The sequence below is a fragment of the Pecten maximus genome, chromosome 6 (genome assembly GCF_902652985.1).
Source record: "Pecten maximus chromosome 6, xPecMax1.1, whole genome shotgun sequence".
NCBI lineage: Eukaryota > Metazoa > Mollusca > Bivalvia > Pectinida > Pectinidae > Pecten > Pecten maximus.
Window position 1 is genome coordinate 33,538,716 of NC_047020.1, and position 144,179 is coordinate 33,682,894.

Sequence of the window (144,179 nt, forward strand, 5' to 3'; positions counted from 1 at the left end):
TCTTCTTTCTCTCTGTTCGGGAATTAATTCAAACGGAAAACGAATTAATGAGAAGCGTACCAAAACATTATAAATAATCTGAAAAGCACACATCTATGTACACATCCTGATCAAATACAGATCAACCGAGTCTCGACGTCTGGAATTGGTGATAACCTTATACATGTATTCCCTGCCGTCTAACATACATGAGTCCACAAAATACCAGGAACGGCAAATAATGCAAACATGCATAAAGGCTTATAAATGAATTTAATCGGCCTGCTTAAATACGATTTGAGTTAGACTTAAGCATTTGGGAAAAACGCACCTTTATATTTCAAGATATATGCCTTCGTCCATACCGGTATTTGTTATACACAATACATAAAGCTTACATCCCAGACAGCCGCACAAAACCTAAACCGTAAATTTGTTATTTCACGTTCGTCCATTTCATTTGTCAGCCCGAATAAAATGCTACTCCATACATTTGGCAGTGAACAAATGGATTAAGCCTGGCGTTCTACGAAGCCATGATTAATAGGGTTACAGTTTCATCGTCAGCGTCCATGCTCAGGAGAATGCTTAGAAATCAGCAATTGCATTGTATGGTAGTTAAATGTAAAATAAGTTCCTGCTTCATGTAAAATTGTCCGTAGACAATAGGCCCTGAGGACACAGACGTAGATTACATATAATGTATTTACCATTGTCATGATTGTGGGAAAGCGAACTTTCGCAATATTATGTTATGTAATTGTATAAATCTTTGACATTTCATGGCAAATATACAATATATTGACTATACTTAGCACAATAGATGGTTTTGCATTTCTATGAAGCAGAGCTCTTAACGTAAAGAATAAGAAAAAAACATGGTGAATGATTTTCCTTTCTTCAGTTGCATGCGATGGTTTTGTATATGTTGCGGTTAAGAGCATAGATCTATGTTTTTCATTCTTTCATATTGCTTTAAGCACTGTCGTGAGAATAGTGTGTGTACAAACGAGATAAGTATATAATTCTCAGATAACAAATCTAACGATTTGATTATCATGGGAAACATTGCGAATAGATTTAAAGCCCGAATTTTGCAATGTATACGTAAAGAGATAACAGAAAATCTTATATAATGCTTCAACGGCATCAGATATTTTATTTTACTATTAACACTTCAGCGAACATTAAATCAATCAATACGCCTTTGCTTTAGTGTTTAAAGATTATATAAGAAATCTTAATAGGCACAGTCCATTTTTTATCTTAGACCGATATAAGTAATCCATGAAATCAATTTAGGTCTAGTGTATAAAGGATAATAGGTATGAATTTTGAGTATGTTTAGTGCCAAAACACGGAATGTGCTCTTTGCTATATATATTTGAATTATACTACAGTATATTTGTCGTTTTAACATCATAAGGCGTCTTAATCAAAGCCAGAATGACATACCCTTAGCGTTTGCAATGCTAATCGGGAATATAAATGGTATGGTGATACATTTTCTCGCTTTTGTACGTTTAAATTAGTAAATAATACATCTTTCATATAGAAAAGGTCATGTATGGTAATAGCGACATATTTCGTTTATTCAAATTGAGGATTTATATTTTCCTGTGAAATCAAACAGTTCTCCATAAACCGTTTAAGAACTTAATGTTCATAGCCTCTTCCACTTGAGAGCTAGCGGTTGTGCTGATTCGTGTGAAGTATATATCTCATTTGCTTTCAAGGTGATGAATTTGACAGAATATTTCAATCAATGCAATCTCAGTATCATCTAAAACACTTTCGTCAGGATAGATATATACTCGGTATCTAACTAATCAGAAAAAAGCTGTTAAGTAAACAAAAATACCCCTTTTTCTTAATACGCGGCATTCTGTGATGGCTAATTCAGGCATACTTTTCCATGATTCCTTGCGCATTTTTATAAAAATAATAACATCATATGAAATACTATATTTCATCTCGTGCCGAGTATCCTAAAAATATCACTTTCGCATGTTGATAAATCCTTGTCAACATTGAGCTCGCAGTCAATTATTGCATAATAGTGTACTTTTTAAAGGAAAGTGTAGGAATATGACCCGGAAAATGACCACGGGTCAATTTCCAACAGTTATACGGGTACATTTTCAACGTAGAACGATAACTCGATATATTTTTTCTACCCGCATCGATTTCAAGTGCCTTTAAAAACAAACACAAATATATTAACTAGTTACGAAATATATGAAGACTTAAGAACACAGAAGATGACGCCGTGTATAACTGTTATATATAACACATGTATATAATTTTTTGACCACCCGAGAAGTATCCGAAATTATTGTCCGTGTTCCGTTTCATTGCGTATGAATTATATGTAACTTTGAGTTTCCGCAAGAAGATGCAGATGAACTGCACGAATGCGAAGCAATGGGAGTTTTGTCTTTTATTCATCATATGCGAGTGTATTACACAACATGGTGGAGAATTCAAACCCCTAAGATGTAGTTTCGTGCCATTTTCAACCAACTGTCGTCGGTTGAAATGCAACGAGCAAGTGTCCTAGTACAGGAATGTGAACAGTTCACAGTTTCTTAACACGTGGTAATGGCGGCTTTGTAAGGTGTATTTGAACTGGTAACTGATATAATTTGTTCAACCATGCTTCTTTCGGACAATTTACTTAAGGTAGCTGGTGATAACAGTCTCGAATACAACAAAACTTACTTCCATTGTATGTTATCAAGGAGAATGGACATACTTCGTCATTTTCTATCACGTGAAACAAATTGTCATCTCATTGTAACAAGGCCAAATGCTACGAATATTATATTTACGTGATACTAATAGCATACGTTAGACAATAACAAGATTTACCTAAATGTATAAGACGGCCCCCTGATCAGCCATATGCCTGTTCATAACTACCTATAAGTGGGTCATAGTTTATATATCTCCCGAGTCGCATATAATATCAATTCTATAATACTACCCTAGATAACCATATATATGAGTATATATAACTACATTGTAGTATGGTATCAATGGTCCAGGCTTTGGCAATCAGGGCTCGCTATAATATCATTAAGAGATCGACACAGTATATCACTGTCTCTTAAGTATGCTAATTCAATTAGATGACCTTTATAAGGTCACTCTGACCAATAGATAAGATGGAATCGTTTTCGAGGATGGATTGAATATCAGTGGATTTGAATGAAATAAATGAATATTTTCGTGGAGATAATTAAACGTCTCTATTGGATCATTTTCGGTGTTATTTGATTTTATTTTATTCTTGGAAACTAGTACTAGAAGCCCATGGAAATAACATGCGCAAACGTTTAAACTACAAATAGTGGTCTGTTGTCCTTGGGTGCGTCAAGGTTACTACTATCTCAATTTCACCAGGTGTGGCTCATATATAGTGTAGAGAAATTCTTTGAGTGGCATTTTTCTACTTACCTACCCACCCATTATATCCTTCTGCATATGAGCGTGGAAGATGAATGACTCGAAAGAAAACCTTTCATTACAGATAATTCTATAGCGATGCGGAATCCAGGAACCTAGCCATGGCTGACGCCCTATAGGTTATTCTAGAACAAAACAAATGCAGGTATTAGATTGAAGATAAAATCATACAAGGGCACAAATCTCAGACGCCATTGTGTTATGACAAATCCTTGAAGCATGCTTAAATCGGATCTAGGTCATTCGACGACAAAGTTATGAGCGTTGTGATTGCGGCTTAAAACCTAATTTATCACATTCTAGATTGGGAATCCTCATTTTAGATTAAATTTGACATATACTGATAATCACAAGCGTGAGAAAGTATTATATTTTCTGCTCCATGAAAATTTATTAATCGTAGGTTACATTCAAGACTGTTAGCATTTAGATTCAATAAAATGATTGGAAACCTGAAAAAAGCGCTTTATCAAAATTAAATAAACTATTGTTCTGACAGCTTAAAATGTAGTTGATTATATTTCCCACGGTCACATTGTCCTCGTCCTTTCATGAAAAAATATGATTATTGTTATGTTGTCGATCTCACTGTCATTACGTTGATAAATGAACGTTTGTTGTTTTTTTTTTTTTTTTGTTTTTTTTTATAAAACTGCATATCTAAATGCAAATATAAAGTTATTACAGAACATGTTTTCATCTTAAACTTATTTTCGCGAAAGTTTAATTTCGCGATTTCGATAGGTAAACTGTACGTGTATGGGTTATTTCTAGAATAACTTCTTTTTTACCAGTTCCATAAACACAAAAATCATTACAAAATGATATGCGTGGTTATAATTTTGTAGGTCGAATTACGTATTTAACGTAACTTTCATGTAGCTTAAATTTCTACGTTTATAGTAGATGAACTAAACAATAGTGACGTGAGAATAGTTACCACTACATTTAATGTGTATCGCCATAAACGACACACACGGAATGATACACACCTTGTACTAGTCTCCAAGAAGGGCGTTCAAAATGGTACCTGCCTCCAATTGCATGATTCGGAAGGGACTATTAAATTTAAGAAATTTTCTCTTTTTTTTTTAACAATCTTTCCTTTTTCTTATGCCTCCATTGAACTTATTGCACTTTTGGTCTTCAGCCGAGATAAACTAGTCTTTGTAAAATTAGTAGTTGCACCACTTGCTTAGTGCAAAGCATTTTCGGACATACCGCAGCCTTCCAAAATACACACACTCTTCACATGCATGCATTTCGTAACAGGGGAGTTTTTTTTTAATGAACATAGCTGTTGATAGGACATTAAACAATGCAGAACCAAACCTTGTAATTGAGCACTCGTGTTGCAATACTGTGGCGGTAGTGTACACGCATGGTTGTAATCTGTCTAATATGGCTGAGTATAATTACTGATATCCGGTTGAATAAAACCTCAATAAAATGCATGCGACCATCAAACCGAAATTTTAGATTATTTTATTTCGACAAGGAGTGTTAATGTATCTTATTTTTCTTCTGACTTTTTGAGTTGAGACTCATAGATCAGTTTTTTGTCATGCCATTTCGAAGTTCGAAGTGATTTATTAGAATTTGTACCTCAATGAATATTATTGGAATGTACTTTACAGTTCCGCAGACCGCATTGGACAAAATACATTGGGATACAATCCTCATTTAATCCAAATATCACAGATAGCAAATCCCAAAGCTGAAGTTAAATTGGTCATGAGCCGTATGAAGTTTTAACTGTGACAGATATTGAATTAAGTAAAGGTATGAAATCAAAAAATCTAAACCCAAAAGGGAATTTCTGATCAATTAAAAGCTAAAGGTTTTCCCGGGAACGATGGATTTTAAAATTCAACAGTCGATAACACTTCAAAATCCCTCTTAATTTATTAGAAATAAGTTACGATAACTGATTTCGAGCTGCTTGCAATTCCTGTATTCAATTGCTTTATAACTTTTATTATATTCTTTTCCTCTTTATTGAACTTAACGTTACGATTATGTACAGAGTTAAGGGTGTGTCCGTTCCTTTTATTTAGAACGTGTTTCATATATAAAACGTTCATGTGTCTTTGTGCATACCGGCACTACTAAATATGCAAGCTTCTCCGGAATATATTCGAAATATAAAGATATTCTTTCTTGATATATCAACACACACACTATCGGATCCCTATTCTGATTGAGTAGGCCGCAATGGTATATCAGCATATACCAGAGACTTCATTCACACTGTATTGGGCATGCAGTTTCCAAAGGATATATATATGTATTTTGATTATTATTATTAATTTTTATCTATTTATTTTTATTTTTATCTAATTTTTTCCCTTCTGCACGTTCCTTGTTGTCTCTTGTCTCCTCAATTTGCAAATTCTTGTTCTTTACTTCATTTTGTTTTTATGTTTCATCGGTTCATATGTCCTTTATCCCTTTAATGTTTGCTTATTTTTGTCTCGAGGTGACTTTCGTTTTGTTTTGGTGTTTGAGTCTTTTCACTACTCAATCTTAACGACTACTTGCAGTTCCTTCTTTGTTTCCGCACGTACTTTATGAACTGTAACAGTTTGCTTTTGATCCAAAGCAATTCTCCATAGGGACTACGACCAAAAAATGTTATTGCCATGCACTTCAATTTTACCCCTAAATTAAATGTGTCATATTTCATCAAGTCAAACTGGATAACCAGAGCATATTCGCATTGACCTATTTAATGCAGCATTGTGCGTTATTTTTGTTTCGTTTTTTTGTTTTTTGTTTTGTTGATTTTTTTTTTTTTTTTTTTTTTGTTGGTTTTTTGATTTTTTTCATTCCTGTTTGCTGACTATATAATTACCCGAGGAAACTATATATGTAGTATATATCCATGTGAAGTTTTAAAAAATATATCACACTTTTGTAAAGCAAAAATAATAGGGGTGTCTATTTGGGTGAGAGGCCAATATCAATATTACACACGCCTTTCACAGCAAACCTGACTTTCAAGCCATAGTGCATAACTGTCTGTATTTATTGCGTGAATGATCTGCTGTCGTTCAGTGTTCCAACCCTGCTATGCCTACTATACTAGATTCATCACTTAGAGATGCTAACATGTCGTCAATAATAGTGTTTTTGCAGAACATGTCAACTCGAGAAATAACATAAGTGCTCAAAGGTCGATGCGCGTTTTATGATTCAGTTCATAATACGTCATTTACAAAACTGTACAACATGTGGAAGGACGATGCTTTTTACCCAATCTAATTAAAATTAGACTTGTAATTTCCGTTCCTCTACGATACACTGCAATACAAGATCTAGCGATGCCCCGTAGGAGTTCATCTCAGCATGACCTTTGAGCTCAGCCAATCAGCGCGTCGCCTACGAAATTTTCGGTGTGATTTCATTCTTCGAAAGTATAAATACTTACGTAACGTTCCCGAGGTATTCCGATGGTCGATAGCAACGGTAAACAACATGGCTTCACCCACTCCACATCACCGAGAACACTTCAACAGATTTATATTTTTACAAACGGGTGCTGCCTGTGAGATTTTTCATTAATCATACGAAACACAGAGAGAGACAGTGAAGACAGCAGCGTGTAAAAAAAGTTTCGTAGGGAATAACGTGTACGTTAACGGTTTTCGAAATCCAGTTGGCAACACAGTCCGTCCTGTCAACTAAGACAATATATAGGCCTTATCGTTTTCTGTTCTTCTTTCAATGTAACGCCCAGAGAATTAGCAACTTTTTTTTATTATCGCAGCCATTTGAGTAGTCTACCAAAGTTTGTGAAATTTTGCGTATTTCAAATCAAGCGCTGATTTGAGTCTTCAATACTAAGGAGACGCAACCGAAGGTTCGTATAAGGCTGTTTGTCATTGGTTGACTGATGACGTCACTGAACAATTATCATTGGCTTATATTTAAAGCTCAAAGGTCATGCTGAGATGACCTCCTACGGGGTGTTGTTAGATCTTGTATTGCAGTGTATCGTAGAGGAACGGAAATTACAAGTCTAATTTTAATTAGATTGATTTTTACCGAAATGAGCATGACAGGTAGTTACATTAACATCGCGATATGATTATAATGATAAAGATGGAAATGTCAATCTTAATTTAGCGACTGTGCGGGTGTCTGATTTCCGTTAATAAGGTGGCATAATTAGTTTTAAAAGTGCATTCCATTCATGACGAAAGACAGGTCTGATTTGTCATCCCCGTATTGCAAAATCCAATTTGTAAATAATTCTTGAGAGGCTAGGTTCATATTGAAGAGTAGCGAAATCAATTTCAACAGACAATAAATGCTGTTTTGGTTTTAGGATAAAAGTGCACTTCCACACATTTAAGTAAATTCTAATGCAAGCATGCTATGTCATCATTTTTTTTTTTTTTTATTTATAAATGCTAAAACGTCTTTTAAAAGTGTCATACATATCGCCATTTTTTTCTAGAAAGGGGAAAGAGATAAACTGAAGATGACATAGTTACCGATAATAATCATTAAAAGCAAATTTGAGGAATGTCAAAGACAAAGTATTTCTTCCAATTTTTACATGCACATTGTATATGTTACTGACTTATTTATTTGGGTATAATCTAATGAAAAAAAATGAAAAATAGTATTTCTGACTTACAGTTGAGAAAAGGAAAATGTTAAATGTACATAATAAAAAAAAGATTATGAAGACCATTTCTTCTCAAGGGAAGTCAGCAGAATTCATGAACTGAAAACAAATCAGTAGCATTGATAATGCCTTAAATTAGTGATTAACCGTGAAATAAACGACTTGTGTACTCCGTTATTTATTGTTCACTAACTTTATTTTAATAACCTTATCAATTTTTTGTACCCATTTTTGTATCACTGTCAGTATTGTCAGACGCATCTATACATCTGCTGTTGGTCCATTTTGTTTACTTCAAAGATATCAAGTCATGCTAATGTTTGACCAAATTCGTTGGCCTTAGCGTCTAAAAACAGTCGATTTTGCTAACCATATCAATCGTTATTTTTATCACTTGTTGTTGGTCCGCTGTGTCGTATCCTGCTTAAACTCACTATGTAAAGGCCTGAACCTCGTTATTGAACTGCCGTATCTTAACCCTTAAGATCTGGCAGATGGTGATACTACGAAAGCCGATTGGGTTAATTTCGGAAGAGAAAGCTTTTTTTCGAAAGTTTCACGATATAACGCGTTAGTTTTGCGTAATATTGCGACGAAATCTACGACGAAAATGATCCAAGCCAGCTTTCGTATGTTACGGGACATTTGACAAAACAAAAATAAAAACACGATATAGTTGATTATAGCACGAATGCCTTCTAACGTCACCTATTTTATCGTTCACTGAAGTTATAGCCGATCATTAGCGGGTTGTTATATTGCTGTCTTGTGCAATCAGAACGTAACTACAGTGTATCGGTATAAAAAGTGCTGTAGAATTTAAAACAAAGCTACAATAAACAGAAGCAGTTTTCCACATTTAACCATAGAAGGCTATGTTTTATTGAAATTATACTGTGTTGTTCTCGTCCTTAAAGGTTGTTTTCGTTGATAAAGGTTGCTCCCGTTGATAAAAGCAGCTCTTGCTGAAAAAGGTATGTGTTTGAGACTTAACATATCTAACTTACATCAAACGGCATCGTTTGTAACCAAAGATAGTACCGTTACGTATATTTACTTGCAATAGAAGCGTTCCAGTAGAACTACTGATTAAAAGGTCAAGGTGTTTAGCGTCTGTATATACTGAGTAACATAAAATATTTGTGTTCCTTTCACTCGTCGTTTGGAACTTTCAAAGCATGTCATGGTAAAACATTTATTGGTTAGCCAATGCAATATTAATGTAATAATAACACACATACAACAGTAGTGATTGTTTATAAAAACGAACGTTTCATGGTATACAGTAGATTGGTATCTAATATATTCAGTTACATCAGATAAAATGCAGTCCTCTGGGTTTTTTTTGTTTTTTTTTCTTCGTAAACAAAGCAAAAATGCTATCTCTAGAAAGAATAAATCAGGCTAAATAAGGATGAATTCGATAAGAACGATCTTTACGAAAAAATAAATATTAATTGAATCAGGTCATATTTCCCTTATTAACATTTAGTTACTTACGGATCGTGAGCAATGAATCTGTCATACCTTCATTCGGAACCATAAGATAAAACGAGTCCGACAATAAATGCATTCAATATCCGTGAAATTTACCATATTTTTAGCGTTAACAAAAACAGGCTCTTCTGATAGTCGTTTTTGTATGATATATAAAAAGTGGTATTGGAACTTTTCAACAGCAGTTTGATAGGGAAATCAATGCAAAAATGACGATGAAAAGAGAAACGTTTTCGGAAAGATCTGGTGTGTGTTAAGGACGCCAACTTCGGGTTACTTGCGGCATTGTTACAAGTCTATATGCAAATATGCATTTCACACAATCTTCACACGTCCGTGTTTAAAATTTGAGCATAATGGTTCAATTTATGGTTTCTTTCTTTCTGCCCTACTCCATGGTCTCACAAAACATGTCTTATTCTTCTTTTCCTTCTCTTTCATCTCCCTGTCCTCCCTCTTAGTCCGTCTCTTCTTCCCTCTACTTCCCCGTCTCTTCCTCCCTCTATTTCCCCGTCTCTTCCCTTCCTCTTCTTCTCCATCTCTGCCTTCTTCAACTTCTTCTCCTCTTCATCTCTATAGTTCTCCGTCTCTTCCTCCCACTTATCTGTCTCTTTTCCCCTTCTACCTTTCAGTCTCTTCCTCCCTTCAATTCTTCGTCTCTTCCTCCCTCTACATATCCTCCTATTCCTTCTCTACTCCTCTGTACCTTCCTCTCTCTACTTCCTTCTGTTCCTCACTCTACATCCGTCTCTTCTTCCCTCTACCTTTCAGTCTCTTCCTACATTCATTTCTTCGTCTTTTCCTCCCTCTACCCCTTTCTCTTCCTCCCTCTAATTCTCCGTCTCTTCCTTCATCAACATATCCGTCTCTTCCTCCCTCTACTTCTCCGCTTCTTCCTCCCTCTACATCTCCGTCTTTTCCTCCCTCTAACTTTTAGTCTCTCCCTTCCTTCATTTCTTCATCTTTTCCACCCTCTACCTCTTTCTCTTCCAGAAGTATTTATATGTTGCGTTAGTTGTGTTTATGACATATGAATGAAATTTCATCCGGCAATTGTTTCATAAAACAACTTTCAGTGGAAACATGTCTTTAAATAAGAAGATATCCCTTGTTCTTATGTGTCTATCATACAAACCATAATTCAATATGTGTCATCAGTCATCGCAAACAAAGAGGCGTTATCGGTCGTAACACCTCATGGATCCAAACATTAATTTAGAGCGATGTAGAGGGAAGGGTTACATGTTTTACGGACATAATTTAAAGTCTGCTGGCATGACAGAACATGGCTTGAGTCTCCTGTATGACTTTACTGAAATTTAATGAATATCTGTAAATTTCATTTATAGATATATATTTATATATCTTAACTAACAAGCAAGTGCTTTTTAATCATCAATCTTACAATGGAATCTCGGTAAAGTGTATATATTTCACTTATTTGCAAAATTTGGCAATAGATAATCTGTCTTAATAGGGCTTACATTACCTGTTATCCCAGACATTGTAATTGAAACAACTTTGGCAACTCAGAGACTTGTGTACCTATCGTTATATAAAATGCTCCTAAGGCTTTATATACAATTTCGCGTAAGAATTCACATACCATTTTGACTCTGATTGATATACTAAATATTCCTCACCAAGGATATTCATTTAATTTTCGTTTTATTCTGATTTTTTTTGCAAATGAAACGGTGTACATATATTTTTGTAACACAACATCAACTTGTCAATACGTACTTGCGTTTCTGTAAAAATGTCATTCTAGCATAATAAGCTCAAGTGCTAGCAAGCAGTACAGCTTTCGTCCATGCAATTTCAGCTTCTAAGACAACTAACCGATGTTATAGCTTAGTGCTTTAGTTGTGTAATATGCAGAAAAATAACACCTTTGCTTTCGTTTTATTACCGTGGCAACAGAAATCTAGAAAATCAAAAATAATTGTTTCTGAACTTTTCCGGACTAGGACTCGAAACCGTTCGACTTATCTCTACAAACATTTGTATAGATATATCAAGCTAGGTCTCTAGTCGTGCAAGTAATCAAATTATTATAAATGTCGCAATTCCAAGATTGAAGATTACTAGTATCATTGGATTTGTATGGTTCAATTATCGATTTTAAGCGATGTATTCACTTTTTTCTTTAGAACTACGACCGTTTATAACTTCCCTCCTCGTCGCCAGGAATTCACTCGCGCCGTACTGCTCATGAGATGCAAACTGATTGTTGACCGACAGCCCGTCTATTTATAAATTGATGGGAACTGTAAGTCTCAGATAAATGGAATGGCATTTCCGCAGATAAGCACAACATGTCCAATCGTTATCCTTTATATAAACGTACTTTAACATTTTAGTAATGGTTTTGAACTGGATGACACATCTATCCAATGGTATATTATTGTAGCCGCATATGTGGTAACATTATATGTTCAATTGAAATACAGAGGCTCAACTCTGTTTTCGATTTTGTATTTGTAAATAATTATTATACTAAAATATCTCTCAAATAAATCAACATTTTTTCCCTGTTTCGGTTTTGAGCTTATGATAAAGAAAATGACACAGGGGATCCTTGTAAAAGCAAACACCATCAACGTTTTCGAAAGAGATTGGATCTGTTCTTCGATGCCAAATGACAAATATGCTTGTTTTTAGTTTCCATTCCATATATATATCGGCTTGTTTGCAGCCATGCCCGAACGCGTTCAACCTAGTCACCTCTATTGGCCGGATGAGCTTCTTCTCTCCTTCCTTTAGAGCGTGTCAAACCATACAAAACCTTCAAACACTTTTTTGACTCGGAATAATATTACAATCTAGTAGAGAAAACAGATATCCGGAAATATTTTTATTTATATTACTGGTAAAATATAATTAGTATTGAAGAAAATAATAACAAATATAATGATGTGTAAGTGTGTTTTGATAGTGTATGGCGAATGAGTCTCCTCCTGCGTGTGGACAATTTTTTTGTAAAATGTTGTCTTTTTTTTAATAAAATTTTTTGAACCTAAAAAAAAAAAAAAAAAAAATTCTATGACACAAAGGTAATGGTACATGAAATGTTTACAAACCTAGGGTCAGGGACCAAAGTGAGTGATATTGTATAAGATTTGTCTTCCACAGATGATTGAAATAATTGCTATGATTATCAGTAGCTTAACAATACAATCGGGACTATCGTAGAAAACTAAAGACAAGAATCTTACACGTCATTATCATAAATTGACTGCTGAATATGTACTTACATTTTTGTAGGTAATTCCTCTGGCGCTGTTTGTGGGTGTATATATATGTAGTTAGTACATGTATACTACTTTTCAAGTAAGTTAGCTTGATTAAAGTAATACAATATGCTAAAAAAAACATACAAAACATTATTTCGTACTCTTTTGGTTTTGGTTAGTTTCGTATTATCTAATGTCCTATTAACATCTATGGAAATATGCCCGGGACCAATGATTAAAGAAGAATGATGAAATGCGAACTAAACATGGTTGAAATATAATTTCTTATAGAAAAACATTATATAACTTTAGGAAAGTTTCTTATCTATTGTTTCATCTTAAAGACAATTATTCAATGGAAAATTTAAAGTGAAGAAATTTTCTTCAGTTAAAGAATACTGATGAAACTGTAAATCTGTAAGGAAAAGTAACATCTGCTTCATTAACGGGAAACGTCAAGGTCAAACCTAGGTAAGGTCATGTTCTTTAAATGAGAACATGGAATGTAACAACTGGACAACCAGTTAATATTAAAAGATCTCTTTCCATGCCCTTTCGCACAAGGAAGTTGAATACCTTGACTTGAAAACTTACCCATATCGAAACAAAGTATCTCACGGGGTACGAACCGTTATTCCACATTGACCTTTACGCAACGAAAAATAGTAAGAATTGTCAAATCACAAAGTCGCTAAGAAAACACTGCTTAATAGCATAACAAAAGATTAATAGTTGCAAGTACAAGTTAGCAGAAACATAACTATATGTATTCGAGGACGACGCAAATCGCAAATACTCTTACTTAAATGTTTAATTACGTTCATATAAAGGATAACGATTGCAAATCGTAATTTGGATCACAGGAAATTAAAATACAAATTCATAATTCAGGAGGAGATCATAGCTGTAAGTAGATAAGGAAAATCAGATATCAGATAAGCTTAGTTTGTTGGTAAAGCAAGGACGTTGAACATCTATGTATTGTAGCAGAATATTGGCTAGAAGTGACCTCAATGTCCAAACGATAGTTGTAAGTGTAAAAGTTCCTGAACTATGAGAACTTTTAGTTGGTAGAGAAGGACATCGGAAAACTATTTGTAGTAACACTGGCTTCAATGTTCATCCCTTGTGAGTGAAACATGAACTTGATAAATAGATGATGGCTGTAAGTGTATTAAGTTTCTTATCAGAACAATATGGTAAGTAATGACGTCTGTTGAGTAAAGACTTCAAAAACCGATATATATTAGCATTGACCTCCATTTGACCCTAGGTGGTTGAAATGTAATTTAATACAAGAGATGATAGCTGTTAGGAAAGACATGGAGTTTTGGTGAAATTAGATCATTAATGAAATGACCTCAACAATATGTTTGTATTTACAGTGACCTCATTTTTGACAAGAGGTAATTGAAATACAATTGATGGCGGTTTTGGTTGTAAGTATAAGAAGTTTCAGAACAATTTCATCGTTAATGGAGTTGGTAGAACGGAAAGTCAAAAGTCAATTTGTAGTATAAGTAACCTCATTTTTGACCCCAGTTTATTCAACTACAAATTTGTACAATTGATGATGGTTGTGAATAAGTGTATAAAATGTCAGGAAAAGGACATCATGAATGATGTCGGTTGGGCGAGGACGTCTAAAATAAATTTATATTAACCGTGACGTCATTTTTTATCCCAGGTGGTTAATAATCGGGAAAATTGCGTCATTGATTATGTCAATAGATTGAGGATGTCGAAAAACTATTGATGGCAACAGTGACCTCATTTTGAAAACAAATTAATTGAAACGTAGAAGAGATGGCGGTTGTGAGTAAGTGCATGAAGAATGAGGACAACAAGATCACTGATGAAGTCGGTAGGGCGGGACGTACAGTATTTGTGTCGTAACTAGCCAAACGACGCCTTGATTACCGACATAAGTACGCTTAATTACGTACTAAGTTGTACGTACAAGAAACTGTACTAAGATAATAGCTGTACAAGATATTAAGTTATGCGTATCTTTGTTGTTGTCCTAATACCTGCATTCCTAATAATATGTTGCAAGCTTCAATGCTTGTTAAACATCAATAATCTAGATACATCCTATTACACACCCTATGTAACTTCCTCTCACTGTATAAAGGAAGCAACTAAAGGAAGTCTCTATAGAATCGTGAATTAGCTTCTATGTTACATAAGATTATCTTTTGGATTTGTGTATATCGCTTCCTTCTCGCATATAACTTGTTTTTCTCTTTTCGTTTCTGTATTCGTGTCCTGAACTGTCCTTCGGGACATCTGCCCTCGTATGACCAATGCTCGTTGCGCAGGCATTATTTATCAACCGAACAACCTCTGCCATATTGGCATTAAATTTAATGAACACTTCACAATATATTTGTCATTGGGTTCATATATACATATGCTTTAGACCGGTATTCCAAACATTGGAGACATCAGTAATTTTGTCGTAAACCAGAAAAGTCGACAAATAGCTGCTGATATTAGAATATCCAATACCTACCAGTAAATGGCGATCACTTCGGCAACAATACGTTAAGCAAAAACGAAAACAAAAAACAACAACATTGCATTCGCTCCCTACAAAAGTGTCAACATAGGAATGAGTTTGTTAAGGTAGATCCTGTTCCAAAGTGAGACAAATTTACATATAGAAATTGCTTACAGATTTCCATAATGAGTTACTTGAAGCCTGTAGGTACGTATGTGTGATACCGTATTATAGAAGTGACAGGTTACTTGTTATCTTGGGGACAGCTGTAGCAATGACTTAATGAAGGCGGCGATGTCATCGCTATGGGGACAAAATGGAACGTCACGACTGCGTTGTCAAGATGACATTCCAAGACCACAAAGCAGACGCCGCGGAAGGAAGTTATTCTAAAAACATAGAATTAGGAACGGCAGATCTCTGATTCCGGATATGGCTGGGACTATATTCCCGTTCAATTTTCTCTCTTTAAACCAAAGGCAATTTCTTTTATTTTGTGTAGGTGTTGCAAGTGGCAACGTACTTATGTTTCTGATTATTTCAACTTAAAAAAAAGTGAACATGCTTCGCATAGACATTGTTGTAAATTTAATTAGGAACTGACAATCAACACGAAATAACATTCTTTTAATTTTTATTTTTTGTAGGAAGTCACAGAGAAATTGCTTGCGGTGTGCTTATTACCGATTTGTGTTGAGAGAACTATTGCTGATAGAGCAAAACAAAACAAAAAAATCCGATTCTTTCTAATCATATTGTTCTGCGAACATTATTAACCCCTCAAACGATTCACTGTAAGTATTACCAAGTGTTTCAAAGTGATGCCAAGTAATCTTTGTAAAAGTAAAGTAGTTGTACTATCTACATCATTGTATCTTAATTAATGATACTTCAGAAATCACTAAAGCGTTGATTAAAAGGCAAGCAAATTCATTATGGATTATGACTTCGCGTTACATCTGTCTAATTTCCAAGGACTCCTTTACCAAATGTATGACATGAGTTTATTGCAACTTCCTCGGTTTATTCTAGGTTGGAGTTAGTCGGAATTTGATTGATCTATTCTTTTTTTCTTTTTTTTTCTTTTTTTTCGGGGGGGGGGGGGGGGGGGGGGTTCCACCATTCGGTTCGGACGTCATTATTACTAATGAATTCTAGAATCAGCGTTATGATGCAATTTCATTCATCGTCTGGTATATACGTTAACTGTAACTAAATCTACCTTTAACGGTGTCAGCAAGTTAGCCTATCGAATAATATTATGCTGCCGTATTCTATCAACAATCATCAAATGAAAAATTCCTGAAACGATTTCAGTAATTGTATTATTTACTAATAACAGATACATTAAGAACACTGATAATAGTGATAATAATGTATGAGAAAGTCAAGCGATGAACAAGGAAAGCTACATCAGGGAGTGTACTTTAACACTGTGATACATTCAGTAAAACCGAAGGGATATTCATCTGAAATGATACCATTTACTTCCAAGTGAATTTACCAAAGCCACTTCCGAAATGACAAAGATTTAGTAACGAAAGTATAGCATTAAATAAAACCATCCCTAATGTTTCCGCTAATAAAAAGAAGTCAAAATGTGTTAAGCACAAAAAGCCTGAGGATATTGTTGGCGATGTGCCGTTTCAGACATGTGTATACGATTCTTATACAGATGACAGCGGCACTGGACCAGCGTTAATTGTCAAGGAGATGGCTGTTATTTGGAGTGGTACTAGATTCTTACTGTAGAATCAGCCAAGCATAGTAATACAGATATCCGGTCGATACAGAAAACAGGACAGACGACTGCCTTGTATCCGAGTACGTAAAAGTGCAGCCTAGGGCCACAAATAAACGAGCTTTTTTACATCGTAAATCAAAGAGGTTGTGTTGCTTTATCTCCAATCTATGCAACTTTCAATATTCTTGACAACGTGTAGACTGTTATTTGGTAATTTATATTTCAACGTCTAAATGTCATAGCTGCGCAATGTCTTAACCAGGCTCAATTTCACACTACCACGATGTAATACAGCTTGTGGTTTGATATTTCGTTAATTTCCCATAGGAGTCGGCTTTAAAATTGTTCCCTTTTGAGACAGGTGATCAGCTCCATGCTTTGTATTATCGACATCCGTGCATTCGGCCATACGATTCATTTATATTAAATAGTGATCTATTTACTCATATCATTAATTACTTTAATAAAGATTAGTTAATATCTAATGTATCGGAGAAATTTGAAATCCAAAATAAGAAATTGAACAGCAGAACTTAGCATGCAAAGACTGCATGCTAAGACTGCATGCTTTCTCTATTTGCATGGTTGAAAAAATAATATCGTTGTCGATATTACGATGACCGTTTTTAATAACAATCAACATTTAGTTCACCATTTAGAACTTTTAACATGTTCATCGTAATAAACTCAACACAAGACAATTTGCTACTGATTTGAATCAGCAGACTACATCAGTAATCACCTAAGTGATGATTGTGACTATGCAATCTAGATCTATCAGCATTTCCGAAATCATAATACATTGTCGGATCCACTCACAATATAAAAGTAGGTTAAAGTACAATGTGGGCATACAACACGACAACTCTGATGCTATAAAAGACTAAACATGATTGACATTTAACGGACAGTTTCCGATTAAGGTTTTTCTTTTAAATCAAGCACAGAAACTCCTTGCGTTTGTAAAGAAATGTTGAATGATTGAACTGTATTTCTCTTGATAGTGAATAATTACTGTACTGTTCATGTAATATTATCGAAAATGATTCTCATATGTCGTATGGGTTTATTTCAGAAATACTTCAAAGAAAACGGGATAGCCTCAAAATGTGCCCACAACACTCTGTACCTTTGTTGAATTAAAACGCTTCTTTTGTGGTACCCGAAGCCATCATGGCGAAACGTTTACAATGTAAATACCTTAAAATCCGGTTTATGAATAATTTGTTTTGTTCTCTTCTCGGTTCCATTTTTGTACTTACATACAGATGTTCAGGGATTCCGCTTTTAGTGGGCGTATGTGATAACATTATTTTTCTGTTCATGAGTTCAAATAGATTATCATATGTATTTTCAACAAAGTAGCTATTGGAAACATACATTTTGTAGCTTGATTATATTATCTGAAAATATCACCGAACATTAACACAAAAACACATTTCTCTGTGGATATTAAAAAAAAATTGAAAACGAAGAAGAACAGATTACATCAATTTAATCAGAAACACATGTGTTTTCTCCAAGGTCGTGTTAGATACTGAATACAAATGATGAAGAAAAAGCAAACCTTGGTAATGAGTCAAATTCGAGGGAGAAATTCTGATCATGTTTGAATCTTTTTGTGAATTGTCATTGTAAACACGTTTTACAAACATGTCCAAACATTCATCCTGTTACTTGTCCAAAGAAAACAGGCAAACAGACAAGAATTGTATCTCAATGTTGTTGGTCTCACGGCACAAATGCATGTTATGTTATTGGTCCTAACTTGGGATCAATAACCTTTACAACTCATTGTGTTAACACAATGGAAATCAGTATCTTTCTCTCTATCATTGTCGGGATACGTTTCAACCACAGAAGGCCGTTTATCCATATATTTCTTAATCAAAAGTAAGTGGCCTGCCCATTTAACGCTAAATACAATTTACTGCACTTAGTTAATTCAAATTAATGCTTTGCTCACTTTACTTAGAAGATGTCTTGGGGTGTTATCAGTTAATTTGCGAGATTAACGAGAATACATTTGGCGAGTGAGACACAACCAACAAAGCGAAACCAAATGAGGAAAAGACAAAGTGAAATAATTAAAAAATAAAATAAAACAATAAAAAAAGTAAAACTCGCAAAAAACGTGGAAACGAAACAACTGAATTTTTGTTTTAATTATGCGTTAGAATTAATGTGGTTGATGAAATAAAATTACAAAACATATTCTAACAATTGAACATAATCCACATTTAATATATCACTATTTCAATTAATGGTAAACATCAATTTTATTTTTGGGAGTTGATTATTTATATATGTTTTCGATATAATCTGAATTATTCAAACAACTAAGTAGTAGTTCTATTTAAGATATGAAAATCATCTTATACAGAGTTACGCCAGCCATCTCATCGCAAGGTTCAATCAACATCAAAGCTAGGAATTATGTTAGTAGCTCTGATTACAACACCTCGTTTTTCATTTTGATGAAGTGGTATGTCTTTGATTTCAACTAGATTAACATTACGAGTATAGTCGACTAGACCTCTCTGAAAAGCATGTCTTAACCTCCCAGGACAGTTTTTGAGTTTCCGTTTCGATATACTTACTGTTTTGTCAAAATAACAACATTTCTTTTTAGCTTTTGTCTTTATCGACATCTTAGTCTTCATATGTAAGTTCAGAATTCAAATAATATCCACTTGTATCTTATATCCTTTAAAGGTATTAGTTATATTCATCACGCTTTATACAATTGCTGCTAATGGAATGTTTTTTTGTTGATTTTTTTAATATAAAACATCTTAGTTAGAACGCAAGCGGTAGAACAGAGAGACGACAAAGAGACGCTTTCGAGGGAATTTTAATCTTAAAGAGACAATTCATATAAAAGTAAAAGGTTTTCAAAAAAATGCGTTGTGGTTTATCAATAGAAAAACTTACAAATAACATTTATAATTTTGCAGATTTTGTCATTAGGTTAAAATTTTTATTCTTATTTATTTTTTTAATTTAGCTTTTGAATTATGTCGACGGTTCTCTAGCATGACAACAAAGTTGATGGCACAGCTAAAATGAGCAGGAATATGAAATGTATTACACATGTACATTGCATGTGATTTTCTTTCCATTTGATAGCCAAATGAGTAATACTCATAGAAATAGATATATGTAGTGTCTAACGAAACGATGTGATTGATTTCCGTCCTACGGTAAACAACCTGGATGTCGCCAGGGCAGTATTGGGATGTAACGGATGAGGTCAATGGCTTTCTTCTCGCCAGAGATTCGTAAAAACAGTTGCTTCAGGTGTCTACAAGTAATTTAAGACGCGTCTATGGAAATCTATCTGCATTCCTGTAAAACGGAGTCGGGTTTGGCAGTTTTTTCTTGAAATAAGTATTTCTCTTTAATCTATTTCAATTTAGTGTTTAACATCCTCGCAACAGCGACAGGCATATGGTGCCAGGTATCTAATGGCGTCACAACGATCAGTGTTACACGATGACGGGTGTTTAGAAGGACTCCAACAACCAGTGTCATACGGTGACGGGTGTTAAGAGGGACTTCAACAGCTAGTGTTATATTATGACAGGTATTTAGAAGGACTACGACAGCCAGTGTTATATCATGACGGGTATTTAGAGGGATTTCAACAACAAGGGTTATATGGTGACGGGTATTTAGAGGGACAAAAACAGCCAGGGTTATATAGTGACGGGTATTTAGAGGGACTCCTACAACAAGGGTTATATGGTGACGGGTATTTAGAGGGACTTGGACTCCAAAAACCGATGTTATATGGTGACGGGTGTTTAGAAGGACTCCAACAGCCAGTGTTATATGATGACGGGTGTTTAGAGGGACTGCAACGACCAGGGTTAAATGGTGACGGGTGTTTAGAAAGACTCAAACAGCCAGGGTTATATGGTGACGGGTGTTAAGAGGGACTCAATCAATCAGTGTTATATGGTGATGGGTGTTTAGAGGGACTTCAACAACCAGTGTTATATGGTGACGGGTGTTTAGAGGGACTACAACAGCAAGTCTTATATTATGACAGGTATTTAGAGGGACTACAACAGCAAGGTTATATGGTGACGGGTATTTAGAGGGACAAAAACAGCCAGGGTTATATTGTGACAGGTATTTAGAGGGACAAAAACAGCCAGGGTTATATTCTGACAGGTATTTAGAGGGACTAAAACAGCCAGGGTTATATGGTGACGGATATTCAGAGGGACTCCAACAGCCAGGGTTATATGGTGACGGGTGTTAAGAGGGACTCAATCAATCAGTGTTATATGGTGATTGGTGTTTAGAAAGACTCCGACAGCCAGGGTTATATGGTGACGGGTGTTTAGAGGGACTGCAACGACCAGGGTTATATGGTGACGGGTGTTAAGAGGGACTCAATCAATCAGTGTTATATGGTGACGGGTGTTTAGAAGGACGCCAGGAACCAGGGTTATATAGTGACGGGTGTTTAGAGGGACGTGGACTCCAACAACCAGTGTGATATGGTGACGGGTTTTGAGGGACTACAACAGCCAGGATATTATGGTAATGGGTGTTTAGAAGGACGCCAGCAACCAGGGTTATATAGTGACGGGTGTTTAGAGGGATTCAATCAAACAGTGTCATCTGTTGACGGGTATTTAGAGGGACTACAACAGCCGGGGTTATATTGTGACGGGTGTTTAGAAGGACTCCAACAACCAAGTTATATGGTGACGGGTGTTAAGAGGGACTCCAATAACCAGGGTTATATGTTGATGGGTATTTAGAGGAACTAAATCAGCCAGGGTTATATGTTGACGGGTATTTAGAGGGACTTTGACTCCAACAACCAGTGTTATATGGTGACGGGTGTTTAAAGGAACAACAACAACCAGAGTTATATTGAGATCGGTGTTTAGAGGGACTACAACAGTCAGTGTTACACGAAGACAGATGTTTGGGGGGACTACAACAGCCAGGGTTTTGACGGGTGTTTAGAGAAACTACAACAGCCAGGTGTATATGATGGAAATTGTTGGTAGAGACACTAACAACCGGGTTCATATGGTGCCTGGTGTCTAGAGGGACACCAATAGTTAGAGTTATTCAATGACAGGTGTCTAGAGGGATACAAGCAGAAGAAAAAAGATCACGGAATGAAAGATCTTAGACAGGAAAAATGGACGATGGCTACTGCTGTAATGCGGTAGCAGATAAATTCTTATTTAATGTTCACTAATGAAAGGATGATCCTCAATTCTACAGGGAATCACACTTTGTTTGCTAGCCACGACGTAACATAAGTTGATAGATATAACACATCTGGTACAATTCTTGGGGATCTCTAATCAGAAGGCAACGGAGAAACTACATTTAATGTAGCTGGAAGGCTTGCACTTCTATGACAGCGATATCAAAGTATTTTTGAAAATTCTGATCGATATTATTACTCAAAGTGCATCAAATGATTACAGGTGTTAATCATTCATAACAGATTGTTAATTAGTTTTTAGACTTTTCTCCAATTTGTTTTCCTATAATTACAGAGACGAATTTATATAAACTATTATAGAATTGCAAGGTCAATTTGTATTCTGTTCTATTTTTATACAAATTTTGATGTTAATTTTTCATTCGTTCATAATTAGACTATAGTTCAGTTTGCATACATATAGTAAATATGATATTTTGCCTAATATATTCCACATACTCATCTTCTCAAGCTTTTAATGTAAATTAAACACGATAAAGAATGTCATCTCGCTGCAAAAATTAACGTTCTCTTTGTTAGAATCAACATACCAATCCAACACATCTTGTGATTCTTTCCGTCAGTCTTATCATTGACATTTGATACAGATGTCCATGTTCGATATCTCTACCTGAGTAACTTGAACACACGTCGTATGTTCAGATTTATATCTGATTGTCATCCTGACCAGGTTCCTTCCTTTGATTTGTCAGTAACATTAAATGATCGTATATCATATCTTTGATCGTAAGAGACCTAGGAACTTTCCTGGAGTTGACAAGAGACGTAGCCAGGAGGACCACCTATTGAGCAGAAATTGCCCGCAACTTCTAGTTTGGCTTTCATCTGGTCTCGAACTTTTCGAACTTTCGTCAAAAACCTCTGTTTTGTAATTATTTGTTTTGTCTGCTTTTGCATTTTGCTATCGTTGCATTGATTTTACTGAATAGAATGCAATTGTTCTTTAATTTTATTTCAATGGAAGAGAATTTTAATTTTCTGTTTTTGTTAGTTTTTGTTTTTGATTGCTTTATTATTATTATTATTATTTTGTTTTTGTTTGTTTGTTTGTTTGTTGTTTTTGTTTTGTTGTTGTTGTTTTCATAATTATTTGTCGAAACTAAAAGTGTAATAATGAACTCATATAGCTAGTGTTAATATAAAGAAAGGTTTGGATTGAGATCTGGAAATATAATTGTGACATACAAAAAAATGCTGGATGCGACGGAACCTGAGCAATTTTATTCTCAGTCCTATTAACAAGACGATTCAGTTTTATTTGTACTAATTCTAAAAATCAGAGAGAAACAATACTCAAATATAAGGATTACTATTTACCATTACACAAAAAGCTTTCCCCAGCATTGACTAAACCTCCGGATCGCCATTTATGTCCTCGTCTGTAGTGCACGACAGAATAAATACGTTTACATCAAAAGAAAACACAATAATGATCTTCCAATTTTGTTCAGATAAAACTAATTTTAATAGGTGTGTATACTAAGGAACAAAGGTCAAGGTCACCGGTGTCTTTTATATGATTTTTCATTTAAGTCATATAAATATATTTATCTTTGTTCTTTAAACGTAAATGAGACAATGTTTCTGTAAACGAACACGTTCAAACAGATCCAAGAGATTAACAAGCATACTATCCTCGTTACAGATATTTCTTTCATCTGATTCATTTGCAGCTGATTCATTTCCTCGCCAATTGAGCTGTCATACGACATCCATCAATAACATATTATAAGATGCCTTTGATGAGAGTGACCTTGACATAGTTCCTCAAACTAGGGGATAATCAATTTTGTAAAGAGTGATACAGTTTTAAACACTCCGCAACCGTCGCAACCGTCGCAATTGTCGACATCGCAGACTTCATGTTATTTCTTTATTCCGATGCTGAACGGGCCGTTGTACTACTATTAGGTTATAATATATCACCATGTACCTACAATAATAATGATACACAATGTATTCACTTCAGAAATATATTTATATTTTCAGCTGTTGTTCTCATATTGAACTTGTACATTTCCGTTTCTGGTAGGAAAAGGATAAATGTGTTCAACCTTAATTCATATTACAACAGTAACGAAACAAGTACCAACTTGAACTTATCCCATTTGTTGGCTCGGATGGAAACGCGCGAGGGGTCTAACAGTGGGAGGAATAAAGGGAGTACACGGAAAGAAAATGTGCGTTTTTAAGAAGAAAATTAAAGTTAACAAAAAACAACAACAACAACAACAACAACACAACACAACACCCCCCCCCCCCCCCCCCCCCCCCCCCCAATTTTTTTTTTTTTTTTTTTAACAGCGCACTGACGTCATAACTTTATGCAACATAATTATCAAGTATACTGGCGAATACCATTCGGTATCGATGATGGCGCGATGTATTCCGGTCCACTATTACAAATGATAGTATGTAGCGACAGGAATGTGTGGGAGAAAATAATCAATCGCCTCTGTATGATGCAGACACATAACTCAACCTTCGGGGTGATAGTTAACAGGCTTATTTCTGTCCTAATCACACAGAGGGGAAGCATTCTGTTTATCCATGGCCAAAAGTAGAGTTCAAAATAATTGCATGACATAAGGAAGCATTATTTACTGTTCCAACAGCTATTCCATGACCTCACGAAAACATTGTCGTACCTTGCTGTAGACAGAGTCATAAAAAATGTTAATAATCCTTACATTACATCAGGGGACTTTATTTGGGATCTCAGCTTTTCTCTTATCTCTAATTAATTTCTTTATGATGTCTTCTTTGGTACAACCTCATTTTTTGCCTTAGGTAGAGCGTTCCACCCTGAGGAAGGCTTTGGTTTCTGTCCTCTAGCCGAGACATATCAGAGCCTTTATAATTGGAAGTTACTAGTGCAGCTTAGCGCACGCAGTTTTTTCGGAGTTGTAGGATTGACTTGCCTGTTATCATTATAATATGACCTAGTATGATGTCCTGCTTGATGTCATTGACAGTTTGCTTCAGTGAGGTACATGTAGCACTGTGAAATCGGCATCAGTAACAAATGAAGTCTTGGAGAGATAGCAAAATGAGCCGTGGAAATTAAACAAAAGGAGCCGTGGAAATAAAACAAAAGGAGCCGTGAAGTAACAATAACGAGAGACAACAAGGGGACCGTGGTGGGACAACAAAGAGAGCAGAAGTTAACCAACAAAGGAAACCAGTCAGAGACAACAAAAGGAGCCGTTGAGTAACAATAACGAGATCCATGGAGAGATAACAAAGAGATCCACGAAGAAACCACAAATGGAGCAGTAGATAAACAGCAAAGGGAGACAACAAAACGAGCCTTTGGCATAAGGAAGACTATAAAAGGAGGTATAGAAAAACGAAGGTACCGTATAGACAACATAAGGGGCAGCGGGGAGACAACAAATGATCCCGTAGATATACAACAAAATAAAGCGTATATAGACACAAGAATCCACAGCGGTACAACGTATTGTTTGTTTGCTAGGTTTATTGCCCTGTGAACAGTGAGTGTCATTTGGAGGAAGGGTCTCACTTGTAGTAAATAATGACTACCTCAATGAACAAAATGCAGGAGGACCGTCGCATGTCATCCAAAGTATTCATTGTAAAGTGTCTTGCCAAAGGACACAACTACGATATCACAGAAGGGCATGTCTCTGCTTCCTGAGAAACAAATCCGACACGGCGCACTGCGTCGAAATGTGCACCTCGGATGTTTCCCTAAGGTTACCAGGATCCACAGAGGCACAACACAAGGACGCCTAAAGAGACACAAGATCCACGGGGAGACAACAAATTAGTCGTGGAGATGTAGAGATACGACAAAGGGATGTGTATAAAGTCACCAGAATCCACAGAGAGACGACAAAGCCGTAGATACACAAAAAATGAACCGAACAGAAACAACTAATGATGGCAGTAGCCCCGGATAAACAAAAAATACACCCGGGGAAAGACAACAACAGAAGCCAGGAACAAATCAATTACAATTAAAGATATCATTAAGTGCCATAGAAGCCGGAAACATCTCTTGCAGTGCATCAATGCCTTCTTTGGTGATCCAGGAAGCTATAAAAACTGGTGAATGTCTAAGATTAAATAAGCAAGCACTGCGCAAGATGTAATCCAGGCATTCAAAATACGGTCATGATGATGGTTTTAAAATTCTCTTAATACTAGCTAAGCCCGCCTTGGCATAGTTCGAAGGCTAAATATAGCTTATTGATCAGCGGAATACATTTATCAAAATCGTTGATAAGAATTTGAAGAGGCTAACGCAAATTGCTGTGTAAGCGCTGTAGGTAACAGAGATCCGGATGTAACTGCTGATGAATACAGTAGTGAAATTAAAGTCGTAATGAGCCAACTAATACATATTTTTGACTTACAATTTGTATACAATTTAATTGCTTTAGATACATCATGTTAATATCAAAGAATTGTATTTGGTATCTATATCTCGTGATAGCCATGGTAAGAATTAATTTCCGTAGACATGTAACAATCAGAATTATTTATGACTGATTTTTGCCGATTTCTGATTATTCGAGACCTCTCCGACAGGTCTTGACCAAATACAAAGTTTACCTGAAACTGGCAAATTCCTGCACGAGAGGTTATCATCGCAAATTGATAACCTAAACTACAAATGAGTAACAACGGTTTCCCAAAGTTTTCAGTATTTTTAACCAAATACACAAGATTATTGTCATTCATCGGACTATAACCGCTGTAAACAAAAGGACATACTATAAAATACCTCATACAAAGTCGTACAAACCAAATAAAAAGTCGTACAAACCATATTTAAATTCATTAAAATCACATACCAAGTCGTACAATCGATACCTAAAGTCGTACTAAAGGGTATTTATGCACTGATATTATAACGATCTGATTCGCTTTAAACCAGTGAGTTTAGTCCCTGCTAAACTGTCGATTTAAAAAAAAAAATATTTTACAGTAATTTGATGTTTGTTTATGATGTGTTATACTGTATCTGATCTTGATATGATAAAAACTGATGAAATGTAAGATGGCGATGAAAGGTAGTCGCTGTCATCAGGGATGTCGTTTTCAATACTATTGTTAGTCATTGACATGTATATGTAATATCACATGTCATTTGAAAGACGTGTCTATACTCATAGAACAAAACTATAATGGCTGGTGTTGTTGGTGTTGCAGAAAATACTTGATAATGGATTTATTTTCCGGTTTACTTATTGACGGGACTCTGAGTTTGTCTCTTTTGTTCATAATGTCATCCCGACTTTTAGATTTTTCTTTGAAATCACATTGTCTATACGTCATAATTCACTTGCCTGTTTTATTAAAATGCAAGTAAAAGCCTTATCGAAGTGGATATAATCTATTGCTAACACATTTTTCTTATAATCTTAGAACGCGAAACATGTGTCACATGGATTGTATGTCACCGCACTTATTGTACTAGATTTGTCCTTAGGAGGAACCAAGAGTCCACCAAAGCTGTTACCAGGTTTAATATGAGCAATGCCATTCTTCTTAATCAGGACTCTTCGGCTGACCCCGGATGTACCCCTTATAGTAAATGACTACACCCTGAATGTATTGCTAGAGAACCTTAGAAAAGCTCATTGGTCTATTTCTGTTTCCAAGAGGTGCTTGTTAAAGCAGCCTCATGTCAAAATGGGAGTGAACCGAAAGACGAATGTGATGTCAATGGAAATGTTAAAAGGTATTTATTACTGCTGACCCTTACTAGCAAACTGTTGGGACATTACGTAACCAATGATTTATTGACAGTTGAAAGTGCGAAAACATGCAACCAATTAGTCATCAATCAGGATAACACGGACATCAAACCCAACGAAATAAACTCATTCTAACTTCAATAGAGTCCAGTATAAAGGTAGCCTCGCACTTTAGCCAACTAGCAATTACGGGACCGTGCAGCGTAACGAAAACACCTTGCTGACATCATCCGCACACCGGCAAGACGGTAAAAACCACACGTGAGTGTAATTGGTATGAAATATTCTTTAGCTATATAGATTGAAAATCAACAGATGTCTGAGGGAGTAGAAATCGGTACCGATTTGTCTTTAAAGGTTTTCGATGATTAAACAGTTATCGAGCTTCATCCCCCTCAAGGATCAGGGCTGGATTCTCCGATGTCTTCTGGTAAGAGGACATAATAGAGCCCTAAGGATGATGTCTGCTGCATCACACTGAATCTTGATCCAGAGGACGACCAAAAGTAGGTCCCTGGGAAATCGGGGTGTTCGCCTGTGTTATTGTTTATGAAACATTTAGATTTTTCTCTTTTGCACTCGATAACCGTCCTCTTTTAGCCCTGTAAAACAACAATCAAATGTGTAAGCTACCTATATGTTAACTTACAACTAATCAAAATAGCATTTTGAGATTATTTGACGTCATTATACAGCATTCAACGTCGCTTCGATTCCCAGTCACGATTTGTCGTCAGTTTTGATACCCCATCCTGTAAAAACATTACATATTCATGGTCAAATATCATATTTCTGCTCCATTCTGATATCTTACAACCAGATCGACTCTTTGTCTCCTTAAGTGCTAACTACTAATAAAGAAAAATCATTGGAACATATTTGAAAGCTCACATTCGAGTCCATGAATCTACCACCATCATTTGTTCGGTTCATTGCTTATCGTTATTTTGCTCCGCTAATCGACGTTATTTCCCTTCCCGCACACCACGTTATAACGACACAATCTGTACCACGGTTATGGTCGTGTCTTCACAGAAAAAAGGACGAAAGATATCGTTGTTTAGCATCGCAAATATTTTGCCTCTATTTAGTTGAATGATTCTCGACAGCAAACGGAGAAAATTATACCACACTACCGTTCATTGTCACATGTACACATGTTATACAGTCCCTGTAATCGTGATAGTTATGTAATATATAGGTACATGTTTCCTACTACAGTCCCCTATGATATCTATGTACTATTGATAGCTATGTAATATAGAGGTACGTATTTTCTACTACAGTCTCCTGTGATAGCCTAGTAATATTGATAACGATGTAATATAGGGTTACATGTTTCCTGCTACAGTCCCATGTAATATATGTGTAATACCAATAGCTATATAATGTATAGGAGCATATTTCTTGCTACAGTCCCCTGCGTATGGTGTTCCGTTATGGCCATATTTCCAATATCTGTCTGCTATGTAATATCTAGTTATATGATTCTAATTACAGTTCCCTTTGTCATAAAAACGATAGGTGCCACTCTTTCCGCAGTCGGTAGTAATGAAATAGCATATGTCTATCAGTCATACACAACTCCTATATTTACTCACGGTCAAAATATTCTTCGTTAGAGATACAATAAAGCACTAAGACTCTTTACCTTCAGCAATTGCACGAACCATTTAACTTTTTTTAACAAGACATTTAGACATTTTCTATCGAAATCATATATCGTTACTTTTAGAACTTACAAGAATTACTCAGATGCTTAGAAACTTGGCATTCATACAGTGTCGCAAGTGAGAATGTGTTAGTATTATTACGATCGTCAAGGACTGAATTATTGGCAAACAATGAACCCGAATTCCCGTATGCTGACGATTGTATAGACTCTATTTTTCGGAGTATAAGGGGGTCAGAATACATGAAAAACATGTGTGTACAGTTGACATAAGGATGGTTTGTTGAGTGCAAATAACCTAGGGAAAAAATAAAGCCTGGAGAAAGGTTTTCACATGCGATTTCCGCAGAATCATGCAAAATGCATGTGTACTCTACATAAATAATACAACAACAGTCGTCCTGTAATTTTCACTCTACAGTGCATCTTGCAGGTCGCGGAGTTCTTGTTTGGCCGCAAGGCCCAACCAGTCTACTCCACAATGCTAGAACACGTTTCTTCTTCCACGGTGAAGGGAAAGGGTTGTTGTGTATGCCCATTCAGGGGCAGAACGATAGCAGGATACGTCGCAGTAGTAGAACAACTTACAGTCCAAAAATGGTCTCCATACACAGCACCAAGAAAGACACAACGTATGGTAATATATGCTGTAAATTCTTGAATACGATTTTGGTTGTACTTTTGATGAAATATTCATATAAATGGAACATCAAACGACAGTTCAGTACTTAGATTTTTGGTGTTCGTGTAACCGTAATGGGGTATACATATGGAAGTTAACATTGTCCGCAATTGAGACGGCAATGTTTCACCACAAAAGTAGTTGCCCCAGATTTTCAGATTTTCGGCCAAGCAAGAGTTTGCGGTCGTAAATGAAAAAAACAAATCTTAGTTTAATAGAGCTTCCCAAACATGTAACATTTGTTTATCGTGTTCATCTAACTCGAATTAGTTTCAAATTCAGAAAATTCACGAACTTAAGACAACCTGATAAACAACCATTACATGTTAGGGGGCATGTTTATCCAATAACTTGTATGAAGTCTACATACAAATTTATCAAGTTCAAATTCTCCCAACATAGCCACTAAATTATGTGAGCCGAATCACTATTTAATAAGATATAGTTCAATTATATCTATTTTTCTTGAATAACGTATAATGTATATTTGAATGTATTTGTAAAGTTTGTATTTCTTCACAATTAAATTGAATTATATATGACAATCATTGTTGTTATTCTGAATTAATTCAATTTAACTTTTTAAGATAGCGCTGTCTTTAAAGATTGTCTTTATAGCCGTATTTATTTCAGCTTTATACGTTATTCTTTTCTTCAAGTAATTGATGCTCAACGTTTTTTTTCCGATAGTTATATAAAATATAAGTAGTTATTTACCAATGAATGAACAGACAAATCAACGGTATTAAGACGGTACAGGAGGCTAGTCATGTGGAATAAGAAAATAATTGGCGCTAATACAGTGCCTTGAGGTACCCCGGTGTCGGTATGATATGATATGTGTGTCCAACCTTGACTTTGTTATCCCTTAACTTGATTGAAAAGAAGTTTTTAGATCACAAATGTTTCTTCCTAATCCATATCGATGAAATTCACAGCTAATCAGATGGTGTGATATCGACGTATTTGGTATCTCCGCTAGCCAGAAGTTCATTTCGTATTCACTATCGGCGGATTTAGTCCTGTTCTCTATGACTTCAAACTATCGTTCTATTCCTGTGACTAGGAGCCTATCATAGCAGGATTTCTTTTTATTTCCTGCCTATGATATTTTCACTCATATCTTCAGACATATATTTCAAGAACTGATGACATAAGCTCTACATTAAAATCTTTCATCTTTAACTTCCTTAATGTTTTATACAATTTTTGCTTATATGTGTTATCAAATATGTTAACCCTACTTAACGTTTAGATGATCTGATGTTGAAGATTCTTCTCTTAGATCACGTCCAGTAATAATAATTATGATAAACACCGTTTATATAGCGCGTTATCGAATTTGTAAAATAACTCCAATGAGCTTCACATTACATGATATAATACTACATTGTATGTCAAGTGTTGCACAATGTGCAGAAATATATAACCTACCACTTTTCGGAACACATTTAGAGTTAGATACAGTAGATCAGTAGATGATATGTACAGGACTTCTATCGTGAAGTATAATTTATCTGACGGTTGGAACGAAAGACACAAAATATGATCACCTTTCATAACACATTAGGTATTCCAGTAGAGCAAAATATCTGTTTCGTTATTCTAGGACTCGTCAGTGATGCTAAGGGCCTAGGGTGTTTAGTGAAATCAATTGTTTGGAGCTCCCATTGAGATTCAGATCCTTTCATTTCATCTGCGCTTGACAAGTCATATTCACCATGTCAGTGTGTACAACAGAATTTTGCAGATTAAAGTAACACTGTTTTAAACGCTTCCAGCATTTGATCAGATTTAAGATTCCCTGGCTCGCAGTCATCATTAATATTTATTGTTTCTAATTTTAACTCAGTATTCTAATTAATTTTGCCATATCTTGAGGCTGTGCATGTAAATTCTATTACGTAGGTGAATATATTGGATTATGTTTTCACCTCATTTACGCCTATTGCAAGGTTGAAATAAAGCTGTTCATATCGACTAAAAAGCAATCAAGATATGGTACATCCCATTGGGTACATCACGTTGCTACAACATTTTATTTACAATTTAGCTGTCACAAAGTTATATATGAGTATATGTGGTTATACGTTGTCACGTCACACATAGACGTAAATATGTCGTGTATACTGATAAGTCATATCATATCATTGTGTAAATCATACATTTATCGTAAATGATGTACAACATTTTTTGTTTGTTTTTAAAGCATTTTAATGGTGTCATGATTGTCTCCACCCCTTCAACAATGCTCTCCGAAAAATTGCTGATATGACAGTCTCTGCCGTTACATCTGTGATTGAATATTCCATATTGTACATGTAAAAATAACTAAAAAAGAATCATCAATACACCATATATATGGCAGGCGATGCTCCGCATGTAAACAACCATAGGTAAAGAATGAAACTCAATCTGTCAGTGTGTGCGGTCTGTTTCTTAAACAAACATGCCAAAAGCTAACTCAATATAAAAAACACTTACCTTGAATTATTTATCTCTATCTGAGAAGCAATATGTTGATTTGATAGAAAAAAAATATGATCATGCATCATTGTTACCATTTGCATGGATATCTCAAAGTCGTGTGACCTAAGGACAAAGAACCGGAAGTCAAAAACACCGCGCAAATATTGAGTTTGTTTGTTTGTTTGTTTTTTAAGATAGCAGCGAATGAGAGTCTTGCCCCCTGAGAGTCTTCCCCCCTGTCGGACACCTCCTACAACACGACGAAAGCTTACAAAGATTTGTATTTGTTGCCTCGTAAATTCAAGAATTACACTTGTATTTGGTGTATAAGGTGCTTGTAACATATGAATTTGATCAGGTCGTATCAACCATTAATATAAAGTGTTAGGTGATTTGGGTTTTTATACTAATGTACTGCTCCTGGATTCGTACTAATATACAAATTCATTGTTGATAAAAATTTGTTTGGTTTGTTTGGTTTGTTTTTGATTAACGTCCTATTAACAGCCAGGGTCATTTAAGGACGTGCCTGGTTTTGTAGTTGGAGGAAAGCCGGAGTACCCGGAGAAAAACCACCGGCCTACGGTCAGTACCTGGCAACTGCCCCACGTAGGTTTCGAACTCGCAACCCAGAGGAGGAGGGCTAGTGATAAAGTGTCGGGACACCTTAACCACTCGGCCACCGCGGCCCCCCTTGATAAAAAGAAGGTCGAGTCCAATGTTATATATCTTTATCATATACAATTATTTTCGCTCAGTAAGTGTTCGAAGTTTGTAATCACTGAAGAATTTCTTTAAAAGATAACTGTATGAAAAGTTTGTATAAAATCCTTTTGGCAACGCTGTTACGTCATAAATAAGCATCGTAAAGACGTTTGAAAAAAAAATGGAAACATTAAAAAAGGAAATTGTCCATAACCTAAAATATGACGTCGCCGTTTGTAAAACGTTAAAATTTCAAAGAGAAAACAGTTTATCAATAAAAGATTCCCACATGAATTGTGTACCGCAGATTGAATAATAAGATTCAAAGGAGTTATGACACACACAAAAATAATGAGTGTATTCTAATAAACCGATTCGCGATTATATTCGGAGTACACACTGTTTATTTCTTGCTGTTTTGGGGGTTTTGTGTGTGTGTGTGTGTGTGTGTGTGTGTTTTAGAAAATAACGATAACATAAAAAGAATATATTCAATTTAATAATTAACTACGAAAGTGCACTTGAATAGCAAAGTAAGACCCGCGATGTGGCAAAACTGGTTGTTACCATGAACACAAAACATCAACCAATGGAAATTAAACTGACAATTGTATACATTACGGTTGTATTTGAAATATATATTGTCATTTCAACACTAGGCGCTATAAAATGTGTTCGTATGGTGTTCTTCCGGTATGAAATCATTTATATAAATAGGTTAAAATGTCATATTCTATATAGTCTCTTGATTATAACAACTACTTCTCCATGAATATAATTTCAAGCATTATCCAGCCAATATGAAGGCTACTTTCAGCAGCTGAATGTGTTTTTCTCCACACGATATGGCTGCAAACCTAACTTTTGATGATAAAACACTATTATACCCTGGGTAATGGCGTCAATATCGTTGATGGATTGTCATCGTGTTCACAGATCAGGGACATCGCTCCATTATCGTATCTCTACCGTGATGCAAACATATCAATCCGTCACAGCTTGAGTGCCCAATATATAAATACTAACCTCCACACTGTGTCGCAGGAAACAGGCGATATATCTAGTAAGCTATTTGAAAAAAGAGCTTTCATGGAAATATCTGTCTTCACGGCGTTCGGGTCAATTTTACCGCGACTAATATCTTTTACTTGACATCATTTGCGTAATATGTTATTACGACGATTCCAAGAGCGGTATTTGGTCGGGTTATGCAAGTCAAAAAATGTGTTTTATATAATGTTTGTATATCTATGTTACTGTAAAAAACCCTTTTATTATAATTCACAATTTGGCAGACTTCGGAGCAGTGTCGGAGGCGAAATAGAAGTTGATTATGAGTATTTTTTGAATCAGCTGTTTTCATTTGATCAATATAGAGAAATTTGTCTTTTTATATGCAAAATCATCATCTACTCGGTTAGACAGACAGACAGACAGTCGTATGTAGCTCTTTTCCCATTTACTACTAATATTTTAATAAAATATATACATGTCTTATGTTCCTTTTGGCATAGTGGTCTGCATCTCGTTAGTATCTCTAGAAAAAAATACAAGTCCCTACTCATAATATATCAACAAGGTGTGACAATCGAAAAGTCGAAAGTTGGGATATAGCTTCAATTCAAATTGAAAAAGTTAAATCATACTTAAATGTCAAATGAACACTTATTTAAGTAAATCATTAAATATGAACGCTTGCTATTATTTTATCCTGTGACAAGTATCAACAGTTGAGAAAATGGACCAAAAGCAGTCGTGCTATCGGATGATGCATCAACTGTGGAATGGAAGTAGACTATCTATTTTAGAGCGGTTTTACAACGTGCATTCTGATTGGTAGACAGATCTGTTAACTTAAATTGTCGACCAATCAGACTGCCCGTTTTAAAACAACTCGACATCTGAAGTTGACGGCCTAAACAATAGAAATGCTCTTTCAAATTTCTAAGTGGGGACATTTATTTCATCTTATTATACAGTTATCATTTAATAATGTTTTAATGATTGTACTTTCTTACAGGTTTAATTTGGTTTATCTTAAGCTGATTCGTCTCATGGAGAACGTAAAATGGTCATGTCATCAACAAGTGCTATGTTCTCAGTTCACGAATCGGTATTCAAAGGAAAAATCCCGGAACAAGACTCATTTTTCAAAGTTAAAGATTAGAGATAGTTCGTTATATGGGTATGTGATATTGATTGATTCTTGTTTAAGTTCGGATACATGGGCGCTTTTTTCTGTACTATTCCAATAATTTTGATGGCTAAGACATTTGCACCTCAACACCTGTGCAATATGAAGTTATGTTGTAATGAATCCGTGTAATGAGATAAAAAAAAATTAAGGAGAGGCTTTCGTTAGAATTCAGAATAGACACCCACGTGGAAATGATGAGCAATCAAAGGTTAATCAGTGGAAAGTGCTGCACTACCGCTCATTCTTCTAGGAGAAACGACACTTCCAATAAGATATGACGCTTGCCGTTTTATTGCTTATACAGAAATCAAATGCAGTTTCAGACTGACATTCAGATCGAAAATGTTTAGGCAAGCTGATTAACGTACATGCTTTTACTTTCTCTGAAATTTGTTTTTGTGTTTCTGTTTTTGATGTTGTTTTATCTGTTTTAAAGCATTGTGGGAGGCTACAATGAAGACACATGCAAATTTTGCACATTTTGTGACGTGAGTGGGCCTATCAATAATTGCGCTTATCAGTTAAATTGATATGCTACAATTTGTCCATGAAAACTTACGTAAACGCAGTGTGTTAACAGATAACAAGACCATCATTTTACGTATCATTTTATTTATCTAAAATAGGAGAGTTAATGTAAACAATGACAAAGGAGAATAAAAATACAGGAAATCTTTCCTGGAATGCGCCTAGATATGTTATATCAACAAAACTATTTGTCTTTCAAATGCATGCAATTCATCTTCGCAAAACAAAACCTGCAAGGAAAAAGTATATGACGGTGACATCATTGACATTTATCTATTGCCTGCATATCCTTTTTCTTCCAATACGAAGGTCATTTCGTCTGAATGCAATTCATCGACGTTATGCTATCAGAAAACAACTGTCAGTTTAACCGCCATTTGTCAAAAAAAACGCCACTACTATCTTCACGATTATATGATCATTTCCCCTTTGTTTTGAACAAAATTATTAGAAACTGTATTCTGCATCAAAGTTTGCTTATCATTGATGCGCTTCAGCAATCTTAATTGAATTGCATCCTACCCGTGCAAGTATTAAATACAACCGCTGAATTTTATCTTTTCGTTTAATGAATTTTCCTGAAAAAGTGATTTTATACTTCATGAGCATATCGACATCATGCATACATGTATGTGTCATCAAAAGAGAAAACCACTGTAATGATAAACTACCTACGGAACAATACGATGATGAATTTTCTAGGAAACAAATTCACGATGAATTACGTAGAAACATATGTTGATTAATTCCTAGGAAACAAGTTGAAATAAGGAAATACCATGACCATAACAATATAATGATTAATTACATGTTAAACAATATTTTAACGATGTGTCAAGAAACAAGTTCACGATTTAGATATAATGATAAATAACCTGAAACATTATAAAGTGCAAGTACATGGAAAACAACAAAATAAGGATACATCTCGGTATTAATGATAATGGAACGTAGTTTTCCACTAGTCCTTCTCTATGCACAGTCAATGTATCTTTGAACATAGAACATTAATCAACAATTGATCATTACAGTGCAAAGCCAAATTCTTAGTCCGGAATATTTACGAAAAAACGGCAATTACGGATAGTAAATGGTAAATGAATCATGACATACCATCTGAAGGTATATTTGTTACGTAAGCCATTTTGTAGGTTTTCTATTTACATCATCCTGTTTGAGAAAAGAAATAGTTTACATGTCATCAGACGGTTTGTCTGATGAGTCGTGTATTTTGTCATAAGATGGAACAGTGCTGATTGCCGTCCGAGACATTGAAGGATAATTCCCAGAATATGACATGTCACTTTTACCGCGCTTCCATCTTTTGTTACGAACACACCGAAAAACAGACAAAAATCCTTGCCGGAAGTTCCTGTTCATAAAACAGTACGTAATTGGATTACAACATGAGGAGATATAAGCAATTAAATTAATAAATGCTAAAAGTGTCATTGAGATATGCTTCAATGCATGTTCCTCGTCAAGAATGATCCAGCTCTGAATTACATATAATGGAGTCCAACATAAGAAAAACTCGTAAACAACCGCAAACAACATCTTGATGACGCGTCGCTTTGCAGCACGGCTTTTCTCGCTGTTAGACTGACGCATGCCCCGTTGTAAATCGAACCGCCTCTTTGACTTGGATCGGTTGCCGTACGACTCTGCTGGTGCGACAGTCTTACTGCTAAATCCTTCTGTGACGGGTGAAAGGTCATCATCCTTCATAAACCCCGTAGTCTCCTCACGGGCACTCGAGTGGCCGTTCATGGCTTCTGTAATAGAGATTTGAAGTCATACAAAACAATGCCGTAATATCTTTCCCACTTACAACAACGGACGGATTAGATTTGATCAGTAGAAGGAATTACACTGAATCAATTTAAATACAAAGGATATGAATCAAGAATAAAATATCCTATAGTACAAAATGATCTTTTTTTTTTCATGTATCTCCGTAATGTAAAAGGATTTACGACATTTTATACGCAAAGCGTACGTTCATCGGCATACTCTAAACGTATTAATTTTGGCGCACTCAAATTTTCGCGCATTTCCAAATTATCAGAAATAAGCGCAATGAAGAATTAGCACAGTCTTATAAATTCTGTAGGAATAGCAGATAGAAAATGTAATTAACGCAATAATGATATAGCGGAGCGAAAAGTACTAAAATCAGATAACCGTTAAAATATGTATGTTTGAAGTATACCATTTAAGTGATTTACAAAATGTGTTTCCTGTTTATTTGTTGATATTTTGTTTGTGTTATTTGGGTGTTACGCTCGCAGTAGCCAAGGTTAAGTTCGTAAGTTAGTTTGTTTAGAGGAATCATTTGTTTGTGTAATTTGGGTGTATACCCTCGCAGTAGCCAAGGTTAGTTAGTAAGTTAGTTTGTTTGGAGGAACCAGCCCTATGTTGTGTAACCTATATCCTAGGATAGCTCAGTAGTTCCCGGTCCGAATAGCACTTTATCCTTATCACGAAAGTTGGGGATCTTGATTGTCCATTGAATTTGGTTTGATTAATACTTTCGATGTCCATCTAAATTTTCCAACTACATGTTTCCTAATATTGTCGTCAGGCCGGCGTTAGTGCACCTGCTATGAACCATAGAGGGATATATTTTATGTTAAGTTGACAGTTCCCTCACGGGACACAGTTTAAGTATAGATAACATTTGCAATGAATAACAAGCGTAACATTTGATTTCCTGCCTATTGAAAATGCATCTATTTAAGACATTCCCCTTTATAATGACATACCTTTTTCACTTTGGGCGTCCCGTTTCATCCCCACCCAGAGCGTCATGGCAATCATCCCGTATGCACTAGACATGATAATAACCGGAAGTATAAGCAGAACAAGGTCAATTATGATGGTGTACGCTCTTTTCCATTCCTCGTTTCCCCATCTCTCAATGCACATGTTATTGCCTCGTTTCAGGTGTCGGAACTCCGTGTAAACGGGAATCGGGATCATGACGACGAAGGAGAGCGCCCAGCAGACTGCGATTGTCTTGTAAGAGTGGGATAATGTCTGCCATTTCCGGGAGTGTAGAGGCCGACAAATCGCAAAGTACCTCTCCAAAGCAATGGCGACCAACGTGAAGCAGCTAGTAGCTACAGATACACCTTGAAAAACATAAAAAGTAAAATTTGATTACTATCGATATTTCGTATTGATAAATGTAAGCATAATAATGATATATCTAGTTTATCAAGCTAAACGGTTCGTGTGAATCGACAAACATGTTTAACGTAAAAATGATGATTTTGACAACATATAAACAAACGAATGAATATCTATGTTGTTCTTGAGCATATTTCATTAAGAACATGATGTAATGGTGTTTATAAGAAAAATATTGTCATCAACCAACAATAATATATATATATATTTATCATTCGGAGACAGCATATCGATAAGATAAGTCCAAAGATTCGTGATTACCACTTAGTTACATTGTCCATATAAGATTGAATAAATTGGCACCGGTCATTGATAAGATACTTTGAGGTTTGTAACATGTTCTCGTTGTTTAAAAAAAAAAGCTCTTCAACGCTTAGGAAATCAATGAATCAATTTACTTAGATGGACGACGAAACGTTACTGTTATATTACAATGATTAAAGGAAAGTGTTGCTTGCAGGCGAGTCGTATTTATTGCAGTTGCGAAGGTCTAGAAATACGCCAACCCATTCAGTTAAAGATATCATGTTTAAGATCAGTTAGCGACGACAAATCCAGCGTTGATAAAAGCGAAACACGTTTTGTCTCAATTGCATTAAAACTAATTGATTTCCTTTTGGTATTGCAAAACTTCATGCTTTCATACCATCTCAATTCGTCTGTCTTCTAAACATTTTCAAGACATATGGATAAAACAATGCGCGCCAACATCAAAATAATTACATTAATCACGGGACTGTCACATAAATATAGGTAAATCAAATAAAAACCTTACAGTGAAAAAATATACCTGCAATAAGAATGTGTCGCCTCATATAACAATGAATGACTACATTAAACGATACACGCAAATTACTCTTTATCAACTTATCAGTCTCGCTGAAAGTTATTGAAGGGAACAGGGTTCTTTATTTTCTAAGGAAACCAGGTATCCGGAGGGAAAAGGCCTAATTGGGTAAGCACTTTTTTCACATCAGAGCAAATGATTGAAGCACGGCCGTCTTCATTGAAATGGAAAATATGGCGAACGTCATTGCTTTAACAAATCACCAGCGTTCATATCTGTACCCAAACAATATCAATCTTGTTAATTTTGTCAGTGGCGGTTTTATATGTCGTATTTAAAACAAGTCAGACGTGTGCTAAAACAAGTACAAAGCGAGACTATGCGATTTTGGACACTCGTCTGTTTTCCTTCGGGCATTCAATTAAAGAAAGACGTAGTTCCAAAATGGCTTTGTAGACATTGTAAGTGTGTTGTTGAGTGAAGCTGATGAGGTAGAGATATTCTATGATTCTATCTCAGTATCCAATCAGGTATTTTACAGCAAAAGTCGGTATACTGTCTAGGGGTAAATGAGCCATATCAGATACAGAGTATATTGACTATGTATCCAATCAGGATGTTTGTCGATCACGACAATATATCTTGTGTCAAAATGTAGACTTTGCACAGGTGTAAGCGTCCTGGATGTGTAAATTATGGTGACAAGTTCGTTTTCTATCAACGGATTTTATTTCTCTCTGAAATTACTTTTTGCGATTCACACCTGTTCCAAGACGCGTTCTTGAAATTGTCTGTGGATAATAATTTTGGCTGTAGATTATACGTTTGCAGTTGTTTATTGTGGACAGCACGAGTGTGCTTCCACGAACTTCAACCTTTTAGTGGATTTACGGGTAGTCTAAACAACTTTGTCATAACTTTGTTAGAGTTCCTACGTTAAGGAATTTTGGCTACTTCAGTGAATTTTGTATTATCTAAAACCTCATGAGTAAAGTCAACTAAGATTAATAAACTAAAAACTAATCCAATATTCGGTGGTAGATTCCGGCATTGGTTTGTGCTGCTGTCAATTCTCCGCGGCAAGCTGAGGTCACTGCCTGTGTTCTCTTCACAATACAATTTCAGCCATTTTCTACTTTGAACAGGTGACTAACCGAATTCCTTATGAAGTGAGTACGTCGGCTGTGTGTGACAATGTAGAGGACTGGCGTACTTCCTTTACACCTGTTCTTTATAGTAATATAGGTAGGATTCGGACATGGTTGTGGGCTAGTAACGCAGCATGACACACCCGGACATTGTCGTACTTGAACGTTAGATTCTACCAAGAGGTACAGTGTATAGGGAATAACCAGAGACGGCGAATGTGGGATTTTTTTTCGGTATGAAGTAGAAATGAGAATGCCCTGAAATTTGGCTAAAAAGATACGAACACCATAGAAATGTATCCTCAAACTTAAACAAGGCAAGTTTACAGATATATCATTTTAAACGTCATCGTCGATAATACATGAGAGCCTCTTTGATTGTCTTTTCACTTGCTAAGTGACTGTACAATCAAACGTTGGTCAAAAACAATATTTTAACGTACGCATTTTGATCTCATTTGCCACAACGTCAAACACAATGGTTCCAGAGGAACAGTTAAGTGTAAAACGAGATTTATTTTTTAAACAGTTAACGTCTACAATCAAGCAAGTGATATACACTTTTCATCATATGTGCTGCAACATTACAGACGGCGTTAACGACACGTTTAATCAAGTTACGGTTCATCTTATAGTAAAGATGCCTTTACTTCCTGACTGTTCTCGGCATTAAGTAGCGTGCATGCGTACTGACACCCATGTTCGCCGTTCTTAAACGATTCTGGAGAGGAGAAAGACGTTATGAGCACATCCACTTCTGTAACGGTCTGTTAATCGCCAAATTGGCCAAAGGCGCTAACCGAATGACGGATAGATAATGCAATCTGTTGGTCAACGGCACTTTGTTATTCACATTAAAAACGAAGTACCTGTATACAATATACATTGGAGGCATTCTGCACATTTTTATTCGTACATATAAGTGATTGTCTCTCTGGCGTCTGCCTTTTGACAACTTCTTTAAAAGCGTAGGACATAGTTCTGTAATTGTACCTTTAGAATTTAAACCAGCATCCTGCCTAGCATTAACGAAAGCGATAATACTTCCAATTACCTCTAAATATGGTAATATACGTTACAAGTCCAAAACGAAATGTGCATGTCGGTCAGTATAACGCTAGTTGAATGATTGTTCAATTTGGCCATAAAGCCATATCAAGCAATGTAAATGATATTAAATACCCTTGTCCCGAACGACGTTAGATTGATACAAACGATATCCGTTTGAAACAAGCTGAGGTTGTTTGGTACGTTGTTTTCACATTCTAAAGACTGTCAAGGGACACAGATATACCTCAAAATATACAAGGAATCGTGCTTCCCGTGTTGGTCATTATTGTCCTTACTGGTGGGTAGAACAGGAACGTTAAACAGGCTACATCGCCGACAGCGTATACACTGCTTCTCACAAAATAACTATATCAATATATATCTCACAGCAATAGATATCAGTGGCTTTTGATGGTTGGTAATACCACAAATAATGTATCGTTTGGTACTGTATAAAATTATACATCCTATTCTTATCAGAGCGTCTTCATGCCACATTTTAATAAAAGGAAGTTTAAATTGATATTGCCATTCCACACTTTTTTTGTTTTTGTATTTTTTTTTTTTTTTTTAATAACACTGGTAGCCATAGTCATAAAAGATTTAACATGATTTTATTTTAACATATATTCATGATGTTATTGGTGTTCTACAATGTTTAGCATAACTAAGTAAATGGGAGCCGCTTAGGTCGGTAAAACAGACGCTAAGGAGGCTGTCGTTTATATAAAGGGTTTTATTGATGATAGTAATTGATAAGATCAGTTACTATGAATGATTATTACTTCCTCCTCGCTTCTCCACACAAATCAGACGCATTGCTGCTTGCTCACTGGAAATCCCACGTCTTTGCAAGTGAATTTTTTAAAAAGCGAAGCTGGAAGAAGATTATTCCATAAATTCTTATTTAAGTTGCATTTTTCTGAAAATCATCTCCGTTTCTACTAATAATTCAAGTGATCGATGTCCATTCAATATGATGGATATTAGTTTATTATGTTTGCAGGAAACGTACCGGAAATTGCAACTACAACATAATCTTGATTTCCGTAAAGAAACCGATTTGTTTGGCAATTCCACTGGTCATCTAGACCATTCCACTGCAAAGGAAATCGTTCTTAGTTCGCGCTCAGGACACTAGCTGAGTATCAATCATGTCCGTTTCTTCTCCGGCACCTTCTGTTCGGCATACTCTATGGATGTTATTGTGGTAATAACACCCAATAGATAAGACCTGACTGTCGAATAAAACGGTATTTACATCTAAATTACTACGGGAGTCCGAGGGGTCACTACGACTAATAATGTTGGGATTGATGTCATTTCAAAGCGATGTCCAAGGATCTGACAATAAACCTGCCCTATCAGAGTAAAAGGTGGCACGGGTCCTAAGGGTCCTCGATGCTATATCGTAGAAATAGAACCATAACGTTAGAAAGTACACAGACATAGATATCGACGATCATTGCATATTATGTACAATTGGAAATAAAATTACACCGCTTGTTATTATCGTTCCTTTCTGTTATAACGGTACATGTACATTACTGGGTACAATAGGTCAATCCCCGGACAAATCCCATGCATCAATGGTAGAATGTTATTAATTTTGTTTGCGAATGAGTATTTTGATTAATTCAGACGATGATGCTACATGAGGCGTACTCGTTCTGATCACAGACCATTGGTCAAAATATGAATATAGAATATTAGGGAATTAATATTGTACAGTGTTAAGTTTGTAAAACACATCAATATGTATGGATGAATATTGATTCACTACGTACAATACATACGGAGTATTATTCAAATGAACAATATTAAGCTTTTCAGTCAATAAAAAAGCAAACCAAATTGGGAGGGGGAGGGGGCGCATATTCTTGTTCAGTTGTCATTTTAGATGTCCGTAAGAGGTGCATCGATTGTAACAATGGTCACACGTAAGAATGAGGTCACTTATGAGCTAATGAGGCCATAAAACATACATGGCGAATGCGACCATATGTTTGAAAGGGATCGGCGTCTTCTGTTCCATCATAGTTTAACCTTGTTTTCACAGTGAGAACAGAACAGCTACATATTTCATAAGTATCAAATTTTCCGACACACTTGTATAAATACCACAAATGGAGAATATGTACACGTAAAACCATAACAACGACAAGATCGTTTGTATGATGATATCTATTACAGTATAATCTCTTAATGAGGGTGAAGCTTGAAGACTAGTAGACCCCTAGCAGCGTAGGCAGTGTCGTGACGTCAGATAATCGGACTAAATTTGAACACGTGGAATATGTTGATTACATTACGTTATCATATTAATTTTTAATTCGACACACAGATATGTTAACACTGTTACAAAATGTAACTTAACTACTCCTATGCTGTACAACGGACTACTCCCTCTGTATATTTGATCATTACCCCGGTGATTACTTTGAGGACATGGAATTACAAGGATTTGCCTGGCGTGTTGGCAAATGACACAGAAGACGTTTTCCTTCTGGACCATGAACGTAATTTTATTTTTATCTATACTTATTTTTTTCGTTCGTTGTTTTGATATAGCGTTTGGTCATATTTGCCTTAATTTTTGCAAGAATTTGACTAATTTATTTTCTTTTTATCTTCTTTTTTTTTTTTTTTTTTTTTTGGGGGAGGGGGAGTCGGTTGTTGTTCGGTATTTTTAGTATTATTATTGATCACTAGTGGCTATTAGGTTCCTCTGTCTTTTTTTGGGGGGGGGGGGGGGTTGTCAGTTTTTGTATATCTATTAAGATTTTATTTTACCAATAATCTGTGATTTCATAAGTCTGTGGCTTAGAAAAGAAAGAGTGGTAACCATGTTTGATAACAATAAACTGCTGTGCGTTTTGGAGGGTATATGATAACACATATCAATCGGTCGTAGTCCTGTTTGGTAACGATAAGAACTGAAGCCTTCAAATGTCTCTAGGCATACCGTGTTCCATGTAATATAAATCCACGTGTTGAATGAAATTATCCCACTGGGGAACATTAACTATCTGCAACTTCTAAGATATCGATAATAGAATTATCTTACCAAAATAGGAATACATCCAAATTGTCTGCCAGACTTTTTGTAATCACCCACGTGTTTGTATCGTTTATTTTGTGATTATAAAGACTCAAATTACGACCTGAAGTAGATATCAATTAGGATCAAAACAAACTGCTAAGATTTCGCCTTGGAAATGAATCTAATAGTGTAATGGTATGAGTTCAACGCCTGCACGCTTTAGGTCATATTTCTAATGAAAAATATCAGATTTCCTTCTTTTTCAAACACTTATTTACCATCTAAACTGGTAATCAAGGAGTGGTTTGTATTGTCTTGATCCGTTAAAGAGACTTAACATGAAAAAAATGGACTATTATTCTTATGAAAATAATTAGAGTGCTCTTTGGTTTTGTGTTGTATAGCCCAAAACGTAAATAATGTTTAGGTGAAGTCTTACTAGATAGTCGACATCGACAAAGCTCAAGATCTTTGAATTCTTTGATGGACTCTTTCCTCTGAGAAATTACTACGCATCTGTTCTAGCCAATCAAAAGCGATCTTCCAGTCAATGTCATTTTATGTTATTTGATGATGCATGTAATAACCGTGTTAGCTGGATTACATGATATGGGTTTAAAACAGTTTAACATTAGTATAAATAGAACATTAGTATAGTATCCGACAATAGATAGAACATTAGTTTCGTATCCGGCAATAAATAGAACATTAGCTTCGTATCCGGCAATAAATAGAACATTAGTATCGTATCCGGCATTACATAGAACATTAGTTTCGTATCCGGCAATAAATAGAACATTAGCTTCGTATCCGGCAATAAATAGACCATTAGTATCGTATCCGGCATTACATAGAACATTAGTTTCGTATCCGGCAATAAACAGAACATTAGCTTCGTATCAGGTAATTAATACATTTTGTTATCAAAATTCACTCCAATGTAATTGACAAGTTTCTACCATCCTAACAGATTGTGTGAACTGAAGTATAACACTTATTTTGCAATCAATATCGAGGTTTCTTATAAAAAAAAAGCGTATACTGAATATTTTGTGTGTGTATTACTTGTGGCGTGGTATGAGAAACAAATGTTATAACAACTAGAATTGTGTGTATTGTATCATGATTCAATCGTTATGGTGAAATTCTAAACTTAAATATGAATTTAAAATCTCGTGTCTTATATATTTTAAAACTGTAAGAGCATATAACTGTCAGATCAAAATGCTCGGAAATGTTCTTCTATTTTCATCTGAGATTGATTAAACAAGATTTTCTCATCGATTTTCACCTACATTTAAGGGGTCGAGACAAGTTCTATCAATCAAACATGAAGCGGAACCCAATAGACGTATAAAAGTCTACATTGTATGTGTATTTGAAGAACACAAGATTTCATACCAGGCCTTTCCTTACTATGTATTTTTCTACCATATCTAATCATCAAAGAATGTTATCTAAAATGTATATCCTGCTATTGGTAACATCACTGTTTATCTATTTTATTCTGTATTGTTAGGGACCCCACATATGATATCCATCACGTTACTAGCCTATTCTACAGTGTAGTGTGTTTATTAGTTGTATGACACACATGTGAAAACACCACGATGTATCTTGACTCCGTAAATCCTGAAAATAAAAACAGGTCACGTTCACATAGGTCAGTGCATCAAGGAAGAGAGATCATTCAAACGAAGGGCATGCATACAATTATCTTAATTGGTTTCATGTTAGACTAATCTTTCCTCTGCTATAATGATTGTACCATTTCAGTCAAAATTCGCCCTTCATCTAGGGAAAAATATTTGAGTTTACAACCGTTTTTCATAGATATGACTTATGCTATGAATGAAATATTAAACAGATGTTGATACAAACACATTATATAATTTTGAATGTCAAATATTCTCGTCCAGAGGCGTGTTACAAATCAAATTGTTGAATTGTATATATTTTAGTTATAAAAACGGTGTTCCTGTAAGAGTTTTTATTTATCATAAACAATCTCCCCTTGCCACTGCTTAAGCTCTGTTAAGACAGAGAGTGTTCAAATCAATAACAAGAAAGTTCTCTTTTTATATACCTGCTCCCTTAAATCCTCCAACCACAGACACCAGTCTGTAACCCTGGTGATAAACCTGTGAGCTGCATCACTACAGTGCTTAACATGTAGGAGTTTATAGCCGTGCGAAGCAAGCACGTACACCGCTAGTATTGACGACATTTGCCTGTCTAGATAGATTTGTATTTTTGTATCTTTGTGAAAAGATGATGACGACAGTGTAATTTAGAAATGTTTATATCTTCTTCAGCTGTTGAGAAATACAAAAAAGACCCAGTAGATATTGTGGTGAAGACATTACATTCACCGTAGCTATTTTGGTACGGCCAATGAAGAGTAGGAATAATTATCAGTAATGAATGTAACATTATGATCCTGCAGCATTGCAACAGTTAGACGGCAACAGGAAGGTTTCGGACATTTTGAACTATCGAAAATAAATGATAGCTTTGAAGATTATGTAGTCTCTCTGTAGTATTTCCAAGTACATACAAAACAAATATCACCAAATCCCATTTTTAAGGCATTGTATACATATTTTATACATGGTTCTTTATTTCTGCTGGATTTTTCGGATAAAACATGATAATAAAGGTAAGCTTAATGCAACTCTGTTTGTTGACTGGATTATTCGCCCCTTGAGAAACCAGGGTCATATTGGGACGGAGTCTCTCTGTAGTAGTTGGTGACTACCTAAAATAACAACATACGGGAGGCCCGTCCCAAGATTTCCAGAACAATTACGGTAAAGTGTCTTGCCCAAAGACACGATCACGACAGCACAGACCTCCATGTTTCCCAGCTTTCCCGTTAATTACAAACCGACACTGGTAAGGAACATCTAATCATGAACCTCATCGCAGTTATGATAATATTTTGTTATATTTCACTGGTAAAAATGTGATAAAGAATATGTGTAGAACAGTGATTCTTCGGTTTAGAGTGCTGCAACACATATTAACAGTTAAAGATGAAAGGCATACTCGCTGAAATATTCCCTGTTTCATCTTCAAGGGATAATTTATCTTTTTCGATAAGCTCAAAACAAATGTATCTACCGTAAAGGTGTATTGCAAAAAAAATTTATAGCGACACAATATGGTATTTTGACTCTTAGTGCATCATGCTAGGCTCAAAGGTGTTTAAGAATAACGAAAAATGTAGGCAAATTTTTCTCAGCGTTAAAGATTTCAGTAAATATTTGAACAGACTGTAAATATTTTTATGCTGGCACTATTTCTTGTTTTACCTATTAATTGGCATATGATGTCTCTGATTATAAATCCATGTTTAAATGTAGAATCCAGACATGTGTCTTTTGTACATTCCGTTTGTCAGCGAATAGGATTAACGAGATGCAGCACCTCTATGGTCTCTGATCATCGAGGGAAAAAGAGTTATGGAGCAGGTGCTTAGAATAATTCTAAGTGATTTGGCTACAAATGGATTAATGCAAAAAATACATCAAATGATAATCCAATTTACCAATTAAGTATATGCCAATTCTTGGAAGTGCTATTTTCAGGGGAAATATCATCTTAAATACTTACGTGCTGTGTATACTGAAAATGATTTCATTACAGTTAAGATCGTCACTTGAAGAATATTCTTAAATGCATGGCTCCAGAATGCTGATGGTTGTCTTTGAAATATGAATAAACTTTTATCCGGTGAAATGTAGAGCTACCAAAATATTACATTTTATTTTAATTTCATCTGTCCCTTGATGATGCACTAAAAGATTCAAAGGCAGCCGTGATATACAGGTGACAGTGATTCGTAAACAAATACATATATACTAAATGTTAAACTGGTGATAGTTTGTCCTAGTCCCAGAGTTAGTAATACATATCAAGAATAGCGAAAACGACACGGAAGATAATATCAACTTATTAGTGATATCCAGTCGCGGAAATTAAAACCATACTGCAATAATAATAATAATAATAATAAATACAGCTGTTCTTCCTTCAGTGAGGTTGGAGACATCATACAGTTTTTTTCGGCTTCTAGGACACGGCAGTGATGATAGGGACATCATACAGCCGTTTCGTCCTTCTAGGACACCTCAGTGATGATAGGAACAACATACAGCTGTTTCCTCCTCCTAGGACGCGTCAGTGACGTTTAAAGCTTAAAGTGATGACACCAAGGCATCGTCGGTAACCCACGGTCCTCCAGGTCACAGACAGAGAACTATTGGTACAGGAAATTTCGTTTTTAAAATAACAATTAATTCGTTATGTAAATTCTAGTCAAAGTGAATGTCGTAAATTCTAGTCAGAATGTATGTGTTAAATTCTAGTTAGAATGTATGTAGTAAGATCTAGTCAGAATGTATGTGTTAAATTCTAGTCAGAATGTATGTGTTAAATTCTAGTCAGAATGTATGTGCTAAATTCTAGTCAGAATGTATGTGCTAAATTCTAGTCAGAATGTATATGTTAAATTGTAGTCAGAATGTATACTTAGTGCATATGCTAAATTTTCCAGTGACGAATACAATCCCGTGTCTATTTCATATGCTTTACTTGCATCTTGCTGCCAACGTTAACACAACAGAACGAGGAATAATGCACACTAGCATATCCAACGCTTACAGTGTACATGTACATAGTGTAGAGGACTCTTATCTAACAACATCCATTATGAAACTGGAATAGAAAAAATACCATACACTTCCGGTGTGGAGATTTTAATTAGACCATTTCCGTGCCTTGTAACGTGCTATACGTCGGTTTTGGATATTATGGCCCTAGATTGTAATTGTATTTCGTCAGAACTCTGAGAAAGTATATCCATGTTTGCTCTACAACTTTGAAGAGGGTTACTAGGTTGCCTACAATCAATGTTCCGTAATTATGCACTGTGAGTAAATTGTCACAAAGAAAGTAGTTCATGATTAATGTTGTGATACAAATGGAATTCCATTACGCTGGGGAAATGGGAAACTTTAAAAAGTATAGCACAAATTAACTTAATTAGCATTCGTCAAACAAAGCAATTTTCTCTCTCTGTGATTTGGAGTTGGGAATGTCATAATGAAACATACTATTTAATAGAATTTGTTTACCACCCTTCTAGGTGCCGGTACAGAATATGTATAATGTATTAATTTTGTTACAATACTTAATTACCAATGTTATAACCACTTTCCTCCTCCGCGGTTTTACACATTTTAAATTATAGGTAAAAATTGATTCAGTTATAGAAAATCGATTAACATTGAGAAACGGATGTTTTTTTAGTTATTTACGGAGATGAATGCAATTGCGAAACGTTCACAACATGAAATCTTTTGAAGTGGAGAAAACAAACAAACATAACGACATTATAATGAAACTGCAATTTTAACTGTATATCAATAAACTGCAGTCAAAATATGAAAAATAAAATGTAGATATGCATGCAGATCCTTGAAGTAAACTATACAAGGTGAAAAGACTTTATGTTTCGAAAGGGTTAACGCCGTACGCTGGATCGGCGACACATGCTATACATGTACCGGTCAAGTAACATTGTCAAATGGTATCGCATAAGGTTTTGGTTTATTTTGTTTAACGTCCTGTTAACAGCCGTGTAGAAGGTAAACCTCTTATGCTACGTCAAAGATACAAAAGACTTGGTCAAATATGGAAATGTGATGTTCTCAAAACAGGAACGGGGTAGTACATCATCACAAAAGTCAATCACCCATCTCCTTTGAATCAGTCATCAGCAGCTTGCTTGCCTTCCATACCCCGCTGGCAAGATGGAAAGAGGATGACGTCACTTCCGGCCAGACTAATGATCAATGATGATATGCACAGAACCGCGTTGGCCATAATAGTGATGAGCATCAACGGGAATCTAGCGCATAAAACCCATAAATTCAAAACTGAAAATAAAAACCTTAAATATGCTTATGTCATTGAAATCTAACACGTGCCGTGGTAGCAAATATTTACCAAAGAGTCTGATAATAGTCAACACACAACCGAAGATACACATGATCCAATTCAAATTACACCAGAATACAAATGAAATGTTTGTAAGCTAAACGCAATCACATTTAAAGTTCATGCAACCCACATCTATCATTCACATTCTGCACACGATCTCACAGACACTTTTTGTCAATTTCATTCACGGAAATCGCATTTATTAAAGAAGTCATCTAAATAACAACAACAATCTAGTGAGTCCCTATTTGCATTCTTGTCGTTGGCAAGAAAAAAATATTGCAGTAATTGAAACTCATGATAATTAGTACTGTTGAAGACATACATCATGTTGATGTTTGTAATCACACGCGAAATATGTCACATTGAGACCAAACGCCTAGAAACTGATATAACGGGCTTGCTGCACACCGCAATTAGCTTCACTAACACTTGGGATGTTCTCTCGTGTTTTTTTTTTTTTTTTTACATGAAAATAATTTTGTTGTTCGTTTCCAATAAAATAAATTGATAATTTGCCTTATCATTTGCTGTGCTATGATTGTTAAAGGTTCTGAGATTAATGCGTAGATATATTAAACTCATTTAATCCGAAAGAAAGTGCAAAATTGCTGTTTCTTTAGTTGATTCAATTTTGCGGCATATTTAACGTTTACCTTAAAAACGAACTTGTGTTTTATCATTGTGTCAATCCATTTTTATATATACATGTATATTAAGTACAATATATACGATTTTTATTCAATTTTACAATATTTAGAAACTAGATTACCAGCTAAAAATCACTAAGATATTCAATGAATTTACCAAAAATTTACCGCTTAATCCATTTATTAACGTTACCCAGTAAAATATTCATCATCGTTCTTGATATCGACAGTAATGCATAGAAAGCTTTCACGCAGAAATTTCCAAACTCTTAAAACACCTCTCCTATGATAATCCCGTTTTCACACACAGAAATATGCTTCAGTAACTAAGTATTGGTTTGTACTTCGGTAAAACTGTAAGAAGATTTTCTGTTGTATTCAGAAAGCTAACAAGACTTGGCAGAAAAAAAGCAACCATACAATATTATGACGTATGTTCGGTTTGTCTGGCCTGACGGTCATGTCTCAACACCGGCAGGACGGTCCTTTGTTAACGCGCAGTGATTGATGTCTCGATATAAACACTAGCTGTAATTAACATTGTTTTATATACCCTACCCCACATCTGGTAAGGCACTGGTTTCAGGAGAGTGTAATTACGGGCTAGATAAAAATGACAGTTTACACAGGAGAGCTACAAGTTGTTCAGTGCCGTCTCATTAATTTCATTTTCACGGATCAGAACACTTGACCGGAAGTCAATATTTACTGAAATCGCTATCGTCTGGACGTTTGTAATGTACTATAGAAGAAGGATTGTACTTTTGGGCAATACGTCAGTATCATCATGGTTCTTGTAATGTTTTTCCAATATGTCTGACCACTGTTTGTCACAAAAACAATAAACGATCTATTTGATTATGGTTATCGTAAAGTGTTCTAAAAAGTAAACACCGTCTGATTATTTTATAAGAATGCCTATCCTGTTGACACAATGCATACACATGCAGTGTACGAAAAATCCAATGATAAACAGACTCATTTTAAGCACCGAGACACATTATATCAGTATTTACATAGAATTTGAAATATGATATTATAGATTGAAAATGAAATCAGAAAATTCATAATTATTTTATGTTATCAAAAAATAATATACTGTCATGTTTGAACCGGAAGATGGATGCAATTCTAAATCAAAATAGTATATACATGCATGCATTAATATCTTAAAGAGACACAAACCAGCTATTTCGGAACCCCTAAAGGATATTAAAATACATTCTCAGGCGGAAACTCTGATGGAGCAAAAAATCTGTAACGGTAAAATATGTGATATTCTTAAATACTTCAACATGTAAGTGAAGTCATTCTGTAATGGAAAATGCCTATCATATGAATATATTTTACTTAGAATGAAATTTCATTTCTCAGGAGAGATTTCTCGTCTTGATATCAACAGGCTTCGGTTCATTTGATCTAGAACTATACAAATTGTGTAGATCAAAGAGCGCAGTCTTCTGAACTTAATACTACAGATGTCTTTTAATGTCTGATTTCCCAGTCGATTTGGTATATTCATATTGGTTTCGTATTTTATTGGTCTATTTCCTCCTAAGTTTTCACTATATAACTACTGCTTGTTTTATTACATTTTTTCGATAACAACGAAAGGTATTATAGAATTAGTTTGAAATTCCATAGATTTTATTTCCTATATTATTGGCAGTCAATAGTTTCACGATGAAATAATAATTACCGATTCGTCAATGTTGTGAAATCATCCGCAGGTACCGTTTGAGAAATTTGTTTTTTGAAATTTCACTCCACCGGATAGTCAAAACATTGATCAAATATGTCCTCCACTTTGATATCTAAGGTTGTTCATCCGCAGTCTCCCCTTGTGCGTCATAAATACACTATTTGTATGATAGTCATCACGGTTGAATTCGACAGAAACACAAGCATAAATGTGTTGCAATTTTATGACAATGATTTTCCAAGTCGCTTAAATTCCCCTGGCGCTGTATTTTCGCTGATTTCGCGAGTAATCTGAATCCACGAATTTATTTTTCATAATATCTTTTGCCCAAGAATTAACAAATGTTCAACATTTCAGACATGTATGTTAACATACATTTATACCTGTTGTACAAAATGAGGGAAAATGGAACTGTATCTAAATTTCTGAATGTATTTTAGTGCATTTCGCGATAGCCCAGTCGGTTTGAGCTTTGGACAACGTAACCTCAGATGAACATCGGAGTTGCGTAGTTCGACGCTCCTTGCCCGTGTCGGTTTGTGTTTCTCAGGCAAGACACTTTACCCTAATTGCTATGGAAAAGAATATCTTTCATATCAATAGAACTTCAAAAAGAAAATGAAAACATATGATTTCAGTTAATTTACCTCAGTTGATTTGTTTTATACTTTCATGAACAGGCCGTTACTTGCGTTTACATAATACTGAATCATATTTTTGCTCTTCATTTTACATTTACGGTGTCATTTTGCTGAACTAAACCAGTACCAATACATGATTATTTTCCAACAAATTATGTTATCAGGTAAATAGGACATTATCATATCATGTTATGATCACAATATTGAAATCAAATATGTGATAGAATTCTGAACTTGTAAATTACAATTAGGCAACAATGAACTCATGGTTTATATCTTGGGAATTGCTCACGACGCCATAATTCGAGTTTATACTTTACGCAACAAACAAAACTCCTCACAGACTGCAATGTATAACGACATATATTCAGACGTTATATTTTTATCACGTGACTAATCAGAATTACGTGAATTTGAGACACCCCTGGGAACGGTAAACACGAGACCGTTTCGCATATATGCCTGCAAAACAATCTGATTGCATTAATCCCGGAACTGTTTGTACTCGTGTTACATCTAATGCGGATGTATATTTATGGAGCACATGATAAGTACGCATATGACACGGATGATGATTTGGAAGACATATCTCCTGAGAGGAATTGTATCATTTTGTATGCCGATTTTGTTGATTAGAGCCAAAATTTATTATTTCTGATTGTTGTCACGATGCTACTACCCCATATTACCATATTCAGACTCTATTTTGCTATATTAGTGAATTTTTCCCTGATCAGTAAAAACTCTATCGCAATGTAAATACCCAGAAACATGTCTTCCCTCAACATAAAATAATGCAATGCATCACGATTCAGGTACATTTACAATTGTATATACACAAATGAATGACAGCTTATTGAATATCTAATGACCAAAGACACTAGTGCTAAGAATTTCTTTTGAATTTAAATATGAGATAACCTCGTCGCAGTATAGCCATAATACAACGAATTCACCACACCGCAATATCATCAACACAATCGATGATGAAATACATAGCTACACAATACCAAGACATATATATAACAAATAGCTCTAGAACATTATTGACGTGAAGTCAAACAACAACAGAGGTATTTGATTTCATTTCCAGCAAGTCTAGACCTCTTTTTCAAGTTCTACTAGAAGTTTGCATGTTTTATTTTCTCAGTAAGACATGCATGGAAATATGTTTTTGTCTGATGATAGCTTAAATGCTCAATATCAATTGAATTTATAACGGTAAACAGAAAAGCACGGTTTTGTTTATCTTATGCTAAAAAGTTTCACTGCCAATTCATGATGGCTTTTCACAGTTAATCTATCTTTTATTTTGTCTTCAAGACTCACGTTGACTCTTCAATTCGCATATGACGCTGTGATCATTTGCCTTCGGGGTAGCAACCAGTACTAGCGCGTCTGATCGACTTTCAGCTTTTCTTGCGAGGCTTGCATCGCCGGTCAGCCATTCTTCGAAACAAACCAGTTTGCGCATGCGTGTATAACATATTTTCCGTGGCTCATTTACAGAGATTGGAGTATCGCATACGATATCCCCCGTAATCTGTGGATAGTTTCATCGTTTTATTTGCAATTGAAAAAATACGGTATTGATTCTTTGATCATATCATCAATACGGTATAATATACCTGTATTCTATCATTTATCATAATTTTGAAATATTGTTACAATTGATATACTGTATTACGAAAGCATAGAGAGGTTTGAAGTCCGTGTTAACGTTGTCACCACTTCAATTCGACACTCAGTTGGAGAACGTTTAATCATTTATCTTGCCTAAATTTGCAGGCCAGATGGGGTTGCTGATGCAGAAAACACATCTCTTCCGAGAACAAGTATTATCCTTCCTGTACTTTTTATGTTCCCACTTTTAAATGCATATCTATTCATATGTTGTCTTCGTTTTATCGATTTTAAGGCTCGTTTATACATCGTCATGTCTTGTTGTTTCATCTCGTTTACAACTTTTATTTAACTATGTAGTTAAATCACAATAAAATCATGGACACACCAGGAAGATAAATCTTGGTAGTTCAATTATTTCATAAAAATGTTAGCTTAATGGAGTTTATACTTCTATCTTAAATTAAGGTGATTTTCACTTCTTCCAATGATTGTAACATTAATGACATTTTCATATATGCGATATAAATGGGGGTTCTTAAAAAGGCTTTGGTAACCATATACAATGTAGATGTAGGTAAGGCAACATTTTTCATTCAAGATAATGCTATCATTTTCCCTACATTAGTTATTTTCTTGTTGGGAACATTTTTACATTCAATAGTATATACTGTAAAAGTGGAAATATTCGCGGTGTGGAAATTTTCGCTTATTTCGCTATCAGTAAATCTCCGCGAAAATTTCCACACGCGAATATATTAACACATAAAAATACTAAATATAAAAGATACAAGTTAGCGCAAAAATATCTTGACGGCGCGAAAATATCCACACCGCGAACACTTTGGAAGCTGGCTAAGCGAAAATTTCCACACGCGAAAATATCCACTTTTACAGTAGTTTAATTTAGATTCAGCTTCATCGACAGAGTCACAATACTTTAAGGCATTCATTTTAAGAACAATTTTAAAATGTCAACATCATCCTTCAAACAATTTATCAATCTATTATTAATATGAAAACCAGACTTTACGAGCTACATCATTTAGTGTTAATGGTTTAACTTTATTTAAAAGAGAAATTCACTACCTTGAATTTGTATGCACACAATGCGTTGAGGTTTAGCATTACCTCCTTCACGTCATAAATTACCCACATGAGAATCATTAAATTTTCACAAGCGTAATTGAACTCGTGCCTGGGCGGAGAAAGAATAAACCTGCTATAGATCACGTTGTGTCATACTGCAAAAATTAAAGCATTTGATTGGCCGATCATCCAGCTGTGATTTTCTATATCCTGATTATTCAGGGGTAATATAAAGTGACACGCATGTGATATTAAGTCGCGTGTTAAGAATGAACACTCCTACAAATTGTAGAATATGTACGGTTCGCATGTAGACACGGCAGACGACATTTCTGCAAAAGATTAGGTGTTATTTTAGTTTTATTGAATATAAGGAATTTATTAATTATTTGATTTTATTAATTTCTTTTTGTTCTTAAGCCTTAAGACAGGTAGTAAAGTCTCATATGACCTGTCTGGGTCTTTGAAAATTGTATATCACACGAAATCTAGAACGCCAATATGAGACCACATTACCAATCTTAAACTTAAATGATAAATAATACCGACTGATTGCGGTGCCTTTTATGGTTCGCTGTGGTTTCTTCTACGGCTTCTCTGTTTGGGGATATTGGAGAACCAATAATTACGCTCTAATATAGTCCATTCAGATTGACGATTGTAGAAGACTTAAAATTGGCCCCGTACGGAATCGTGTGTCGGAGAGGACCGTGTTTTCCCCTAAGCGGGCATGGTTGTGACCAAGATCTGATGTACCCGTTGCAAACCATAGATCTTAATATCTGTCTTTGACACTCTTTCTCACGCGACACTGGCTGTTGCGATGACGTTAAACCCCGTGAAAACAAAACATACTTGTTGATTGTGATTGAAGTAGTATTTTATTTACATTTGTCGAAGACAAGGAATCTAGATATTGTCACGTTTAGTTTAGAGGGTCCCATATGGGAAAAAAATAAATTGATTCGTGAGCAATGAAAGTAGTGGTATATAGATTATAAACAGTTAAACACATTATAAATTGTGTGAAGTTCAAAAGATTTCCGTCATTACATTGATAGTTTATTGCTCTCGTGATAGAAAATGTACAAGTCATACTACGAAAACAAGGTTTTTAAAATATATATAAATCACACACACAAAGACAATGGGCATCAGAGATAGCGAGAATGTTCTTTTAAACAACCACATTCTGCATGGCTCCTGACCCTCGATACATGACCGCTGGTCCGAAACCTTTTGCAATTTATTTAGATGCAATATAGATTCTGCAGTTTATTTTAGATGTCGCAATTTATTTAGATGAAATACAGATTGCTAGTGTATCGATATTGTCTGTCGTTTATAAATATGCTACGTTTTAAAATCATACGCCATGATGTCTATGATATACTCACGTATATCGTCTGAAACCATTCGACCGAGAACAGGTTTCATAACTTTTGTGATGGACATTGGGGTTATGGCATCGATTGCGACCACAGTATATGACTTTGACGCTGAGGAACAAAACCTGTTTTTAAACAATGAGTGGTAATATGGACATGTTTACCATTAAAGTCATTGTTTTCCCTTTTTTCGTCTATATTTAAACCATAGCTGTTTTCAAAAAGTAGTTTTAATAGGAAGTATTTATATATCTGACAGGATTTAAAATCCCAATTATTATTAAAGACGAGTCGGCCTAGACGTTATTTGACAAAATAAGGAATAAAAGTCATGTAACTTCTTGACTTCTTGAATTTGTTTGACGCATTGGTTTAACAAATGTACTTTAAAGTAATTATCATCCTGTAAATCAAAAGAAACAAAATACAAATTTGATTTCTAATAAATGTTAGGTGGGTTGAATACGTAGAGACAAGCATACGTAGTGGTGATTGTTTGTAATCTAAAAAAGTGAACAATTTAGGTCAATATTTCTGGAATTTCAAACTCGAACGTGAAACAAGTTAAAGAAAAATCGTTTGTGTAATGTATATTCTACAACGGCTGTTGATCAGCTCTTTCTCTCTCCCTCCTCCCTTTCGTCTTTTTCCCCTTGCAACAAAACCATACAACCAATATATAATTCTTGGATCTATGCCATTTCTCGCGTTTTGTAGCTGAGAATGATTTGAAAAAACGTCATAAAGCAACATGATCTCTGTCAGTTGTTACAACATTTCCTGCTAACCACGTAAAACTAATGCCCTCGAAGAACATGAACATTCCATTCATGTTTCACTCTTAGTATAGTATTTGAAGAAATGTCTGCAAATGACGTCACTAAGCAGATATTGTATTGTGCTTGATCCCAAATGACAGGGTTTCGCAACTTATCATGCACATGTATCCAAATACAGATAATTCACAGTGTTAGGTTGACGGTGTTCTTTGCAGGTGATATAAAATAATAAATGAAAAATATATATTATCTTAAAATAGTCAAAGGAACACAGCAGGACCAACGCTTGAGCTATTTTGCTTCCATTTGAAGCTTTACAGGTGACGCATTATGCTAAAGCGAGCTTGAGGCCATACAATATCAATCTTTTATTTACAAAGGGTATTAGCCAAGTCCAAATTATACATCCAATATGGCTGATCTTGTCACAATTCGGGACGATCAAAATGTCGCTCACATGTATAACCTTTGGAGTGTCCCTCTTTACAAATGTCGTTAGTCCTGATTTGACGTTTATACTGGGGATCTATTAAGAGCACATGCACTTCCCATTTATAAAACCTGTTCTGCTGTTTCCCTTCCTATCACTTAGTTGACTGCGAATGTGTCGTATTTTTATAGAAAATGCAAGTGCTGATGCTTGACTGCCTGTTGACAAGGAACATATGCGGAGTACCAGTTGTATGTATTAAATGAAAAACCATGCAATTAATCTCTATCATGTATGCAAATATCAGCTAGCGGCAGCTAATACACGTAGTAGTAGTATTAACATTGGTTCTGATATGCTCTGTTAAACGTTTGTCTTTCTTATATATGTTTAAATGCGTATTAAATATAGTAATTACAGCATTTTAGGACAAGTCAAAATTACACCGTCATCTCGTGGATATATTATCCTTGCAAATAATGCTTAACACAGTCTGATCTTATTCCAACCTGTAAATAATTAAGCATATCAAGACATATTTATGTATATAAAAAGACAGTAACTGACAACAGATGATTTGGTTTCATCAATTACTTAATTGCATACCGCTACTTCGAGTTGCAATTTCTTATCTACACGCATATATATTATACATTTAATTCCTTGGATCAGAAAAAAGGTACGTCCCCGTTCGATCTATATTTAAGGGCATTTCCTACAGAAACAATAACAGACAGAGAATAATGACTGTGCATTTGCTTGGTATGGCAGCTTTTTCTCCAGATTTATCGTCATGAAAATTCGTAGCATTTCCTAACGGTTCTCAGAGGAAGGGGACCATTAAAATGGAACATATTGAACTACTGATTTATATGGTGTATATATCATGTTTTAATGACAGAAGAACACGAGCAAATATAATATCAGGTTGGGGTATCGTCTATTACACATCCACCAGGTATAAGCGCACAGACATGATAAAGATAGTATTGACTGTGTAGGAAATGTGCACAAGCGAATCTTTGGTACACAAAAAGCCGTCATTAGAACGCTTGCGACATCCGCGTTTGATTTATGTAGACATACGTGGAAAGTTTGTCTCTTTATGCTTTCAGGGGAACAAATGCTATTATTATAGTACAACCTCCTTGAAATATCATTAAAAAGCCTCCCCAACCGTTTGACATTTATATCGCGAGCATCAACCGTTAGACACTCCCCGTAAGTATAGGACATTAAGTAGAAGAGAGCGCCCATTTTCGTTTCTAGGCATTGGAAACCTAACCATACCATGCATCCTATTTCTTTAAACGGTATTAATTAGAGGCACGTGAATTATTTTCTAGTTAATACTATAAAACATCATTTTCTAAGTGAGTTATATTCTTTTATTTTTTCCTTACTATACACAATCATTTGAGCAATAACTGTATAAGCTGATGTATAATACCTTACAATGTGTCCCTGGTAACATAAGCAATGGCCACTTCTTAAAAGTTATGCTATTTTTTATCAATTTCCTAAGATTTTTGTTGCCAGATATGACGTTGTCTTGCATCTTTTTCTAAAATGTAGGACACATCCTCATATTCCGTCTTACTTTAAAACCACGTGAGCCTACCGCATGCGGTAATGAGTTCATGCACATGCTTATAGTGCCTAATATAATGTACTTTTACTCTCACAAATAGCCTCCGTAGTCTTGGTTACGTTTGTTTTGAGGTACGTACATGCTTATATAGCATTTTGATTTTGTTCGTCATACAAGTGGTCTGCGTGTTGGAAGAACGGTAGGGGATTGCATTAAGATGGGGGTTTTTTCGGATACGATGATGTTGGTTATTGGCTGGTATTGGTTCCGTTATTACGTCTTGAACTCCTATTACAGGAGAAATACTTTTGTTTCAATCCAAACATTATAAAAAAAGATGCATGCCGTTTTGAGAAATAAAAATGTTGCGAAATTTGTTTGTGACATAAGAAACAAGCACCTGCTTGTTAGGCATATTTCTATCGTGCAAATTTTCACAATGAACAAGCATGCTGAAGTTAGCAGCGGATTCGTTATTGGCTACTGGGGATTCGAATAACGAATATGCTGCTGCAGCAAATTCGTTATTTGAATCCGAACGTCAAAATGCCAATAAAAAGAAATATCGAATAAACATAAAGAACTGAATCCCTAGTCCGCTTTTTGCAGCGAATTCGTTATTCGAATCTTTAATCCGCTTATCCGTTCAACGCTCCAAACGCGTTTTGACGTTCGATTCGTTATTCGAATCCCCAGTCCGCTGCTGACAGCGGATTCGTTATTCGAATCACCAATAACGAATAACGAATCTGCTGCTAACCTTCAGATCGCTCAGTGAACACCGGTCTGATATCTTCACAGATACATCTGACCCTGTATACATTTCTAAATTGCATTCATTGGCAGGTTAAATAACGTTTTTTTATACTTGATCAAATCCAACCAGACAAGTGCTGTCAAGTCTTTCCTCTTTTCCTTAATGAAGACGACTAGAAATATCAAATAATGGCACTGACAAGAAGTGTCTATAAAGATAATTAGTCCCTGGACAAATTTGGCGCTGTTCGTTTGGAAGTTTAAGGGAGCATAATCCGAACAGTTGGTGACTCGCTATAATCCTTGTAACAGGAAATTTGTCCCTGGAACAATTCCCAAGACTTCGTATTGGAGTTCAAGAAGTTCATATCCAAATAATAGTTCACAGTGTGTTTACAATAAATGCGTCATAATGTTGCTAATTGGCTGACAAGATAGCCAGTTAGCATATGTCTTAATTGAAAATTTGCCGGCGAGAAGTCCCTCGGGTATCTTGACCACGCGTTCAACAGAAAACCTGCTGACTGTGCCTAAGTGCATTTGTACTACCATTTACGTTGGTTACTGTTTTTATGGTACATTGTAAGATAATCGGGGCCTTGAATGATCATTAGAGCGTTTTGGGTTTAAATAGCGTCCTTCAAATGATGAAAATGATAATACATGTATTATGAAAATATTTTCAAAAATCATTATTTAAAAAAAAACATGGAAGAGAATTTATTAATTCTGCACGCAGTAATTATCTTTAACCATAACAAAGAATATCAAGATTTCAGATTTACACGTATGCTACATAGTTCGGCATATTAGAATAGATATTTAAATTACAGACTGATCACAAAAACATGAGTCATTCCTGAAAGACTTAACACATAAGTTCTTAACAAAGTACTCATTCAATCCTAATGGTTTTTTTTATTTTCCGAAGGTCTTAACCATAGGGAATATCACAAGACTTTTGTTGTGGTGTAAAGTTTTGATTATATAAGCATTAACCTCAACAGTTAAATGTTGTTTCAAATTTAAAAAGAACACATTATTCTATATATTTGTTTTGACGTCAATTAAGATTATTTATAGAAACATCCCAGACATTCTTCCGTACAAAAACCTAGACTTCCGTGTTTCTACACGCCCTGACCTTGGCGGTGTGCCTTGACCTTGGAAGGCCATCTATCAAAGACTCTGTCTCAACGTTTTGTAGCCTCACAAAGGAACTCCTGAAACGCCATGTATTCTCGTGTTTTGTCTGATTGCAGCCAATAAACCTTCGCTGAAGATGGAATCACTGGTAAATGACATCCAATAAGTCTCATTATGACTTTTTATAAATTCTTTTGATTAAAATGATTTAATATCCATGTCTGTTTCACGTTCGTCAACAGCTGGACCAAGATGAGTTGTTTATGAATCCCTGGGAGGGGGTGTGGAGGAAGTGTCTGACAGTGGCTTTATCAGTCTCCACATCAAAGAGATGGATTATGCCAAAGACTTTGCTTTAGCCACACGGCCTATAGATATTATACATATGTACGTGTTTGATCTGTGGTATGATCCTACAGAAATACGACAGACGAGGGGGACCTTTCGCTTGGCGTTCTTTACTATTAAAATAACTTATGTTTACTGATACTTTCAAGAGGTTATATTTACGTTAGGTACATTCAACAACAAATACAGTGAAACCAAAATTAATAGAGTATGGCCAATTTAATAACTCCGATAAAACCTCCTTTTTGCATCTATTTTTCCTAAAATATCCAATACTGAGGTGAGTTTGTAGTTAAAACATTATAATGTAAGACTAAAATATGAAATCTTTCCTATAGAATTTTTCGTATTTATCAACCCAATTTGAAAAGTGTATATTACATTTTTTATATCTTTTGCTATCATAATGAACAATTGTATTCCGTGTCAGTTTTCAAGTATGGCAGTAACATATATATTAAATCATGTATTATTACAGCAACTCTGACATATCGGAATACCCGACTTTTAGTTCCAAATCGTACCAGATGTCCATCCACTGACATCATACTTGAAGCAACAACAACATACATTAGGACGCACTGCGTGCTTACGTAGCATTTGGCATTTGACTATATTCTCATCATACATCTCCGTACATTGGATTCGCTGATACCTCTGATTAAGCTGGTAATTTTCTAATTGACGGATTACATTTCTCACCCCGTGGGTACCGATAATGTATTGGGTGATTTAACTTAACTTCAGTGCTTTCTACTGGTGCCTACTTAGACCTGATAGCTCCGATACGTATTATTACGTATCATATATTAAAGTATGGTGAAAAGATCAAGAGTTTCATTTTTTATCCAGATGGGGCTTTGACGTCTATTGCCATTTACACAAAGCTAAAAAAACATTACTTGATATCTATCATTTTATCCTTGGGAGGGATAGTATATACGTAGAATAACAAAACATTAACGGCATCTTCAATGTAAATACTGAGAACAGTATTCTATTTTAAGATTAAAAGTCATGTAACTTGCCAAACGTACAGCCACACGCTCTCTCTAGATATATGTTTTGTAGTATGGATAGGACTGGTACATTTTGACATCTCATATGCTGAACTAGTTTCCACGAAAGCATATGACACGTCATTTGGTACATGTATTTGTGTTTTTAATTTCATAATATTAAACATATTGACGTAAAAATCAATTACCCCCAAATTCCTCAATTCCACTACAAGATATGGAATTTCTTATATATTATATACGAGGTCATTCTTTCCTGAGCGCTACAATTCGTCATTGGTTAAAATCAATAAATAAATACGGTTCTTTGTCTACACGTACTATTACACATATATGCTTTGTAATACCAAAAATAACTATGGACGTGTACGTGTATGCTACCTGTACCCGTACACGTACACGTAAGGTTTCTTATCCTCTCTATTATACTTCAATAAAAGTATTAAAGCTGTAATGATTTAATTGAATATCAAATAGTGTACAATTATTCTGGCGTTTCTTGGTGTTAAATGACGTTTAAGAGGCATAGATGGGTGTAAATGTAGTGTTACGTCATGTATTTCAGGGACATAATCATTCCATTTTAGTGTTACGTACATTCACATGTACATGTAGTTCTCATTTCCCTTGGAACTAACAGTGTTGTAGTTATATCTAATATGGCGAATTTTACTGATAGCGAGGTCTTCATAAATATAAAGAAGCTCATCAATATGGCGGATTTTACTGATACTGAAGACTTCGTAAATATATTGAATTTTATCAATATGTCAATTCCTTACGCATTTCGCATACTGTCTCTGCGATAATGATACAGTGTGCATATATTACACCTGAGTCAAATGATGAATGATTTAATCGTTATCAACGTATAACTGTATGAAGAGTACTTTTACTTTCAATACAGACTGCACATACTTAATGGCAAAATTAATGTTAAAAGTGAGCTGGTGCCCTCGACCAACAAGCTGGATTAAATAAAGTAATTAGCAGCTCTTTCAGCAAGAGGTCACGGCGTTTGCTCTCCGTGAGGTCAAATTGAAACTTTCACTGTCTTGAAAAATAAAACACATATGTCCACCATGTGGAGTAGCATGGTGCTAATTATATATACACATGTCGAAACACTTATTAGTCTACAGGGTGAGATTTCGAGATGCATGTCAGATTTTCCGGTAAATTAAACATAGCTTTAACAATAGTTTGGAATTTTATCCTAGTAATAAATATCCGTCTGTTCAACACCTGTACAATTACACGTGGCTAGGATCAGTGATGGTGAAATTTCCGGAGATCGTGAGCATATGGTTTAGCGTATCTGATGAAGCATTGATGGAAATGCAAGGAGGAAAGGGTGAACATATTGAGACCTTTTAGTGCATTCACACATAACTCACTTTCTTTTCTATGTATTAATGTAAAATAAATTTGTAAAGTACCAGAACTGACTACCGAGTATCAAGATATATATCGCTCTACGATTGTCTTATCGTGCCATTGGTATTTTAGACAAACGAGATTGGACTCAACGGAAGCAGGTAGTACGCCAACTGTTAGAATAGTTTATTCCTTTATTTCCATGGAAACTGTTCAATCTCAAGAAAAGTTGTCTTATTATCTGTATATCCTCAGGTTAATAATATCACCTTTGTTACCTTCGTCCTCGACACCGTTGTAAGCTATTTACTAATTGGAATTCCTCTTGAATATCAGATGATGGTATAAAGGTATATTTACGTAAGTATTTATGATATGTTGTTGATATTTATCTACAGGACGGCATGGGTTGCCTTTTTGTTAACTTTGTCGCTGTCGTTTTCTGCATTCCACCTGTAGTGGCGTTTAGCCTAACATGCTCGCTTGCTCATAATGGAATTATATTCTGTAGAATATTCCGACCTACTAGATATCCTTTCCTATCTATCTGATATCTTCCTCTACCAGATATCCCTTACCTACGAGATAATCTTTACCTAATTGATATAGCTTACCAACCAGATATCCCTCACCTTCCTGATATATCTTGCCCTCCGCACATCACTCCCCTACCAGATTGATCTTACCTACCAGATATCCGTCACTTACTGGATATGTCTTACCTACCAGATATCCGTCACCTACTGATGTCTTACCTACCAGATATCCGTCACCTACTGATATGTCTTACCTACCAGATATCCGTCACCTACTGATATGTCTTACATACCAGATATCCGTCACCTACTGATATGTATTACCTACCAGATATCCGTCACCTACCGATATGTCTTACCTACCAGATATCCGTCACCTACTGATGTCTTACCTACCAGATATCCGTCACCTACTGATATGTCTTACCTACCAGATATCCGTCACCTACCGATATGTCTTACCTACCAGATATCCGTCCCCTACTGATATGTCTCACCTTCCAGATATCCGTCACCTACTGACATGTCTTACCTACCAGATATCCGTCACCTACCGATATGTCTTACCTACCAGATATCCGTCACCTACTGGATATGTCTTACCTACCAGATATCCGTCACCTACTGATGTCTTACCTACCAGATATCCGTCACCTACCGATATGTCTTACCTACCAGATATCCGTCACCTACCGATATGTCTTACCTACCAGATATCCGTCACCTACTGATATGTCTTACCTATCAGATATCCGTCACCTACTGATATGTCTTACCTATCAGATATCCGTCACCTACTGATATGTCTTACCTACCAGATATCCGTCACCTACCGATATGTCTTACCTACCAGATATCGGTCACCTACTGACATGTCTTACCTACCAGATATCCGTCACCTACTGATATGTCTTACCTACCAGATATCCCTCACCTACTGATATGTCTTACCTACCAGATATCCATCACCTACTTATATGTCTTACCTACCAGATATCCGTCACCTACTGATATGTCTTACCTATCAGATATCCGTCACCTACTGATATGTCTTCCTACCAGATATCCGTCGACTACCGATATGTCTTACCTACCAGATATCCGTCACCTACTGATATGTCTTACCTATCAGATATCCGTCACCTACTGATATGTCTTACCTATCAGATATACGTCACCTACTGATATGTCTTACCTACCAGATATCCGTCACCTACCGATATGTCTTACCTACCAGATATCGGTCACCTACTGACATGTCTTACCTACCAGATATCCGTCACCTACTGATATGTCTTACCTATCAGATATCCCTCACCTACTGATATGTCTTACCTACCAGATATCCGTCACCTACCGATATGTCTTACCTATCAGATATCCGTCACCTACTGATATGTCTTACCTATCAGATATCCGTCACTTACTGATATAAAATGTCTGCCGAATAATGACTTTAAAACTGGATCATACAGATGTTCTGCCGTCCTGGAACTATTTAGTAATGCTACGCGTCATACATATTGAAATCAAGAATAGAAGATATGAAATCAAAATGGGCTGAAGCAGAAAATGAAAAACGAATTTACCAGATTTTGATATCGATTTTTTTTCATTTTTATTAAATAGGTATGTTTATTCCTAACTGGTAGTATATTATTCAAAAGATATATGTATTAGGAATAATGGTAAACCTCTGGAATCAAAAATATTCATTAACCCTGGCTCATAGGTATGGTTACTGCGACTACCATTACTGACATTACAATTTTCTCGAAAATGACTGAAGACACTGTGTCGATCGAATATCATCCCTGAGGAAGGGCGAGATCTTAATTATGTTTAACATATAGCATCTGTAATAACTATCTAAACGCATCCAATCTGTGTTTGGTCAGGCGGTCTGCATGATTTTGATACAAATGATATCATTGGCGCCTCCCGCTCGAGATTATATGTTTTTTATCTGTTTTGTGTTTGTTTACTGTCTTAGCTGGAACTCATTACGGCCGTGACCACTTAGAAAGTGGACATTTCGCTTGTCAATTAAATCGAAATAGCATGTGGACAAGACGCATGACCTCATTTAACTTGGACAATGTTTCCATTGTTTCGGAATCGTTATACTAACAGCCCATCACCAGCATGTTAAGTGTGGTTTAATATGAACTCGTCACATTCCTGTTAAAATCTAAAAGAATAAATCTGTCACGTAAAGATCAATGTTGGTATCCGTTAAGTAAAGTCTTCCTTTTTCTAACTACATTGCCTGCCCCATATAAAATTGTTATGTATTCAATAGAGGCAGAATTAGAGACTCGTGAAGGATTTCGCGTATTTAGCCAAGAAAGTTGTTTTGATATGAATCTGATAAGGGAGCTTAAACCAAATTATAAAACGAATGTTGTTATGTAAATATTTCTGTCGTATTTCATAGACTGTACCAAAATATCGATTATAAGAAATTCGGGTTAAGGCGGTACACCGCTCTAAGTCTTTTAGGTTTTGCATACGGATTTCCTCAATTAAACGATGGAATTCTGTGTATCCTGATCTTCTCTGTGTTGCGTAATCCAGGTTTTTCTACACTGCATTAAATGGTATGTTCAGTCATTGAAAAGTGGTTTAGTATTTAAATTAGGCCAACAGAATGTATGTCATTCAATATTACTGTTTCTTGCGTCATATATAACTATTACTTTGATGTTAAATGTTCATCAATACGTGCCGAATTCTAAAACAAAAAGTCTTTTTTTTCCCCTAAATATGCACATTATGTGTATAATTGAATGTAAGAGAGGAGGCGGTATAAAAAAGAAACCTGAAATATAAATGTCGACAAAGCTAACGCATATTATGAAATGAAAGATTTATTTGGCGACATTTCCATGTATGACATGGATGAAAGACCACGCGTTCTGGAAGGATAAGCTTATTATATGTGACCCCTCTCATGTTTATATGTCAAAAAAAAGGTGTTCTCAAAGTAGGAACCAGGGAAGCAGCAGCAGTATCATAAGACATATTCACGAATATGAAATGTAGATATTCTATTTATTTTGCGCGTATTCTGCATTAATTTCGAAAAGTAAACTAAACAAATGTTTTTCAGTGCGATGCTTCCCATTGTGATTTACATATTCTATTTTTTTTTTTTTTTTTTCAAATGATTTTCTATAAACTCTCTGTAACTCCTCATCTGACAAAATAGAACCAAACTGAATAAGGTTGACTAGAAAATAAGCGACATCATCTCTATAAACAGTATGAATATTGGACCGCATGATTATCATGTCTCATGAATGACTACCAAGGCCAGACAGCTTCGTGTATGCTTTATGATTATCAAAAAATATTATATATGATATGAGTTGGTTGATAATTCTATGACAATATTATGAAGCGAAAGCTGTTGATCATATATTGTAAATAATGCGTCTGGAAACCCTAATTAATCACGAAGTCAATCAAGATTGGTGTTTAGAGGGGATTTGAATGAACAATACCACTCATCCGTACTTGACTTTTTGATATCTAATTGGTCTAGTATGCCTGATAGTGTCCTTGAACTTGAATAGGACCCAAGACGAACAAGCGATGCCACATCTAGTCCTGGCCCTGGTGAATTATTGCGTAGTGACCTGTTTCATCATTGTGTCCAGACAAGATAGCTCTGTAAGGTAGAGCCAGAATTAATCAACCGGTCATTCACAACTGTCTCGTTTTTCTAAGACTCCTCAGGGTCTAACTTAATGATACATTTTAGGCAAATGTGAAAACTTAAGATACCTGAGCTGACACGATGTAATATCCTTATGATTTAATTATTTTCATATTTATCAATATTGGATTTCAAATGAATACCAAGTTCAATTGTATATTCTGAGCTGTGTCACTATTCCAATGAATTAAAACCTGATATTCAGGCTACAGCAAACACCCTGGAATAAACTCACCCGGATCAGGTCCAATAACGCGACTCGGAAGGGTAAGCGTCTTTTGCTTCATCATGGACACTTATCACATAAATAGGTAAATATACTTAATACCACGCTTTCAAAATGTGAAACAGTATGAGATCACGTGTCAGAAATAGTGTGTGAGAACTAATGTAAGTCTTAATGCAGTAATTAATGTAAAATCCCGTGTAAGAACAAGTGTGATATAGAGTGTAAGAACTAGTGTGAGATACAGTGTAAGAACTAGTGTGAGATACAGTGTTAGAACTAGTGTGAGATACAGTGTTAGAACTAGTGTGAGATACAGTGTAAGAACTAGTGTGAGATACAGTGTAAGAACTAGTGTGAGATACAGTGTTAGAACTAGTGTGAGATACAGTGTAAGAACTAGTGTGAGATACAGTGTTAGAACTAGTGTGAGATACAGTGTTAGAACTAGTGTGAGATACAGTGTTAGAACTAGTGTGAGATACAGTGTAAGAACTAGTGTGAGATACAGTGTAAGAACTAGTGTGAGATACAGTGTAAGAACTAGTGTGAGATACAGTGTAAGAACTAGTGTGAGATACAGTGTAAGAACTAGTGTGAGATACAGTGTTAGAACTAGTGTGAGATACAGTGTAAGAACTAGTGTGAGATACAGTGTAAGAACTAGTGTGAGATACAGTGTAAGAACTAGTGTGAGATACAGTGTAAGAACTAGTGTGAGATACAGTGTAAGAACTAGTGTGAGATACAGTGTAAGAACTAGTGTGAGATACAGTGTAAGAACTAGTATGAGATACAGTGTTAGAACTAGTATGAGATACAGTGTAAGAACTAGTGTGAGATACAGTGTTAGAACTAGTGTGAGATACAGTGTTAGAACTAGTGTCAGATACAGTGTAAGAACTAGTGTGAGATACAGTGAGAACTAGTGTGAGATACAGTGTTAGAACTAGTGTGAGATACAGTGTTAGAACTAGTGTGAGATACAGTGTTAGAACTAGTGTGAGATACAGTGTTAGAACTAGTGTGAGATACAGTGTTAGAACTAGTGTGAGATACAGTGTTAGAACTAGTGTGAGATACAGTGTAAGAACTAGTGTGAGATACAGTGTAAGAACTAGTGTGAGATACAGTGTTAGAACTAGTGTGAGATACAGTGTTAGAACTAGTGTGAGATACAGTGTTAGAACTAGTGTGAGATACAGTGTTAGAACTAGTGTGAGATACAGTGTTAGAACTAGTGTGAGATACAGTGTTAGAACTAGTGTGAGATACAGTGTTAGAACTAGTGTGAGATACAGTGTTAGAACTAGTGTGAGATACAGTGTTAGAACTAGTGTGAGATACAGTGTAAGAACTAGTGTGAGATACAGTGTAAGAACTAGTGTGAGATACAGTGTAAGAACTAGTGTGAGATACACAGTGTAGAACTAGTGTGATACAGTGTAAGAACTAGTGTGAGATACAGTGTTAAGAACTAGTGTGAGATACAGTGTTAAGAACTAGTGTGAGATACAGTGTTAGAACTAGTGGGAGATACAGTGTAAGAACTAGTGTGAGATACAGTGTAAGAACTAGTGTGAGATACAGTGTTAGAACTAGTGTGAATTACAGTGTAAGAACTAGTGTGAGATACAGTGTAAGAACTAGTGTGAGATACAGTGTAAGAACTAGTGTGAGATACAGTGTAAGAACTAGTGTGAGATACAGTGTAAGAACTAGTGTGAGATACAGTGTAAGAACTAGTGTGAGATACAGTGTTAAGAACTAGTGTGAGATACAGTGTAAGAACTAGTGTGAGATACAGTGTTAAGAACTAGTTGTGAGATACAGTGTAGAACTAGTGTGAGATACAGTGTTAGAACTAGTGTGAGATACAGTGTTAGAACTAGTGTGAGATACAGTGTTAGAACTAGTGTGATAGAACTAGTGTGAGATACAGTGTTAGAACTAGTGTGAGATACAGTGTTAGAACTAGTGTGAGATACAGTGTTAGAACTAGTGTGAGATACAGTGTTAGAACTAGTGTGAGATACAGTGTTAGAACTAGTGTGAGATACAGTGTTAGAACTAGTGTGAGATACAGTGTAGAACTAGTGTGAGATACAGTGTTAGAACTAGTGTGAGATACAGTGTAGAACTAGTGTGAGATACAGTGTAAGAACTAGTGTGAGATATAGAGTGAGAACTAGTGTGAGATACAGTGTTAGAACTAGTGTGAGATACAGTGTTAGAACTAGTGTGAGATACAGTGTAAGAACTAGTGTGAGATACAGTGTAAGAACTAGTGTGAGATACAGTGTAAGAACTAGTGTGAGATACAGTGTAAGAACTAGTGTGAGATACAGTGTAAGAACTAGTGTGAGATACAGTGTAAGAACTAGTGTGAGATACAGTGTTAGAACTAGTGTGAGATACAGAGTGAGAACTAGTGTGAGATACAGTGTTAGAACTAGTGTGAGATACAGTGTTAGAACTAGTGTGAGATACAGTGTAAGAACTAGTGTGAGATACAGTGTTAGAACTAGTGTGAGATACAGTGTAAGAACTAGTGTGAGATACAGTGTAAGAACTAGTGTGAGATACAGTGTTAGAACTAGTGTGAGATACAGTGTAAGAACTAGTGTGAGATACAGTGTTAGAACTAGTGTGAGATACAGTGTAAGAACTAGTGTGAGATACAGTGTTAGAACTAGTGTGAGATACAGTGTTAGAACTAGTGTGAGATACAGTGTAAGAACTAGTGTGAGATACAGTGTAAGAACTAGTGTGAGATACAGTGTAGAACTAGTGTGAGATACAGTGTAAGAACTAGTGTGAGATACAGTGTAGAACTAGTGTGAGATACAGTGTAAGAACTAGTGTGAGATACAGTGTAAGAACTAGTGTGAGATACAGTGTAAGAACTAGTGTGAGATACAGTGTAAGAACTAGTGTGAGATACAGTGTAAGAACTAGTGTGAGATACAGTGTAGAACTAGTGTGAGATACAGTGTTAAGAACTAGTGTGAGATACAGTGTTAGAACTAGTGTGAGATACAGTGTAAGAACTAGTGTGAGATACAGTGTAAGAACTAGTGTGAGATACAGTGTAGAACTAGTGTGAGATACAGTGTAAGAACTAGTGTGAGATACAGTGTAAGAACTAGTGTGAGATACAGTGTAAGAACTAGTGTGAGATACAGTGTAAGAACTAGTGTGAGATACAGTGTAGAACTAGTGTGAGATACAGTGTAAGAACTAGTGTGAGATACAGTGTAAGAACTAGTGTGAGATACAGTGTAAGAACTAGTGTGAGATACAGTGTAAGAACTAGTGTGAGATACAGTGTAAGAACTAGTGTGAGATACAGTGTAAGAACTAGTGTGAGATACAGTGTAGAACTAGTGTGAGATACAGTGTAAGAACTAGTGTGAGATACAGTGTTAGAAACTAGTGTGAGATACAGTGTTAAGAACTAGTGTGAGATACAGTGTTAGAACTAGTGTGAGATACAGTGTTAAGAACTAGTGTGAGATACAGTGTAAGAACTAGTGTGAGATACAGTGTTAGAACTAGTGTGAGATACAGTGTAAGAACTAGTGTGAGATACAGTGTAAGAACTAGTGTGAGATACAGTGTAAGAACTAGTGTGAGATACAGTGTAAGAACTAGTGTGAGATACAGTGTTAAGAACTAGTGTGAGATACAGTGTTAGAAACTAGTGTGAGATACAGTGTAGAACTAGTGTGAGATACAGTGTAAGAACTAGTGTGAGATACAGTGTAGAACTAGTGTGATAGGTAACTAGTGTGAGATACAGTGTTAGAACTAGTGTGAGATACAGTGTTAGAACTAGTGTGAGATACAGTGTTAAGAACTAGTGTGAGATACAGTGTAAGAACTAGTGTGAGATACAGTGTTAAGAACTAGTGTGAGATACAGTGTTAGAACTAGTGTGAGATACAGTGTAAGAACTAGTGTGAGATACAGTGTAAGAACTAGTGTGAGATACAGTGTAAGAACTAGTGTGAGATACAGTGTAAGAACTAGTGTGAGATACAGTGTTAGAACTAGTGTGAGATACAGTGTTAGAACTAGTGTGAGATACAGTGTTAGAACTAGTGTGAGATACAGTGTAAAAGCTAGTGTGAGATACAGTGTAAGAACTAGTGTGAGATACAGTGTTAGAACTAGTGTGAGATACAGTGTAAGAACTAGTGTGAGATACAGTGTAAGAACTAGTGTGAGATACAGTGTAAGAACTAGTGTGAGATACAGTGTAAAAGCTAGTGTGAGATACAGTGTAAAAACTAGTGTGAGATACAGTGTTAGAACTAGTGTGAGATACAGTGTAAGAACTAGTGTGAGATACAGTGTAAGAACTAGTTTGAGATACAGTGTAAGAACTAGTGTGAGATACAGTGTAAGAACTAGTGTGAGATACAGTGTAAGAACTAGTGTGAGATACAGTGTAAGAACTAGTGTGAGATACAGTGTAAGAACTAGTGTGAGATACAGTGTTAAGAACTAGTGTGAGATACAGTGTAAGAACTAGTGTGAGATACAGTGTAGAACTAGTGTGAGATACAGTGTAAGAACTAGTGTGAGATACAGTGTAAGAACTAGTGTGAGATACAGTGTAAGAACTAGTGTGAGATACAGTGTAAGAACTAGTGTGAGATACAGTGTAAGAACTAGTGTGAGATACAGTGTAAGAACTAGTGTGAGATACAGTGTAAGAACTAGTGTGAGATACAGTGTAAGAACTAGTGTGAGATACAGTGTAAGAACTAGTGTGAGATACAGTGTTAGAACTAGTGTGAGATACAGTGTTAGAACTAGTGTGAGATACAGTGTAAGAACTAGTGTGAGATACAGTGTAAGAACTAGTGTGAGATACAGTGTAAGAACTAGTGTGAGATACAGTGTAAGAACTATGTGTAGATACAGTGTAAGAACTAGTGTGAGATACAGTGTAAGAACTAGTGTGAGATACAGTGTAAGAACTAGTGTGAGATACAGTGTAAGAACTAGTGTGAGATACAGTGTAAGAACTAGTGTGAGATACAGTGTAAGAACTAGTGTGAGATACAGTGTAAGAACTAGTGTGAGATACAGTGTAAGAACTAGTGTGAGATACAGTGTAGAACTAGTGTGAGATACAGTGTTAGAACTAGTGTGAGATACAGTGTAAGAACTAGTGTGAGATACAGTGTAAGAACTAGTGTGAGATACAGTGTAAGAACTAGTGTGAGATACAGTGTTAGAACTAGTGTGAGATACAGTGTTAGAACTAGTGTGAGATACAGTGTAAGAACTAGTGTGAGATACAGTGTAAGAAACTAGTGTGAGATACAGTGTTAGAACTAGTGTGAGATACAGTGTAAGAACTAGTGTGAGATACAGTGTAAGAACTAGTGTGAGATACAGTCTAGTGTGAGATACAGTGTTAGAACTAGTGTGAGATACAGTGTAAGAACTAGTGTGAGATACAGTGTTAGAACTAGTGTGAGATACAGTGTTAGAACTAGTGTGAGATACAGTGTAAGAACTAGTGTGAGATACAGTGTAGAACTAGTGTGAGATACAGTGTTAGAACTAGTGTGAGATACAGTGTAAGAACTAGTGTGAGATACAGTGTAGAACTAGTGTGAGATACAGTGTAAGAACTAGTGTGAGATACAGTGTAGAACTAGTGTGAGATACAGTGTAAGAACTAGTGTGAGATACAGTGTTAGAACTAGTGTGAGATACAGTGTAAGAACTAGTGTGAGATACAGTGTAGAACTAGTGTGAGATACAGTGTAAGAACTAGTGTGAGATACAGTGTAAGAACTAGTGTGAGATACAGTGTTAGAACTAGTGTGAGATACAGTGTAAGAACTAGTGTGAGATACAGTGTAAGAACTAGTGTGAGATACAGTGTAAGAACTAGTGTGAGATACAGTGTAGAACTAGTGTGAGATACAGTGTAAGAACTAGTGTGAGATACAGTGTAAGAACTAGTGTGAGATACAGTGTTAGAACTAGTGTGAGATACAGTGTTAGAACTAGTGTGAGATACAGTGTAGAACTAGTGTGAGATACAGTGTTAGAACTAGTGTGAGATACAGTGTTAGAACTAGTGTGAGATACAGTGTTAGAACTAGTGTGAGATACAGTGTAAGAACTAGTGTGAGATACAGTGTTAGAACTAGTGTGAGATACAGTGTAAGAACTAGTGTGAGATACAGTGTTAAGAACTAGTGTGAGATACAGTGTAAGAACTAGTGTGAGATACAGTGTAAGAACTAGTGTGAGATACAGTGTTAAGAACTAGTGTGAGATACAGTGTTAAGAACTAGTGTGAGATACAGTGTTAGAACTAGTGTGAGATACAGTGTAAGAACTAGTGTGAGATACAGTGTTAAGAATAGTGTGAGATACAGTGTTAGAACTAGTGTGAGATACAGTGTAGAACTAGTGTGAGATTACAGTGTTAGAATGTGAGATACAGTGTAGAAACTAGTGTGAGATACAGTGTAGAACTAGTGTGAGATACAGTGTTAGAACTAGTGTGAGATACAGTGTAGAACTAGTGTGAGATACAGTGTAAGAACTAGTGTGAGATACAGTGTAAGAACTAGTGTGAGATACAGTGTAGAACTAGTGTGAGACTTAGTGTGAGAACTAGTGTGAGATACAGTGTAAGAACTAGTGTGAGATACAGTGTTAGAACTAGTGTGAGATACAGTGTAAGAACTAGTGTGAGATACAGTGTAAGAACTAGTGTGAGATACAGTGTAAGAACTAGTGTGAGATACAGTGTAAGAACTAGTGTGAGATACAGTGTAAGAACTAGTGTGAGATACAGTGTAAGAACTAGTGTGAGATACAGTGTTAAGAACTAGTGTGAGATACAGTGTTAGAACTAGTGTGAGATACAGTGTAAGAACTAGTGTGAGATACAGTGTAAGAACTAGTGTGAGATACAGTGTTAGAACTAGTGTGAGATACAGTGTTAGAACTAGTGTGAGATACAGTGTTAGAACTAGTGTGAGATACAGTGTTAGAACTAGTGTGAGATACAGTGTTAGAACTAGTGTGAGATACAGTGTTAGAACTAGTGTGAGATACAGTGTTAGAACTAGTGTGAGATACAGTGTTAGAACTAGTGTGAGATACAGTGTTAGAACTAGTGTGAGATACAGTGTTAGAACTAGTGTGAGATACAGTGTTAGAACTAGTGTGAGATACAGTGTTAGAACTAGTGTGAGATACAGTGTTAGAACTAGTGTGAGATACAGTGTAAGAACTAGTGTGAGATACAGTGTTAGAACTAGTGTGAGATACAGTGTAAGAACTAGTGTGAGATACAGTGTTAGAACTAGTGTGAGATACAGTGTAAGAACTAGTGTGAGATACAGTGTAAGAACTAGTGTGAGATACAGTGTAGAACTAGTGTGAGATACAGTGTAAGAACTAGTGTGAGATACAGTGTAAGAACTAGTGTGAGATACAGTGTAAGAACTAGTGTGAGATACAGTGTAAGAACTAGTGTGAGATACAGTGTAAAGAACTAGTGTGAGATACAGTGTAAGAACTAGTGTGAGATACAGTGTAAGAACTAGTGTGAGATACAGTGTAAGAACTAGTGTGAGATACAGTGTAAGAACTAGTGTGAGATACAGTGTAAGAACTAGTGTGAGATACAGTGTAAGAACTAGTGTGAGATACAGTGTAAGAACTAGTGTGAGATACAGTGTAAGAACTAGTGTGAGATACAGTGTAAGAACTAGTGTGAGATACAGTGTAAGAACTAGTGTGAGATACAGTGTAAGAACTAGTGTGAGATACAGTGTAAGAACTAGTGTGAGATACAGTGTAAGAACTAGTGTGAGATACAGTGTAAGAACTAGTGTGAGATACAGTGTAAGAACTAGTGTGAGATACAGTGTAAGAACTAGTGTGAGATACAGTGTAAGAACTAGTGTGAGATACAGTGTAAGAACTAGTGTGAGATACAGGTAAGAACTAGTGTGAGATTACAGTGTAAGAACTAGTGTGAGATACAGTGTTAGAACTAGTGTGAGATACAGTGTAGAACTAGTGTGAGATACAGTGTAAGAACTAGTGTGAGATACAGTGTTAGAACTAGTGTGAGATACAGTGTTAGAACTAGTGTGAGATTACAGTTTAGAACTAGTGTGAGATACTAGTGTGAGAACTAGTGTGAGATACAGTATTAGAACTAATGTGAGATACAGTGTAAGAACTAGTGTAAGATATAGTGTTAGAACTAGTGTGAGATACAGTATTAGAACTAGTGTGAGATACAGTGTAAGAACTAGTGTGAGATACCAGTGTTAAGAACTAGTGGTGAGTACAGTGTTAAGAACTAGTGTGAGATACAGTCGTTAGAACTATTGTGAGATTACAGTGTTAAGAACTATTGTGAGATACAGGTGTAAGAACTAGTTGTGAGATTACAGTGTTAGAACTAGTGTGAGCTACAAGTTGTTAAGAACTAGTGTTGAGATACAGGTAAAACAGTGGGATACAGTGTAAAAACGGTTTAGATACAGTGTAAAATAGTGTGAGATAAGGAAAAACTAGTGTGAGATAAGGTAAAAACTAGTGGAGAACAGTGTAAGAATAGTGTGAATACGTTAAGAACTAGGGAGAACGGTTAAACTAGGGGGGGAACAGGTGTAAAACTAGGTGAGATACAGGTAAAAACTATTGAGATACAGTGTAAAACTAGTGTGAGTAAGTGAAATGTTGGATTTCAGGTAAAAATAGGTGAGAAAGTGTAAAAACAGTTGAGATACGTGTAGAACTAGTGGGATAAAGGTGAAAAAATAGGTGAGCTGTTAGAACTAGTGGGTGTTTTGGTAAAAGGTTAGAATGTGGAGATAAGTGTTAAAACTGTGTGAGATAGTTGTAGGGTTTGTGGGAAAAGGTAAGAAAAAAGGGGTAGAACGTGTTAAAACTAGTGTGAGAACAGGTTAGAATAGTGTGGATACAGGGAATAGTGGGAGAAATTTAAAGTAAATTTAGATACAGTGTTAAAACTTGTGGATACGTTTGAAAAAGTGGAGAAACAGTGTTAAACTAGGTGAGATCAGTGTAAAAACTATGTGAATACAGTGTTAAAAAAAGTGAGAACAGGTTAAATAGGGGATAATTACAGGTGAATTTGGGGGAGAATAGGTGAGATCGGTTAGAAATAGGTGAGATACGTGTAAAACTAAGTGGGGGGTAAAAGTGAAAAGGGGGAACAGTGTGAAATAGTGTGAGATACAGTTGGAAATAGTGTGGGATAAAAAGGGGTAAAGAAAGTGGATATGTAAAAAAAGGTGAGACCCGGTTAAGAAAAATGTAATTAGGTTAGAGAGGGTAAAATACCCTAGAAACCCTTTTTTAATTACAAAAACCCCTGTAAAATTCAGTTTTTGTAAAAATGTTGGGGGTTTTTCTGTAGACCTAGTGTGAAAAAAAGGTAGAACAAAAAGGGGGGTTTAAAATTAAAACAATGTTAACTTAAAAACTAAGTGTAGAAATTAAGGTTTTTTAGATATTTAAGGGGAATATAGTTGGTGTTCAGTTTAATTAAAATTTTGGGGTTTGTTTTAAGAATAGTTGGGCACGTTAAAATTTTGGTTTTTGGATTAAAAAGGGAAAAATGTAAAAAATAGTTTTTTTAAAAAAAAAGGGAGAATGTTTACCCGGGGTTTGTCAGTGAAAATGAAGGTACTAACCCCCCAAAGGTGGATAAATTTGTAGGTTAGAAACATTTTTAATTTAAAAAAAAGGGGATACCCGGGAAAAACCCCAAGGGGGTGGAACGGGGGGAAAAAAAGGGAAGCGTATTATGATAAATTGGGAGACTTTGGGAAAAAAAGGTGGGGATCCATTTAAAATGGTAAGGATTTCAGTTGTCTAAGTAGAAGCCCCCCTTATATTTTGTAACCTTTTGGCTTAAGTTTTGAAAAACTAAATTTTAAATCAGTTCCCCAAAGTTTGTTTTGTGGGGTACCAGGGGGGAAGAGTGAGATTTTGAAAAATTTAAGGGTAAACCCGATTTAGGGAAATTTGTTTTCTAATGAAAAAGAATTCCATTTTAAAACCTTTTTTCGGTAAAAAAATTAAACCTTTGGTAAACCTTTTTTTTTATTTTGTATTCCGGGGTCCAAAATTTGTTTTTCATGCAATTTTTCAAAAAAATTTTTTAACCATAAAAAAATGGGGTAAAAGGAAAGGGTGATTAAAAATTTTTTAAATAAAAATTAACAAAAATCTAATTTCCCAAAAATTAGTATTTCCCTTTCCTTTAAAATAATTACCCGGGTTTTACAGGATTAAACTCATCCAATTATGGGAATTTTTGGGTCGTTGTTTATTAATTTTATTTGTTTTCCCAAGAATAAAATCTTTAAAAACGAAAAAACAATAAAATTAGGGGGTTTTGGGGAGTTTCCCCCCAAAAACACAAAAATGCAATAAAAGGGGGGGGCATTTTTTCTTTTAAAAAAAAAAAAAGAACCCCTGGTTTAAAACGGGGGGCTTTCGGGCCCCGCGGTTAAGCAATGTATTCTCCATGCCCCAAAGCTTGAAAAATTTAGCTTAAAACATTTTTTTTTTTTTTCAAAATATGGTTTATTTCGGGAAAAAAACCCATTTTTTTCCAAAAAACGGGAAAGTTATAAAAAAGCCAAAAAGAAATTTTTGAAATTTTAAATGAGATTGGAATAAACTGTGTTTGGAATTTTATTCCCAAACTTTTTGGGCCCAAAAATTTGGCTTTTATTTTTTACTGTATAAACTCTCAGGGCGGGTAATTTTACTTAAAAACCCTTACATGTTTTTAATTCTTGAGTTAATGAACCTCCCTTCAATCTTTTGATATTGATTTAGGCCTCTTTTACCGGAATGTCTCTTCACGATTTCCACATTTTTAACTCCAGCATCATTAACGACCCTTAGCTAGGAAGACGAAACAGCTGCACTCCTATCTGTTAACAAATTTAAATCAGAAAGTGATATCCATAGTGTCTTCTATACAATCCCTAAACTTTCTGGTATTGAAACTATATCATACCAGTTGCCCACAAGTCTTTTTGTCATGCATCCTATTGCATGTAGTTATTTTCTGGGAAATTAAATGAACGCAACATATTTTGAAAATTCCAGTATGCTTGCTTGTATTTGTTCCATAGTCCAGTCGAATTTATCGACAGAAAAAGTGTAAATTCTAGGAGATAATATGTAAACCTGGAAAATTGACTTATATATCTATATACGTATGATGTACAGTATGAACTATTTTGGTGACAGTTAACCGCATAGCAGGGCTTAAAGCAGCGTACACTTTTAAAACAAGGTATTGGAACAAGCTATATGTTCCAATGAAAGTGTTCCTCGTCTCACGACGATACCAACAATTTGAATCTAGGTCAACTAATATCTTGTTGCTAAAGCGAGAACCGTTGTAGTAATTACAACACATGCTTAAATATCTTACAATAAGGACAAGCATTAATATAACGTAAACGTGATATGACAGCAACATTATATATATATAATTATGGGCAAAGAAACAGTGTGGACAGTAAAAAATGTCAAATTTTCGAGGCAATCCGTCCCTTTATCAAGACACGGAGAATACAAATACAATCACATGATATATAAACAGTACTAGAAAATACAATAAGATACAATAAGAGTAGTATTTTTGTTGTTGTTGAAATAACAACCATGAGCCCTTCGACTGGCCTGGGCCAAAGGCGGAGGCTAGCGTGACATGTACAGAGCTGTATTCTATGATGGAACGCTATGTGACCACCATGTGACGCTATGTGTGTTGGGGCAGATTGCTTCGAAAATTCGGCAATTTACTTGTCTGTTCTGTCGTTATTACTTCTTGACAAATTATATATTTCTAGTAATACACATCCAGAGAACATCTGTTTGTTAGGATCCAGTACCTATATTGGACCATACCGTCGTTATTACTTACTAGACCCTATATATTTGCGAGACGATGGAACTTTTTTTATTGCAGTTGGTGGACATAATAAAGGATAAAAGGTTGGTTTAAAGCGATATTTCATTTCAACAATTCATACAGGTAAATGGATTTAATAACAGTGTTATAAGAACTAGACAGAAATAGACATCTCTTACAGATATCTTGAATTGAAATAACATAAATATAAACAATACAATAAAATAAATACTTAAAGGGAGGTACCTCATTTTTTATTACAAAATTACATTACATTGAAAGCAGGACACCTGGGATAAAAGTTGCATAGTGGTTCTTAGCAACTGATGCCAGTTTTATCGATGGTTATTTGTCTTTGGTTTTATAATCAATTTTATCTGTTTAGATCTTCCTAGAGCGGTATGTAATACACGCACATAGAAACAAATTCTAGCAAAGTAATACACTTGAGAGTCAAATAGCCACTAGCGACTCTGTATTAGACACTTAAAAAAGGAATAAAAACTCCGTTTACATGAAAATAATCAGATTAGCCATCGCTAATATACAATTGAAGTTTAGGTTTATTGTTCGAATTTTGGACGAGTAATTCTTAATCGGTTTCGTCACGAACATCATTAATTTGAGTACACGTGCAGCGAGACCTATCGGGATCATGGTTTATAGTATACGGATACGTAGATGTACTCTTTAGCATGTCTAAAACAATTACGAACTCAGGTGGGAGAACATTTTACGTGTGTTGATGGTTACGGAGCATTACGTATAGAGCATGAACAGCAACGACCAGTTAATAACTAAATCGGTAATCTGCCAACGATCTCGTGACTAAGATACGTACATACTACAACTACGTAATAGGTCTATACATATAGGTAAAAGCATGCATGCCTGTATGTAAATTGCCTTCTCTCATACATACTCCTGCATGTGTAGACACATCTTGTCTGCAGCATACAGGTGTATATGACATTGGATCGATGTAAGAGTCCTTGAAATGTAAAAGGGCTTAAATGCCATAGAGACAAATTATATCTATTTAACTGTAAAGCTCTGATTAGATTTACTACTCAATTTTTATGTGCCCTACACTCATAAATTCTGAAACTTGGCCTACAATTTAGGAGAGGTTATTTTCGATTTATAAAGTGTTCGCAGTAACAAAACCATAAGGGCACATTTCTCCCATCCTCCAAGCGTTACGTTCACTTTCGCTCTATGCACTCAATAGTAGATGTCATGACAAGACACAGGACTAGGCTCTTTACAATTAAATTTCAAAATCAGTCACTCAAACGGTTAGGTGATCTGGACTGGATCAAACTCTTTAGTTTTTATATTTAATGCACAGGAAGGCGGTAACTGAGCCTTTGATTTGCCGTTGCGTATTCCGGGGATGCAGAGAGAGAAGATGAACGGAAACCCTGAAATATCAAGGATATTTTCGCAAAGAAATCAAAACACAGACAACAATTAAAACGTTGAAACCTTTTTCTTTTTTTTAAATACATTTATTCGGATTTTTATTTCTATTTTCACAAAATAGCAAAAAGAGAACACCTAAGAAATGTCAGCTTTTAATACATATTTAGCAATGTTTTGCTCATCTTTTCAAGTTTTAGTTTGATAATTCTAACATTGTTCAGTTTTTTTTGCGATAAATAACACGATATCAAGGGATTTTATGGAAAGCAATTGTCTGTTGCGGTCGATAGTAAATATACTGAATCATAACTTCCAGAGAGTGTTGACATGTGAGGATCTAGCTCCCCGCTTCGGGAATACTTCACGTCAATGTTATAATAATGCAGGCTTCAAAAATGATTTGTTATGCATTTTATATTTCCTGAAATATAATGTCCATTTATAAACGTAAGTGTTGCTTGTTGATATGTCAATTGGCTCCGTTATCATCGCCTAACTCTGATTTATGATTGTGGATTTGGCCTAAATTTGTATGGCGGGTGTCGTCGTGACCTAGATTTGTATGGCGGGTGTCGTCGTGACCTAGATTTGTATGGCGGGTGTCGTCGTGACCTAGATTTGTATGGCGGGTGTCGTCGTGACCAAGATTTGTATGGCGGGTGTCGTCGTGACCTAGATTTGTAGGGCGGGTGTCGTCGATAAAGCAGAAGACACTTACTCTTCCGAAACACATCGTCTAATTCTCCTTTCTTCATGCTTATCCATCCAAGTCTATATTTTTATTTTTTGTCCTCCTTTCTTTTAATTTTTCATTATGGCTTCGTTATTATGTTGATATTCTTCGATGTTTTATTCGTATATCTTTAAGTATTTCCTGTTTTTCGCAAAAGTAACATTTTGGGAGCAAGTAATAACATGCAAGAAGTTCCACCTAATCAAATGAATGATGACCTGAACTTTCAACATTTTAGTAAAACATTTTACTCAGAATAATGAAGTCAACTTTACAACCTCATGGAATATATGTAGTCACCAGGTGGACCATTTACGTCGCGTTCGATTTCGTTTCAAAACACGATAAATTTCTTTAAGTATATAATTTAGCACTGAAGTGATCCAATTTGGTTCATCTGACTGCTCCTAGTCGATGATGCTGCCGGGAAAAGGTGAACTTAGTAACATAATTGACAAGTGGGATAGACAAATTGTCAATCGAGGAGAAAAGGGGATCATGCGAATAACGTTGCTGACGTCTGTAGGATGACTAAGTTGGATACGTGCGGGTGTGTGGTCGTAGATATGTTGATTTATAAGGAATTGAAACTAAAAACAAGCATCATTTACATCAGGTATCTTAGAACAGATCAAATCTCTTTAACGAATGCCCGGATCGCACTTAGTTTTTCCCAAGATCACTGTCGACTATCTGGCTGCGGATGTCTTTTTCTTTGCAGTACATCCAAAAATACAAATAACCGCATTGCAGGTAAGACCATGATTATTGATTAATTTGATCTCTAGTTTGATCATCAGGAGTTGATCGAGCCCATGTCTTTCAATATATCACAAATTCCTTACACATTCGGTCATAAGAAATTTCAATTTAGAAGAAAATTTTAACATTATGAAAAACTTAATATTCTCAACATGGTGCATGAATCAGAAACGCTTGATGTTCCGGGACGCATTGCATTCTACTTGTAGTTGTTTACAATGTGTCCTCTTTTGTCGATATGAAGGATTTAGAGTTTTGGTTTGGTTTAAATGTTGATTTTCTCTGTTGTTACTTTTAGTTCACTTAAAATTCAATTTATTATAAGAGCAACACATCCAATATACTTTTGCATTTCCCTCGTCAATTAAGTCATTGAAAAGCATTGGTTCAAAACGTCTTAATAAACATCGAAGAAAATGTAAAGGTTTTCTGATGATGTCGCTATCAGAAGTGTTTTATTAATGGTTTCGTAACTACAGTAGGTAGATATGATCTTAAATGATAGTTACCACATCGCATTCATTTATATCAGTCATCAGGTCTTTACATAACTCAACTGTATATGTCCGTAAATGATAGGGCTACATTTTAATGGTTAAGACGTAGTAATGCTTTATTAAAATATCTCTTATTTATCAATATTTTTGGTGAAACCTATTTTTATTTTAGTTAATTGGACTGGAAGTTCCTCTCAACCACGAACAACTCGACTGTGCATTTGTCCTGTCGACATTTTAAGCAGAAGAAACACAACAATCATTTTCCGATACGTTATTTGAAAGCCACCAAACGATTCAACCCAACGTCGATAAATTTCCTTCTGAATTCAAAATGGCAGAAGTATGGTTTTAATTTCATTTGTTTATTTCGTTTTTACCTTAATGTTTCTTTTGCTTTGCCAAACATTAACAAAACCAGCAAAAACCGTTTGTTTATGGCATTATAGCGTTTAATTCTGGTGTTCGTGGAGAGGCATTCGAACAAAATGGAGTCTCGCTGTTGCACAATTTCACATGAGATTTTAGAGCGACATGAGAATGTAGGTAGAGAATCACAGGGAAAGATTTCCAGCGGAACTGACAGCTACGTTGGTATTCGATGATATGGTTCTCATTATTGTAATTAGGCCTGCTGACGCCCATTCATGAGAAATGGCATGTCATGAACGGCAACATAATCTATCCCGATAATTATACTCTCATTATTATAACTACAAGACAATTGCATGTTTACGATTGCATGTTTGTTTAGATCCACTGGGTGTTGTTACGTTAAGAGATATTGAATAGATACACATATATATCAGTAAGTGATAATTTTGATGGAACATGAAGAGAATACCAGTGTAAACAAAACTTTTGTGTTATCATGATATCCATACAACGGTAGCATCATATCAATAAAGTACCGAATTTGATGGAGATCATGGATAAAGTACAAGAAAAAAAAACATTAGACTTTAATAGGGATATGCGTCTCTAGCTCTGTCGACGAATTGTAGAATCTTGATCACATCCATCATATGAAAGAGTGTTAAGCTAGTGTAAAAATAGCATGTGATGTTCACTGGTTATTTGTCATGAATAGCGCGCCGGTTTTGCCATGACGAATATTTACATTGTCTCTATCTGCTCTTGCGATAAACCTCACACAAATGAATTACAAGAGGCAGCGACGGCGAGATTATCTCGACCAGATTAACAATGAACTAATTGCTTTGTACTTTGTGTGTAAAACACCAATGTTTGTGTTGATGCTTGTAGTCAGCACATTCCAACATGCCATTTTGTTGTTTCTCTACAAGATGCGTGCTCGCTTTACTGCTCGCTTTATTTATAGGAATCACGAATTGCACTATCAAACATAGTCGGAAAAAGTAAGAAACCTACGGTGATGACCAACGGTATATTGCTATAGAATAGTACCTGTCTTTTACACCTTTTTTTGTCTGCAGTTGTGTAAAAGGCATAATACTGTCTTTTATATGCGTTGCCACTGTTTGGTTGCGTTTACCGTGGCAGACTATTTATCATTATGGAAATTGAGAGTCTGATCTCTGTATCATGTGCTAGTGTAGTCCAGTTGTAGTTATGCTCTGTATCTTGTTGGTGTATATGAAGTAACGGTCCTTCAGCTTCACTCATGTTTAGCTGTAGCTTTTAATTGTGTCAGTATTTTAAATCTAAATAGAGTAATGTTCAATATATTGAGAACTGCGCTATGCCTATGATGAATTGACTCGTTTATACTAGAGCGGATACATACACGATGTTATTGTTCCAAACTCTTTTCACAATGTTTGATCATAAGATAGATATCGTTGACAGTTCTTGACATGAGTTCTAGAGTTACAAGCAAAGTATTTAAAAAGTGTAGGTAAAGTTAAAAAGCCTGATACCATAATGCTCCGTTTATACAACAGTCTCTAGATCTTATCGGGTATAATTAGGAGAATGGTTACTGAATACCGCCATTGTGTATTGTACATGCTAATGTCCAAGGTGGTGACAAAGGTATGATATATAATGTCGTATATAAATACGTCCCAGTAAATAACAACAAAAGATAATTCAGAAATAGCAACAGTGTCCCGCTGTCGTCTAGGTTAAAATTAATGATACATACGCGAATGAAATCTTTAAATACAAATTTAAAAATGAATTAATTATAATAATTGGAAAAATCGAAACTTAATAAGAAAAATCCTATCAAGAAATTTCGAACATCTTTTTGTGGTATATGACATGTGTATCATATCAAATTGTTCATGTATTATAAAAAGAACTATATAGCATTAAAAGAATGTTAAATAACATATTTCAAATTGTTTACTATGAGATGTATTGACGCCTAGTTCATGACTCGCGCTTAATTACTCTAGAACCAAAAACCTAGTTAGAATTTAATCGAAGCATACATATGTACGGAATCACTTCAAAATGAATTTGATCTTCCGCAAGAAATGTGAAAGAAAGTAAAAACAGCAGAACACCTGTCCTGAATAGCAAACAGATAAGGGCTCAGATAATATTACACGTATGTGCAAGATAAATTTAAAGAAAATAACGCAAATTTTAAAGGTTATAAAATTTTACAACGACGGTATCGGAGTACTTGAGGAACTGATGAAATAAACAACAATTAGAACTGTTACCATATTGTAAAATGCTCGCTACTTTATTTTAAAAAAAAAAGGATATGCAGAGCTAGCATTATGTGCAGTGTCATTTTAAAATATGCCTTATCCTTATGATGTCATGTTCTCTAAAAGAGAATAGAACAATATGCTTGTAAACTGAGGAAAAACGAAGAAACATAGTTCCATGTTCCTTCATCCACCATAAAAATAGAACAAGTAACAGCTATATATAACTGCTATCTATGATGGAGGAATAATTATGGAATATATCACAGCATCATTTCCTCTGATAATGGACAAGGGTACAGAGGCCATAGTTTAGGGTTAAGGGTGAAAAGGGGAATATTCATTTCGTCAGACCTAGTAGTGAGTCTCTAGTTAACACAACTTGATAGTGTTATACATACAGGCAAGAGTCTTTAAACGAATGTTCTTCAACACTTTACCTAGAATGATATACAGAGTTAGTGATAAGATAATCAGAGAACCTGTTAACATATATTTCATTGTACTTAATCTGTTACGGATCACTGTAGTACTCATTGTTGTACAAAACGATATTGTTCTCACTGTTCCATAGATTGTTATTGTCATTGTTTTACAGATCTTTATTGCATTCATTGTTCTATAAATCGATGTTGTGTTCTACAAATAAAAAAACAACAACAAAGAAACAAAAACAGACGATATCGTGCTCATTGTTGTACAAACTGATGTAATTGTTGTAAAAATAGGTATTTATCTCATTGTTCAACAAATCGATATTGTATTAATTGTTTTACAGATCGTTATTGATGATTGTTCTACAAATCGATATTGTTTTCATTGTTGTACAAATCGATATAGTTCTCATTGTTTTACCAATCGATATTGTTCTCATTGTTTTACCAATCGATATTGTTCTCATTCCTTTACCAATCGATATTGTTCTCATTGTTTTATAAATCAATATTGATGTAATTGTTCAACAAATCGATGTTGATAGCATTGCTCTGCAATTCGATATCATTCCCATTGTTCTACAAATCGATATTGATCTCATTGTTCTACAAATCGATATTAATTTCATTTTTATACAAATTTATATTATTCTCATTGTTGTACAAATCGATATTGTTATCTTTGTCTTACAGTCCGTTATTGGTTTTTTATGTTCTCCGTTTTTTTCATTTTTTTTTTTATTCGAAGCCTTATATCTTCCACCCTTTAAACAACTGAAGTCCGGAGGGGAATTATTGGTGAATATGAAAGATATCCAGACGAATCTAAGGCTGAGGTTTATTCAGGCTAACGAGATTCCGGACTTGACAAATTCCCGTGATGTAGCATCACCTTTCCGTACCGATGGAACGGTCAGTTATTAGGCAGGCAGCCATCTCCGTATGTAAATCATATTCAAATAAAGGAATTATTTATAAGACCCTTAATTATTTGTAGATGCAATGTATATCTAATCAAGCTGGAATGTCTTACAGATCTAGAATATTGAACATATATATCCAAAAGTATATATCTAAAATATGTATTTCTTTTGTAGATTAACACAATTTATTATAAAGGTCACCTTCTTGTACTCAAGATGTCTAATTTTTTATAAACTTTACCTGTCGATTTCAAACTATATATGAATCGCTTAATAATTACAGACGAATCGACACTTAAAGTTTGACGCGATGAAAAAAATACTTGCTTCAACATTTTGGGCAATATACAAATATATTAATATTTTTTTTGCTGCAAGAAAATCAGTCTTTTGTTAAATTTTGATTTTGATTTGTACCTTACCTTGCAAGTAGCGGATGAGGAAACACATGGTCTCCCCGAAGATGAAATTCTTGAGCATCATTGGTACAATGGTGAATGGCATACAGAAGACGGCCAGGAGAAGATCACTCACGGACAGATTTAACAAGAATACGTTGGTGACTGTCCGCATACGTTTGTTTTGTATCAAGGTCAAAATAACCAAGGCGTTTCCAAGAACAGCAAGAATGAATATCTGAATGTACAAAGGAATTAGCAGTATCCATAACCAGCTTAGGGCAGGCGGGGACCATGGAAGAAACTTCTGCAAGACCGGATCGACGGTAATATTGGAAAAACTTCCATTAATGGTAGAATTCTCCCAACCAGAAATGTTATCAAAAGTATTTGAAGCATTCCATAAAGCCATTTCGTTTATCTTTACTGACGGGACGGGTGCGTCACTTAACATATCACTAATATTACCCGTGTCCGTCGCCATGCTAGTGTGGTGTTTAATTACTTATTTTGGGTTTATTCACAGCTCATATTTTATTACGTTCCCGAAGATTCGATAATCAATTCAAAATATTTCCAATTAGCACAAGCGTAGCAAACACAATGCTCCAAAGTAACTTAAGCGGATTTCCAAGTTGGGCAGAATATTAGAATACACTTTTTTTCTCGATGAAAAGTTCTGCCGTAAACCACGTGTTCCCTTCGCGGTATTCCGGAGCTACTGGCGAATTGGCGAGTGTGCTCTCTCAAATATCAGCGCTTCAAACTCACGCGCACTATCACACGAGAACGCGACGGCGGTATCGATTATGCATATATAGCTGTCTGTAGCAGGTGGGTGTTTCAAACAGTTCTTGCAATATAACACCCATCGATGATTGATCCTGTCCAATAGCTATACAACCCAACTAGCACCAGTACAAATATATTTATATATGCATTTGGAGAGTGTATGTACATACAAGGAAGAACGGCAATAGATGACCATTCCCCTGGTCACCAGCATAGAACTTATATCATCATAATGAAATAATTAGGTTGTAGTCAATTCAGATAATTGGGTAAGCCATATGGCAGCAAACTTGCCAGAACGCCTATATATCACTTTTACACCTCCCAGTTAGAGAGTTCCAACTCTGAGGAATACACTAATATTGGTGTAAACTCCGGATACAATAATCTGTAAAATGTGTATCGGAAAGTTATATTTCATGTCACTCATGCTTTGATAAGTTCATACACAGGGCTTGTTTAATATTTCAAACGGTTACAGCGGCGTGGGGATAGCCGTATATCATGCTCAAATCAATATAGAACTTGTGTAGTGACAATTATTGAATTAACTTCGAGTTAAAGTTAATTAAGCGCGCACTTGACTGTTAACGAGAGGAAGCACGGAGCCGATAGTCTAGAAGTGTACGGTACCTACATTGTATGTGTATACCCTAGTCGTGCCGTTGTAAGCCTCTAAATTTACTCCATCCTGCCCAGCCGTAAACTCACACACATTGGCAATGTTCCTGATGATGGAACGTAGAACACACTCAGAAAGTTGACTTTATATGAATCTACCATCATCCCAAGGGGTGTAGATTTTAATACTGAATCGCTGTATTTAAGCTTTCCATTTCACAGTTCTTAGCGTGGTATCCGTTTATGACATCAAACTCCGATTACCATTCCATACTGGTGTCCGTTTTACAGGATTTATATCACTCCTCTCTTCAACTTACATTAGATGACAACGGATCTAGATATTTTTTATCTAACTAAACTACATCTAAATTGATGAAAAAGGACTACTTTAATTTCTTTTAAATAGTGTACGTATCATATACATGTATATGTATATCACTCCAACTTGTGTACTAAAATGTTGTTCATATTGCACCGTCACGCTAAAATATCAATTTATAATGTGTTCAGTGATTGAAATTTCATTACATTTTGAATCTGTTAACCATATATAGAAGAGGCCAAGGGTCATGTCGTTCTCGGGCATGGTTTTATCATTCAATTTATTGTTGTCAATTTTCTTGCATTTGGTAATTAAAATTTGTTTGTGAGAACGATACAGTGCAGCCCTTACGACTTTCTCAGCTAAAATTCCAAATTTTTCCGGTCATATTTATATGGAAAAGAACTTTTAGTCACAGACCCAATCAGACAGCGAGGAACAACTGTCAACACGGCCCCTTTTTTGAGCTGGCGCACTGTGTGCGCTCCCTATTGTTGTTGATAAGGGGGAAATAGCAAGGCCATGAATACATGTGTACAACGTTTAACCCAACGGTGTCGCCTATAGTAAGAGGTACAATGTATCATATACATGACCGTTGTTTCTAAAAATAGTCATTAAAACTTAAATGTTCTTAAATTAATAGAATTCTAGCTGATATGGAATAATTTTGATTGTTATCAACACAACAGCTTCACAATTCCTATTATCTGACATCACACTGATACATACAGCCATGAATGCACAGTTAGGCTAAAAATCTGTTTACAAGGTGCAAAGCAGCACATTTTTCGACCGATGGCTATAGTTCTCTTGGGCAATAAATAGCCCCAGAGAACTAAAAGTCATAGCCAAAAAGGGTTAAAAACAGTACATCGTTTAATAATCACTTCCTTATAACTACATATTATACACGTACAGATATAATTTTCGAATGGTTAAAGACGTAACAGTGATACCTTCCTCCAAGTGAAGTACAAGTTAAACCGGGTAATGCCATTAAATTATCTTGTGAAAGAAGATACACGACTGCGTCAGGCAATAGTGTCGATAACGCAGGGCTGATTTAATATTGTCACCAAATATAATTCTGTCTCCATGGTATAATGCCCACGCTTGAATTGCTAAAATTGAAATATACACAGTGTGCTAGACGTTGTTTACAGTAGAGTCAATGTCCAAACAACATTTAGAAAGGCCGTGCGCCTCAAATGACCAGATGAGTTGATAGATGATGAGGAGGAGGAGGAGGAGGAGGAGGAGGAGGAGGAGGAGGAGGAGGAGATGATGATGATGATGATCATCATCATCATGATGATGATCATGATGATGAGATTATGATGATGAGGATGATCATGAGGATTGGATTATGATATTTAGTATGATGATGAGATTTCGATGATGATTGGTTTGATGATAATCCTCATCATGATTATCCTCCTCATCATCATGAGGATGATGAGGAGGAGGAGGATCATAATGGGGATGTTAATGATCGTGAACATGATGATGATCATGACTTTGAGATGATGATGATTAGTATGATGATGAGAGTATAATGATGAGGATGACCACGATGGTCATGACCAAGTGAGTTGGTAGAAAGGCCTTGCGTCTCAAATGATCACATTAGTTAGCAGAAAGGCCTAGCACCTCAAAGGACCAGATAAATTGAAAGAAAAGATTAGCGCCTAAAAGGATCAGATGAGTTGGTAAAAAAGTCTAGTGCCTCAAAAGACCGGATATGTTGGTAACGTCTCGTTATATAGACAGTTTTCCAGAACTACCCTACATCATGAAGTGCTATGACGTCAGAGTATCCTTCCTTTAATAAAAATCTACAATAACATGTCGTGGAATTGGTGAAATCGGATTTCAGAAATATGGCGTATCGAATAATTGAGAGAAGATGAAGACGATTTGGTGTCAGACACGAGACACCAAGTCGTCATAATCAAAAAATCGAAAAAAAAAAATATAGAAATAACTTGGGTCGTGAGAAAACTGCCGGAATATGCCAACAATTAAAAAACTTGTCACGTAGCAACAAAGATGTTAGTAATAACCAATACCATTCAATAATTGATAAAAGCAGACATGAGGAACGAACTCTTCAAGCAGTATGTAAGTAAACTACATAACGATGTCCGAGTGAGCGATATAGAGGCACGGTTACCCATGGTCTAGCGCACATTTATCTGCTTAACGAAGCAAATTTGTATTGACCTGACGATAATTGTCTCTCACGTCATTGTCACCTTGTTATACAGAGGTGTTAACTGGTTAATTGTCTGAGGAAATTGACAAGGTGCACATCATACTGTCAACGAAACCATATCCATAAACGTACACCAAAAAGAGTTTGGGAAAATGTCAAAGCTATATCCGAATATGTAAAAATGCTTTAAGACATCCTATTCCTACACTCCCTTCGCATCATTCTTAGCCGTGTACAGAAGTACATAAGCGTCAGTAATGAAAAGAAAACCAAAAGCAAGATGCAGAACTCCGGATGCACGGAACATGAAGATACAACGTAATAACTGTCCCGGAGTAAGGGTCAGTATATCCGGAATGCACTCGATATAGGGTGTGATATTATATTCTATCTGAAACACAACACATACCTTTACTGCGGCCCTTGTGTTATTTGCAAATCTAAACTATGGTGAATTACAAGGTATCCATAGTTAATAATCCAATATAGAACATAGAATGATTTCTTTACGGATTAATGCTCTTTATTGATTGGGCCTGTTCGTGTTTTTGTCCTTTGTCTTCGATTGATGATTAACGACAAAAATAAAAATAAAATAAAAATTTGTACATATTCATCAAATTGACATTAAATTATATATAAATGAATGCAATTTCTTAATATTACATTCACAAAATTATATGTAGTATGTGCAATACTAAGATAAAAATACATATTTATATATAAACAAGAGCGAAAAAAATATCGAGTATAACTATTAACAAAGAAAGTCTTATTTTCATTCATTCATTTATTCATTCACTCATGCATACATGCATTAATTCAATTATTTGCTCATCCATTCATTCATTCACTATGTATTCATTCATTCATTTATTCATTCATCCTTTCATTCATTCAGTAATTAATTAATTCGTTCATTCATTCACTATTCATCCATCAATCCATTCATTCATTCAGTCAGTCTAATTTAGTTGTTACTTCAGTGTTGTATATTGCAAAAAATACCTTTATCTTTCAAATGAAATCATTTCATGTATTTTTACGTTTATTTCGTTGTTTACTTTTTAATGTGATTGCATCGAAGCGTATTTACATTGGGGTAAGTACATATTGATTGTTGCGCGAAAGCGCAACCAGTTAAAAATGCACTTAATAAAATGTAAAACTACACTTCGACAATCCTCATATTTACTTTTGATCACTATCACAATGCCATTTAAAAAAGAAAAAGAAAAAATTGAAAAAATTGAAAAAATAGAAGAAGAAAAACAGACACACATCGCTGGAACAGCGGTCAGCTTAAAAGAACAGCCAAATTCATCGGAAAGCACTAGATGGCGCTGCCGTTATGCAATTATGGACAGACAGTAAACAAAAAAGTTCGGGAAGAAAACAATGCAATCAACATGTCTATTTAAATATAAAGACATAACTCTTTTTTTTTGTGAATTTACAATCATCATAGAGATACATTTCTTTGATCGTATTGCATAAAATCATAATTTACAACCGCGCAGTTATACTTTGACAAGTACGTAACGAGTCCGCCCGATATCGATGCGCAAGGCTTATATCACTATGCGCAGTTATCGAAAATTAAACACATTGGAATTGATAGATTTCATCTAGTGACAGTTCAACGCAGGTATAAAAAGAGTTACCCAGATCACAAGATTATGCAAGCTATGTTGTTCTATTATGCGTGCAAATATATGTTTCGTGCTGTCACGAAGGAAAAGCACGTTAACAGCGAGATCGTCTATGGATGTGGGCTCTCCAGGACTTCAGCAAATATAGCCAAGCCTGATTTGATCATATTTTTTTTTAATCTCATGAAAGATTTTATTTAATAAAAAAAAAATGGATAATTCTGACTACTGCTTTTATTATATACGCTGTTCAATTTCTAAATCACATGGATACATGTAGTGTCGTAAACGAATAACTGAGCACGGAATCCGTAAGGGAATGAATGACAGCTAGGTCGTGGGTAATACAAACAAATCGAAGAGACGGGAAGAGCGTGGCAGAGCTAGATCGGATACCAATAGACTTCCGTTGTTTACTATTTTGTACACGTCAATATGAGTCTCCTATTATGCATTAAGATACATTTTGTAGCTACGTGATTTTCGAGGAATGCAATATATATGGGGTCTGATGAATGTAATATGATACTTTTCAGAATCCTGTTTCAGTGTTATTATAATGGCCTCGACACATTGAACGAGTCGACATTTTGTTTCACCACTACATTGTATGAGTGAGAGAAACGAGAGCAGAGGTATGATGGTAATTCATTCGGAGTCAGCTGGTTGCATTTGAGTAGCACTGTATCCATAATGTTTGACTCTTTTCGCCATCATATGTATCTAAATTGCGACCAGGTTTACATTATAAACAAAGAGATTGATATGTCACTATGATCATGTCAGGGTATCCGGCCGACCATCACTGACGTGAATGTGGCGCAGTGGTATAAGCTGTTGGTAGTTTTGGTTAGGCGATTAGGTGCCGTTGATCGTGAGTTGGAGGCCCGGTCATGGTACGTTACATACGATCGCCTTTCTTCGTCATTTGTGTTACTATGATATATATAGAGGTTCCCAGGGGGGCATGGTGGCCTAGTGGTTAAGGTGTCCCGACACGTTAACACTAGCCCTCCACCAATGGGTTGCGAGTTTGAAACCTACGTGGGGCAGTTGCCAGGTACTGGCCGTAGGCCGGTGGGTTTTTTCTCCGGGTACTCCGGCTTTCCTCCACCTCCAAAACCTGGCACGTCCTTAAATAACCCTGGCTGTTAGTAGGACGATAAACAAAAACAAACCAAACCAAATATAGAGGTTCCCCAACAACAGATAGTTGTGCGTCATGTGTATCTTACTCGGGTTAGTTAATTTTCAAAGTTGGAAAAGACACGAGCTTTAGCAATTGTCTTTCCTAAATTTGAAAATTAACTAACACATGCATATAACCGTCAGTCGTTTGGGAACATGTTTATCCCATAACAACTTACAAATGAGTTCAAATCATCTCAAAGTATCAACTAAATACTGTGAGACGAATCACTACGCGACAAAATCGTAATGAAGGAATGTTAACTATCCTTTTAGATGAACGACCAATGAATATGGTACTGTATTTGTAAAATATGTAATTTTACAATGTAAAATATTGACATGACAATCATTGTGCTGTGTTTTTATCAATTGAACAATTGTTTAAATGACTCCGAGAAATTATTCAAAGATGACACCTCGAAGGCGAACGTCAAAACTGAATATAAATAAGAGTGATCACTGTCAGATTCAGCAATCACTCTAAAATTTGGTCATTTAAGATACCGCGAATTTCAAAAACTATTTCGGAAACCGACCTGGAGTGCTGAGCATGCGCACCGTGTGTATTTCACATGTGTCGGTGTTTTTACATGAAATCTCTCTACCGTTTACTGACACGAGTTAATTGTTCCAAAACAGAATCATGTATTTTTGTTTTGGATATAAAATCTAAATAAAGAAAAGTGGAATTATTAGAACTTTGTTATTTGTTTCTTCTGTTGGTGACAATGTTAGTGCCGAGTGGCACCGACCTACCACTGTAGGGAAGCTCGGGGTCCTACGTTATATAGTAAGTTGCCGCGAACGTTTCATTCATATTAATTCAAATGACTACGACTTTCCGTACATTTGGTATATATTACTTTGATGATTAATTGCTGGTTATCGAAGTCAATTGCGCCATGATCAATGCGATATCTCAATTCTGTGAGCAGTCTGCCTTTGTCATTTTTCATACGACTCTAACCCAAGATCGATCGAGCTTTCCATTTCCTCTCCCCCCACCAAAAGTTGACCCCGGTAAATCTACAAAACATGTCCATGATGATTTTTTGAATTACAAATGACAAGCAAAATAAGTGAGAGTAGTAAATATAGTCCGTTGTCAAAGGTCAGAGATTAGCAAATCATATTTGTTGGGGCCAAAAACGACCAATCAGAGGCTTTGAAAGTGGCCAATCTGCGGTGTATAAACAAAAACAAAACACACTTTTACTAATTTCATCACCTGCTATATCAGTTGCGAAACAAGCGTAGTTACGGGATGAATATTTTTCTGTCATTTTTCAACCTTTAATCCAATGATTTTTTAACGGATACTCACACATACATACAATTAAGCTCCGCCCACATGATAATGATTGTTGGAGTGAATTGCAACGCGCCACCTAGAATAACTACTTCTTTTTCATGAATGAAGTTCCTGTACTATCTTTTACACACACACACATTGTGTAAGGCTCACTGCCTTCCAGTGTTGTAATGAAGTGAAATGCAAAAACGTAAAATATTTCAAAACATTGCATAAAGAAGAAAAATAAAACAATGAACCATTAACGGGTTTGCGATGATAAAATCAATTCTATATTTTCGCACGTGTTTAACTACGGACTGAACTCGGCTTACGTTATCAAAACAAAACGTTATCTGCTTACATGTATAAGGTATGCGTCCGACTTTTAAGACTACAAAATGTAAAAAAAAAAAAAAAAAATGAGAAAAAAAACCCTGGCAAATACGCAATATGCTCTCTGGCAGTACTCTTACTTTCATCGACACATACAATTTTATGGAACCCCCGTTATATTATTCTACTGGTCATGGCGCACAATGTAAACAAAAATATGCTGCTCCACATATGTCGCCCTGGTTATTTCATCACTGGCGACTCATTAACCGGCGTCTAGCAATAAGGATTTACATCCTCTAGATTTATGTGTCCTTCCTCGTTTCATGTCTGCAAACTTTTGTTTCGAATGTGCCGAGACCCCACCACGGCTGAATTTCAGATGTCTGTGACGTCACTTACTTCAAACAAGCGGCCACGGAAGGAATATTTGAACGCAGAGATTTGTCAAAATATAAACCGAAATTAAATCATTTAATTGGTGGATTTATGCATCGGCTTTTGTTTTTCCGTTTTAACTAAGAAAATAATTATATGCATTGATAGGAATATTCTTTAGTTTCATGCTGTAATGAAAGAAGAACCGAATTGCAAACTCAACATTGATGCACGTGGGTGGCGTAGAGCATTCCTTTCAATGCTTAAAATGTATGACGAAGCTTAAGTACGAATGTTTGCTTAATCGAATTGATCTTATTTTTTCCCTCTTTGGTATATGTCTACATCAATGGAGATTATTATTGGACATGACATTCAAACATCTGAGAAGCTTTGTCAAACTTGGTTATGCATAAGCTAAATATAGCGAGAAAATAAAAATGTGGATGTAAGAGAGTATGTCAGGTTAACATTTATTCATTTATTCAAGCGAAATTACATATTAGATATTTTTAACATAAAAGAGAAATAAGGATATAGTCAGAATTATTTCATATTAAAGGTCTGAATGATTTTTATCGTATCTTTATAGAGAAATGTCGTGAAGTAATAGTGATATCTCTTTAAGTGTACTAGATATCGGCATTCAATGAATAAATTTCAATAAAGTCAATCCTGTGTGGTCAATACAACTCTTGTAGCTCGGATACTTTACTGTCAAACAACTGTTGTATCCCTGACCCTGTACGGTCAGTACAACTGTTGTATCTCTGACCCTGTACGGTCAGTACAACTGTTGTATCTCTGACCCTGTACGGTCAGTACAACTGTTGTATCTCTGACCCTGTACGGTCAATACAACTTCTGTATCTCTGACCCTGTACGGTCAATACAACCGTTGTATCTCTGACCCTGTACGGTCAGTACAACTGTTGTATCTCTGACCCTGTACGGTCAGTACAACTGTTGTATCTCTGACCATGTACGGTCAGTACAACTCTTGTATCTCTGACCCTGTACGATCAGTACAACTGTTGTATCTCTAATCCTGTAGGGTCAGTACAACTGTTGTATCTCTGACTCTGTACGGTCAATACAACTGTTGTAACTCTGATCCTATACGGTCAATACAACTGTTGTATCTCTAATCCTGTACGGTCAATACAACTGTTGTATATCTGACCCTGTACGGTCAATACAACTGTTGTATCTCTGATCCTGTACGGTCAATACAACTGTTGTATCTCTGATCCTGTACGGTCAATACAACTGTTGTATATCTGACCCTGTACGGTCAATACAACTCTTGTATCTCTGATCCTGTACGGTCAGTACAACTGTTGTATCTCTGACCCTGTACGGTCAGTACAACTCTTGTATCTCTGACCCTGTACGGTCAATACAACTGTTTATCTCTGACCCTGTACGGTCAGTACAACTGTTTTATCTCTGATACTGTACGGTCAGTACAACTGTTGTATCTCTGATACTGTACGGTCAGTACAACTGTTGTATCTCTGATACTGTACGGTCAGTACAACTCTTGTATCTCTGACCCTGTACGGTCAGTACAACTGTTGTATCTCTGATCCTGTACGGTCAATACAACTGTTGTATCTCTGATCCTGTACGGTCAGTACAACTGTTGTATCCCTGATCCTGTACGGTCAGTACAACTCTTGTACACTGACCATGTACGGTCAGTACAACTGTTGTATCTCTGACCCTGTACGGTCAGTACAACTGTTGTATCTCTGCCCTGTACGGTCAATACAACTGTTGTATCTCTGATCCTGTACGGTCAATACAACTGTTGTATATCTGACCCTGTACGGTTAATACAACTGTTGTAACTCTGATCCTGTACGGTCAATACAACTGTTGTATATCTGATCCTGTACGGTCAATACAACTGTTGTATATCTGACCCTGTACGGTCAATACAACTCTTGTATCTCTGATCCTGTACGGTCAGTACAACTCTTGTATCTCTGACCCTGTACGGTCAATACAACTGTTTATCTCTGACCCTGTACGGTCAGTACAACTGTTTTATCTCTGATACTGTACGGTCAGTACAACTGTTGTATCTCTGATACTGTACGGTCAGTACAACTGTTGTATCTCTGATACTGTACGGTCAGTACAACTGTTGTATCTCTGATACTGTACGGTCAGTACAACTGTTGTATCTCTGACCCTGTACGGTCAGTACAACTGTTGTATCTCTGATCCTGTACGGTCAGTACAAAACTTATATCCCTGATCCTGTACGGTCAGTACAACTCTTGTACACTGACCATGTACGGTCAGTACAACTCTTATAGCTCTGATCATGTACGGTCAGTACAGCTGTTGTATCTCTGACACTGTACGGTCAGTACAACTGTTGTATCTCTGATCCTGTACGGTCAATACAACTGTTGTATCTCTGACCCTGTACGGTCAGTACAACTGTTGTACACTGACCCTGTACGGTCAGTACAACTGTTGTATCTCTGACCCTGTACGGTCAGTACAACTGTTGTATCTCTGACCCTGTACGGTCAATACAACTGTTGTATATCTGACCATGTACGGTCAATACAACTGTTGTATATCTGACCCTGTACGGTCAGTACAACTGTTGTATCTCTAACCCTGTTTGGTCAGTACAACTGTTATATCTCTGACCCTGTACGGTCAGTACAACTGTTGTATCTCTGACCCTGTACGGTCAGTACAACTGTTGTATCTCTGACCCTGTACGGTCAGTACAACTGTTATATCTCTGACCCTGTACGGTCAATACAACTGTTGTATATCTGACCCTGTACGGTCAGTACAACTGTTGTATCTCTAACCCTGTACGGTCAGTACAACTGTTGTATATCTGACCCTGTACGGTCAGTACAACTGTTATATCTCTGATCCTGTACGGTCAGTACAGCTCTTATATCCCTGATCCTGTACGATCAGTACAACTGTTGTATCTCTGACCCTGTACGGTCAATACAACTGTTGTATCTCTGATCCTGTACGGTCAATACAACTGTTGTATCTCTGATCCTGTACGGTCAATACAACTGTTGTATCTCTGATCCTGTACGCTCGGTACAATTGTTACATCTCTTTTCCTGTATGGAAGTATCACTATATGAACTTTGTTGTTCAACTGTACACAGAAACTCATATTTGTTATTACATTTTTTGTATTAAACTATTGTTCAACCATTCCACATATGTGAGCTAAGTGAAATAAACCATATCAAGGTTACTGGTATAGCCTTACACAAGTCATTAACTTATACAGTTGTATATACGGATAGGTATTGATAAAAGGGGCTTTTCTGGACATTTATCTATTTCCATTGGTAGTTTTCATTGAGTAAAGCTTTAGCGGATTTAAATCAGGCATATCTGGACGAATAACCTTTTAAGTGGGGGTTAAATTCAGATAAATTAGACGATACCCTCAAATTAGCACCATAGTTGTACCAACCAAGCGGAAGTCACGCTTCGTATGGTTGATTCATTAGTTAAGCTGTTTCCATTTCTTAACATTTGAAATGACTTGTAATCCTGGAGAAAAACGATATTTTGTAATTGTCCTTGATAATTATTTTATGTTATAAATCTCCGTCACGATTAACAGGTCATGACTTGAGCTATGTTTTGTGTACTCTTTTAATTATCATGGGCCATCTCCATAACGTGACTAAAAGTATCTCGTTATTCAAATTATATGTAAGAATGTATATATATAAATAGATACATATGCATGTTATTGATATTAGTTATCTTACCCTGTTAATCATTAGCTGCCAACATTTGATAACCTTATCATCAATTTATGAGGAATTTTGAATACTTGTGTCAATAAAAGTATATAAGAAATAAAAAATGTGGTATTCCATCTTATATAAAGGTACTGACAAAGCAAAGCACTCAAATTTCGGTGGGGGGGGGGGGGGGGGATTTTGGAGGGGAGAGAAAATAATAGGGATATATGTAAATTATTGATTCAAAACGATATTTAAACATATCAGGTCGGCAACTGTTTTCGTTATGGAATGGACGCCAGCAAAGCTCGAAAAAGAAAAAGAAAAAAATAGTGATATGTGAAATGTGTAAATAACTGAATATTTCAACTGATTAGTTCGACAGCTCCATATGTTTTTCTAATGTACACGGATACTTACGGTTTGTTCCGATACGGATTGCTCCAAAACTTTACACTAGTCAAATTAACCCGGCGAGACCATATTCGGATTCAATTGATTCGACAAGTGAACGGATGCTGTAAATATCTACATAATAATTATGTATAAACACAGGGCCTCTTGTAACATAATCATTGATGTATAAATACCAAGGTTAACGACAACCAGCAATTGCATATGTACATATGTAGCTTGCGACTGGTAATAACAGCTATTTAGATCGACATTTCTGTGTGGGAATATACAGGTATTAACACAAGTATCGGTGACGTAATTGACAGGAAAATCGTTTTTCACATTTCATACTTCCGTCCCGGCCAAAAATAAAAATCAATTCAAAAATAAATTTAGAGAAATGCAAAATGAGAAGCGGAAATACACTAAAGTGGTCAAATAACTGTTATTATTGGACTTTGTTTGGGATAAATCCAGACGATAGTGTCATTGAAGCAGACGTGCATTAAGATAAGAGTTGTGATTTCTCGGGGATCATTAATGCGCATGTTGCTTGCCGTTAAATATACCCATCCATTCGAAAATAGGTAAATATAGCATTTCAACAAAAATTATTGTACAGATTTACGTTTTTATTGAAAGTTTCATGCTTAATAGAATACATGGTTGTTTAAAGTATCAACTTCCGGTGTACTCAGCACAGAAATATGCTTTCTTTATGTAGGCACCAAGATATCTGAAAACACCAATACGTAGTTATATATATAATAGCTAAATATAAAAAGCAGAATACATTTCTACTTTTCGAAATAAAAGCAATATCGCTGACGTTCGACTATGTACAGTTTTGGACAGACGTGTCCAAATTCACATGTTGTACACGCCTATACTTAGTCTGTTCACGAGTACGAAATAAACATGTTTACTGGAATCACAGAGTGTGTATCTAAACGGTAATTACTACTTACATATATATTGAAACCGACCTCACATCAATCATTGAAGAATAAATGTCATAGAACAACTGTGCTGTATTTATAGGTAGTTAGTGTATGTGTCTTGTAGACACTGCAGAGTAACATGTCGTTAATCATTTACAAGTAGAACGAGGATTTGATTGGTTAGATTTGTCCCTCGTTTATGGTATCACCATCACAGTTCAAAGTGTCCTGACGTTTACAAGTTACTGCCAGTATTAAAAATCTATCAGGCATTTAAATCGAACATTGACATCCTAAATTTAGTAACTGCAGACAGTGATGCAAACATCGTTAAACGTTTCTATCTTTTTTCCCCACTTAACCCACTGCGTCGACAAAAATACAAGTCAGAGAAAACAGGACTGTTTACTGTTTTACATTAAGTGTTGAGGCGCAAATCCAGCATCTGTCTGTTGTAGTGGTCTGTTTCCAATCCCAGTTTTCCCAAATGTGTAATAAGTCTGTGTTTTGCTCCCAGGCGTTGAACGGTTTACTGAAAATTGACAGTCAAATTGTGATATTTGGAATCATTTTATTTGGAGCAATCTCATAATATTAATGTCACGTTTTATTGATTAGAGAGGAAGGCCTGTTATTAAGATAAATACGTACATATACTTTACAAAGCAGATCCCATACTGTTAAAATTAGTACACTGTTATATAAACAAATGTCAATATTTGCAGTCCAAATACAACTAAAATAAATAATGGTTGTTTAGTTGGTTACCTGTCATTACGGTTGTTGTTGTTGTTGTTGTTGTTGTTGTTGTTGCTGCTGTTGTTGTTGTTGTTGTTTAAGGAAAATTACACTAAAAAATTTCTTTAAATCAAATAATGCTTTCTAACAGTAAATTTTAGGTTGAGGACACAAGTTAAGGTACGGTGATGAAACTGAGGTTTGGTGTATTACAAGGGAAGATTTATTACATCTAGAAAAACTACATCATGCCTTTAACAGTACCGATGGCACTTATCGTGCATTTTTACGATGTACTTGTAGTGTAGAGACATTTTATTATTGATTAGCATGGGAAATTAAGATATCAACGGTGTCTCCTAGTGGAAGTGTACTACTCAAGTGAAACACTCCGGAACATTACTCGGTTCTCTATAGATTCCTAAATAACCAGTAGATTTCTGTTGGTGCAAAAATACACCTACACACTAAATGTGTAATGTTTTCTAACTGGAAAGGAGATTCTATGTGAATGCCTGGTTTCATGAATAACTTATATACCTTTCCAAGATTGTGTCAGTGTAAAGAAATCCGAACTTTTAGGGATGGCATTTACTTGGCGAAGAAAATTCTTAAACATGATACCTTTGATGTGTCTCAGACAATTTTCGTGTGCAATAAAAACTGAAACTAGAATTTATTCGATATCTGTCGACTCTCGGCAGTAAATAGAGGACATTAAATATTGTCTTTTGAAAAACAGCAGAGAAGACCAACGTTATAACGACACTGTAATTCTAACTCAAAATCCATAAAAAGAACGCAACATATGAATAATAATAGAGATTTGCATTGAGACCTTATGTAGAAGTAGAGAAAGACAAGGTATTTCGGCTGAATAAGCGGCTTCTGTTTACTCTTATACCCGCCATACAAGTCTTGGTCAAATCTAGGTTAACTCACAATCTCAAAATGAGAAACAAGAGCGGAAAAACGGATTGGTTTGTTTGGTTTGTTTTGTTTTGCAGTCAGGCCATTTAAGGACATGCCTGGGGTTTTGAGGTGGAGAAAAACCAGAGTACCCGGAGAAAAATTACCGACCTACAGTCAGTACCAGGCAACTGTCCCACGTGGGTTTTCCACGTAGGTTTCGAACTCACAACCCAGAGGTGGAGGCCTAGTGATAAAGTGTCGGGATACCTTAATCACTCGGCCACCGCGGCCCCGGAAATAACGGAACCAACAGGCAAATCAACAAGCATTGAACGCGGCATACTTCATATCACTTCATATCGCACAAGAAAATAGAATTATTCATGTCAATTTAGGGTTAAACTAGGACAACATTGTTATAGATTTTTTTATTGATTTTTTCATTTTTTTCATAATTATCGCTGTGTGTGTTGTAACAGAAAATAATCTACTAAAATAAACCTTTGGGGATGTTGCTATTTTGCCCTAATTGGAGTCAAGAAAATAAGCATAACTGCTTACTTGACAAACTTTTTAGGTTTAATATATGGTAGATTTATCATATTCGGTATGTGAAATATATGTGAGAAACAATACACCAGACTGCCTCACAATTTGACCTTTCAGAACAACAACACCGAAAAAAGGAGGCCACTCAAAATATGATCTACAATATTTCATTCATCATCTGTTTTAATTGGTATAACTATAAACTACTTTCGACCTTGATTATTGCGCGAGAAATGTTTTTTTTTTTTTTTTTTTTTGTATGTTGGATATCAGTAGATAATACTCATTGGTACAAAAAAAAGATTTATAGCGAAAAACAATTATAAATATCTCCTTTGTTACGATCATGAATTTTAAACAAAAAATTAGTGGTATTTTCTCAATTCATTTAATTACCTTGAGAGTTTAAAGTTTCCTTGAATACTGAACACATTTTTTCACGTAAATATCGTAAATCCTTTGAAAGGGACATTCGTTCGTAAAAAATGTCAATTCGACCCGAAGTATTAATTACCTAATTACCGCAAATACAGACGGTATTTGTGTACGAAACGTCCTTTTGTTTTCTGCAGTCGAAAGTTGGAAATAAGGTAGTCACTGACCTTATTATGATAGTAAATGTCATACATGTATTTATTCTATTTTTAGACCTCATTTATACCCTGTTAATAGTCTTTACTGTACAGATTATGTAGTAAATGTCTGTAATTAGTCCAGGATAAACACACCCACGTGCCCTATAGTGTGTCCTTTATAAGGAAACATAACAATTTATATCGTCACTAGTTCCAATCAAACAAGAGACAAACAGTGAAGCAGAGTTGATGACCAGACACACCGCATCCTGATGTACTATCAAAACTGTAACCAGCGAATAAATGACTAATTATCCATTATTGTCTTGTTCAAGGCTTATCGGGGGCTTTGACTCTTGTCGTAATTGTGGTTATATATCCGTATTCCTTACCTTGGTCTTCGTATCATGTTTAATTATATAATCAACTTCTGCAGAAACAGAAAGCATGGAGCAGCAAATTTCAACCGTCATTTTGTAAATACAGTTTGATGATTGACAGCTCGAAAAGCAACCTACTGATGTAAACACTGCTTCAAAGCAACAAAAGACAATATGAGATTTTTGTGTGACAGTTTTCAATAATGAATCGCCAAAATACAATAAAGTATGTTGTTAAACTTGAAAAGCATTTTGATAAAAATGTAAAACTGCTTCATTTTCGTGATTCCCTTGACCCTGTGATATGCTCTGACATTTTTGTAGTTAGGGTAGCCTAGATGATATGATCTCGACTGTAGTCATCACTGTCGCTTCGTTTCTTGTCATGTTTTGTTTGATTCAGTTCTCGTGCAATATGACATCAATAAAAACAGCATTGACATCTAATGCTGAGCTCATTGTAATTCCACACAGCTGTTATTTTGGATATGCTAAATGCTACATGTAAATGGCGCGATGTGATATAGATTAATTCTATATGAAATAAACATTTGCATTGGCTTAAGCGACCCACGTGCCATTATACAGGCATCGTTGTTTATTACGTTGGGTCTGGTTGGCTGAACAGGGTCATGATATTTTTCACAAATGAATGTTACCGTTAAAATAGATACACAAATAGTATCTTTCATTTTACCTAAACTAAAATATATTCTTTTGTAATGCATTGCATAATAAAACCATAAGAACAGTAACAGTATCTTACTATATTATCTGATTCCTCGCTTCAGGCAAATGATCACTTGGCAATACTAATTATGATTACATAATGAAGACATGTCATGCAACTTTCAAGTGTGGTATCACAGAACTTCCTGGATATTTAACTATTATATAAAGGTTTAAGTAGGAGAGTCCTAATTAATCAGCGCATGCCTAGGAAAACGTGCACATATAATTGGCACGATCTCATCTTCATCAAATGACAACGCGTATCGTTAAATAGAAATTAGATATTTCAGATCTCGTAAATGAAGCAAAACTACAACTTGTGTAAGCGATGACGTTTGAAAAACCTCTTACAAAAAACTACGTCTCTGGTATTGATTAAGTAAACACGAACTTGATCGCCATCGCAATCATCTTACGTCAACAAGTGAAGATGTAGATTGGGGTACAGTGTGAGGCAGTCAGAGGTACATGTACTATAGTAAAGTTCATACCATTAATTATACACGTGTTTCCCCTCCAAGGTCGAATCTGACGCTTACATTGAGAATTTTCGGATGGCAAAACAACCTAACATTGGAAACTAATAAAACTTAAAAAAAAACTGTTTTACTCACAAAAACAAAAAAAACGAAATGTTGATACAAATCAGCACGTCTGATTCAACTTTTTATGCACGCGTATGTATATTATTAGATACACTTGATTGCCACTGGATGAGTGAAAGGTGATTCCATATTCTCAGATGGATGCTAGAATTACACGGGTTGTGGTTCTGAACCTAAGTTTGTATTACTAATCAACTATCCGAGTAAACGGATGATTAAAACAGTTAAATAATCAGTCTTACATCCGATATCACGTATTGATGTTCAGTGTAGCAGCTGCATCCCATGAATACGACAATGTATAGTATGTATGTACACGCGTATAGTGTTGTATATGTCTGCACATAACTACCAGTTAATTTCAAGCCTCCCATACCAAAAAGCTTTAATTTAAAGATTCTTACATGTACTTGTTGTTGTCAGTGTTGTAAATACTTCACTAACGTGCTAGTTTGTATTTAGTTCAATAGCTCTTATAAAGGCTAGTTGGTATACATGCAATAGTGCAGCAATCTCTTATATCATCTATTTTTATCTCTAACATCTTCTAATATGCATCTCCCATATCTTCTAATTTGTATCTCCCATATCTTCTAGTTTGTATCTCTCATAACTTTTAGTTTGTTTTTTGAACTCTATAAATCTTATATGTGCTAGTTACTATACAGTATTGAAGCTATATCTCATATCTTCTAACTTGTGTTTAGTTCTATAGCTACCTCTTCTAAATACTAGTTTGTATCCTGTTTTGTATCTATGTCGTATATCTTCTAGTTTGTATCTCTCATATCTTCCAGTTTGTATCTCTCATATCTTCTATTCTGTATCTCTCATATCTTCTATTTTGTATCTCCCATAACTTCTAATTTGTATCTCTCATAACTTCTAATTAGTATCTCTCATAACTTCTAATTAGTATCTCTCATAACTTCTAGTTTGTATCTCTCATATCTTCTAGTTTGTATCTCTCATATCTTCCAGTTTGTATCTCTCATATCTTCTAGTTTGTATCTCTCATATCTTCTAGTTTGTATCTCTCGTATCTTCCAGTTTGTATCTCTCATATCTTCTAGTTTGTATCTCTCATATCTTCTAGTTTGTATCTCTCATAACTTCAAGTTTGTATCTCTCATAACTTCTATTTTGTATCTCTCGTATCTTCCAGTTTGTATCTCTCATATCTTCTAGTTTGTATCTCTCATAACTTCAAGTTTGTATCTCTCATAGCTTCAAGTTTGAATCTCTCATATCTTCTAGTTTGTATCTCTCATATCTTCTAGTTTGTATCTCTCATATCTTCTAGTTTGTATCTCTCATATCTTCCAGTTTGTATCTCTCATATCTTCTTGTCTATATCTGTCATAACGTCTAATTTGTACCTCTCATATCTTCTAGTTTGTATCTCTCATATCTTCTAGTTTGTATCTCCGATAGCTTCTAATTTGTATCTCTCATATCTTCTAGTTTGTATCTCTCATATCTTCTAGTTTGTATCTCCGATATCTTCTAGTTTGTATCTCTCATATCTTCTATTTTGTATCTCTCGTATCTTCTAGTTTGTATCTCTCATATCTTCTTGTCTATATCTCTCATAACGTCTAATTTGTACCTCTCATATCTTCTAGTTTGTATCTCTCATATCTTCTAGTTTGTATCTCTCATATCTTCTTGTCTATATCTCTCATAACGTCTAATTTGTACCTCTCATATCTTCTAGTTTGTATCTCTCATATCTTCTAGTTTGTATCTCTCATATCTTCTTGTCTATATCTCTCATAACGTCTAATTTGTACCTCTCATATCTTCTAGTTTGTATCTCTCATAACTTCTAGTTTGTATCTCTCATATCTTCTAGTTTGTATCTCTCATAACTTCTAGTATGTATCTCTCATATCTTCTAGTTTGTATCTCTCATATCTTCTAGTTTGTATCTCTCATATCTTCTTGTCTATATCTCTCATAACGTCTAATTTGTACCTCTCATATCTTCTAGTTTGTATCTCTCATATCTTCTAGTTTGTATCTTTCATAACTTCTAACTTGTATCTCTCATAACTTCCGGTTTGTATCTCTCATATCTTCTAAGTTTGTATCTCTCATATCTTCCAGTTTGTATCTCTCATAACTTCTAGTTTGTATCTCTCATATCTTCTAGTTTGTATCTCTCATAACTTCTAGTTTGTATCTTTGATAACTTCTAGTTTGTATCTCTCATATCTTCTAGTTTGTATCTCTCATAACTTCCGGTTTGTATCTCTGATAACTTCTAGTTTGTATCTCTCATATCTTCTAAGTTTGTATCTCTCATATCTTCTAGTTTGTATCTCTCATATCTTCTAGTTTGTATCTCTCATATATTCTAGTTTGTATCTCTCATAACTTCTAACTTGTATCTCTCATAACTTCTAGTTTTTATCTCTCATATCTTCTAGTTTGTATCTCTGATAGCTTCTAATTTGTATCTCTCATATCTTCTAATTTGTATCTCTCATAACTTCCGGTTTGTATCTTTCATATCTTCTAGTTTGTATCTCTCATATCTTCCAGTTTGTATCTCTCATATCTTCTTGTCTATATCTGTCATAACGTCTAATTTGTACCTCTCATATCTTCTAGTTTGTATCTCTCATATCTTCTAGTTTGTATCTCCGATAGCTTCTAATTTGTATCTCTCATATCTTCTAGTTTGTATCTCTCATATCTTCTAGTTTGTATCTCTCATATCTTCTAGTTTGTATCTCCGATATCTTCTAGTTTGTATCTCTCATATCTTCTATTTTGTATCTCTCGTATCTTCTAGTTTGTATCTCTCATATCTTCTTGTCTATATCTCTCATAACGTCTAATTTGTACCTCTCATATCTTCTAGTTTGTATCTCTCATATCTTCTAGTTTGTATCTCTCATATCTTCTTGTCTATATCTCTCATAACGTCTAATTTGTACCTCTCATATCTTCTAGTTTGTATCTCTCATATCTTCTAGTTTGTATCTCTCATATCTTCTTGTCTATATCTCTCATAACGTCTAATTTGTACCTCTCATATCTTCTAGTTTGTATCTCTCATAACTTCTAGTTTGTATCTCTCGTATCTTCTAGTTTGTATCTCTCATAACTTCTAGTATGTACCTCTCATATCTTCTAGTTTGTATCTCTCATATCTTCTTGTCTATATCTCTCATAACGTCTAATTTGTACCTCTCATATCTTCTAGTTTGTATCTCTCATAACTTCTAGTTTGAATCTCTCATATCTTCTAGTTTGTATCTCTCATATCTTCTAGTTTGTATCTCTCATATCTTCTAGTTTGTATCTCTCATATCTTCTTGTCTATATCTCTCATAACGTCTAATTTGTACCTCTCATATCTTCTAGTTTGTATCTCTCATAACTTCTAGTTTGTATCTCTCGTATCTTCTAGTTTGTATCTCTCATAACTTCTAGTATGTATCTCTCATATCTTCTAGTTTGTATCTCTCATATCTTCTAGTTTGTATCTCTCATATCTTCTTGTCTATATCTCTCATAACGTCTAATTTGTACCTCTCATATCTTCTAGTTTGTATCTCTCATATCTTCTAGTTTGTATCTTTCATAACTTCTAACTTGTATCTCTCATAACTTCCGGTTTGTATCTCTCATATCTTCTAAGTTTGTATCTCTCATATCTTCCAGTTTGTATCTCTCATAACTTCTAGTTTGTATCTCTCATATCTTCTAGTTTGTATCTCTCATAACTTCTAGTTTGTATCTTTGATAACTTCTAGTTTGTATCTCTCATATCTTCTAGTTTGTATCTCTCATAACTTCCGGTTTGTATCTCTGATAACTTCTAGTTTGTATCTCTCATATCTTCTAAGTTTGTATCTCTCATATCTTCTAGTTTGTATCTCTCATATCTTCTAGTTTGTATCTCTCATATATTCTAGTTTGTATCTCTCATAACTTCTAACTTGTATCTCTCATAACTTCTAGTTTTTATCTCTCATATCTTCTAGTTTGTATCTCTGATAGCTTCTAATTTGTATCTCTCATATCTTCTAATTTGTATCTCTCATAACTTCTAATTTGTATCTCTCATATCTTCTAGTTTGTATCTCTCATAACTTCAAGTTTGAATCTCTCATATATTCTAGTTTGTATCTCTCATAACTTCCGGTTTGTATCTTTCATATCTTCTAGTTTGTATCTCTCATATCTTCCAGTTTGTATCTCTCATATCTTCTTGTCTATATCTGTCATAACGTCTAATTTGTACCTCTCATATCTTCTAGTTTGTATCTCTCATATCTTCTAGTTTGTATCTCCGATAGCTTCTAATTTGTATCTCTCATATCTTCTAGTTTGTATCTCTCATATCTTCTAGTTTGTATCTCTCATATCTTCTAGTTTGTATCTCCGATATCTTCTAGTTTGTATCTCTCATATCTTCTATTTTGTATCTCTCGTATCTTCTAGTTTGTATCTCTCATATCTTCTTGTCTATATCTCTCATAACGTCTAATTTGTACCTCTCATATCTTCTAGTTTGTATCTCTCATATCTTCTAGTTTGTATCTCTCATATCTTCTTGTCTATATCTCTCATAACGTCTAATTTGTACCTCTCATATCTTCTAGTTTGTATCTCTCATATCTTCTAGTTTGTATCTCTCATATCTTCTTGTCTATATCTCTCATAACGTCTAATTTGTACCTCTCATATCTTCTAGTTTGTATCTCTCATAACTTCTAGTTTGTATCTCTCGTATCTTCTAGTTTGTATCTCTCATAACTTCTAGTATGTACCTCTCATATCTTCTAGTTTGTATCTCTCATATCTTCTTGTCTATATCTCTCATAACGTCTAATTTGTACCTCTCATATCTTCTAGTTTGTATCTCTCATAACTTCTAGTTTGAATCTCTCATATCTTCTAGTTTGTATCTCTCATATCTTCTAGTTTGTATCTCTCATAACTTCTAGTTTGTATCTCCGATATCTTCTATTTTGTATCTCTCATATCTTCTAGTTTGTATCTCTCATATCTTCTACTTTGTATCTCTCATAACTTCTAACTTGTATCTCTCATATCTTCTAGTTTGTATCTCTCATATCTTCTAGTTTGTATCTCTCATAACTTCTAGTTTGAATCTCTCATATCTTCTAGTTTGTATCTCTCATATCTTCTATTTTGTATCTCTCATAACTTCTAGTTTGTATCTCTCATAACTTCTAGTTTGAATCTCTCATATCTTCTAGTTTGTATCTCTCATATCTTCTAGTTTGTATCTCTCATAACTTCTAGTTTGTATCTCTCATAACTTCTAGTTTGAATCTCTCATATCTTCTAGTTTGTATCTCTCATATCTTCTATTTTGTATCTCTCATATCTTCTAGTTTGTATCTCTCATAACTTCTAGTTTGTATCTCTCATATCTTCTAGTTTGTATCTCTCATAACTTCTAGTTTGAATCTCTCATATCTTCTAGTTTGTATCTCCGATATCTTCTATTTTGTATCTCTCATATCTTCTATTTTGTATCTCTCATATCTTCTATTTTGTATCTCTCATATCTTCTATTTTGTATCTCTCATAACTTCTATTTTGTATCTCTCATATCTTCTAGTTTGTATCTCTCATATCTTCTAGTTTGTATCTCCGATATCTTCTATTTTGTATCTCTCATATCTTCTATTTTGTATCTCTCATATCTTCTATTTTGTATCTCTCATAACTTCTATTTTGTATCTCTCATATCTTCTAGTTTGTATCTCTCATAACTTCTAGTTTGTATCTCTCATATCTTCTAGTTTGTACCTCCGATATCTTCTAGTTTGTATCTCTCATAACTTCTATTTTGTATCTCTCATATCTTCTATTTTGTACCTCTCATATCTTCTATTTTGTATCTCTCATATCTTCTATTTTGTATCTCTCATATCTTCTAGTTTGTATCTCTCATATCTTCTATTTTGTATCTCTCATATCTTCTATTTTGTATCTCTCATATCTTCTATTTTGTATCTCTCATATATTCTAGTTTGTATCTCTCATAACTTCTAGTTTGTATCTCTCATATCTTCTATTTTGTATCTCTCGTATCTTCTAGTATGTATCTCTCATATCTTCTATTTTGTATCTCTCGTATCTTCTAGTTTGTATCTCTCATATCTTCTATTTTGTATCTCTCGTATCTTCTAGTATGTATCTCTCATATCTTCTAGTTTGTACCTCTCATATCTTCTATTTTGTATCTCTCATATCTTCTATTTTGTATCTCTCATATCTTCTATTTTGTATCTCTCATATCTTCTAGTTTGTATCTCTCATAACTTCTATTTTGTATCTCTCATATCTTCTAGTTTGTATCTCTCATATCTTCTAGTATGTATCTCTCATATCTTCTAGTTTGTACCTCCGATATCTTCTAGTTTGTATCTCTCATAACTTCTATTTTGTATCTCCGATATCTTCTATTTTGTATCTCTCATATCTTCTATTTTGTATCTCTCATATCTTCTATTTTGTATCTCTCGTATCTTCTAGTATGTATCTCTCATATCTTCTAGTTTGTACCTCTCATATCTTCTATTTTGTATCTCTCATATCTTCTAGTTTGTATCTCTCATATCCTCTTGTCTATATCTCTCGTAACGTCTAATTTGTACCTCTCATATCTTCTAGTTTGTATCTCTCATATCTTCTAGTTTGTATCTCTCATTCATATCTTCTAGTTTGTATCTTTCATAACTTCTAACTTGTATCTCTCATAACTTCCGGTTTGTATCTCTCATATCTTCTAGTTTGTATCTCTCATAACTTCTAACTTGTATCTCTCATAACTTCTAGTTTGTATCTTTCATATCTTCTAAGTTTGTATCTCTCATATCTTCTAGTTTGTATCTCTCATAACTTCTAGTTTGTATCTCTCATATCTTCTAGTTTGTATCTCTCATAACTTCTAACTTGTATCTCTCATAACTTCTAGTTTTTATCTCTCATATCTTCTAGTTTGTATCTCTGATATCTTCTAATTTGTATCTCTCATATCTTCTAATTTGTATCTCTCATAACTTCTAATTTGTATCTCTCATAACTTCTAATTTGTATCTCTCATAACTTCTAGTTTGTTTTTTAAACTCTAGTTACTATACATTAGCTACCTCTTCTAAATACTAGTTTGTATCCTGTATTGTATCTTTGTCTTATATCTTCTAGTTTGTATCTGTCATATCTTCTAGTTTGTATTTCTCATGTCTTCTAGTTTGTATCTCTCTTATCTTCTAATTTGTATCTCTCATATATTCTAGTTTGTATCTCTCATATATTCTAGTTTGTATCTCTCATATCTTCTAATTTGTATCTCTCATACATTCTAGTTTGTATCTAGCCCTGTGGCTACTCCTTATAAATACTAATTGGTATTCCGTCTCTCATAACACTTCTATTTTTTAAAGGAGTTTGATATTGTAAGTAAAGTGGAAGAAGCATTCACCTACATGATAATGTTTAATAGGTTTGTCGAGACACGCCCTTTCCAAAATATTTAAATCATGATGGATATTTCTACGCGAAAAAAGACGTTCTCCACATTTCTGTTATCCGTTTCATATATCTTGCTGTAGTAAGTAAACTACTATATCATATTTTTGTACTGAAGCTGCGCTACAAAGTAAAGACATAGATGAAAAGAGAGGATAACCACCGACAAAAAAAGGTGTAAAATATATCTCTTTATAAGAATGCCTGAGGAAATTCTCGTAATAAACATACATCATTATGACTGTATGTTCCACTCCGATCCACAATAAATCGGAAAATATAACTATATTAATAAAACCAAACGTCTGACACAGAAATAAAAAAGCGATAAAAAATTCAGTTATTTCTGGAAATGATTTTCATTAGGGATGTATGTCTTTCTGTTTTTATTTTTAAGTAGCTTATTAAACGCATACGATGGTTTGTGACACGGATTCACTGTGATTTAACCAAGCGAATGGCATGGTTGGTCGTGTTAACGGTTCCATCTACTTCCGACAATATTCGTGAACGTTTATATTTTCAGCCGTAATGAACATTTGAGAGGAAACTGATTTCAAATCAATACAAATGTAAAAAATATGTATCCAGATAATTACATAATGGCCGACAAAAGCGCGTCTGGTAACCGACGCATGCCGGAAAAGCGACAAAACACACTTCCGGTGAACAAGTATCGGTAAGAAACAGTAAATCGACAATATATAGTGATAAACTGCTGACGTCATTACTGCACGCGCCGAACATCAACGTAAAAGGATATTTATGACTAGTGTTAACTGATGTCGATATTGCGGGGTCGTGTAACGTCTGCAGCTTCCCATATAAATAATGTCCACGCATAAAACCATATTACCAACACGCTAATTCTAGACTTAAAAAACTTATTCTTTTTATATATCCTTCGTGCATTGCAAATTATGACAATTTTTTTCCATTTAAAGTTAGCATTATACAAAACTGAAACCATCACCTTGACATTGCACCGTATGATTCACTGTTATATTAACACTGACAAAACGACAACTATCGACTCATCTATGAAGGGAGGGTGGTGTTCACAATAGGCTGAGGAAATGCGAGGATGTTTCCCATTGTCATGCGTAAGCTATCCGACACAACGGGAGGGGGGGGGGGGGGGGGGTCATTATTTTGGAAATCACTGATACAATTTTACAATTTATTGTTCAGAATTACATGTAACCTCCTTCTCGCTCTGAAGTACCGTTGCTAGGAGACTGGAAGCTTGGAAATCCATATATTGAAATATATTAACCTAAAACGCTTACATATAGGGGGGGGGGGGGGATCCTTTATATTAGACAGATTGTCTAACAATATATGTAACCCTAGGAAGTCTTAGGAAGGTATATATATATGTATATATATAAATACAAAAAACGTCTTTATATTGCATATCAATCTAGAAATAATATATCAGCTATCACGCCTGTAGACATGATAAACTAGTTTAATTCTTATCTTTATGTGAGGGATCATTTCAGAAGGAACATACATAAGTGTATGACCTCAGACGTATGTGATATCATGGTGATGGGTATATCTTATATTAATTTATAAACAGTAATTCAGCCTTTACGTTATAGACAGAGAAAGATAGCTTACTTTGCATCAGATCGACACTGTTAATGTTTATAGGAGAAACCATTTAAGAAGGACTTGTCGATACGTATATTTCAGAAAGAGACCAGAAAATATGGAAAAAACATTGACAGAACAGTAACATATAGAAAGGGTCAAAACGTCACAGGCTAAACAAAATGGAAGTGAGGGGTCGAAACTCAAGGAACATTTTGTAAATGAAATTTGTCATGTAACACCAAATACTTACATATGTGTACGCTACTGACAGTGTATATCATAATTTTGATAACATTAATAACATAGTAAAGTCAATAACATTCTAACAGGGTTAAGCTATATGAGGTGACAGTAACAACACTACATAGTTGATCAATCATATGAATGAAAGCCGGGAAGGTCGGAGGGAAAGCTGAGTGTTTTTTCACTGCCACTGAATTTTCACAATAACCCAAAATGAAAACGAGGACGTCTCGTGACCGTCTAGACGACCGATACTAAAAATCTAAAAGGAAAACTACACAAATCCGGAACTGAACAATATGTAAAAAATCGGTACTAATAGTGTTTTTCTAACTTTCGCTTAAACCTATAACTAGGTGATGTCCCACAAACGATAGCCATTGCTTGTTTGATTGAGGTTTTAATGAAGAAATACCAACTTCTAAATAGGTGCCTTTCACATCATCATCGAATATCAATTGAATCTGGAATCGTCGGCTTTTATTTCACATGACTTTCTTTAAAGTTGGTAATATTCGCTCAATTTTTATTTTCACTTTACTCACGGTCTTTAGATAAAGCGCGAAAATTATACCCAACGGAAATTTATATATACAAACCAATGCATAGAAATGTTAACATACTTTGTGATTGAGATATTTAATACCCGTGAAGGCTTAGTCTCATGGACTTGAACAACTTTAAAATATTTCTATTGAGGCATATAATGGAGAAACATAATAAATCACGTTTTGATTTTCGGAAAACAGGATATACACTAACAACTGATATATCGCCGTTTCTCGTTTCATATTTTTTATCCTAATCACATGAAAATTATGACGTCATGGAATTTAATGGATAACAAACGTATTTCCAGGAGACCATCCTTGACCGCTTGGTATCTCGCAAAACAGTTTCGCAGTAGACGAAATCGATTCATTTCTGTTAGAAACAGCTGCATTCCCGAACATAAATGGACACATTTCATTTTTATAATTCCGGCTCATTAATAAAAACTGAGAAATAATCTTTATCCCGAGGGATGAACCAATTTAATGTTATTGATAAACTATTTTATCGCGAGACAAATACCACTGAAAAACGTTTGCTAATTACATATTCAATTAAAGTGGTTTGGATGCGACGAGAAGATACTATTACTTTGCCCATTACGTCAGGAATAATCTGCCCGATGTCGCCTACAGGAGCAGCTAAAATAAATCTCCATTTGATTTTAAAAACTGTTTACAACATGTAGGCAGACATTCTGTCCGTCTGTTGGACTCCAGCCAATTAGTGTCGCTATGACGACCCTCAATATTGTATAAAATATGCTAGTTTGTATGAGGAAGCTAGCTGCATGGTACATCCTATTAGTGGCTTGTTACAGACTACAAATGGTTCGTTCTCGTAGACTTCAAATTCAGCACGAGCTTTCATAATTGACAGTGAATTCGGTGCAATAAGTTTATCACCCTAAACTTAAATCTATTGTACAGAAATGTAGCATTTCAATCAGCGGTGGTCGATTGATTAAAACGTTTTGGCTTTCTACAATAAATGACGTTTTACTCAATCAAGATTCCTATCTGAAGCCATGGGCGTAAAGTTCGGAATTCAACACATAGTTCAACGAAAATGGATTGTCAGAACACTAGGAAAGACTGAAAATAAATGTCTCTCGCAAAATTGGCAATTAAGAAACAAATACGCCATGTGTGGGGAGTTGTACTCTATCCAACACTCGAATGATGTCTTTTTAATCGAACCCCATGTATCTCTGTATACTGTAGGTGTGATTCGTTAAAAAATTCTTTCGAGTGACTCCTGAAACTTTGACTACACGTAATCAGGAGTGGTTGCGTCACGCCCGATCGTACTGTTAGACCACTGGGAACGAGGTTCATTGTCATATCACCATGTCTAAATCTTTGCCAAAGGTAAAAATAATGTTTGTCTCAATTTCAATGTTTCAATTGATATTGGATTTATAAACTTCATAAGAATAAACGGTTTATTGCTGGCTCGAGAAGTTGTTCAACTAATTCGTTCTCTAATCTTCTCACTACCTTTTTTAGTTTAATTAAGTTGGGACTGCAGTCCTGTTAGGTTACTGTTTACTCCAGAAGTGCCATTCATGGAATAGGGATTTTAAAAACCTCCAAAGATCTTTTTATCAATCTTGAATATTTGCTCCTAAAAATGTGTCATCAATCGAATTGTTTGATTATTTTACTCTATGAACTTTAAGCATTCTAAATTCCAAACATAAGGAACGCCTTCGTTCTCTAGTGATGAAAGTTTTCTTTTCTTAGAAAGGCGGACAGCGATATATGTACGTAGTTGTGAACTATATTGGGATTAATTTCATAAAACATATGACTAGAACCCATAGAAATGCGTAGAGGATGAAATCATGAGAATGATAGCATTTCTGATAGACAAAATCTGTGTTGAATTTAGTCACTTGAATTTTCGACTGGTCATTGTCATAACCAGAGCATCAAACTGTGCCCTCCGTTGGCTGACTTGTTTTGTTGGCACTAAATATTCCTCAACATCAACCGCTTACCAAGACCATTTCGCACCAAGTAACTACTGGTTTCGGGAGATGTAGGTTGATGAAGACCATATGAAAGTTTTATGATCAAAATCATTTGGAATTCTATTTCCTTATACGATATGAATGAAGACGTGTTTGATGCAAATTAATGTGCTTAGTGGTTCCCTTGTCATCACCTTTAGTCGTGTTTGTGATTATTTCACACCTTAAGTCTGATTCGAAGATTTACAATTGTACCTTAACCTGGATTAGACCGTCATTTCTATGGCGTGTGTTTTCGCTCAAGAAGAAGACGCTTGCTTTACCGGAACACGTAGCCTTTCTCTTCTTGTATTTTTACGGGAGTCTCACGGTACATCTATATTTTTGTTTACATTTTGCCATTCTTAATCTATTTTTAGTTGGCAATATGGTTTCGTTATTATGTCGGTATTATTGTAGTGTTAACTAGCCAATGGTAAAAATAATGTCTCAATCTTATCTGACACCAAAACGCAACACACTCAATATTAGCCAGTGGTAATCCTAGGAAGAAAGTCCTATGAAGGTATCCAGTTTACCACAGTATATTTGTATATCTGAACACAAAACAACAACGGTATATCCCATACTTATTTATAAATAATAATATATATTGACATATATTAACCTATAACGAGCGTGATTACATATAGGGGGTCTTTTATAATAGACCGATTGTTTAACAATATATGTAACCCTAGGAAGTCTTAGGAAGGTATATATAGTTATATATCTATAGATACAAAAACATCTTCATTATATTTCATATCAATCTATAAATAATATATCAGTTATTAGGCTGTAGACATATTAGTTGGTCTACTCCGTATCAGCTTGTCAATGTTTACGCGAGAAATTATTTCAGAAGGAGCGTATATATCTGTATGACATGTGATGTCAGACATATCTGATAGCCTGGTTATGGGTCATCCCGTGTACGAGAAAACCGACGGAAAATGCCATATGTATTTCAAATAGCACAGATCCCCTTTAAATGTATGTAAGATGTCAATGGTTTGATGTATATCATTAAACACAAACAGTTCACGCGCTCGTGTTGTTCGTCAAGTAGTGAAACAATACATTAAATGTCATTAATCAAACTGTCACGTCTAACATCGGATAGATTCGCGAGTGAATATGATATATTCTATTAGTAATCTCGATCTCCTGACGGATACGTGTTTAAGTAATTGTAAACATTGTATAGATGGTACAATATTTATAAGTTAATCATCGTTATACTGTCAAAACGACCACATAGTGGTCAAAACAACTCACTATTGCACTAAGGTTTAAAGGGTCACACGGTACGCGTTTTTAGCAGGTCTACCATCACATATGGCACTGGGAATCATGCGTTAGCTATGACGGCCCGTCAAAAGTACTCTCAAACAGAAACCTGTTTCAATGTTTTTGAAGAAGAAGAAGAAGAAGAAGAAGAAGAAGAAGAAGAAGAAGTGTTGTAACAGTGCCTATCGATTCTTTATAGTCTGAAATAATATACAAATTTGTATAAAATTGAGTGTGAGGGTCCGCGGTGGCCGAGTGGTTAAGGTGTCCCGACACTTTAATACTAGCCCTCCACCTCTGGGCTGCGAGTTCGAAACCTACATGTACGTGGGGCAGTTGCCAGGTACTGACCGTAGGCCGGTGGTTTTTCTCCGGGGACTCCGGCTTTCCTCCACCAAACAAACCAAAGTATAAAATTGATATAAATCATTACATTGAAAGGAGAAACGTTGTAAAAGTGCCTATTGATTTTTTCTAGTCTGAAATAAGATACAAATTGTATAAAGATTGATAGAAATCATTACATTGATGGAAGCTTTTCCATCAGTTCAGAAAAGTTTAAAAGACGTCACTGCTACCTTTCTAGTAACCATGAAGTTTACTTTGCTTCTAACGCTGTTAGATGAAACTATCGCACTCACTCCAGTAAATTAGACAAGTCTGCGGTATATTGTGATGTAGATACACCCCTTTGATAATTATGGCTTGACCTACTAAGATACCAACAGTATCCAACGCCGAATTCGAGGCAACATTGATTTCCTGAATCTCGTGAGGTAAAAAAAAATCTAAAAGTTTTATTCTGCATGAAAAAAAACTGACAGTTTCAACTTATTTTTATCGTATTTATGGCCTGAAATTGAAACGATAAAAACTGTTTTGATTGCGCAAACAGGCGATTTTGTCAGTCAGTCACCTCTCGAGAATTAAAAATAAACGCTGGAATGTTGTTGTAAAGTTATAATATTTTTTCAACAACATTTAAAGCTATTTAACCCGAAAGCAAACTGACATTACTATAGTCACGGACAATTATAATATCTTTTACTCACCGTGTATAACTTATAGTTCTGGTATTATATCTTCATCATCACCCACATTGTACACTTACAGTACTTTCTCGTTGTGATATCATTCTGTACCGGCGTGAACATATCCATCAACACTTATGCATATAGAATTTACTTTTTTTTGGAAATATTATGAACCGACATCGTTGTGTATTGTATTTTATCAACATATATACAAGAAATATTCACTAGATTACGTACTGGCATTCATATTTTCATAAAACACACATTTACACTATCTTATTATTGCCGAACATTACATACCGGTATTCATATCATTTTAAACACAAAATAAGCGAAGAAATATATTACATATTTGCCTTATCACATACAGGTACAACCATTACTGGTTTTGTGAAATAATGCAGGAATTGCACTTACTCAATATGGAATCATTATGGATTTGTTTTCATATATTTATCATCACAAACATGTATAACATTTCTTCAATGTGAATATGTAATGGACTGCCGTTCATATACTCATCAACAAACACTATACTAGAGTATTTTTATAAGCGCAGAGTTGTCTAGAAATAGCTAAATGGTATGCCTTTGCGGAGAGTGAACATTCATATGCATGTAGATGCATTAGTACTATATATTTCTAAGTCGACATTTGTCATTATGTACTTGTATCAATCAACATCAAGCCTTTCAGACGTTATTAGAATACCGTTTGAAGAATAATTCAAACAGACATAACACATTAACCCATACTGCCTACAGCGGTTATCGGAAGGTCACTCATGAGAAACATAGATCTCCTCCAGCCATGATAATACCCCAGGTAAAATGCCATTTAAGTTGAAAAGAGAAGGAACAATATATTAACTAGCTCTAAAGGCATTTTGTTTTCAACTGATGTCAAAGTAAAATTCAATGCAAGATTGTAAAAAGCGTATGGCCAGAAAACACTGTACGATCTAAGCAAATACCCTGTTTATCCAATTTCAATGTAGGGTAAGTTTAATCATGTATGACTTAACCGAGGTCAAATGTAAAGATACATAATTTAAAACCTTAACTACATACTATGTATGGTAAACGCCCCAATGTATTGGTTGATTGGACAAAAGACACTAAAGATGTAGCCGAAGATGCATACAATGCATATTTAAATATTCGCCTAGAGTAAAATGCGATGTATGCTTAAATATAAAGTATGTTTAAATCTTAGTTAAATGTAAAATTCATGTACAATGTATGTCTAAATCTTGGCCAAGGGTAATATTTAATGTTTGTCAATATCAATTTAGCAAACATGACAAACGCAATGTATAAGTTCAATGTAAGAAACCTTTTTTAAGTTAATGTGAAGAAGTATTCCCTCTAGTGCTAAATTATCATAACTAAGGGTAAAATGCAATATATGTCTAATCTTAGCCAAATGTAGAAATATGATGCTTGTTTAAATCTTAGCCAAAAGTAAAATACAATATATATCTAAGTCTTGGCCAAAGGTAAAGTACAATATAGGTATAAATCTTAGCCAAATGTAAACCTCAGTGTATGTCTAAATATTAACCAAAAGTAAAATACGCTGCACAGTTTAATTCTTTGCCAGAGATAAAAATACATAGAATGTCTAAAGCTTAGCAAAAGGTAAAATACAATGTACGTAAGAAATTATCTAGATTTAGCAAACATGGCAAATATTATGCATATATTGAATGCAAGAAACCTATTTTGAGTTAAAATGTTCCCGGTAGGGCTAAGATATCATGGCAAGGCAAGGCTTAGAATACATGTAGTATCCTTTCAACCATCCATCGCAAATACAAGTATCCACCATCGCTTCTTGTCCATATGTCATTCGACGAGACGAGTATTTATATGACAATAACTGAACTACGAATGTTAACTAAAGATAATGCAGTACCGGAAAACATTTACGTTCAAAACGTATCAAAAAATATCAAACCAGCGATTGACATATTTAAGTTGTTTGTTGCTGGAAACCATGTAATTTTTGAATTTCCTGTCGTCGTTGTACTCGATGAATATTTGTAATATGTGTACAATTCGTATCCATGTATATAAATACATTGCGATCCAGGTATTCATATCATCTAATAGACGACTTCCAATATGATCATGTCAAGGTATCGGGCCGATTCTCTCTTTGCCATTGAAACGGGTTTTTTTCTCTAAAAATGCTGATGTAGCGCAGCGGTATAAGCTGCGGGTATTTCTTGCTAGGCGATTGGATGCCTTAGATCATGAGTTGGAGGCCCGGTCAGTGAACGAGTCATAAAGATGTCTTCCTTCGTCAATTGTGTCACTATGTATATATATATATGTTATAGATAAAACACATTTTCAATACGTTTTTCACTTACCATTTTAGTTTCTCATTATCACTGAAACATGTATACTCTGGTATGTACTTTCGACTATTCTTCAGAAACAATTTTGCTGGCCGCCATCATATGACGAAGTTACAAAAAAAATAAGAATCTTACTTATGCGAATCTGAGAGCATTAAAACAGAATTTATATTTGTAACATTTCACATTACACGTGTTTCTTGTTAAATTCTCTTATACAACAATTATACAATTGAAACGTGTGTCAATGAATGAATTAATAGTGTAAACATATTTGAAGCACAAACAGAAGTTTTTGTTACCGATATCTCATTTGCACTTTCAATAAACTCCTGAAATGTAAACAATTGTGTACATCATGTGTATTTACATGTTTTTTAGTATGCCTTTCAAGAAAGTATTTAATGTAACATTTCCGGTACTGATCTGCCATTTGTCTTTTTGCCTCACATATTTCATACAACCAATCCCAGTTCCTGATTCAACACTGTCTTATCATAAGCCATCTCAAGGTTATTTCGTTCCGCAGAAAATTGTGTCCATAAATTTATTGTGTAATTGCACATGTTGACAGCTTCATTTGGCGTTTAACTGACTGAACCAATTATCAGTTAAGAAAGTAAAAACATTTTTGTTTTGTAAATAAAGGTTTACAAATGTATAAGATAAACATTTATGATGTTGACGGCATCCAGATTAGAAACTGTGATTCATCGTACGCTTTTGATAACTAATTACAGTCATAAAGTTAATTCCGCATGTAGTGTATAGTCAATATAATCTGAAATGGAATAAGGCATTGAGTTCTTCATTTAAGTATACACCTCCTGTGATAATTTAAACCGAATTCTTCCAAAAATATTCAGTAGAAACTTCTACGAAACTTAATGGTGTTCTTGACTTAAATATTGGCTTTGATACAGCAAACCTGTGATCGTTGTCACTTGAAATGGTGCAAGATCGTTTCTTTGTGTCCGTATTCAGCTTGAAGAAACACTGTAAAAATGCATTCAAATATCTCTGTCTCTTGAGGTAATAACAAAAATGCATATTTCCTTGATATGTTTAAGTAAAGGTTTCAATACAGCACACTTGTGGACGTTGGCACTGGAAACGTCGTAATAACTTATGAATCCGTATTTAACTTTAAGTAAACCTGACATAATTTAAATCAAATGTCACTACAGCTAAAGACGTAAGTATATATGTATATGTAATACCTATTTCGTTGATATCTTTAAATATAAGTTTCAGTACAGAAGGGTTTTTTGTTGATGTCAAGTGAAATGGTTTTAGAACTGTTCATATCTTTTCAATTGACGTGAAATGGTTCATAAACACATCATTATTTAAATCAACTGACTCGACAGTTAATCAGATAACTAGTTATAATACATATTCCTTTATATATTTAAGTATAGATTTCAGTACAGCAAATATTGGGCTGATGTTGAATGCAACAGCATTAGTAATTTTGTTTGTTGAAATATCTTTCGAGATAATCGAGAATGCTGCCGCATAGATCCAATATAGTCGCGTTACCAACTAACATTGGCCAGCACATAACAGAATGTGCGTGGGCTAAGGCATTTCAATACAGAATGTTTTACTTTTTAATAGACCTACTGTATATATTTGTCATGGGATTATACTAAAAGGTCATAGTCGATAATCATGTCGATCCAATTCGTGGTCGTGTTTCCAGAAAGGTGTCGTAACAAACCATTGCCAATTCAATGTCAATCTGACCGGCAATTTGAAATTACATTTTGTCTCTTAAAAGTGCAAACTTAAACCTGAACTGGCTAGTCCCATTGTAATATGGTTGTAGTGAAAGTGAATAAACAACAAACACTTTTTCATTTGTGCGTATTAATACATGACAAGACGATGACGTAATGTCCTGTATTGACTGACTTATTCATACGCTATAAGATATAGTATGGATGCGTTAAATGTTTTGTCACAACAAAATTCGACGAATGACTAATGTATTAACTTATCGTATATATGCACAAATTTCAGGGAAGAACAATATTTCAAAAGTGATACATTTCACAGTACGGTTTGTGTATTCACTCATATCTTCTGTATGGAAACCCCTATGTCCTTGTATAGGGAACAACCAACCAATTGAAAAAGGTAGACTTTTGAAACATCCCCAGTGTATAGAAAGTTGAGCCAGAGATAAAATGTCTGGCAGCCACTGATTGGCCAGTATATTATGAAGTTACAAAATAGATATGTAGCCTGATAGGTAACTATCCGTAGGAAAACTTCAAGTCATAATAATTAACAGGTAAACATTTAAGATTTTTGAGAATTTCAACTTGCATTTTCAAAATGGCTCTCCTGAGCTGAAAGACTCAATTTTTTTTTATTAAGCGTTATATTCTCTTAACTTTTGCTATAAACCATAATTGCCATAATGAATAAGAATTATGATATACTCAAAACATTAACACTAAAGTCTATGGTAAAACAATGGGTTGGTTGGTCTCTTGTAAGCACAAGCAGTAGCGCTACGATGGTCAATCGAATTCTGACCCGGTATTGCTATGCTTAATTCGTTTATTCACGTTTTCCATAGTTACATGTCAGTAAATCTTGTTACATAATTTCATACCTGGGTTGAAAAATTAAGGATAACCCTCGAGGTGACAAAATGGTGGGAAATCATTGGTCGACTAGATCTAGGGTTTGGACAGTATCTGAAACTTTTAGGTTTAACTGTTCCAATCCTTTATGACTACATATGGAAGAATATATATTTTTTATATTTGGTTATGTAATTTGATATTATCATCAAAGAATCATGTATTTCCGACCGTCAGAAACACAACTGAATAAATGATATGATACGCACGCTAGCGAACAACATATATTTCTTGCAACACATATGATACATGTTTGTATATATTCAACAATGATAATATACATCGTTTATGTAACACGCTTTATAAGCAAAATTACTCTGATAGCAGTTACAAGAACTTCACGAGTGTGATATAAGACCTACTGGTATACAATGCACAGAACATAAACATATACATTGTAGCTACACGACAAAATATGTGATTTAACAAATATATATATAAATTTATACAGGAAGTCTGTGTGGGAGACTAAAATGATGACGTCGGAATGTGAGTATTAATCTCATTATTGAATTTTGCAAGACTATTCCGTTTCCTGGTAGCAGATGATAAGCTTTTAAAGAAATAATATTCATGAAAAACAATATAAGTTACGAATTTCCTCAATATTTTTGTAAAAGGAATTGTGACCGATTTTGTCTCCAAGCACGACCTTCGATGTTGTTTATTCCATATATGATTCTTTGACTAAAAATTAGCTCACATCGCTGGACATATAATAAAACAAACTGCCCTCACATCTCATGAACGTAAGTGACTTATCACAGTCCCCTCCTCTCAAAATAACACCGACAGGGCAAACAAAATCATCTTAAACAGCTACATTATTATGGCAACTAACGTATTACAACATCATGACGTCATGTACAATATAGTGAGGTCATTTAGATGTTTGACAGGGAACATCGACATGAGTCTGCCAAATCATATTTACCGTGCGGTAATCTAACTAGGTAAATTGACTCTTTTTATGATATTTGTTATTTTCTTACGCTCAAACATTAGGAATCTACACACTTTTTTCGGGCATGTTACTTCCATGCATGACTACTCGTATTTACCCTTTAAAAATGTATATATTTATGTGTATCGTTTCTATGTGTCAAGTTATTGATGATCCATAACGTCCATATCTTATGAAATCAACAGAGAGATAGCGTCTGTTTACAAGCAGTATAAGTGCACGTGCATCTGCATCATTCAAAATGACACAGGAAACGTATGCATGTATTTTATTTAATCGATTATGCTGTCGACAACGATAACTGCTTACACAGGAAATTACCATATTTCTATTGTAATAATGATGACACACTAGAAGAAAAGTTTTATCAAAGGACGTGACATCTTCAGACGTTAAAATCACTGATATCAATTAAACAATAGGACGACATCTCAAAAGGATATCGAAATATATTCTTTTTATTAAAAGATTATACAAGGACGCCGACATAAACACATGTTATGTAATTCGTTCTTTTTCTTTTCCATTTGAATACCTATCCTAACATACTTGATATAACGTATATTATATATACATGTACATGCCAAAATCGAAATACATAATTATTTTGTTCGACTCTAGTTGTTTTAAATGTTTGTTCCGTTGTTTCGCATGTATAGAATGTTCAATTGTTAATCTAAATAGTCTTTATTGTAAAACAACTCAAACAAACAATGCGTTAGAATATACATGTAAAATACCGATACCAAGGGCAACATTGGTCAAGAAGCCTCAACACAAAAAGTAATATTGAGTTTAAAACATGCTATACGTGGCATCGCTAACTGTAGGCAGCATACATTTTCGTCCGAGTTGTGTTCGGGTTCAATTTAATGTATCAAATCTTCGTAAAACTACTCCATTCTATGAATCAATGTTTAGTACAAATAAACAATGCAAACCCCATTCTGCAGTTTGGATATAGATAAACTATATGTAATGTTTTAAATTGTTTACGAATTCATGGGGTTATTGCCACTTTCAAAATTGTCCAAAGCTAATGATGCAGTGTAAATGGGGACAAAGAACTGTGCCTTATTGTACAATAGACTAAATAAGGGAACTTTTCTTCCGCTTCCTTCTTGATAGTTGTCCTAATGCACGGCCTTATTGTGACCTTTAACAAGACGAGACATTGCGATTGTTATCTACCCCCCTCCCCTACTGACCTCCTCCCCTGACCTAACTTCTATGTGGTCTTGGTTGGCAATTCATAGTTGGTGGTAGAGACGACCTGGTATATTGTCATACTGTTATATAGGTGGTGTGTATAATGCTACCGAATCCAGATGGGATATTGCAACATGCATGACACTATATCCTTGGAAACCGTCCAGTTTAAGGGACCTTATTGCTTTAATAAAACGTATCGCAATAATCTCTCTTCATAGTTCAATTTAAGCGAGCATTCATTCCGTTTTTACCGGGCTTTCTTCTAATGTAGTATACCCCGTCATCCCTGTTGAGGATGTCGAGCTGGAGCTTGGTATAACCTCAGTGATAACCATGCTCTGTGTCAGTTATAGTGACTCACAGTACAGGCGGTTGATGCAGAGATATTTTTAAATTATTCGATGACGGAATGGGTCAAATGTGTACTAAATAGACAGATCTTTGCTATCTGTGTTTTGAAAAATATTATGTTCCAAAAATAAATTTCGATAATATAAGTGTTTATGAATAATGCAATGTTAACAATATCGGAATGTATACTTCATGGTTACAGATTCCGCTTCAAGTTTAGGATGATTTCTGAATGGCGTCGATGAAGATTACATGATGACTGTATTAGAAAAATGGTGTCCCTCTCTAACGTCATCCCTGGAAATCATACTTATTATTATTGTCACTGTTCCATTTTCATGTCTTTGAGAGAGATGTAAAAACTGCCCCAAAGTCTACTAATTGTTGATTAAGTTTTCAATCTGATACTTTAATTAATTTTATTTCCACTCCACTTTACTGCTAGTGTCAGATGTTCCACATCTAGTCTTCGTACATCTGCAGAATTAGGATACACAGTTTTTCTACGCAACAGTATTGTCTTCATAAGTAGCCTATATGAAACTCCACTTATTGTAACCACAGCCTCGCGATGACCGCTCGTATGAACTTTCTGCACTGGTCTAACAGGACATAATTGTCTGTGACGCCAGATGACTTGTACATGTCTGTTTTTCTAACAACATGATCATTCCTAGTCCATTTCTTTGAAGTTTCAGATATGTATACAGAGATTGCTGTGACTAATGATACGTCAATCTACTCGTCAGCTACAGCTGTTAAAATGTCTGACCATGACCTAGTTGTTTTAACGAGCACCCACACCTCTCGCTGCAGATTAAATTTGTTTGCAGAATTTGTCTATACGGTCGAAATGGTTCTGGCGAGCACATCTCTATTTCACCATATAGAATCAATATCATTCCTCGCAATTTATTGTGGCAATTTCGCTTCCGTTCTGCAATATAGCATCAACATTTGTTGATCCGATGAAAGTTACGTTTTGAATTTGATTTCCTTTAGTAAAATGAGATTGCCAATCAACCAAACAGAACTAGAAAGCAGATGTACGGGTAATTTAGAACCTCTGATGACAAGGAACTTGTAATATGTATTAATTTAAAATGAATGGTATGCGTTGCGGATGTAGACGTAGACAGTGCCATATTTATAGATGATATTCGTTAATGATGACTACGCCACCTTTCTCTCCATTTTGTTGCAAGAGGCCTTGTCTCCTTTTGTATTTCAGTAATTGTGGAGGAAAAAATAGCAATTATGTGATAAAAGTACTAAAATAACATGATATTTCCTTGAAAATATTTACAATTTAATAGCAAAACACGTGTTTTGGGACCATGACCACTTTTCCGATTAAATTCGTCGATGGAAAACAACGTCAGAAATGTGAAAAGGATTGGTAGAGTCTTAACATAATGACATGTCGCGTTGTTCTTTTCGTAAAAAAGCAGGCGATCCCATCTGTGCGTGCATGGAGGTATGCGAACCTGCCCATTGATGTTTCGGTGCATCGAGTACATACCACACGTGTTAGTCACGGACCTTAAATATATACAATTTAGCATATTTTTACAAATTATTGCCGAGATATGAATGATTTGTACATGTATTTTTTCTCTTAAATGTTCTTTAATATAAACTTTATTTTATTCCAATATGTATCTTTCAACTTATTACAACACTACCAACAAAATATACAGAAATAGAATCCAGAAACAAGTTTAGAAAAAAAAATTATATTAATCCGTTTACAATAGTAATGGATTGATTTAAAATATTGCAAACACGGTTTGAGAGGTTGTGTGGAGTGTAAAAAGGAATGTGATATTGGGATGAAAGGGTGTGGAAGAATGAGAGGGAGGGGGTATGTAGGAAGGGGTTGGTTTGATGGATGTGAAAGACGTAGGATTGCCCATGTCAATGGGAATAGAAAATAACTGGTATAGACTACAGATTGCTTAAATAAAGACCGCAGTTAAATCGCTTGGAGTAAATAATGCAAGATTGTACATGAAAATGGTGTAACATTTTCATCATGGACCAGAAAGCTCATCATTCCCGAATAAAAGTAAATCAGTTGTTAATGGATAGTTTATGTCATTACATATACGCAAAGGCTGATTTGTGAGGGGGAAAAGGACGACAATGTAATAGATAATGCTCGGTGGTTTCATTTAATTCCATACAAGGACACATCAGACTAAATGTGTCACTAAGATTTCTTCGGTGAAGATAAAACTTAAGTGAACTACACTAAATTCTTAATCTAGCATGGAGAATCTGGCCTATTCAGGTACCAATGAAGTAGCAGCGGTACCTTTGCCAATACTTACCAGGAAAGGAACATTAATCCAAACGCCTCGACAATACGAAAATTCAAATGGGTTCGTTCTAAAATCCATTGATAAATCTTTTGCTTATTTCCAAATCAATGATTTTTTTTTACTTTTTCGTGTGTTAGGTTGCAGAATATTGTGAAACAGCTCTTGCAGACACTTGATACCTAATATTGGCAGGTTTTTCTCTGTTGTGGAGCGTTCCGAGAGATGCAGATTGCAGAAGACTGATATAATCTTCCCTAACCTTGAGGGTTTTTCACAGGATTCAGTTATTCAAATATTTAAAAGAAAGCAATGCAATACAAAACAATGCTCATGTGACTTAACCATCGGTCGACGTGACTGAATGGTATCGTTGCTGTAATATCATTGCCAGTACGTGTTATCTTCCAATCACCTGTCGTGCCCTTGGGGTGACAGCGAAATCTTGAACAGGTAAAATAGCAGACATTTCTGTGAATGACAGGATAATCTATTATCAATCTGTGGATCTTCATTTATTTTTTCTTGATGCAATATGAAATTCTACGTGTTCAATCTCGTTTTCACTACCTGCGTTCTCGGGTCACGAGAACGTACCATTAGACGGGTTCGACCTGCAACTACACGGCGGATGTTGCCGATCAAAATGTTTCACGAACACTTCATCTTTTTCTCCTTTTACTTTCCCCTGGAAATACCCCTGACTATTATACCTACTTCTTATTGATTCTGAGTTCTGATGACGGTTCCCTTACTCGTCCGTATGTTAACGATCACAGACATGCTCATCAACACATTTCAGTCTAAATTAGCCTTTCACATGGAGCAAACGGACGCGTGTTGACTACTTTTAGAACATGATGTGACGAACCTTGTCGCAGCAAGATGCATTATATTTACAAAACACTTATATCAAATGCACAGCCAGGAATACTAAAATGTAGCATCTCCCAAGGCTTCGCTAAAATTGTACGCTGGAGACGTTATATATAGCAGTTTTATCAAATCTGTCTCCTCTTCAATATGAAATTGTCACTTTTTTTGAAATCCGTTATCATTTTTACTGCACTAGACAGCTGGAGATGACGTAGGTCATTCATATCATACATGTATGTTGGTGACAATTTAACACAGGGAGACAAGCCCTGAGTTCTAGTTATTGTAAGGTCAGAAAACAATTCACTGCTGTCATTTATTGATATTGAAGTAAGGTTGTGAAACCTCATATATTGTTTTCTTTTTCTTTTCTTTTTTTTTTTAGTTTCAAGGATGTTTTATTTTTATAGGTATCACCAATTATATATTTGTATTATGTAAAAATCTGGTAAAAATTAAATAAATAAAAAGATATATATATACAATCAGAACTACAATGTTCTTCGTCGTATTATATCATTAATGATAGTAGAAATTGCAGAATAATTAACCATTAAACTCCATCTCTTGGTTTTCAAATGGTTTTAAGTACGTGAAATTCCTCAGTGGTAATACCTATAAGGGTCTGCTGTTAGTCTCGCTTTTTGCGAGAAGGACATGATCTGGGTTTGGCTATGGTGAACATGGCGTCTGTCGGTGATAAAAAAAAAGGTGGTTACGCGTCCTGGATACTTTGTTTCATTATTTCACTGGTTACACGGTCTGGATACTTTATTTCACTGTTTCCCTGGTTACGCGTCCTGGATACTTTATTTCATTATTTTCCTGGTATCACGTCCTGGATACTTTATTTCATTTTTTCTCTGGTTACGTGTCCTAGATACTTTATTCCATTTTTTCTCTGGTTACGCGTTCTGGATACTTTATTTCATTATTTCCCTGGTTACGCGTCCTGGATTCTTTATTCCATAATTTCCCTGGTTACGCGTCCTGGATTCTTTATTCCATTATTTCCCTGGTTACGCGTCCTGGATAATTTATTTCATTATTTCCCTGGTTACATGTCCTGGATATTTCATTTCATTATTTCCCTGGTTACGCGTGGATACGTTGTTTCCTTGTTTTACTAGTGATTGTTTTAGTGCCGATAGAAATCCTTCCTTTATACCAGGATGAACTAGAGCTTCTTTAGTGTTGTTTTTTTTACCTCTCTCTATTATAATGAATTAAAATAGTTTGCACATCTGCATGCAAATACTAATCTTTCATCCAATGATAGGAAAAGCAACATAATTAGAAATTTCCCAGTTTACGGGAAATACAAATGTATTATACACATGGGGCGAAAGACGAATATATCGTAATACGTATGACTATTGGAAGATTATTTTCATCTGATATAAACTGTATCAAAGAATCAGTACACAACGTTAACAGAGCGAGAATCAAGGTAGTTAAGTTTTCGGTAGATTCTAGTTAGTATTTATAATTTACAGTCAATATATGAGTGTCAACAAGAAGTTTAAAGTTTCACGTAAAAGCGCGCGCTCACGAGACACAACCAAACAGATGATGTGTTTTAAAGTAGATCCTTTCTCATATGGCTTAATAAAAACTTAAATCAATATATTAGTAACTTTTAAGCGTGCATTGCTTATCGGGTATCAAATTACAGTAAAACGTTCAGATACGCACGAAGGAGGATAACTCGTAACATTCTCCGCGATACTGGTTCTGGATACATGTACAAGTGTGGAATGTATTCGCTACACCGTGTAGAATAGTGTGCGTTGGTGTACACAAAACGCAATCAGGTTAGAGGGCTGACTGATAAGTTGTGAGTTTCGTATTGAAGATTTTGAATTTTGTCCGACATATTGTATTACTTTCTCAACATAATCCCCTTTAGTATCTATACACTTTTGACAGCGGTGTTTAAGGGCCTCAATGCCACTTTTATGGAACTCCTTTTCATGGGTGTACAGAAAGTCATCTCCCGCATGTTAGGGTTAGGGTAAGTGTTAGGCTGGAATAGCTGTTTTCAGTTCTGGAACTAGGTGAAAGTCTGATTGAGCGACTCAGACGAGTAAGGCGGATGCTCAATCAATTTAAAAAATTTTTTTAGACGGCATTGTAAATATGACGGGTGACTGGTAAGAGGGCGATATGTAATGGTAACACATGCATTTTTTACGTTAAGGTATTCTACTGCTCTCTTCGTGTTTTCGTATTTTTAAGAGGAATTTGACAGCTAAATAGCTCGTCAATATGATATTATGGGATCCATTAGATTTAAATTTGTTCGGTTCAGCACTATTTTAAGTCCTTTATACCCGATTCTTAGTGACTAAATTAACATACATTTGTAAAATAATTATATCCGGTACACATGTACGTTGATGACTACAATTTGATGTTTGCTCATTAATTAAGAATTAGCTCTTGATTTTTCCAGTGATTGTCTAGCTTATTCTTAGATTGACATTTAATGCTGAGACGACACGTACAGCTGTATTGTCCATCATGTTGTATGCACTGAATATACTGGAAAACGCTTGAGTTTCGACAGTGCACAGTGGTAGACACAGGTTATACATTTACAGGGACTTAAGAATTTGTTAATGAATATGTGTAGTTGGACATTTACTAGTTGGTTTTCATTGTATAGTCATGAAAATCGTTGGGTGTCATTTTTACCGATTTACTCCCTTAGACTGTAACATATTTTCAGGTCCCTGTGAAACAAGCTTTATCAATTCCACGAGAACATTCTTGAATGATGGAGAAAATGTCGCGGAATGTCCAAATTTTCTGCCGCAGACATTTCTTCGGATGCACTCTACTTTTATGAATGTCATTCTCCATTACCAATATGCGTACAAATGTTACTCAAACAATCAATTATCACATCATGCCCTGATGTCATAATATTATCCAAAAACAAAATGTAATAATTATTTCTCCGTAGCTCCATTGTCTTTACTGCCTAATTATGTGTTCCACACTCCAGTCAATAATTATTTCCCCGTGGCTCCAATGTCTTAACAGATTAATTGTTTATTCCACACGGTACTTATATGAACATTTACGTTCGACATCCCTCTTGATCCACCGATGCTATTCAGGGTTATTGATTTATAATTTCGTAGACGTTGAATCTATTACTATATCCATAGTTGCGCCTCTTGTGCAATCCTTCATGGAAGAGAATACACTCTTGTATATCATGCATCGGTCTCATAATGTCTCCTCTGTTTGCATTCATGAAAGCAAACAATAGTAATACACTCTACAACAAGAACCTAAAACATACGAAGTTTGTAGATATCGGATAATAATTAACGTAAATTTGTTATTTGAATATTTCTTAAGTTCATATTTTGGTTTTGTTTGTATTACAATTTTTACCTGTTATCAAGTAAAATTCCCTGTGTTTGGCATATGCAACTGCCGTAATTATATAATCCATAGAGTAAATCTGATTTGCCAGCATAATAAACATTTTCACCTCCCCCGCTTATAGATTACTACGTTTCGAGAAATAATTTCATATGAGATTGTGCGGACGACAACAATAGCAGATTATTGTTATCAGTTTCTATTATTGTTATCAGTTTAAACTACAGTCCTATTGTTTTAATGATACGATCAATCACGCGTTTTGTAATGTTAAAACTCTTTTTGAAGTGTGCAAAACACAAATTGGACGCATCAAGCTCACCCGCCCTATTCACAAAGAATTGTAATATGCAACCGGTTAATAATTACAGCCACCGGTTAATAATTACAGCCACCGGTTAATAATTACAGCCATATAAACGAAGTAACAACTGTGCTAACAAATCAGATACAAAGAAAAGTAAATACATGAATAAATAATTATAGATCATACAGAATGTACAAAGTATAAAGAGTTATCAGATGGGTACATTTGGAGTACAGACCATGTTAAGATAGATAAATTAAATGTTTGACAGAGTTTGTTAAATATCAATTCATGTAGATGAGATTATGCCAAGGCAATGATACATTGAAAGTGTTTACCTCAGAAAAACAAATGCTATCTTAAAAGAATACAATTAGTTTTGTATAGCAATTATTTGTTTTGATAAATAATAATATTGCCTGAAAGCAAAAGAAAAACTTTTTTATTAAATAAACTATCTGTTTGGAATGTTCTGTACAGTGTATATATCCGTAACTTACTTATTTTTTTTATTTACTTAATAACTTATTCATTTGGTTTATATGATATTTATAAAGCGTATATTGTTTTACGTAAATGATGTACCTGCATCAGCATATATATTAGTACACATAAACTCTTTCGTCGAACTCAGATAACCCTGATTGAAATATATGAAAGAAACAATACAAGACTACCCACAAATTTTACATAAAGATAACATTGTGATATGATCATTCCCTTTCTTAATTTGTATACTGTAAATTGATTCGCTGTATATCTGTCGCTACCCGTGCAATGTTAGCCTGAGGCACGCTTATTCATTTCACACGAGACGGTGGTACTCAGCAACCAATTTTATCCAATATAAGTATTTTACCCTATATACATACATATCTATGACATATGTAATAGTTAATACTGCCATAGATGTATTACCTAAGTTTCTCATTAGCATACACATGACAACAATCTCAGAACAGCGTAATGATATTGACATCGCGTAATATATTGTAATGTCAATTAGCTAACTTTTAGACACAGCGGTACGTGGAGGTATCTCACATAGGGTAAACATTTGACCACATACACTTGCTAGCATACCTGATTTGGCGTCGACGAGGGAAGTAATGTTTCTTGTTTCTTAACATTTTTCTTGAAATCATCAACATGACATGGCTGACACTCGTGGTGGTGCTTCATGCTGGTAAGTTGTTATTTTACCTATATGCAAATTACACATTTTTTCTTTAACTAATAAGGTGCACTAAGGAAAACATTTTGTTGTTATGTTGCAGTTTATGAATTATGGTTTAATCTTTAAATCAGACAGGAAATAAAATATTGATATTTTGATGTATATCAGAGTTTCTTATGGATATAATATATGCTATTTTACTTCATTGACCTTTACACCACAAGAACGAATAAAATGAGGAAATTAGACATAATTTTGTTATGTAAGTAGATTTAATTAACACAGTTAATCTCCGAAGTTATGTGCGAGCTTAACAATTTGTTAAGAATCAATAGTTGTAACTATTGTTTCTGATGAATACTTTTCCATTTTTTCTTTTCGGACACTGCTTCAGATAAAGAATAGGTACATTATATTTTTTGCGAGAAATTACTACATCTGAAAAAACGCCCTATTTTAATAAAGTGTTCTTATACTTACCTGTATTGGAGAGATAAAAAAATTCTGAAATACTGTTTAAGGTCAAAGGTCTGTAAAAATATAATAACGAAAAACAATTTTATCGCAGTATTAAAGTAAAAGTGAGTTCACCCTCCTTCTATAATATGTAAAATGTTTCTATAGATAATAAAACAATCAACATATACAAAAGTGTCAAATTACTAAATACCTTACTGCAAAACATTTCCGTTTGTTAGATTATAAGAATACAGTAAATGATGTAGAATATTTACAGTTAAACCTGATAAGACAACATCCATAAGAACAATGCATATAAAATGTATATGGTATAATGATATATAAACATCTACCAAATCCTGGTCCGCAAAATTTTGAGCTGTGCGGGTGAAAACTTTCTCTTCTTTTATTTCTATTCGGAACTTATTCACAGCGAATAACGAATAACGATAAGTTAGTGTAAATATATCATATAAATATGTTAAGGGTATCTTGTTCCGTTTAAAAGCTGATCCGTAGACACTTAAACAAAGATCAGCAGAACCTACAAAATCCATTTACATTAAAAGTTAGCGTCAAATGTCATGCTGGTCATCACTTCGTGGACATAATAGGAGTTCGCTGATTAAGATTACCATCAAACTCAACGAAATCAAAAGCACATGAAAATTTATTTCTTGACGTTATGAAGTGCATAACTGAATACAGTTTAATATTGTCCACGAATAATTCATTGAATAATCACATTGCTTATTGTGTTTTTTCGAAAGACTAAGCTATCATGAATAAAGTAGGACGAAAATTTATTTATATCTAAAGAAACAGGTTTTTTTTTTGGTTTTATTTTATCTCATTATATGATAATACTTCAATATTACGTTACAAGTATATTTTACGATTACCGTTGTACTTGTGCATACAATTATGATTATTCTATGACTAATCTCAAACAGTATAGATGCTATAGTTGTGATGTCCAAACGACAGCCAACTTTGAATGTATTTGTTAACAGTAAACTATACTCTGTCAAACCCATGTTAGGAGAATGGACCCCAGGTTAAACAAGACATCCATCTATAAGTTGTCACACATTTCTTACCTTCTGTACCTTTTAAAGGTGAAAACAAGCAAAACTGTATACGTTGTGATGTGCCTTAATTGAACTCAGTGATTCACAATCGTTTATATATCAATGCTTATAACAAGAGATATATATCTAACGCTTGAAAGATATATCGTTATCTTTAAGAAGCTGGTTTGCATTTTTTTATATTACACCTGTTTCGTGCTGCCTCTAACCAATGTCTGTGCCTCGATTTACCCCAAAATTCATTTTAAATAAAATGTGTTTAATATCCTGGTTCCGGTTTCGCCAACGTACATTAACACACAGAAATTATATAGCTTCCAATTATCCACAGGAAAACCTTACAGAATTTAAAGGGGTAATCTTAGTTTGCGAGCCTTCCTTATATCAAGTAATGCTTTCTTATTGAAAATGTTGTGGAATTTTCCTTATGTTAAGGGATATTGATGAAACTGGCCCCTGGTTATTCCTTACCCATTTCTGGACGCTTCATGAATCTGATTATAGTGTTGAATATTAGATGTCATTTATATCTATGCTCTGTTATTGTAGTACGCATTCTATTACACTTAAATATCATATTTATTTACTTCGTTAACTAGCAAATAAACCCCTGACGGCAGTCAAAGTTATTTTTTGGGTCAGGTATTTGTCCATATTCCATGTTACAACTTTAATTAATTATGTTATTCTAATACTGAGGCGTCTTCTTTACCACCTTCACCTCTACAGTTCTTGCAGCACTAGCAATACCTACATCAAAAACCTTCAGAACACAATCAACATCATCAACATCAACCCCCACAGGTGTACCAACAACTAAAGGTACGTACATAGTACATATATGCTTACTTGAAATCATGTCATTATCATATCATAATCTACAACCCATATCCACCTATATCTCGCCATTGGAAATCTAAGTTTATTCATTTCATATACACATATTTCATTGTAGAATATATCAGTTCCGAGTCATCATTTATCTGTATATCATACATAACTTAGGAATACTTATATAGCCTTTCTGCTGTCAACAGTTTTTGAAATATCGATAGTATGACATATTCTTTATAAGGAATCTACATACTCATGTTCCTCAGCAAACAACGTTAAACATAGTTGTAGGTAAACCTCATCTTCAATGCAGCAAGAACTGCCAGATGAATTAGTATTCATACATTAAATAGTTAAAGTTGTTACTCTGTGAGTCAAACTACGTGGAATCAAATTGATATCTACTTGCCTTTAAGGTGCTAGCGGATGTCTTTCCGGATACAGCAATTGTCACGTGAATGCACACTGTATAGATACTGCGTCGTCTTATTTCTGTCGATGTAAATCTGGATACGTTGGAAATGGCTACTTCTGTGGTAAGTTTCAATTTTACAATTATGGCAGTGTCTTTATGGTATACCTATTGCGTTGTGACGTCAACAACTGAAACAATGACAAATGCAACCATGCAAAAAAATCAAAGAAAACGTAGCTTAATATTCAGAATTTTTATTCGTGTCCATTGCATATGATTTGTACGAAAATATGATCTCGTTAAACTGAAAAAAGTAATGAAAGGTAGCCCCTTCTCTACTTTATTGAAAACAAATATGAATGAGTCAAGAGAATAAATGGTGCTTGAAAAACGAGCAAATGTGACTGAATGATAATGCTCGAGAGAAAGAAGTGAAGGAGAGCTTCTGTGGGAGTCTTTATGGTGTAAGAGGGGTCCAACCCTTGTATCACTCAAATTTTCTAGGATAATAAAATTCAATTTGAAACAATATATATATATGCTATGTTAGAATAAAGGTTTTTGAAAAATAACAAATGTAATATGAACTGGTATCCCTTTTAATAAATTATATACAAAATGTATGCATATAAGTAATAGAGGATATAACTAGCATGGTGTTATTACTTCAGAGGAGGACGAGTGTGCGACAGGTAGACATCGATGTGACAGGAATGCCGATTGTTATAAATCCATTGGTACCTATACGTGTGTATGTAGGTCGGGCTGGACTGGAAATGGATTCACGTGTGGTAAGTATCTTCTAAAACAAATCTAACGTCACCAAGAATAAAACCAGGAGCAATATACATGTAATGCAATTCGTTATATAATAAAAATAAATTTATCATGCAAAGACATTTTACTATCAAGGTAAACTTTATATCAATCAGATCTTACTACAATCACAGTCTACGCCAATCAAAGTATACACCAATAATTTGCCGTGCATACTATCACTTTATTGGCATGGGACCATTTTACTAACATGGGCGTTTATTATTTTGTTGGAGGAGAGGGGGAGAAGGGGGATACAAAACATCTAGGAAATTTCGGAATTTACTTAAGACTTATGACACAAGCAATGGGCAATAGTCGAGGCATATAGTAACGCGTAATCAATAGTAGCTGGGCGGTTTCATTTATTTTTTCATATAGGATATATCACTTGAGGCAAAACGTCACTTGCATAAAGTATTACCAGTACCATTTTAGAGCGGAAGATATTTAAGCAAGGAAGAAAGTTATACAAGTAGTAATTATCGATCTTTGTTTCAAAAAGAATTTGGGTTGAATTTTTTATATTGATTTTTCGTCTTATAAACTGAAAATAAACATAATTGTTTATGTATAAAATGTCTCTTTTGAGCCAGCCTAAAGTAAAATGCGTCCTTTCAAATCTTGCGATGAATTTTAATGTTAACCGAAAGTCAATCATTTTCAACCAGAAAATGTTTCACCGCTATAAATCCTACTAGATGTTCGTTATATATATTGTAAATATTTGGAAATATGACAAAGTGATATATATTATATCGGTGGTCGGGTGACACAGTAGAAACATGACAAAGTGATATATACTATATCGGTGGTCGGGTGGCACAGTAGAAACATGACACAGTGATATATACAATGTATCGGTGGTCGGGTGGCACAGTAGAAACATGACAAAGTGATATATATTATATCGGTGGTCGGGTGGCACAGTAGAAACATGACAAAGTGAATATATTGGAAACGATTAACCGTCAAGTTTGAGAATTTCATATTTTGACTCCCAGGATTTTGATTTGACTCTCGAGATTTCAGAGCTGAAGGTCACTGACTCTTCTGACTGAAGGTCACTGACTGAAGTCTATACAATGTATCCAGGGGATCCAGTAGGATTAAAATTTCAAGAGTCAGTGACCTTCAGCTCTGAAATCTCGAGAGTCAAATCAAAATCCTGGGAGTCAAAATATGAAATTCTCAAACTTGACGGTTAATCGTTTCCAAATGTAAACTGATAAAAGCGTCTTTTAAAATATATATATATATAATTAATTGAATATTATTCAAAGGAATTTAATTTATCTTAATTTAGTATCCAATAGTTGTTTATATTAAATAAATAACAGTATGTTAAACATTTAAACTTTTCTTTTAATTATATTTTTTTGTTTGTATAAAGTATAATATAAAACATTTTTTTATTTAATTTTATAACTGAAATAAATATCATGTAAAGCTTTTACAGTATCGGTGGTCGGGTGAATCACAATGGAAACATGACTTAGTGATATATACAATGAAGTAGAATGCCGCTTATTCGCGCATCACATATGGGGTTTTTCAAGTACACGAGCTCTACATAATACGTAATCCAATTACGACTGTGTTTAACCCTAGCGGCTTGAAATTATAATGTGAAGTCTAAACAAAAACACTTTTTCATGTCATTATCCGCAAATGTATTCTAAATTATCTAACATGAATGATATTAATTCCATTATAGCCAATCCTTTTGACAATCGCCCTCGTGCACCATTCCGGAACATAAGGCGATCATCGGATGTGTCAATGGAGGGAATGAGCTACCGATCTATTCAGTCAGAAGAAATTCCGTTGTTTCGTCATAACTTTCCTTGTGGACCCGGCGGATGCGGTGGACCTAATCCGACACAATATCCAGTAACCTCACGTCCAACACGCTCCACATTCTTTCCGACATCCT

General features: G+C 35.1%; 2 protein-coding genes across 2 annotated transcripts in view; one reads left to right on the forward strand and one right to left on the reverse strand.

Annotated features, from left to right (window-relative positions):
- Positions 1–36,381: 36,381 nt before the first annotated feature.
- Positions 36,382–91,177, reverse strand: LOC117329588 (cholecystokinin receptor type A-like). Its single transcript, XM_033887599.1, has 3 exons — positions 90,369–91,177; positions 39,074–39,442; positions 36,382–38,083 (listed from the first exon to the last, which is right to left on the reverse strand). The coding sequence occupies exons 1-3, from the start codon at positions 90,826–90,828 to the stop codon at positions 37,500–37,502; spliced, it is 1,413 nt and encodes a 470-aa protein (XP_033743490.1). The 5' UTR covers positions 90,829–91,177; the 3' UTR covers positions 36,382–37,499.
- A 47,335-nt stretch (positions 91,178–138,512) lies between these two features.
- The window catches only part of LOC117330150 (integumentary mucin C.1-like), a 12,440-nt gene continuing 6,773 nt past the window's right edge, over positions 138,513–144,179 (forward strand). The window contains exons 1-5 of the mRNA XM_033888370.1: positions 138,513–138,637; positions 140,908–141,000; positions 141,429–141,548; positions 142,099–142,218; positions 143,961–144,179. The exon at positions 143,961–144,179 is cut by the window's right edge and continues 853 nt beyond it. Coding sequence (XP_033744261.1) covers positions 138,601–138,637; positions 140,908–141,000; positions 141,429–141,548; positions 142,099–142,218; positions 143,961–144,179 — 589 coding nt within the window. The 5' untranslated portion in view covers positions 138,513–138,600. The remainder of the gene's footprint in view (positions 138,638–140,907; positions 141,001–141,428; positions 141,549–142,098; positions 142,219–143,960) is intronic.

Excerpts from the sequence above, each read along its gene's own strand:
- LOC117329588 (XM_033887599.1), bottom strand. The coding sequence starts at position 90,828 with ATGGCGACGGACACGGGTAATATTAGTGATATGTTAAGTGACGCACCC. Across the intron at positions 39,443-90,368 it reads CCTCATCCGCTACTTGCAAG|GTGTATCTGTAGCTACTAGC; the intron begins GTAAGGTACAAA and ends ATGTTTTTCAAG. Across the intron at positions 38,084-39,073 it reads GGACGCCCAAAGTGAAAAAG|AAGCCATGAACGGCCACTCG; the intron begins GTATGTCATTAT and ends TCTCTATTACAG.